The sequence below is a fragment of the Melospiza georgiana genome, chromosome 1 (assembly GCF_028018845.1).
Source record: "Melospiza georgiana isolate bMelGeo1 chromosome 1, bMelGeo1.pri, whole genome shotgun sequence".
Classification (NCBI taxonomy): Eukaryota; Metazoa; Chordata; class Aves; order Passeriformes; family Passerellidae; genus Melospiza; species Melospiza georgiana.
The window spans coordinates 15,907,651-16,028,076 of record NC_080430.1 but is presented as its reverse complement, the minus strand read 5'-3'; the positions used below and the strand labels follow the sequence as shown (position 1 = coordinate 16,028,076).

The window sequence follows — 120,426 nt, the reverse complement described above, 5'->3', positions numbered from 1 at the left end:
ACATCACCCCAGCAACCTGCCTTGGCCCAGCCTGCTCCCCATCTTCCTGTCTGCTCTGGATGCCAAAACCTGCCTTTTGCTCCACACAGATCTTTTCCCTTCTCAGTTCTTTCAGTGAGACACAATCCTTCTGTGTTTCCACCATGGTGTGACCGTTGGATTTTGGACGCTGCTAGCTGAGATCTTCTATCCAAGAAAACATTACCCATGCTACAGGACAAAAAAAAAAAGGAGAAAAATGTAGCAGCTTACGCTCCCACCCTGGGAGATCTGTTTACAGTGAGAGAGGAGAGCCAGGCTTCATCTCCAGCTTATTCCTGCACAAACAGATCGTGTTTGCAAGCCCAGAGCAGGCTGTATTTGGCATAAATCAGATGTCTAAAGCCAAGTATGGGCCCACTGAACTCCTAAACAGTCAGAAATTATGGTCTCTGACTTCAAGCCCATGCCAGTTTGGGATTCTTCTGAAAAGATTTCAATTCCACATTCTAGTGCAGGAACTTGGAGGGAGGGAAATCATTTCTACCCACAGTCTTGGTTAGAAAATGAGATCCATCCCATAAAGCATTCATTTTGTGCACGTAACAAAAACTTAATTAGCTGGTGTCCTTCTGTGTTAATCTGCATATGACCAGTGAGTGATTTCTACAGAATCCATTGCCAAGGCACACCCTGCTCAGCACCTGTTAAATGAGTCACCAGAAACTGCTGTGGAGGACACTGATAGGTAGAAACCCAATGAAATGCTTAGCTGCCTGCTGCTGGAGGAGGCTCACCATGCTGAGGCAGGCTGCTCTGGGGCACTGCTTCCAGAGGAACAGGCTGCACCCACACTGCCTCTGCTTTGCCTCTGACGTGACAAAGGAGAAGCACTGCAGCAATCGCTCATGCTCTGAGGTTGATCACATCTGACTTTCTGCAACCACACTCAATGGACAGAGATGATTAGAGTGAATTCTGGTGCTCTTTGTGTCTCCCCAGTGCTGGGATGTTGATGAGCAGCGACACTTGCACGACTGCTGTCCTTTTCCATGGTGGATATTGGAGATGGAAGGGGAGGGACATGGTGGTACGTGCTGCTTCTTGCAACCCTGTTCTGGGAGGCTTTTGCTCCTGAAGATCCTCACTAGACCAGCAGAATATTTATGTAGATCCATAGACATGATATGTATCAGTATATTTATCTGTACTTCTCCAAGTAGATGTAAAGATTGGTCATTGGCTTTGGGGAGGGGAGGGAAGGTCAGAGTGGACACCTTACCCAACTGCACCAGGAACCAGGTCATGCTGTGTTTACTCCATGAAACAATCTTTCTTCAGATCTGTGTCACACTCTAAATGCCACCAGAGCCAAACTGCCCCCTGGGAACCCACATCACCCTGGTTCTGCCTTCCCTAATGATACAGCACCAACCATGATCACACCCATAACCCTACAGCATTTTTCTGGTGCTCAGTGGGAAATCATCAACATTCAGAAATGCCACAAAAACACAGCAGCCCACAAAGAGCTTCAAAATCAGAGAGTCTGTGTGTGTTTGAGCAGTTTGTGAAGGATGCTGTGGACAGCCCATGTGCCTGTGCAGGCTTCTGCTAGCAGAGATTTGCCTGGAGAGAGCACGTGCTCTGCAAGGTGAGCAGTGCTGTCAGTGGTGTCCTGGCTGAGGTACCCACTGCAGGGGACATCAGTGCTGGCAGCACAAAGCAGCCTCCCCACCTCTCTGAGCTCTGTTTACAGAGCCTTAGCCTCAGCTGGCAGCAGCCACAGTGACATGGCCAGTGGGAAGGTGGTTGTATTCCAGGCTTCAGAAAAAAAAGATTGCATTTCCCTGTCTTCAGAGCCACCGAGCTGTGTCGCCACTCTGTTTGCAGATGCTCCCTCTTCAGAGAGGAGAGATTTCAGAGCAATAACCTCTCATCTACCATCAGGGTTGTGTGGGACACTGAGCACCAAAAGGACAGTGGGACACCAAAGTGAAGAACAGAACTTTTTGCTTTGAAGTTTCTGTAGCTAGTTATGGAGAGAAAATAGTTTTAATAGAAAGTCCAGCCTGCCCAGATTTGTCAGTAGAAAATGTCCAGTGGAGTTTTAGCTGATTTACATATTTAAGAACAGATGTGAAGCTGAAGTTCTGTTATTCCTGCACATTTCTCAGCTATTTTTTGCCATGAGACATTTCATATGTTTTATATCTCAATGCACTTCCCCTCCCATTTCTGTAGTCCTGAAGTATTTAAATCATAGCTTTGTAACTTCACCTCACTGGAAAAAGAAAATACATTACTGCTTCTCACCCACAAAGTAATTATCCCAAAGGTTTATCTGGTGTCTCTCTTGGTCTTTGTCATGCATGAGGTGGATCCTTAGTGCTGAATTTTTTTTGTTCCAGCAGAAATCATGGTCATTCCCATTGTCCACTTCAGTTGAGTCAATGCAACTCTTTTAGAGAGCTGTAGCATAAACTAAATCAGTGGCATAATTTGGGTTAAGAAGCAGCAAGGCAAAGGGGGAAAGATGCATCTGTTTAATATATATTCAAGCAGAGCAAATAGTTTACCTTTCTTACCCATTCTCAGAAGTACAGTAACTTTCTGCTGGCAAGTGAGGTGAGATGCTGGACTAGCTGTGCCAGCAGCTGTGCAGCCCCAGGGCACAGGGCTCCATGCTGGAACTTCCACTGACACTCCCAGGCAGGTCTTGGAACAGGTTCTGCTGAGGGGAAGATGTGCTGTCTTATATATCAAGAGCTCTTTCATCATTATAGTGCAAGGGTCCTATATCACCAGAGTTTCATACCTCCTCAATTCTTCTCATAGACAGCTCCTCTAAGCACTGACCCCTCCTGTTCCTTGCAGTAGCCATCTAACACTGGACCCCACCAATCCACTCTTTTATAATGCCATTCTTATTGGCTACAGGTGTGGCCTGTTAACATCAGGCCTGCTCCTAATCTTCAGTAATTGGTTCAGCTGCAACCCTTTAGGGGATTAGATTACATTCTATAGCACCTTCATTTACCCATACTGTGTCCCCCTACAGAAATGAGCCTCTGTCCCTGTGCCAGGACATGCCAGGACCCAGCTGCCAGCTAACAAGGGATGAGTTGGAAGTCACCAACTCCAGAAAATCCAGCAGTAGCACAGTGTTGGGAAAGGTGTCATCCCCAGTGAGGCAAATGCAGAATAAAGCCATGAAAATAAATGCCCCAAAGGAACAGGAGCATCATGAGGCATTTTTGCTCCTTCCAGTGTGCTCCATTTACAGAGCAGGACCCTGTGCTATATCCTCCTCCACTCAGCTCCTTTCTTGTGCATCACCAAGGGGTTCTGTGCCTGGCCATGCTGTCAGCCACTGCCACAGCAGTGCCTTTGTAGTGCCTCTTTCTTCCTCTGATCTAAGACTCTCTTCAAGCATTGCCAGCTACATGATCCCACTGTCATGAAAAAAAAAACAACAAAAAGAAGTATTTTTCAGCAGCCAGGAAGTTGGCATATTTCTAGCTGCAACAAAGAAAGTGGCCATAGCCTGTTTTGTACAGATGACTTCCTTTGGTTAGGCCAAAAAATGTGACTGTTTCAAAGCTGATTTATGTTTCTAACTGAAGTCCAGAATCTTAATCTCTCTTACTGTTCCCCCTGTCTGAACTGTGCTTGGCTGTGTGCAGAGCAAGGAATTAGGGTTAGAGGTGGAAGTCCAAAGGAAGAAGGATCAATTGTTCCTATTGCAAAAGTAAACAGCAGTAAGTGCTTAATTGTTTCTGTATTTTCTCATCGAGTGGATTTTTCAGACAGCTGCAAAGAGCCCTCAGTGTGTGCAAGCAGCACAGACTGAAATCAAATTAATCAATCCATGTCCTCCTCTCCTCTTGAGGTGCTGCTTTCCTTGTCACTGGTCCAGGGCAAGGCCAAGCTCCTCCAGTGCTCAGGCCTCTGCACAGGACTGGACAGCAAAAATCCCAAAATGGGGGTATCCAGACCCAAACTGGGACAGGTCTAGAGAAATGTCTGCAAATCTTACTGGGTCACCCTCTGAGTGCAGCAGGGCAATGATCAGCCCTGAACGCTGAGCCCTGTCCCCACAGCTGCCACCAACACCAAGAGACCACAGCACAGGGCTCTGATCCCCCACAGCCCTTGGACACTGCAGGAGGAAAATACCTCATGTGAAAACCAACATTTTGGTGAGCACAGGAGCTCCTGACATTGTTTCCAAAGGGTTTGTGTTTTGTCTTTGCCCTGGGAAAGTGTGGTCTCCTATGCTGTGAATTCCAGAACAGCAGTGTTTCACCCAAAGCAAAGAAAAAGAGGGATTTCAAAAAATCACTTGATTTTCAGCATCAGCCACGCTCTGTGTGTGCTGGTCCTGATGCTAACCAGGCTTTATGAGGATGTTTGGATGGAGGAAAATCACAGAGCTTTGAACTACATATCATAACATGGTACTGTCCTGTCTGCAGCAGCCAAGTGCCACGGAAAGCATCAACTTTTGGAACAAGCTCTTATCCCCAGTAAAGCCACAGCCTAAGCCCCTGGCTGCCCCCATGTTTGCATGTCTTTCTGTCACCTCAGGCTACCCAGGAGTTTCCCTTTCAGCAGGATTTTTAACTCTCCCTCCTTGCCCTCCTGGAAGTGCACTATTTATTTTAGCCCTAGCACGCATCCTTCAGAAACAAATCTTCAAGCACTCAAAGGCCAAACTGGGCTCTGCTTTAATCTGATTTTCATCAGACTGGCTGCCTTCAGGAGCAACAAGACCCTGCTACCCTCAGTTTTGTCCCCCCATGAGGATGCTGAAGGATGCATTTCCCCACAAAGACAAGGCTGTTTGATGCTCTGGAACTGAACTGGGCTGTCATGCTGATGAATGATTCCTCTGTGCTTAAAATGGCCTTGTGGATAGTGAAATGGAGAAGGACTGGATGAGTTTCCAGAGGATCACTGTCCTGTATGTCATGCAGATGATTTCCTTCCTCTTCCCTATTTTTTTTTTTCCCAAGATTTCATGTGTTTTGACAAACAAATGTAACCAGGATGCTGAAGGGATTAACCAGGATCAAAAAGACTTTCTTGACTTGGTGGTTTGGACTGTTAATCTTTGGTCTGCCTTTCTCAGAGTCACTCAAAGGCTGCAGTGCTCCTGTGTGGGATATAATGGGTGTCACATAAATCCAGGCTGCTGCACTGCAGGTTAACTGTGAGCAGAGCAGAGATGAAGAAAGGAATTTAGCGTGGGCCAGAGGCACACCCTCTGTTTTGGCAAGAAGCAGTTCACATTCTTACTCTGATTTACACTAGTTTATAGAGAAGGCTGAACTGAGTTCTTGAAGCATGTGGTAGTATTTAACTGTATAAAACTTGGAATCAGCTTCAAGCACTGCCTGTGGAGAGATCAAAGCTATTGAACTATATATTTTGTGTAGGAAATATCTATGATGAAGAAATAAATTCATCTCAGTAATAGCCAACAGGGAGAACTCTTTGAAAACAAAGGCTGGTGGGGTGTCATCCCTCTGTTGACTTGTTTTGCAGGGAGATTGATTATTAGAGTTCCCATTTTAACCAAGCTCTGCAAAGGTTTCTGTACTTTGCAGGAAGCCCCTCGTGCTCCTGAGGCTGGGGCCAAGGCACGTGCAGTGACAGAGCTGGGCTCTCTGGGCTGCTGCCCAGGGCAGGGATGGGGCTGCACCTTCCATCTCAGTTACATGGGAAAAACTCCCCTCCTGGTGCAGTCAGGCTGGTAAAACTTGCCTCTGACCATGTTTTTCCAACGGTGAAAGAGGGAGAAAAAAGTCTTTGCTTGGCTTTTCTTTTTTTTTTGGCAGATCTAATTTTCACCCATTACAGATCAAGAGGAACCAAAGATGAACTGCAATTCATGTTCTAGAGAATCTGTGAAAGCTCAAGGTCCTTCTGCAGTCCTTGGCACTGATGCTGACCTTCAAGCCATCACCAGGGAGGGTCCTTTGCCACTGATGATGGCAGCCATTTCCTCCACCATCCTCTTTGAGACCTCCTCTCTCCCCCTCCCTGCTTGCTTTCCCTCACCTAGTGCAGTTCATCTTTCATGTTCTGGTTATTTATCTGAAGCTGCTCTCCAGGGCTGCCTCACGTGGCTATTTTAGTCATTTCCTCCAGCAAGTTCCTGCAATTGTTGGGCTGGCATTGTGTGAGTCACCCACCACACTTCCTCCCATGCTCCCTCCCAGATGGGAAAAGCCTCCTCCTGCTAGTTTTCCTTTGTTAACCAAGGCATCCTGAAGTAATTCCACCTTTAACAGCACAAAGGCTGTGCTTGACTGTGGCAGCCAGGTGCTCTGCAGGACCAGAGCAGAGACACCATCAGAGCAGGGGACACCACTGAGCTGCCTGGCGAGTGGTGCAGATGGGGGAACCCAGCTGGGCTGATCTGCCCCTTCCTTTTCTTCCTGCAGGTCCATGTGCTCACTCTGTGTCTGGAGCTTTTGGCTGGGAGTGAAGCCAGATTTCAACCAGAGAGAGACCCAGACCTGGGCTTTGCTCCTGCACAGTGACCTTCCTGTGGCCCTTCCTGCCTGGAGGACACTTGGACCTTGCATCCAGCATCTGCCAGCCCTAGCACCAGCAAAAACCCCTGTACCAAACCCTGCACCAAACCCTGTACCTTGCATCCAGCATCTGCCAGCCCTAGCACCAGCAAAAACCCCTGTACCAGACTGTCTGCTAAAGCAGACAGGAGGCACAACCAGCTCTGCTGCCCAAAGCCCCAAGGCTCTGTAAGCAGAGCCCTTTTGGTGACAGCAGGGCTGGTGCTGACTGTCACCACTCTGAGATGGAGAGCAGGGCTGGCAGGCGCCATCCCAGCCCTGTGTGTGTGCATCTGGGCTCCACGTGGCCCTGGGAAACCACAGCTCACACCTGGCCACACATCCTGGCTTCCCAGCTAATGAGCTGCCAGCGTGTGAGCACTGGAAATATCTGAGATATATGCAGGGCAGGTATCTAAATACACGTGATAGGCACATGTTTAAAATCTGAGGGAAACAGCCCAACAAGGTTTTCTTGCATTCCATCATGTTTCTTTTTGCCTGTTTGTTTTGCTTTTGGCTTTTTGCATGTTATCATATGAAATAAAATTGCATTTTTTCACCCTTGAGTACCAGACTGGTATGGTATTAACATCTCTGTTCCTGTAAGAGTGGCAATCATTGGCAAGTTTGAGCCCAACAACTCTTTCTGTTTATTTTCTGGATATATAAAGTTTTTCCTGCTTGTGCAGTGCTGGACAGGCTGATCCTCAGGGATGCCCTCACAAGGGCACACTCACTTCTCTGCTGTGCCTTGCACTGAGTGTGGGTGAGGTGTAGCAAAGAGAACCCTCTGGAGTGAGCCCATGTGTGCCCATGGGTGGGTGCTGAGCCCCACAGCAGCCAGGCAGGAGAAGGCACAGACAGCTTCCAGCTTTTCTGAAGCTGGACCATGGTTTTACACAGCTCTTCCTCTATACAAGAGGAAATCTGGCATTTCTCCTCCATTAGTACCTGAGGACACTGGCTCAGCTGATGTTTTTTGTACTGCTTGTTAGGTCTGCTCTCCAGTGACACATTTCCCACTGGGAGGGCACTAAAATCATCACCCAGTTGCAGGGGATAATTATAATTTCTGCAGGAGGGATCCTGATGTTTCTCATTAGCACCAGTGCTATGTGTGGAAACTGCACTTTGGGGGGAGCAGGTGGCAAACATGTCCCTCAGGAGCACTGGGAGACGAGGGAGGCTGGACTGCCACCACCAGAACCATCTGCCAGCTCTGTGCATGGACAGCATAATCCTGGGACAGTCTGAAGCTTTTCTCACACATGGAGATACATCAGAGAGTGGAAGAAAAGGAAAGGACTGTAGAAGAAAAGCTCTAAAAAAGTGTCCTGTGAACAAAATCCTGTGACTTCTCTTCTTGGCTTCATTCTAGATACACTGATCAGGTAGTGATGCAGGAGGAAGGTCAGGAGGGAATTTGTGAGCCATGGGGTGGGCTTGGCCCATCCTTCAGCATCTCAGCACAGGGCCATGAAGAACAACTGGTTTATGCCTCAGGGATGGTGCACAGGTTCTTTTCAGTGCAAGGAGAGAAATTTCCTCTCCTGAACACAGTGTCCTTGCCCCACAAGGGACAGAGAGATACCCTGTACACATGGAAAGGCAGGCAGCACACCCAAATTATTCATCTCTGCAGGCTTCAGTTCCCTCTGTGCCTCACAGCTGCAAGGCTTGGCTCTGAGCCTGGTGCAACAGTGCAGCAGCACCGGGGTAATACACCCAGACCTTTCCTTCCTTTGTCATTTCTCAGAGCATCTGGGAACTTGTTTCCTGAAAAAACAAATCAAAATCTGAAAATTACCTAAAACTTGTCAGAATCAGGAGATTGGGAGGGCTGAAAGGGCCTCCTCACACCTGTTTGGGGTTGTGCTACACCTGTGAGCTATCCTGCTTTCTGAATTTGTTCCTCTGAATCCTCTTGGGATGGTGATTGTAGGCAGGATGCAGGGAGGGCCCAGAAACACTCTCCTGAATTTGGTACCACACCGGCACAGCAGATCCCTGCTGAACTTCTCTCTGCTTTCTTTCAGCTGGGCTACTAGGCTGTCAAGGAGCAAGAGCATTTAGGAATCCACTTCCTTCTGAATTTAACAGGCTTGGAAACTCTGAAAGCCTGGAGTTTGAGGTGAAGAAGTTGGCGAGCTGGAAAATGTTTGTTTAACTCCCAGTCCTGCTTCCAGCAACACTTGAAACAGCAGAGAGAAACAGTGAGGGATTAATTCCCTTTTTATTCCTATGCCCACAGCCAGGGCCATGGAGAACAGAATCCCTGGAAGCATTTTTTTTCCCCAAAGATGAGCTTCTCTAGTTCAGCCAACTGCTACCATGAGTTAAATATTAAATATCCAAGAATCTGAGAAGTCATGTCCCATGCCTGCCTCACACAAAGCTCTAGTTTTGCTGATCTGCACCCACTACCTTGGCCAGCAGAGCAGGTAGTAGGTACAAATCTGAACTCCTCAGGCAGTCACATTAAGACTGGAGGGTCTCACAGTGCTGAAAGTGATTCTCCCTTCCACAGACCTGAGTGAAAAAATCATAAATGCAAGTGACTGGCCAAGGTCAGATGAATGTTTGCAGCAAACTGGTGTGTCCTGAGCTGATTGTCACCAAAGACCTCAGCAGGATGGCCAGGACCGGGATGCTCAGGTGTGACTTACACCCCTGGCATAGCCTCTATGCATTTTAAAATGTGTATGCCTGCTCTGCTTTAAATTTACCCCTTTAAGCTGTAAGGTTTTCTGGCACTGGCACAGGGATGCTCAACCTGACCTAATTTTATGGATTTTTCTCATCTATAACCTCCATGGTTCATTGACTATGAGGATTGCTGTGTTTCTCATTAGGGGTTAGAAAGTATTTTTATGCTTTTGTTCACTCAGCACAGAACATAGACCAAAATCTTCCATGTTATCCTTCTGTGTTGGCTGGGGCTGCAGTCCATGGAGAAGCAGCATCCTGCTGCAAAATCACCTCTTTTCCCTAAGAAAGATGAAACAAAGAAAACTGGGACCAGACCTACAGCGCTATTCCCATTGCTCACGTGTGCTCTGCTGCCCAGCCTGGGGCTGAACCCTGCTGTGTCCTCTTGGTCCATTTTTCAGTCTCCTTGCTGACCTTTCTGATGGCCCATGGCCACACACAGGCAGGGGCCCTGCTGGGGACCCTCACCCACCGGTGCCAGTGCTGCTCCAGGCACCACATCACAGAGCTCACAGGAGGGTGATGAGCAACAGCCCCTCTCCTATGGCCAGGATGGCCTGGGGGTGTTTCCATCCTTCATACATCTGGATGCTTCCCCTTATTTGTTTCCTCCTAAGAAGTGACTTGCTCTTTCTTACGGAAAAGGAAAAGGAAAAGGAAGAAAAGAGAAAAGAGAAAAGAGAAAAGAGAAAGAAAAGAAAAGAAAAGAAAAGAAAAGAAAAGAAAAGAAAAGAAAAGAAAAGAAAAGAAAAGAAAAGAAAAGAAAAGAAAAGAAAAGAAAAGAAAAGAAAAGAGAAAAGAGAAAAGAAAAGAAAAGAAAAGAAAAGAAAAGAAAAGAAAAGAAAAGAAAAGAAAAGAAAAGAAAAGAAAAGAAAAGAAAAGAAAAGAAAAGAAAGAGAAAAGAGAAAAGAAAAAGAATAAAAGAAAAATTTAAGAAGAGCAACTATTAATTAAGCCTAGGATTTCACAACTACCTTCTGAGAGGCTTCTGGTGAAGATCAAGTGTAATATTACATTAAATATTTAGTGTGGCCTCTCAAAAGGGATTTGATCTTTACATATGAAAAAGGGATGAGACTTAAAGATTAAACAGATCTTTTTAATATCCAGCTTCAGTTACTCAAAATAACAATGCAATCTGCAGTGACTGAAGAATTTGCATGTGGGGGATTAGGCAGTGATTAGACATTAAGGACAGCATTCAGGACTGCAGGGGAAGCTGGGCCATTTTCAGGGTGTCACTGAGAGACACACAGAGAGGAGAAACGCCGACAGCCTAAAGGGGTGGGGCAGCAAGAAGTGACCCTGTGCATGAGGAAGGGTTGTGTGACATTCAGGTGTGGTGGCCTAATGGTTTCCCAGTTGGCCATCAAGTGAGCAACACATCCTATTACACTGCTGTGGTATCTCCCTGCGTACAAGGAAGCTCAGGAGTGTTCCCCAAGGATCTGAGGAGTCCCTCATGCTCAGTATTCAAGCAGGAAATACCATGCCACAGGTATGTATATTTATATACACAAATGTGTGCATATTAAAAAAAAAGAATTTGTGAAATGTGTTTCTCAGGCAGACAAAAAATATTTCAAAAGGCAGAATCATAGTACGTGTGGGTAGGAAGGGACCTTTAAGGTCATCTAGTCCAACCCCTCTGAGCAAGGACATCTTCAAGTTTATCAGGTTGGTCAGCACCCAGTCCAACCCAGTCTTGAATGTTTACAGGATTAGTCCATCCGCCACCCCTCTGGACAGCTTGTTCCAGTGTTTCACCTACCTCCTGATAAAAATTTTCCTCATTTCCAATGTCATTTCCAATGACTGCCCCTTGTCCTATTGCAACAGGCCCTGCTTAAATGTGTGTCCCCATCCTTCTTATAGACCCCCTTCAAGTGCTGAAGCACCACAACAAGATCTTCTTGGTGCCTTCTCCAGCTGAACAACCCCAGTTCTCAAAGCCTTTCCACATGGAAGAAGAAAGGGAAAATCACAACATACACAGTTTGGTAAAATGGAGGGTTAAATAGAGGGATGTCCATGCTGCCACAAACCTTCTCTTTTTCTTCTTTAAAGCAAGAAAACTGTGAGATGAAGACAGGTCATGTCAGAGCCAGCAGTTTATTGCCCTAGGTGCCTCCAGGAGAGTTTATCTGTGTGATGTGGCAGAGCACAGGGCCCTGCCCAGAGCCATGGCAGGGACAGCCAAACGTGGCCAGAGCTGGGGGGACCCTGCACTTCCCTGCTGCCCTGGCTCCAGCCCCTTTCTCACTTCAGCCTTTCCTAAACAATGCATTTACAGTGTTTGGCCTGGGAAAATAAGCTTGTCTGACTTTCTTTGAAGTTGATTTCAGCCCTTTTTCCCAAGCACAGCTCTGTGCCATTTTTGTGTCTGGGTGAGTAGTAAGTACCTACATGGGAAAAAGGTGGGGGTGGCTCAGTCAAGAAAATAATCCTTCCCCAGTCTTTCCACAACATTCCAGTTTCAATTGTGTCCCTTTTTTGTTCTGTGGAGCAAAACCCTGAATGATTCCAGTCATTTCCCTTTCAAAATAATTGCTTTCCTGATGCAGCTTTGGACAGTCCAGCAAAGCAGTGTTTTTTCTTTCCAGCAGCCCTGGTGAAGGAGTGGCAGATACAGCAAATGGAGCCCTGGTGAGCTCAGCATTACTAATGCCCATCAGATCCAGTTCTCTTCACAGTATTGCAGCAACTTGCAAATTTTAAAATGTTCTAAAGCTGGTGAAACCTGTCTTCAGTTTACCATTTAGATTTGCCAAATACAGAATCAGAAGACACTCTTATACACATTTGCTCTGACTTCCCAGGCAGCTCAGGCCAGAGGTTCCCTGAATTAATTTGCCTTTGAACTAGAATATTTTTGTTTAAAAATGCATTGTAGGAAAATTTCTGAGGTTTGAAAATCCATCCCTGTCTAGGCTAAACCTCTCCCAAGTTTGGTTAACGTCATTCCTAAAACACATTCCCTTTGATCTACAACTCCCATCCTCTGCCATTCAGCTCTAGATTTTGCTGCCCTTTGTGTTCCAGATTGATGAGCTCTCCCATTATATTTTTATTCTCTTTGGATTCATTTACAGTGGAGTTCACCTTGCCTTCCTTTGGGTAGCTGCAGTGAGGATGTCTCCAGCAGGGCAAGTCAGCACAGGCTCTTTGTACTCAGTTGAGGGAAAGAGGTACTTTGAGGATACATTTTTGTCACCTGTTTTAGACCTCTCCTTTAGAAGGAGAACTGCACCCTTAAAGTGCTCATTTTCTCTGCGTTGGCTTCAAAGGGAGCCTAAAGGATAAGTTTAAATAATATCTGTGCTTAGTCAGATGGAACCACCCAAGCAGGCAGGGATCCCAGCCTTCTGAATTCATCTCTGACAAACTCCCAAACCACTCTGAGAACCTCAAATGCTGTTTTACAAAGAACAGCTATCACTCCTTGTGTTATGCCCATCATACTTCCTCAGTGCCTCACAGCTTCCCAACCCTTCCTGCAGTGCTGCTACTGTGATTCACAGGATCCCAGCACATCCCACCAGCCCAGCAGGCTCAGCTGGGGAGCGAGCTCCCTGCCCATGACAAGGTGTGGCATTGCTGTTTTTCAGGGGTTGTTTTCATTGTGTGCAGAGCTCCAGGGTTTGTTTAGCAGCTCCATGTTTGCAATGATGCTGACAGCTAAATAAGCATGACCTGCTCCCAGGGGATGGCACATCTCCTCATCCCTTGCAAGACAGCTCTGCTAATCCACCCCCCTGCCTCACCCAAACACTGGGATGTCTTTGGGTGAGGCAGGGGGTACAACAGCAGAGGTGGGAATGAAGGCAGGGAGTAAAAAGGAAGATGCTGTTGAGTCAAGGCCAGAAGGGAGTTCCTTCCTCTCCCAGAGAGAACAGTCTCACTAAAGGGAAATCTTCTTGGATGGCTGGGTGAGCCCTGAGCAGAGATTAGTGCCTGGGAAAGGTGGTTTCTGCAGGGAAACACCATCTTCCTGCTGGCACAGCAGGTGCCTGGCTCCCTCCATGTGCCATGGCAGAGGCAGGTGGCTCTGCAGCTGCAGTGACACCACTGGTGGCTGTGATTCTGCCCCTGGGACAGGCACTGGAGTTGCTGGGCACTAGTGCTGTATCACTCTGCCCTGCTCTCCCTGGACTGCTATTTCCCCTCATCACTGTTCCTGGTGGTCCTCCTGGAGAGCTTTCTTCCTGGACATCCCTTGCCTGCACCATTTATGCATCCTTCAACCTCATCCAATAATGCCTGCTCTCTCCTAGGCCTTTCTCCAGGACACTGTGAACAAGAAGCAAGCAAGCAGAACAACTGAGACCAAAACAAGAGGGTCTTGTTTCCCTTCCCCTCATCAGCTCTTGGGATTATTAATTACTTCTGAAGATTCAGAGCAATCCTTGCTTGCTGTGGGGCTGTGTCCAGTTCGCTGCTGGGTCCCCAGAGTGCTTCCCATTCCCATGGCAGCCAAGGGAAGCAAGAGAAGTTCTCTTCTTTCCCAAGCAGGAGTACCTGCCCACACCTTAGCCCAGCCTCCAGGCAAACACCCTACATGCAGGATTGGAATTGCCACTTCTGCAAAGCAGCTGAGAAATGTGCAGAGCAGGAGGGAGAACAAAAAAAGACAATAAATTCTCTGTAAGTGGATTGTTCACATATTTGGAATGAACACCTGGAGAGATTGCTGACACCCCATCTATCCAGGCAGCTTCAGGCACTTCAGAGCAAACAGCACAGATCCAGCTGAGAGATATGTGCTTTCCCAGCCTAGCCCTGTCCTGTCCCCTCCAGCCTTATTTCCCTACATCCTGCCTCCTCCAGCCCTGTCCCTTGTTGACCTGTTCCCTCAGTCCTTAACTGCACCCTTGAAAACCTATCTCTGATGTCTATTAGGTTTTCCCATTTAAAGGGATAAAATGTGATGTACAGACACACATTGTCAGATGGGCTCAGCTACCTGGGCTAGAGGTGAAGGGTGCCTGGTGAGAGATGGAGGATGGCCAGGGGGAACCAGAGTGTCCCCTTTTCCTGCAGGATGGGGTGAGGGTGATTTGGCATTAGCAGCTTGTGGTCTGTTGGCTACTGGGGTTTAACATCCACCCCTGGGGAAAAGGGGCTTGGCTGAGCCTGACCCACAGCCAGCAGCAGAGGACAGAGCTGAGAGACCCTGCTGCAGCAGAGACCTCATGGGGGGATGGCCCTCCCAGCACTGCCATGGACAGAGCACTGCCATGGACACAGCATTGCCATGGGACACAGCCATGGACACAGCACAGCCCTGCCATGGACACAGCCCTGCCATGGACACAGCACTGCCATGGACACAGCACTGCCATGGACACAGCCATGGACACAGCCACGGACACAGCCCTGCCATGGATACAGCCCTGCCATGGATACAGCACTGCCATGGACACAGCCCTGCCATGGACACAGCCATGGATACAGCCCTGCCATGGACACAGCACTGCCATGGGACACAGCCATGGACACAGCACAGCACTGCCGTGGACACAGCCCTGCCATGGACACAGCACTGCCATGGACACAGCCATGGACACAGCCATGGACACAGGCCTGCCATGGATACAGCCCTGGATACAGCCCTGCCATGGACACAGCACTGCCATGGACACTTCCATGGACACAGCACTGCCATGGACACTTCCATGGACACAGCACTGCCATGGACACAGCCCTGCCATGGACACAGCACTGCCATGGACACAGCCCTGCCATGGACACAGCCCTGCCATGGACACAGCACTGCCATGGACACAGCACTGCCATGGACACAGCCATGGACACAGCCCTGCCATGGACACAGCCCTGCCATGGACACAGCATGCACAGCCCTAGTGTCCTGTGCCCTACCACTTGGGCTCATGTGGGCAAGGAGAAACTTCAACCTGATTGTATATTCATTTTGCTTCCACAGTAATAAAGGATTACTTTGGAATAATGGATTCATTATTCCAAAGTAATAATGTATTACATTACATCAATCCAAAGTAATAATGGATTACAACATCACTGTCAGAGAACTGCTGATTTTTTTCTTCCTGGCCTGGCTTTGATAAAGATTCCTGTGTTTCTATTGAATTTTTTCTCCATTAGTTTTACTACCAGTTCATCCCATAATGACTTTTCATCAGCTGTGTCTTAGCTTTTGCTTTTACACAGTTCTCCAATAGCAGAGAATTTCTTTAAGAAGTAAACAAAATCATCATTTTCTGCAATTATTTGCCGCTATTTTTTTCCCATGTTATTCATCACTGATCCATGGGATAGCGGGTTGTTTTGTTTTAAAAACATATCTACTGAGGTAAAGTTAAAAGGAAATCTAACAACCTACTGGAGAAGAGTCTTGAAGGCAATGAAGGTTCCCAACCAGTGGTGCTTCTTTCTTTGCTAAGAAAATCTCCACCAATGAAGCAGCTGCCGAGCACAAGTCTGGGGAAAGGCAGACCCACAGTTACCTCATAGTATGGATCTGGTAGGTCTGAGCCTTTGCTCTCCCAGCCATTTCCTTGCATGTGTAATTAGCACTGATCCTGAAATGCAAAGCAGTCCTTAAGGATAATAACTGCTAAGAAAATGGCATTGTTATGCACAAGTCTGTTATGTGTGTCTTTCTCAAAGACAAACCTTAAGGCTTAATGTATGTTTGTATAAAGACGTCATACCCCTGGAATAACTGGGATTATTGAAAGTGAAATTGTAACTACAGGACAATCAATTTTAGAAGATCCTCCTTTTCTCCAACACCTGGTGCAGAGCATGAACGTGGTCATTGCAGGCACTGAGACATGCAGCAGGGCAGAGGGTTTGGGTGAGGGCTGCAGAGAGCAGCACAGACAGGAAAGGGGAGGGTCAAGTGAGTTAAGAGCCAACCTTGAATATTACATGCACAATGTCCCTGTGCCAGGAGCATGGCTGCCTGTCTCTGGGGCAGAGTCCAGAGGTAAAGGACTCTCTCACATTTCCATTGAACTGCATCTATTGAAGGGCCTTGCAAATCCATCCCAGCTGTCAAAGGCATTTTCTTTTCAGATGACCCAAGCTCATATAGCGCAGCAGCCTCAGGCTGAATCCCAGCTGAGGGGAGAGCCAGGTCAGTTGTGTTACTTCAGTTTGTGATTGTCCTCATAAGTCCTTCATAAAATAATACAATTGTATCTAAGGTAGCTTGTAGGTGACAATGCATGCTGATTTGTGAGGGAGATTTTCATGCTAAAGGGATGATACAGACATCCTCTCAGCAGGGAGGGCACAAGAACACATTATTGCTCTGTCCCTGCAGTCAGTGGGCTGGGTAGAGCTCCTTAGATGTTTGCCCTCCATTTGGGCTTGAGGCTGTTCCCTACACCCCAGCTTTTCTCTTCCTCTGTCCAAAGTGACCAACAGTGACACATTCCTTGAGAGATCCCCTGTCTGATGGGACCAGCTTGGGGTGGTGGCTTCCAGCTCACAGGCAGCAGGTCCATGAGCCCTGTGGCCACACTGGCAGGGAGAGCAGGATTTCTGCAACAGCACAAGCATGCAGCACATGGGAAAAACAGTCAGTACCTTTGGTATAAAGCACTGAGTGATCTGGTCTGCTGTCTAATTGATTTCTATTTAATAGTAACAATGATAATAATAATAGTGGACCTGTATTTATTATTTTATTAATAGAACAGAAAGTACAATACAGAAATGTTAATTATGCTCATTTTATATATGGTGAAAGTGAAGCAGAGATGGGTGGAATGCCTTCTTCAATGTCACACTTCAGTTTACTCTCAGATCTGGAAATAAAATGTGTTTTCCAAGTCCTGGTCCAGCCTGGAGGTGCCAGGTCCTCTGATGGGGTTTTCTGAGTGCTTATGACTGCTTCAATGACTTTCCCATTGCAGCACTTCCAGAAACTGAAGGAAATAACTTCTGGGTCAGGGTTAACACATATCAGTTGAAGATCACACTAAAAATCACCTGCTTGATAAGGATTTTCTCCAGGGCAGATGGTAGATTGTCTCATGGCAGTGAACAGACAGGGCTTGCCCTGCTCTCTGGAGGATCTGCAGACCCTCCAAGGACATGTTTTCTATTCTGAAATGAATGTCAGGTCTTTTGCTTTACTAATTTATGCCCTATGCCACTACCTAAACAAAAGCCACCACATCCTTTTTTTTCTTTCACGACCCCTTATACTATGGAAACCTTGATACCCTCTACCCCAACCACTCATTTCATTTCAGATCCATTTTGTTTTTGCAGCCTCTTCACTCTTTCCCTGGCTCTTTTGTTTGAATTTGCTGTGCATCCTCAGGTGTTCTGCACACCTCTCCAGTTTGCATTTATGTTCATCCCTAGGCCATCAGCAGAGGGGGCTTTTATGGAACTGCTCTTCTCTGTCCACTGGTACAACTTGAGATACTTGTCCAAGGTTGTCTCACCCCTTGTACAGCATCTCTGCAGCACTCCACCTCACTGTCCCTGACTTGGGCATTGTGGGTTTTGTTGAGTTTGTCTAATGACAGCAAGAGTTTGTCTAATGAGGGAAGCCTGTTGCCCTGGAGGGAATCAAAGATGAATAACTGTAAAGGTAGATTTGTGTATTTTTTCAAACTGAGGTTTCCTTTATTTCTCAGATTTGATTAGCTGAATTGCTTTATAGAGGGAAGAAAACCCCCAATTTCCATTTCAGTGAAAAAATATTTCCATCCTCCATATCAGTGAGTTGGTGCTTGTGTTTTTGCCAGAACCAAAATTTTTGCAATATCTCTTTCAGACAAGGCTGTAATCCTGAAATACAACAAGTTTAAACAATCATTTTGTAGCTGGATATTCCTTGATTCCCCTTGTATATCTAACCAAGAGGGAGAGCTGGAGAACAGCTGGGAGAAAGTGGAGTATTTTCTGTATTAGCTATTAACCAGCAAGAGATTTTTCTAGGCAAACTTGCCCACTTAAACAGAAAGCTGAAAACTCAGAGTTTTTCCTGCATCTTCCACTGAGAGTGAAGTGAAATGTAGGCACTAGTGCTGAATTGTTTTCAATTTTTGTAATGGCCTAACATAAACAGCTTTTCCTGCTCCAAGACAGAACACTTGACAGCTGTTAAATACCACTCCTGCCAAAACAGGCCCTTGTCACTTCAGTCCTTACCCTGGTAACCTCCCAGTTCCCAGCTGAATCATGAGTCCCATGCTGCAAGCGAGCCACTACATGGCTCCCTGTGGATCCTGTTCCTCTGCAGGGTGACACACTGGTGAGGAGAGCAGGGAGGCAGGTGGGTGTGGGGCTGGCAGCACATCCCACATGGCTGAGCACTGACCCACCTTCAGCCCCTCCAGCCTCTGGCACCATCTGCTGTCCACCCAAACCAGGCCACGCACTGGGGGAAATGGCTCCTGGTCCTGCAGGATTGGCCTCCTGACATGGACACCAGGTGCCTCCAGCTGTCCCTGGCACAGTATAACCATGGTGACACCCAGCTGGACTGACCAGGTGCCTCCCAGCTGTCCCTGGCACAGGTTAGCCATGGTGACACCCAGCTGTCCCTGGCACACGTTAACCATGGTGACACCCAGCTGAACCGAGCTCCTCACGGCCCAGCAAGGGCTGCCAATGAGCAGCCAGAGTACCACCATCAGCAGCTGCTGCTCACTCCCCCTGCTACCAGAAGGACTCAGACACAAGCAGAGTTGTGGCATATCTGGAGAGAGGAGCCCTAAGGGCAGCTGCAGTCCACTGCTGTCCTTCAGCTCTTGAGTAACCAAGCACGAGCCCACATTATTTTAGGGGAATGTCTGTCGCTCCACAAGCACAATCTGCTCAGAGTGGGAAGGAGTCCTATAAAGCACTCTAGAAAGATCCTTTTAGTATGCCCTGCATTTCTGGGGTTGCTGCAGCCCCTTTCAAGTGTCATTGAGGAGTGGGTGACCCTGACTGTGTGGCACCAGGCCTCCTTCCAAAACCACCTCTCCACAGGGTGAGATTACCAGCCTGGCTGCATGAAGCTATCTCCAGAAGCCCTACAAACAGCACCCGTGTGTAATTTGCCCATTACACCAACAGCAAAAAGAAAATGCTGCTTGCTTTCTGCACCATTTTCCCCTGGTGTCCTCTCTCTGCTATTTTGTTCTTTTTCCTCAGAGTAGTCATTTTAGCAATTTCCCATCTCACACTGAAGTGAAGTCATTTTAAGACAGCTTCCTCCTGTTTAAATTAGAAGGAGAAAGAAAGGGGAAAGAAAATATTTCTTGCTTTGTTTTGCTGTCAGTCCTCCAATATGAACAAGTAGAAACTGTGTTTGTTTGAGATAAATTCCTTCACCATTCTGGCAGGAGCACCTTGCTTGTAAAGGTACTGTCACTCTGCAAATCTGAGATACAGAATTGCAAGGCACTCCCATGAAAGCAACTGCCAGGCCAAAAATAGCCAGCTGCTCTTCTTTCACCAAAGTTGTAGTGGTTTTATGCTTTGAAACACAATATTTTCATTATATTGATATTTTCCAATACTATGTTGAAATACATGGGCAGTTTAAAAAGCTGACCTTTACAAGAGGAATTATATTTTTCAGAATTATGAATGTTATTGTAGAAGACCAATAAATAAAATATTGGAAGCAGTTCTGTTCATCAATGCAGGATGATAAGCATCAAAACAAACAGGCACCCTGCAGTACAGCTGCAGCAGCAGACACCAGCCAGGAATCCACAGAAAGGGATGCTCCTGCAATTGCTAACACCTTTTGGGCCATCAAATGTGACCAGTGGGACCACTTGGTTTTTGGCTCTCTTCCTCTGGCTCATCAGCCTCACCACACCTGCTTCTAAACTGGCCAAACTCCTTGGTTCCAGTTTCTGGGGCTTTTTGTTATTTAATAGAGAAGTCGCTGTTAATAGACTTCTCCAGGAGAAGGGAGAGTGGAAGAATTTACATGGATAATGTTCCAGGAATACAGGAGAGAGCAAGAACAGCTCTTCTGCTCTTGTTGGGGTAGCCCAGCCCAGGCAGGGCTACAGGCACAGCCCTCACCATGACCTTGAACCAGGCTCTGCTCTCATCAGCTCCTCACCTGCTGGAAGCTCAGCACATCTGGGAAGTGTTCAGAGTTGGGGTAATGAACACCACTAATGAGTGGAGGTTGAAAAAGAACATCTCAGTTCTGGCTCTCAGGGCCTTTCCCCAGCCCCTCCTCCCTGCAGGGAGCTCTGGGAGCAGCGGGAGGTGCTCAGGGCCATGAGGCCTGGCTGGATTTCTGCTGTTTGGCCAGAAGAGCCAAACAGTGAAGGTGCTGCATCCCAAGGCAGGAAACCAGCTGTCTCCATCCACAGCTTCAAGCACTACCACAGCAACTAATTAGAGTTGTTTATTAGTGCTGCATTCCCCTAGCTGGGCATGCTGCAGACTGCAGCTGCTTTGGCCCTCCCTAGGGCCCAGGAAAAGCCCTGGAAGCAAATTGCCTTGCAGCATGCCCTGAGGGCCAGCCAATCCTGCCTCTGAAGAACCAGAGCAAATGGCTGAACTTCAGACTAGGAAACCTCATGCAAAAAAATCAGCTATGCAAGGAAATGATTAGGGTTTTTCACCTTCTCTGCAGTGAGGTACTTCTTGCTGTCTGGTGAAACCAGCCTTGCTGGGGATGCTGAAGCTGTAGAAGCTGAGAGTGATGCAGCAAAGTCCCCTCTCCAGTGCAGCCTCAGTGGGAGCTGGTGGTGTGAGCCCTTCATGCAGCTCCCTGAGGCCCTCCCTGCCTGAGCACAGGCTCCCAGCATGGCCAGCAACTCATGGGGTGGCCTTGCCTTCACTCCAGCAGGCACCACTCAACACAGACACCCAGCAGAGAGCCTGATGGGAAACACCCCATGCCACCAGTGCATCATGAGCACCACACTGCTCCAAAGATGGGCAGAACATCAATGACAACATCTGCTCACACCACATCCACTGCCAGCTCTGCTCATCAGCTGAGCGTACAGAAGAAAATGTTCAGGAGAAGTGTAGTTATACTGCAAGAGTTCTACTGTCGTTATATTGCAAAGGCTCCATATTGCTAGAGTTTCATACCTCCTTGATGTTTCTTGTAGGTAGCTCCTCTAGCACTGATACTTCCTTGTCCTCACAGCAGCCAACTGACTCCAGTTCCCCTTGACCAACCAATCCACTCTTTTATAACACTCTTTTTATTGGCTACAGCTGTGGCCTGTTAAAATCAGGCTTACTCCCAATCTCTAATAATTGGCTCAGCTGCAACTCTTCAGAGATAAGATTACTCCCTATACTACCTTTATTTACATATACTCTATCCCCCCACAATTTCCCCCTTTTTCTTTTAATTACAGAGTTGCAGCAGTCTAGAAGGGCATGTTCAAATAAATTAACATTATGACACATTCATATATTTCATTTAGAAGTAAGAGTTATACAAGCATTCAGATAACATATTACAGTACAAATATATATATTTCTGAGTGTTGGTTCAGTTTTGCAGCTTTTCTCAGTTTACAAAGTACTTATCTTCAAAATCTTTTATACTCATATTCAACAAACATGAATAGCTGCAATTGATATATTTTACCAATAGTTTAGTATTCAAGTCCTTTTTCCTGAATCCATGGGGTTATATAGTCAAGTCCTTTTCTCCAGCATCACATCAGGGGTCACCATTTGTTGTAGTTATATTGCAAGGGTTCTACATTGCAAGAGTTTCATACCTCCTTGATGTTTCTCATAGATACCTCCTCTAAGCACTGACTCCAGTTGCCACCAATCCACTCTTTTATAACACTCTTCTCATTGGCTACAGCTGCAGCCTGTTACAATCAGGCCTGCCAGCTGTAACTCTTTAGGGGATAAGATTACTCCCTATACTACCTTCATTTACCCATACTGTATCCCCCTACAGAGAAATTAAAGATTTAAACAAAAAAAATTTGGTTTATCCCATTTTGTCTGACTAAAATGGGATAAAAGAGGATCCAGCCTACATGCTCCTGGTGAGAGGATGGGACTTTGGCTTTGTTTACGGCAGGGCTGACTTTCAGGAGACAGCTCCACAGGTACTTGGGTGAGTGCAGCCTCTCTGTCCCTCCTGGGTAACTTGTGCTTCCTCCACCTGCACTGTGTCCACCTCCCTCACCAAGGGGGCTCCTGCCAAGTGCACAGCCCTGCTCTCACTGCACACCCTCACTCCTGTGCAGCCCTGCCCTGGGCTCAGCCTGTGCCTGTCCCTCCCAGCACAGCCCGCCCTGCAGCAGCGTGTGCCCTGTGCCACCCTGGCCTGAGGTTGCCTTAGGATGGATACATGGTGTGAACTGTGGGTCACTCAAATGCACATGGCCTGTGCTTTAGAGAGCCTCCTAACAGGCAGACAAAGGTCTCACAAGTGAGAGAACAACTCACAAACAATGTAAAGCTGAGGGGGGAGCTGAGAAAAATCATCCAACAGCTCTTTAATTTGCCTCTGGGATTTTGATCCCCTTAGTTTCATATGTTTGAGCTTTTCTCCTCAAACAAGAAAGCTACTAATATTTTCTTTAAATAAACTTTCACTTAAGGCATTTTCCCATAATCAGATTATTCCAGGAGCTGGAGTATTAGAGGAAAGCCAGAGCCTGTTCCATGAGGTGCAAACACGGAATCCCCTGAGCATCAGGGCGCTGTCATTTGGATAGATGGGAGGCACATTTTTGCAGGGGGAGGATTAACCTTCATTTTTAAGATTCACATTTTGATCTAGTTAGCCTCCTGAACATTTAGCAGCCTCTCCCAGATTTTATCAGAGCCTCAAGGGACCCGTGGTGGGAGAGCAGTGAAGGAGGAGGACAACACACCATGACAGCACAAGACTGCAGCAGATGGAGAAGAGAAGCTGTGAAAAGAGCAGGGTCACTGAAAGGACAGTGCTTGGATGCTGGCTGTGGCAGGGATTCTCTGTAGTTTGATGCTAAATATATAACATGGATTTTCCAGTGGTTTTGAGCAGCTATTGGTAGGGCCACCAGCACGAGCCATATCACCCTCATCATTGTGGTGTGAGCTTCTGAGGGAGCAGAGTCAGATGAACAGGCACAGGTCAAGAGTTGCTCTTTGAGTCGTCAGTCTGACAATGACATACAGTGTGTCTTAAAGACAGCAATTTAAAACCTCCCAAGTTTCTGTTCCTTTAACTGTAAAATGGAGCAAACAAAGTATTTCTGTTAAAAAGCCTGAAACTCAACTTTGGGTGACATATTGTAAGGCAATGCTATGATTAATCTCATATCTGTGAATGCTTAGGAAATGAAACTAAAAAGGAGCTGTGATCTTTGGTTTCCTAAGTTCAGAAATGACTTTATCTTCAGATTGATGTAGGCAACATTGCCTCTCCTTAAGAGGCATGAAGAGGCAGTAAAATGTGAATTGGGACTGTTACTGTCTAATTCATGCAATTTCTTCTCTGTTATTTTGCTCATCAGTTGAGTCTAAATGGGAGGAAAATGGCAGGTTTGCTTCCAGGCAGCTTGGTTTCCATGGAACTTGGAGTGATCAATGAGTTCCCATCATCACCACAGGAGCTGGTGTGGACTGGCTGTGGTCACATTTATGGCACTGCCTGAGTTTGCTAAAAATGCACAGAATTTTGCTGTCTTAATACTCCAAAGCTAGTTCTGGTTCAGTGGAGGCTCCTGTTGGATTAATTTTCTTGTGAAAGCCATGCCAGCCTGCAGTGCATAAACAGTGGGATGGGGCAGCACAGGGCGGGGCCTAGATCCAGTTGGATGTTTTCCAGCTGAATGTTTGCTTCCATTGAAGATACCAGTTGGCCAAAATGGGAATGTTCTTTGGGAATATGTCAATATTGACAGATTGCAGCAGCCGGGGGAGTTAAATTGCTGTCATGGGGGTTCTTGCTAGCTAGCCCCTCTGCACCAAAAGGCTCTAGAATGGCAGCCCACACACCTGCAGGGCTGACAACAGCACCTGGTTTTGACAACAGAGCTTTCCAAGCTTCTTCAAATCTTACAAGTTTTTCCATAGTGGAAATTTGCTTTTCTGGTCTGCCTCAAATACAAATCTTTAAAGAAAACCCCATTTATAGGTCATTCTGGAATACCAGCACATACAGATGCATGGGAATCATCAATGGTTAACTGCTTTGCTTCTGAGAATTCATAACAAATTCAACCATACTCCTTCAAAGGAAGAGAAACAAAATGGAAAAGAAAAAAGAAATAATGAGACCAAGGAGACAAATCTGAGCAATAATGGAAAATGTTGTGTGGGCCTGAATTTTGGCAGGACACTACCTTGCCTTCCTCTCCTTGGACATGCTTGGACTAGGGCTCTCTCACATCTGGGCAGGGAGACACCAGGCAGCAGTGGGGAGCAGCAGCCTGGCCTTGTGCCCACAGAGCCAGGGGTGCTCTGAGCAGAAAGTGCCTGTGGTGTCTCACTCATCTCCCCTTGTGGCTGAGGACAGGCTGTAGTGGTTTTTCACCCCATCTGCAAACAGGGATCAGGATGCTGGCTAAGGCTGCTGCTGACCCTGCTGTGACAACGTCACATCTTCTGGAGCCCAGCCTAATTCATCTCATTTGAGCTGCCAAGTAGTTCTCAGAGGGTAAAAGCTTCAAACTGCTCCTGCCTTAAATTGGTTTGAAGAGATTTGCTAAAAGCAAAAGACTTTGTATCCAGGCTACTCCCTGCATACAGGCCAGAACAGCCTGACAGGGCTGTTTTTGTAGAGAACTGAAATGCACTCCAAAGGGGATGGTAAGGCTTGAAATCCACTTGGATTGTTACTTTACATTTTAAAAAAATCCAGCTTCAAACTCAGGAGCATCCATAAAAAGGGCTAACACGAAACTAAGAAATTTGCACCTCGGTGTTGCTCAGGTAAATGTTCCCACTTCTGTCTGCGTAGACACTTCTATGTGATGGGAAATGTCCCTGCACCACTGTCCTTGTGCAGGGGTCCTCCCTGACTATGGTAGCTTGGCACTGCAAACTGGGATTGCAGTGACAGTGAGGGGACAAGCACAGGAGTGTGGCTCTGTCATCCATGGAACATGGATGCAGCTGTCAATCCTTTTGGGATGCTTTCTCCATTCTGAGCAGACCACTGTGAAGTATGAGTGCCCAGACTAAGACTGGTGGCCTTCTGACTTGCTGCAGGGAGGTGAAAGCAGAGCAGGCCATGACACAGGGCTGACCCTGATTCCACCAGCAGCTGCCTTGTGATGAGCTCTGTGTCAGGCAGTGCGAGCACATCCCCAGCACAGCCTCAGAGCAGGGTTTGGCCCACCAAGTGCCAAATGCTCTGGCTTTGGAAGAAGCTACTGGCACTTAGAACTTTCTACAGTGCCCCCAAGATTTCAAAAATACCACTCTGTGAGGCCTGCAAATTGTGCCTCTGAAGGATGGGGCTGGGAACTCATCCGCCCACCCCTGCATTATTCTCCTTAATGTTACCTTGTTTTTTTGTAACTTTTGTTGGGAATGGTTACTATGAGCTTTTTGGTCTTAGTGCACATCTGAGTCTGATTATCAGAACTTTGCCAAAAAGTTCTTTCCTTATTTTTCTCCTTTGCCTCTAAACAGTTGTGCATGGCCAGTCAGTGCGCACCCACAGTGTGAGGCTTGGCTTCCAGAGCGCAAACAAGAGGGAATGAGTTTTGATCTGCATCACTTGAGTACAATGACCCTTGCACCTTAGGTTGTAAGTTTCCACAGCTCAAAGGAGCAGTTCCAGCACTTGAGGAATCCTCTGTTAATGCGAGTTTTAGGGAAAAAAAAAAAAAGGCTTGCTATGGCCATAAAATTGGAAAGTTCCATTTGCTCTGACCTTAAGTGCAGTTTCTCTCTACTTCCTGGGAACTCCTGGTGTTTTGCTCCTTCTGATGCACACCCTAGAGAAAGCATGCTCATCCTTATTCATTTTCATGATTAAAAACTCAAAGAAAATTTACTCTGCCTTTTGCAAAAAATGTGCCTTCTAATCCTCCAAGTGTACACAGCAGAAATAGGCCCCAAACACTGAGGATCTTACAAGAGAAAACTGATTAAAGTGAATAAGGAAGAGTAATCTAATATGATGTTTTATTTCCCTTTCCAACGTCCTTCCTCTGAGCAGTTTACTTTTTGAAGTTCAATTCCTGTTGCCAGCAGTGTGTATTTGTGTAACAGGGCAGGCAGATGTGTGCCAGAGGTTTGTGCCCTGCCATGAAAGACAGGTTAGAGGTCTCACCACCTGCCTTCGTGGTTGGAGCAGAAAAGCCAGATCAAGGGCTGCAAGGAAAGATGGTTTAATTCAGTACACAGATGGGAATGGAGACACAGAGGTGTGGGGATAAAATTTCCTAAGAACTTGGGGCTGCCAAGTGCAGGCAGGTTTTCAGAAGAGCTGAGCTTCCATTAGTAAGTAAAATAATGGGCTAATTTATCCAAAGAACTCTGGACAAGGGGAAATGAGATCTTTTGGGGATCTGGCCTCATGTAGTTACTATAACGACTTGGCTTTATTGCCGAGTGTATGAAAATCCATCAAAGGTGATTTGCCAAAAGTGATGCAGGGAGTCTGTGATACATCTGGGGATCAAATCCTCGTGTCTGAAACAAAGTACATTATTCAGGCCTCTTACTTATTTGGGAAGGACAAGATTTAGCTCTGGATTAGCTGTCTTGCTTTAGAAGAACAGAAAAAAGAAAAAGAAAAGGCAGCTCAAAGTAGATTGTGCAGATCCTTTGTGGCCTTTTGATGTTTTCCTGGGTGAGCTCTGTGACCAGGTTGGATGGGGCTCTGAGCAACCTGAGGTAGTGATGGTGTCACTGCCCACTCTAAGGGCTTTGGGACTAGATGATTTTTAAGGCTCCTTCCAACCCAAACCAATCTATGGTTCCATCATTCTCTCTAAGAGGAAATGTTGTCAGGGCTGATACAACTGTAATGAGGTGGAGACAGCCCCACATCACCCTACCCACCCTGGACAGTGCAAAGGGCTTCAGGGCTCGATTCAGTTCTAGAACTTCCATGCACATTTCATAATTTTTGAGCAAATTCCTTGGGGCTGCTAGGTGAGATGAAGGCTTGGAGAATGCCTGTGAGCAGGTCAGTGAAGCATCTTACCTCAAGTCTTGTAATATCACCTAACTTCTCTTGTGGAAAACAAACACAAAGCCTGAGCACTGGGGTGGTGCCACACTTTCTGCCTTTTTATTCAGAAATATCTGTGGCTCAGCATTTCCTTCAGACAGCTTTCACACTGCATCCTGGACAGCCACTTGGCTAGTTGTGACAGAGGTAATTGCAGGTAAGTAGCTGAAGGCAAGGCTGCAGTTCTGAACACACTAAAATGAGACTTTTCCCCTCCTTGCCACATGAACACACCCTGCCTTGCTGAAATTCTCAAAAGCTGTCACATGAAAACAGCCAAGGAGCCACTGAGGCCATGGCACTGCAATTTCTGTCAGACCCACTCTTGTTTCCACGAACAGCAATCACTCCTTTTCCTGGAGGAGCGGCCATGGGGCCAGACCCACTCCCTTCCAGGTGGCTGGTTTTGCAATTTGCTTTCATGGCAAAGAGTGAAAAACCAAAATGATCACCAGACATTGGCTGTGAGATGGCATCTTCCAATTAACATGGCTCATTTTGCAGTCCTTGGTCCTGGGGCCTGGCAGAGGTGCCTGGGCTCCTGCAATCAGGGGTGTGAGAGAAACAAGAAAACCACTGTCATTACCTAACAAGAACCATCACACCTTTCTCTGAATACCAGTATTTTCTTCAGTTTAGGAGAGAGCTCTGCTGTTTTCCTCATTAGCCTTTATTTTCAGGACCTCTGAAAAGGTTCCTTCCCTTTCAGCCTACATTTTCTCTGTTTTCTCCACAATGTGCCCAGACACCTCCGTCTGAACAAGGTTTTGTTATTTGTCTCATTGAAAGCTCATTATGATTCTGTCTCGCTGAATGCACCAGCTAAACCAGGGGTTTCATGCTGACATGCTGCAGCTGGAGCACAGTGTGGGGCTCTCAGCTGGGCCCCAGTGTGGAGCTATGGGGACACAGCTGCCTCACCTTGGTCTGCACCATAGGCTGCAGGACAATCTCCTCCAGTGCCTGCAGCACATCCTTCTCCCCCTCCTGCTTCGCTGCCCCTGGTGTCTGCAGGGTTGTTCCTCTCACACACTCTCTCACTCCCCTCTCCTCTGTTATTCAGGGCAGTTTTTCCCCTTCTTAAATAATGTTATCCCAGAAGCACCACCCACTGTCACTGACGGGTCCATGGCCAGTGGCAGGTCTGTCCTGGAGTCATTTAATCCTCTGCTCCTTTGCAGAGTCCTGCAGCTCCCTGTGACCCAGCACTGCAGGGGAGCAGAGCCTGCACCATTACAGGCGTTTATGAGATACTTTAGTTTATGATATACCTTAGTTTATGATAAACTTTAGTTTATGATAGACTTTAGGGTTTGTCCAGTACTCCCATACTAACACTCTACACAGCTTCAGAGCTTTCTGCCCTGTGAAATGAAGCTGATTGTTGAAGCAGGGCTAAGATGTGAACCTCAAACTTCCCCCACAAGTATTCATTCCAGAAGGAGATGAAGCTGTTCATCATGCCAGAGCCATGGCAAAGCCTGCAGGGCCTGGCTGTGGGGCTCAGCCCACACCAGCATGGCCCTGCCCTTCCTCAGCACACCTGAACCTCCTGGGGCCAGGCTGGGGGTGTCCCCCTCCCCTGGACCTGCCACCTCCCCGTGGGGCTCTGTGCAATGGGCTGCATCCCACAGAACCCTGCATGAGGGTCAGAGTCTGAATGCCATTAACTGGGAGATCCTTCTTGATGGGTTGGGAGCAACTTCCTCATGGCAGGGGGAAGACCTGCTGGGTTTGGAAAGGGGAAGCAATGCCCACATAGAGTCAATGGCTGCCAGAGCCCTCCAGTGCCAGTCAACAGGGCCTGGAACCCACCCTTTTACCCTTGGGCTTGTAACAAGGGTGCCCACACCTCGTTAAAGGGGAAGCTCTTTGGTGGAATTGCCTGGATGAACCTGCAATTAACTGTAAATTTGTGTGATTTTAGCTTGTCCTGTCATTTGGTGTTTTATGTTCACTGGTGGTCATGATTGGTGTAATTTTAGAAATAGAACAGACAGAAGGAAGCACTGCAATCTAGAAAGAAAATAATTCAGATGCATGAACTTAAATTACATGAACTTAAATTCACTTTTCCCCCCTGTTTTTTCTTTTTTTTTTTTTTTTTTTTTTTTTTAGGTTTGACAACTATCACAGTTTTGTGCTTGGTATGGTGAGGTGCTGGTTCAGGGCCTCAGTCCGTGGAGCACTTTGACTAAAGAAAACATTTGCTTTCTTTTACAACAGAAGTACCAGATGTCAAAACTGTAGAGCAGAAGTGTGCAAATTGTGGTCTGTTACCATTCCCAATGGGCTCCTTTCCCCAAAAGCTTATGTTTTCTAGATAAAACACAAAGTTTTGTGTGAATCCCGATGGAAGATCTTTTAACAGGGTGGATTGGCAATATCATTTCTAGAAGACGTTCCCAATTCAAAAGAAATAGAAACTTTTTATTTCCAGTTTTCACTGTATAAAAAAGGGAGAAAACATGCAAAATAAATGAGCAACTACTCAAGTTCCTTTAACATGTAATTTCCCATCAGCAATGTCCATTACAAAGTCTTCATCCCATTATCTCAAAAGCAGTGGCCAGTGTAGGAGTTCTTGATGCTGCAGAATTGTACTTCATTGTACAGTTTACTGTGCAGTTTATTGTGCTTCACATTTCCTTTTGTTTGTTGCCCAATTCATACAAATGCTGACTGGAGTGCAATACTGAATCCCTAAATAGGGATGTGTTTTATTCTGTGTTGTATTCTGCAGGCTTTAATGGGAGGCAGGTGAGGACTGCAGCTTCCAGACCTCAGCCAGTGACTACAGAAAAATCCAGCATTGCATGAGGCTGCTGAAAGGGAACGCTCCCCTCACAGGCCAGGAGTGACTTGCTGCTGCTTATGCTTGGGAAACAGCCATTCCAGCTTGGAACCACAATGAAGAGAGAGGGAACTGCAGGGCTGCCTTTGTCTGGGGGCAGAGTGTTCGTGGTCTGTGCTGCAGCAGGGTACATCAGGCAGGGAGCAGGTCTGAGCTGCCTCAAGGCACAGGGGCAAAATACAAAACAGGACCAATAAGCAGGTGTTAAACTTCCAAATGCTGGATGCTGTGTCAGAGTCTAACTCTGGCAAAGGTTTCAGACTGAAATATTGGGGTTTTTTTTTCCAAAATAATGTGAACTTGAAGGAACTGGAGGTGAATTTGTGTTCTGCTTGTTGACTTGTCCAGGGGAACAAAGGAAACCCTAAACCCATCCCTCTGTGTACTTTTGTCCACACCCCAAAGAAACAGGAGTTATGTGGAATGCTGAAATGTCTTGCCTTGACATCTCAGAAATGAAATTCTAAATTTGCTCTATGTTTGTTTTTAAAGTGCTGTTTCTTTGTAAAATGAGCACAGGCTGACCTAAGAGATAAGCTAGAAATACCAAACCATGCATTGGGATCAAAAGCTTTCACTTAATTCAAAATTATTTTTGCTTTCCCTCCTCCCAGTTTTGTGTTTTTAGTTTCTCTGGAAAAATGGACTCTTTGCAGGTCAACCTGCAGAGCAAAGTCTGCTGGCCTCTCTTCCTCCTGCTGTTTCCTATTGAAACAGCTAAATGAAAATGAAAAATATACCCATGAACAGCACAGAAACTTTCTTTGTACACACAGAATCCCCCATCCAGGTGCAGCAGGGACCACAAGAGGAGTCCTCTGTGGCAGACTGCAGCACTGTGGTGCCATGGCCTGGTGCCACAGTATCTGCTGGAACCTGGGCTCTTCATGCTGGAGCCTCCTCCCTGCCCCTGCCCTGGGAGCATTTCTCATCCCTGCTTTCCTTGTGAGGTTCCATGCAAGGGCGAGGTAGAGCCTGTGGCTGGAAAACATCACTGGGATTGATGTTATGGACAGTTACAGCCGGGGAAAGCCACCCTGGGTGGAGTGAGCTGCTCAGGTGGTGGAAGGAGAAGTGGGTTCATGACCCAGAGGTAAGCTGATGGCAGGTTTGGGGACATTTTGTGTCCAGCTCAGGTGCACATCTCTGCCTGTGGCACAGATGCTTGGGACCTGCTCTGATTTCAGCTGGGATAGAATTAGTTTGCTTCCTAATGGAGGGTACAGTGCCATGTTGTGGATTTAGTATGAGAATAATGTTGATAACACACTGATGTTAGTGGTTGCTGAGCAGTGCTTGCACTCAGCCAAGGAATTTTCAGTTTCTCATGCACGAGACGCTGAGGGAGCCATGGCTGGGACAGCTGACCTGAACTGGCCAAAGGATGTTCCAGATCATAGGATGTCATGCTCAGAGTATAAACTGCAGAGAGCTGGCTGGCAGGGGTTAATCACCAGCAGGTGGTGAACAATTGTGTTGGGCATTTTTCCTATTATTACAATTCTTTAAAAGAAAAATTTATTTTGGTTATTAGACTGGCCTTAACTCACAGATTTTGCCCTTTTCTGATTCTTCTCCCCATCCCACTGGGGAGGCTGGGGGGAAGGAGTGAGAGCTCAATACTCAGTTATTGGCTGGGGCTAAACCACAGCAGGTTATCAATTTGCCCACAAAACCCGAGGCTCAGGGGAGCCAGGGTGAGCCATGCCTCAGGGGAAGCTCAGAGAGCTCAGTCTAAGCTCTGAGAATCAGGCTGGCATCCCTAGAGATGCCTCAGCCCCTGGGGAGCCTGCAGGCTGAGCTGGGTGCTCTGAGCCTCCTCTGGCTGTTACAGACACCAGAGCTGTGCAGAAACTCTCTCAGCTGTCTCTGGGTGACCCAATGAGCTGAGTCCCCAACCAGCACCCACAGGCTGGGCTGCTGAGGGACAGGAGCCAGCCAGGCTGCTGCTGGATGCTCTGCTGCCTTCCTCCTGCACAGCAGGGCCCCCATCCTCCCCATCCTGCAGGCAGGCTGGGAGGTCTGCCCGCGATTTTCAGAAAGGATGATTACATCTGCAAAGCACCCGGGATGAAGAGCGTTATGTAAGTGTAAGATAAGGTTATTTATAGAGCCAGGTTTTATCCAAAATGGAATTAAACTTGTGTTCCTGAAGCCTCTGCTGTCAAAGACAAATTGGAATTTGTCCACTAGCTTTGCATTCAAATTGTTTTTCTCAAAGTTCATCCCAAAGTTTAAGAATGTGTTTCATTTACAAATTATACATCTCAGAAAGTGAGGAAATCTCTTTTCCATCAGCTCTGAGGTGGCCATGTGAGCCTGGCAGTGGCCATGGAATCCTGGGCCATAGTCAAGCTTTGTAATCACATCAGCTGTGACACTAAAGTACCATAACCAGGAAAGGAAGGCAGAGACTGAGCTGGGTTAAACAACAAAACCACAAACAATTGTCCTAGGCACAATATTTTGCCTTCATTTAATACTCTCTGTGGCAATCTATGAGCTGCAGGAGGGTTATATCCAGCTTATATCCCTGTTGGAGGTGGCACTAGTTCAGTGGGTTAATGTTTGTGCTCCTGCAAAACTACAGACACTGTGACCTTTTAAAATCATTCATTATTAACTTAGAGAGCTTTACTTGCTCTTTTGAAATACTAGAATCAAATCCCTCATATCTGTACTTTTTACAAGCCATGAAAATGCAAATTTCTGGGATGCCTGCTGAAATCCATGCTAACAGGTGTTAGGAATATTGTTTTATGAGGTACAACACCTTGCATAGGTTAGTTTGTGGAGTTCATCTGCTGCCCCTCACTTGTCATAGTATCTAGCATGAAATTCCACACATGCCTTTTATTTAGGAAAGAACACAGAAGTGTGTTATCTTATTCCTCTGGAATTTTCCACAGTTATTTAGCATGTTAGTTTAAGCATAATTGGTTAGTGGGCACTTGAAATCTATATCTTAGCTGTGCTTATTTACATCAGGCTAAAAGTAGTTCATTTCAGTTGAGGTAAATGTGAAGCATTAGATTGCAAACGTACCTAATCCATCTCTCCTCCCCCATGACTAGAAATCCTGTGGTTAAAATAACACAGCCTCTATTCAGAGCACAAACTTAGAGCCGCGAGCAGGAGCAGGCTCAGGATTTAAACAACTCTCAGCAGATGAATCTGTTCACGGGTCTCTCTCGGGTTTGTTTTTCATCCTACTTTTGATCCATGAGAGGAAGCCAGGCTCTCTCCTCTGGGCAAGCAAGGTAAAGATTTTCTGCATTCTCTATACGGTTGCATGCACTTGTAAAGGAGCTTATAAACATGATTGCAAAAGGGCTGTGGCAAAAGCAATTGTAAAAATGTTGCTGTTATAGAGCAAGGAGTGTTTGGCAAATGGCTTTACAATCTTGAAATGTTAGTCTGGTCTCCTGGCTATTTCCACACGACAGTGAAAGGATGAAATGATAAATCTTGCACAGAGAAGCAAGGAGCAGTGATTCTCCATCACACACCAGAGAAGCTGAGCCTGTAGGAAACAGCAAACCTGGGAGCTGCTGTCATCCAGCCAGGCTACAGCAGAGCTGGCATTTTGCTAAGTGCCAGGTGTAGTCCCTCCTGGGTTTGTCCAGCTGCTGTAATCCCGTTTGGGAGCTGAGGCTGTGCTGGAGGATGGCACTGGGTCTGTTTACTGAGGATATGCTAATGCTGCTCCAGCGTGACTCTTACAGGAACGGCGGATCCAAGCGTGCTTTCAGGAATGTTTGGATGCGGCGTGCCAGATAACTAACTGCTTTTCTTTCCTCTTACTGCTTTCCAAGGCGCAGGGGATGTAGAAAAGCATCATCTTTCCTTGAATAGTTATTCTATTTGAAATCCAGGAAGCAAGCGTGCTGTCTGTGCTAACGCCCGTGGAGCTGCACTCGCAGCGCCAGGGTCTGTTAACTCTGCCAGCCCTGCGCCGCTGCTCACGGGGGATGCCGAGCGCCTCATCAGCCCTCCTGCACCGCGATGTTCAAACACAGACGGTGGCACTGCTGGGGGGAATATGGTAACACCCTAACTCACATTTTTGCTTAATTTAAAATAATGCTGCCCCTCCCTGCCCCAAGGCACGGGACAGTATGATTGTGTTTTGGGGGCAGGCACTCTCTCCTTCCATCGGGGTAGCACAAACAAATGCTGCTCCAGGTGCTACCTTCCAGTACTGGAGAAATCCTTGTTTTGCACACAGAGATGCTCACTTTCCCCTTCCTCTGCTTTCCATTCCTTTTTTCCTTGGCTGATTTCCCATTGTCCTGTGTGCAGTCACTGGCCACCCCGGTCCCCAGTGTCCCACAGCCGTCACTCCCCATGGCAGCGTGCTCCCCACTCCTGCTCTGCCAGAGGAAAGGGGACACACCAGCTCCTCTCAGCACGGAGCTGTCGTGCTGTGGGGAAGCTTCTTGACTGGAAAAGGTGCCCTGGTCCCTTGAGCCAACAGTGCTGCTTTGTCCTGGGGGAGAAATGCAGCGTTATCACTTGGGTGCCCGGCTCAGAGAGGGACAAGCAGGGCTGCGAGGAACACAAACACACCTCTTTTCCTGATTCTCTGAGCACACCGCGGCAGAGAGGCAGCTCAGAGAGAGAACATGTGCAAAACAAAGAAATGCGGTCAGGCAGGAACTATAAAATTCCAATATAGAAAGTGGAGCTGATGTCATTTTAACGTCCTAAGCAGTGCCAAGAATTCTAAGCTCTGTATCAAGATTCAGTGCAAAACCCCCACAAACTCACCAGTTGTTCTTGTGGAAAAATTAACTTTTATGGAAAATATGCATGGGAACATGCCAGAGGAGTGTGTTGTTTTATTTCTTTTATTAATTTTGAATACATTAGTTCAGAGAGCAATCCTATTTTAGCATCAGCTGCCTCTATCCAAGAAGCAGAAGCTCACACACACAGCTCACAAATACTGGAGGCGAGGGAGCTGTGTTTTCCTCTGTGATCAGTTGTTAGATGGAAAGAGCTGCTCGAGTAGGAAGGGTGTGGGAAGGCTCAGTGGGATGACTGACTTAAAGCTTTTTTCCTGGTGACATATCTGAATCATGATCAGATGCACCTGAATGGAGCAGCATCATCAGCTATTATAATGCTGAGTGCGTCAGAGGTGGGATTGCTGCAGCTCCTGATAAAGGTCACTCATCTCTGTCCTGCTGCAGGACCGCCTGTGCTGCTGCTTGTAACTTTGTCAGACTTGAAAAGTTTAGACTGAGCTCTTCCAACTTGATTGTCTGCCTTGGGATAAGTTCTTTTCTGGAAAATTTCAGCCAAAACTGTCCAGCCAGCTTTGTGCATTCCAAGAATGAGCATAGGGAAAAAGGAATTGTTGTCCAACTGGAAAAAAAAGAAAGGAAGAAACAGGAGGGGGGAATCTGGTGATCCTTTTTTTGGATAGTTCTTATCCCTCTGTGCTCTGGAGTTGAGATCTGAAATTTGGCAGCTTTCTGTTAGGAATGTGTTTTTTTTTTTTTTAACTTTGTAAATCTCCTCCAATTTGCCTTAGTGATAGCCTTTGAAGGGAGAAAATAGCAACTTCTTAGGGATGTGCTAAGGCTGAGCAGTCAAAATCTGCTGAGATTCCTTCCCACATGAGTGAGCTCAGCCCAGCATCCCAGCAGCTCCCAGTGCTGACCCCAGTGCTCCTGTGCAAACAGTCAGTGCCACCAAGCTCCTGCAGATCCTGGTGCTTCCCCACAGCATGACAGGGACCCAGGCCCTCTCTCTGCAATCTAAGGGTCATCCCAGCTCGAGGAGCAGAATGAAGATGGGCTCTTGGTGTAGTGCTGCTCAGGGCACAGTTGATGGTCAGTGGGAAGGCAGGAAGGGAACAACACTGATTCTTTCCTGTCACAGCTTGGTGACAGACAGGGACCCAGGCAATGCTGGGCTCAGCAAAGACCTGGTACTTGGATGCTAAAGCTGGAGGGTTGCATGGGAATGGTTTGAGGAGTACATGGCACAAATGAGGAGTCAGGGGGCCTGGGAGCAGGTCAGGAAGGTGTATGTCAAGGTGTGAGCCATTAGGAGAGTCCAGGCACAGCAGAGCTTGATATGAAACCTCAGCTGCCCCACCCTTGGTCCCTTTTTGAGAACATGAGTGCTGCCTCAGCCTTGGCTCCAGTCCCACTCTCCCTGCATGGTCTCTGTGCCAGGTCTTGCTGAGGCTCTCCCAGTCTGCAGCCAGTGGCTGTGGGTGCCCCACTGTCTGCACATGCCATAAGGCCCTGCTCCTGATGTCCACTGCTCCCATGGGAGTTGGGGGGAGCTCTGCCTCCAGAATGTCCAGTGTGCCTGGTGATGAACACTCCTGCACAGCCCCATGGCTGTTGGTCACCCTCTGGGGACAGCTGGGATGGGTGACCAAGATTCTGATAAAATAGTGCCTGGTGCAGTCAAGCTGTTGCTGACATGCCTGTCTCTGTTTCCATTTTATTCAAATGGCTAAAGAACCACCACCCTTGACAGAAGTATTAGAAAAACCCAGGTACTACAGGGAAATGTGTCATTGTAGTTCCAAGTTTTGGGAAATTCAGTCATTTTTATTGAGAAGTTGGGAAGAAAATAAAGCCTGAGACTGCACTGAACTCTAAGGGAAAAAAACCCTTCTATAGAATATCTCCAGTGAAAAAAGTTCATCCAGTACCATGGGATAAAGCTGAGACCTCTGGCAAAATATTGTGTGTTCATCTAATTAACAATTGTACCACAACACATAGCACAAAGGAGGCCTAATTCTGGCATCTCTTGCCTCATGGATTTTTCAGTCATAGCAGTATTCTTACAGCCTATTTTTGTAGGCAATGCATATGCAACATTGGAGACAGATGGCAAAATCTCAGTGCTCATTGTGACGTGATTTCCACATCCAAAGGTAGGAGCTGCAGCCTGCTTGTTTCCCCTCCTGCTGCAGTGGCAGGGAAAGGTGGTTTTCCTCACTTCTTTTATGACTATAGACTATGGAGCAACCTGGACAGCCTCTCCCTCCACAGAGACAGGCTGTGAAGTTTTGTCATCTTCATCAGCTCCTGTGAGCCCCGTGCTCTGTGAGACTGCAGAAACAAAGAACAGAAGGACAGGAGCTGTGAGAACAGTGTGAGGAGATCAGAGCTGCCTACAGCCAGCTGTGGAGGGGGGAAGGAGCCCTAGGAAGCTGTGAGATATTGTTGGCCAGGGCTGCAGACAGGGCTTGCCGTGCACTGACAGCCTTGCCTTAGTCAAGGATGTCACAACCAGGAGTTGTAAGGAGGGATTTGCAGGAGAACTGAAACAGAAAAGGAAAAGGAGAGGTGAATACTTATGGGATTCTGCTCTAGGGGTCAAGGTAAAAAATGGACATCACTGAAGTTTTATGCTGAATAAGACTGGAGTGGAGTTGTCAGTTGAAGGAGCAGAGATACTTATTGAGAATGTCCTTGTGGGAGCTGTCACAAAGTAAATAAATCCAGGAGGATGTTGCTCTTACAGCTTTGATGAGATGATTACAAGTAGGGAGCAGCACCATGAATACGGCAGTCAAGTCTGTGCATAAGGTTTCTTGCACAGATCTGAAAGAGCTGCTGCCTCCTCATCTGGCACCCCAGCTGGTCCAGCCAGGTCCTCACACTGCTCACAGCCCAGAGCAAGAGTCAGGTCACCTCGTGAGTGCTAACCCAAAACCTTCATTGCTTGATGAATTGTTTGACCTACTTGAGGCTCAGACTCTACTCAGAGAATCCCAAGCTCTTCCTGCAGTTTTGGCCTGAATTAAACCAGTATGTGTAACATGACTGGTTCAACAATCACAACACTGTGCCTTGGGACTTTGCTGGAAACTAAAGTACATGCAATTAATTCTGTGGTTCCTCAATGAACAAAATGGGTCTTTTGTGTAATATTATTACTCATTTGTTTACAATTGGTTATGAATCATGAATTGTTTTGTCTCAGAAATTAATGCTATTTTTTTTCCCAAATTATCAGGTTTTTACCTACCTTACATACCCTGATGTTTCCACAGATTCTGTGAGCCAAGCCCACTGTCCTGATCCATGCCAGAATCTTGGGTTTCTGAATGTAATTGTAGAGTAAGATTGAGGTCTTCAGATCCTGTGGCTTGAGAGAATCAAAATGACCCAAGACCTGAGAGAAGGTTGCTACTTTCCTGCAATTGCATTTCAAATATAAATATATCTTCATTTTATTCTGCTGTGTAGTGATGTGTGTTAGGGTGAAACATCCAAAAATCTGCTTACAAATGGATGTACAGATTTTGTCTCCTATCAAGGCACAGCCCTTTCCGAGTACTCTTGTAGTGACCATCTTGGTAATCCAAACAGTGTTCTCCTGTGTAAATCAAGTCCTGTTCAATACAGGGAATCTGCCAAGTCTTCAAATGTATCCATGAAATGTGTCACTTGGGCTGTGTGACCTCTACAGAATCCTCCAGTTTCAGGGACACTTTGGAAAAGTGACTAATTTTGTGGTCTAGTGCCTTGCAGCTCAGATACAGAAGGGGATTGAATACACAGTCGTCAGGAAAGAAATACTAATTTCTGGTAAGGCAAAAAGGCCTTACCTTTTTCAAAAGCACAGGTTGAGGAAGATGAGCATTTCAGCCTTTTGCACTGGTGAATTTGGGAAACCCCTACTCAGACACAAATTCACATTGACTGGATAGCACTGCCAAGGTTTGCACCCCTGCTACATATTGGCACAAGGCAGAAATCCCCTTATCAATAACTTCCCTCAGAGAAACAGAATCAAACAAAATGATGTTTGATCCACCTCCGACACCTTTGCTCATAATGGATTGTTTTGGCCTCTTGTATATTTGTAATCAAATGTTGCTGCTTTTCACACACAGTTCGCTGTGTTTAAACTGAGAGGGATCTTGCTTAAATATTTATTTAAACAATAACATCCCTTGAGTTCTTTGTAAATTGCTGTACAAAATTAACCCCAAACACTATTTTAAAAAGTTAATTAAACTGGTTTTCTGCCTGAGCAGGGCTGTGGGCCAGTGCCTCCTTCTACCAGGGCTGAAGATCCTGCAGCTCTGAAAGATCCTCCTGCTCCACAGGACTCATGCACCCAGCCCTCAAATTTTTCCAGCTGCTCCCAGAGTTGCAGAGCAGAGTTTCAGAAGTCATATTGGTTTTGCCCCAGGAACCCAAAAATCCTGTAACTTCCAGGAACAGGATCCTTTCCTGAATGCAGGAAAACTGCTCTGAGAGTTGTCTCTTCCTACTGGTACCTACAGACCATGGCTGAGGCTGGAAACACAGCAATGCCAACCCTATGCAGCTCACAACTCCTGGGCAGCGTGAGGAGGCTGAGGCCGCTGATATTTTTCAATAGTATTTAAATTATTACTTCATAACCTGCAGGTCTGGGAATTTCTGAGCAAAAGACCCTAAAATTACATAAGCCACACAACATACTCTCTGTTATTTGGCTGGAGTCTGCAAATCTAAGGACTCACTATCCCAAATAAAAATATTTTTTATTATATATAAAAGAGAGGATTCAAACTCTTCATTAGCAGGCCATTTTCTTGTATTTAACTTTTGTTAAAGGTGGACTTACACAGAAGTGTAGGTAGCATTAAAGTTATCTCTTAAAAATGTTGCACTAGATTAGCAATATTAAAATGAAGAAGAGCTACAGCCCTTCTTCTGCATTTCTAATTCCACATTCTTCCAGCATCTTGATGAATCAGTTATTGGCTAAATCAGTTATAGTCAACATGGATTTGGATGGAAATTGAGTTACTCACCAGCTAAAGTAAGTGCAAAGAAGATAATTCATTATGCTGCTCCTTAGCTATAATTGAAGCTCATCTCCTCATTTGAGGCTCTGTGTGGGTTTAATCATAGAGCTGAACTGGGGGAAAAATACCAAAGCTTCTCTGAATCATTTTTATTCTTGCTCCAGTTCTTTATCATTAATTACATCAAGACAGATCTCCAAGGAGACAAAGAGTGGTGCCATCAGCCTGCTGGCACTTAGGTCCCCCCAAAACCTTCACTTCTTTTGCTAAGTGCAATGTGTCTTTGCATGGTCCCTCGGGGGAGGAGGAGGCAGGCAGCGTTTTGCTTGAGATCCTTCTTGTTCTGAGTGCAGATTTCCACAGACCAAATAAAAAGGTACAGCCTTTTTAGCGCTAACACTAGAGGTGAAGCTGGGAGATCAATCAGCCTTTTCTCAGCTGAAGAGGATTGCAGAAACAGTTTTGAACATCAGGAGGGTATTGAGCATTACTTTCCTCCCATGGTGAATGCAATATGTGGAACGTGTGCCTCAGACATCCTTTCCTTTTTCCATTTGAATGAGAAAGACCTCCTTGTACTTTTCTCTCCATTAGGCAAGGCCATGTTCAGCAGCATGGATGAAGTACCACAGTTCAATAATTTCAGATCAATACTTCCTTACTTGTCTCTGTTCAGAGGAAGCATATTTTTCTCTCCATGGGTACATAGAGCCTTTATCCAGCTCTTAGCCACCCAGACATCTTGTGTCAGTTTTAGGGTTAATTTCCTCCTTTTAGATTCCTGCCATTATTTCCTCACAGCACCTGGAGTCAGCCTTTGACAGTAAATGTGTCTGAAATAGGATTTCCAGAATAAAGGGGTTTTTAGGTTTTTTGCCTGGACCAGTCAATATGAACAGCCACTTGGTAGCTAGAGAAGAGTTTTTGTCCTCTCCTTCCCAACTTTTGCCCTTCAGCTCTTGCATAGCCACTGGGCCTGGCAGTTCCACTTCAGGGGATCTGAGAATCATGCCTTTGTCCACAATCAGATCAGAAAGTGAAATTATAGAACATTTTAGGGAACTGCATGATCCTGAAACTTGTTTCAGACATGTCCAGGTTGCTTAACTCCAAAAAAATGAAACATTTTATGGTTCAGAAAGGAAACAACTTGTTTCTAGTTTGAACTGAGTGAAAGCCTTTGAGTTCCTCTCAGTTTGATGTTGGTCCATGCCCTCTCTCTTGTGCTGTGGTGTCTCATGAGGGCTCTTGCTCACCCATAGCTGTGTCTGACCAGCTGAGCTGCACACACACCTAACTCACAGCAATCACACTCCTGTGTCTCTCCACTGGAGATAGGAATACCCCTTCCACCAATTTTCTCAAGATCACACACACCTGTAATGGAAGGTATTCACCCAGACAAGGGATTTTGGAAACAAGGACTGCAGCAGGAATCTCATCTTGCTCCTGGGAACCTGATGTAAGACCCTGTAAAATGCAGGACTGAGGAAACCAACCATGTAGCATGACCTGATGCTGTGCCAAAAGAAGCAAGCCACTTATTTCACTGTGTTCTTGCAAGGACTGGAGCTGCCTTCTGGACATGGTAATACTCACTTCCCAACTTTCACTCTACTAGATGTGGAGAAGCAGCTTGAAGTGTGATGCTCCACATCTGTTCTGGCTGTCCTGCCCATAAACCCAGCTGTTTCCTGCAGGGTTGGGGACAACCTGGGCAAGGGGAAAAAGCAGAAACAGGAACTGTGACCACTGTACCAGGCACCTCTACAAAGGTCTCAGATGTTTGTATGGCCAACATGTGCCCTGGTTTAATTCAGCCCTGTTTGTGTGGCTTTGTGAGCAATGAAGCAGCAAAAGTCCCAATGTTTGACTACTGTTATTTATTAGGTAGAATACTGCCCAGCCCTGAGCCTGAACTCTCCAAACCAAAGCCCAGTATATACAGTCCATCTTGCCTCTCTCCAAACATCATCCAGCATCAATCACAGCACTGTAAATTGTTTACACAAAACTGCAGACATCATAACTTATTAAATAACTCTCTTGTTGGTCAGATAAGTAAATATTTCGAAAGACTGTGAACATCGTGGCAGGCTGGAACTGCCCAGACCAGCTCCAAATGGATCCAAGCTAACAGGGGACCATATTTGCCTTGCCTTTGATGTCCCTGCTCCAAACTGGGCTGAGAAGGGATCTGAAAACAAGCCTCCCTAAGGGAAGCTTATGCAGTTTTAAAGATGCTCAACCTTCTGTAGAGATAACAAGAAGAATATGGAAAGAGTTTGCAAAGAAACTATCTTCCTGAAGCAGTAAATTTGCACTTGTGGGAGTCAGACCCTCCCCCTCCTTCTCCATGTCCTCCTCTTTAAACACAAACAAATCAAATGGATGCCAAAAAGTCTCTGCTGCAGAAGGGGTTGAGGGTTCGTTCCTTGGGCCATAGCTGGAGATTGCCGGGGGATTTCTCTCGCTGTTGGTGGAATGGATGGTGGCAGCACCTTCACACAAGCACCTCTCCTTGCAGGCAGCCCTCCCAGGAGCTCTGGCTGCCAGAAGGGGAATGGTGCTGGCTCTGACTCCCACAGTTCCGCTGCCTGCCCATGGTAAGTCTCCGTGCTTTTGCAAACAGACCGTGGCTGTCTGCTGCTATCGGAAACACTCAGAAACATGTTGTTCTGTGAGATACTTGTTTCCAATCATTTCCAACAATTATTTGGGATATTTTTCCTTTCAAGTTCACTGAGTTGTACCAGTTCACCTCCTTTTCAAAGGGATTGTGTTATATGCAGGAATGTGGAGTTGAAAGGACCAGAATTTTTGCAACAGGAATTTGTTTTGGAAGCAATCGAGTTGGAAGGAGAGGAAACGGGCAGCCCACCAAGGGCTTCGGCAGGATTATCCCACCCTTTCAGCAAGCTACAGCCAGGGCAACTCATGAGCTGGGGCTGAGCCTGCTTCTGGTGGGGGTAGGGACAGACAGACTGCTCTCACCAGCAGTTTAATACAGCACAGGATCCAGTCATGTCTCTTGAAAGCTCATCTGAAAATTCCCCTCAGGCACAGACCTCAGTGATGTGAATCAGGGAATCATAGAATATCCTGAGTTGGAAGGGACCCCAAAGATCACTGAGCCCAACTGTGGCAGCCACTGTGAGGTAGGAAGGTTCAGCTGGGTTCAGCTGGCTCTGGGCTGCTGCTGTTGGGTCGCTGGGGGCTGAGGAGGGCACTGGTCTGCTCAGCCCCTGCCAAAGGGCAGGCACACAGTCCATTTCTAGATGAAAACACATGGACTTGAGTCTAACCTGGTGCTGAATCAGTGACTCAGCTGTGAGTTTGGCATTTACTTGTTTGGTGCCTGACTGGCACCTCCTGGCCTGCTTTTTCTTTAGCAAGATTTTAATTCTTAGTCTTTTGAGATACTTCAACACCTCCCATTGCTGGTGCATCTGGGTAGTTTTCTTAAAATAGTGTTTCTTAAAAAAGTGTTTCCTTGCACTGTGTGTATCACTTATTTAATGTCAGAGGCATGTGTGAGGCTGTCCATGTTTGCAAAAACTCAGGGGTTTCATCCCAGGGCTGAATCAAATGCTGCCAACACAGCACAATACAGACATAAATAAAACATAGCTTGTAGAGACCAACTGTCAGTGGTTCTCAGCTCCTCAAATATCCATTTCTGTTTGTGCACAACCATACTTACTGGCCCTCCCGCCTCAATATATTCAGTATAAACTGGTGATTGATTGAGAAAACAGGTTAAGAAAAAGAAAAAACGCAAAAGTAATTTCTTACACAAGTGGGTGCATGTGGAGGGGAGATGGAAAAGGGTGCAGAGGTAACACTGACCTGGTGGGATACAGGGCAGCATGAAAAGGTGTCAATACAGTCAATATGTTCATGTCCCACAGGTGCAGAGAGGTTTCACACCTTGGAGTAAATGTTTCCCAATTCCTAACCTCACATGATAGGAAAAACCAGCATGCAGAAGGAAACACATTCTGGTAACTTGCCAGAAGGAAAGGTGTTATTTTTCAAAAGAGAGCTGGAGACACTCCAGCTCTGGATTCATATCCAACTCGAGCCTCCAGCCACAAATACGAACCTGCACTGATTTAGACACTGCCAAAGAGCCACCACTCTTGTGGGCTGTGTCACACACAGCTGTGTGGCATTGTGACATGTCTGTCACTGAGTGGGGTGTCCCAGTGAGCTGGAGGTACCTGTGGGCACTACTGGAGGAATACCCTCCCACACCTGGAGCCCCAGGGAGGGACTCACTCACACTCTGCAGGACCCCACAGCTCCCAGAGCCCATCTCAGCCCTGTCCCTTCCCTTCTGCTGGGGCTATGGGTGACCCATCTGTTCCAGCAAACCCTGCCAGCCCTGGGTACGTGCCCTGCTCTCTGCTGAGGAGGTGATGTGTTGGCAATCTCTGCTCAAAGCTTTGCTGTAAGATAAGGTACTGTGCAGCTGGCTCTGTGGTAGTGTTCCTATTGACCAGCACCTACAGGAAGCTTGCAGTGGGAGTAAATTTGCCCTTAAATAAGTGCATTTCTTTTCCTATCTTCATTGCAACATGTCACTGTTTTTTCAACCATTAGTGATTTTTACCCCCTCTCTCTTAACAGTGTCTGTGATTTCTGTGTCAGAAGGGGGAGTATTGTCAGATCACATTCTCATGATGGGAGAGGCAGAAAATCCGTTCAGTATATCATGTGACCTTGGCTTGCAACTCCACAAAGGATTTCTTCGAGCCCTGCTCATTATCTCGTTTTATACTTTAAAGAAAAGCGAAAATGCTGGTGACAAATGGCCTCGTTTATCACATTTAATTGCCTGACTATACTTTTAAGCCTCTGAAACACACTTTGGGCCAAAGCACTGGGAAAAGAACATGCCATTTACCCTGGTCTGCTGCCAGGTCACATTAAAAAATGTTCAGGAGGTGTTTTCTAGATCAGTACACGGAGTAGGAGTAAGGGTGTGCACTCTCACCGCAGCATGCTTCCCTCCTGGTTTCTAGCAACCATGACAGTGTCAGCCCTTTCACAAGCAAGCAGCAGAAATGAGCAGAAATGAGAATTCTGAGTGAAACTGTTGGGGGAAGGGTGAAGCCACTAAAAAGTTGTATGTGAAAGGTGTCAAGCCTTCCCTGCTGACTAAGGGATTGCCTAGAATGGGACTATGGGGGTCTCCCTTCATCCCAGAACTAACAACAGAACTAACCATCATTTCAGGGACAGCTTAGGCAATGTGAAAATCAGTGCCGTGCTTGTTGCAGCTATGGCAGGAGCTGTGCTGATTGTAGGTTGTGGAATGACAATTGGAGATAGGGATTGAAAACCCCAGAGATGCAGTTTGGGGGGATGAGTGCACAGCTTTCCCCAGCGTCCTTGAGACAGGCTGGCACTGACTGTGTGAGCCCATGGGTTGTGATGGGTCATGGGCTGCCCCTAATGTGTACCTATAATGTCATACTGCTGCAAAAAACCCCCAAACACCACTGTAAACTACGCAGATAGAAACACAGCCTGTAAGACATCTCTCTTCCCTCAGTTCAGCTCCCCTTGCTAGTGTGAGACTTCACCCAAAGATTTTTCTTCTGGAAGGAGATGGTTCTCCTCAAAAAGGGTGTATATGGGGATGTGCAGGAAGGTAGGCAAAAGAAACTGGGCTTGATTGAAGAACAGAAATCTAAAGAGAGAAAAAAATGTTTTCAATCACATAAAGGGCTGATCAACAAGAAATTTAATAAACTGGTCTCTGTCCCTGCTGCAGATGTCAGCCACATGCTAAAATTTCAGTCAGGGTGTGTACTGGGTCTGGCTGGGAGGGAGTTAAGAAAGACAATACAGATTTAAGGAATGTTTTTAATAGTAAGTGTAGTAAAACACTGAAATACTTTGTCTCAGGAGACTGTGGAGGTTCTGTTATTAAAGATTTTTCAGAACAGGTTGTTATACAGACATCTGTAAGGATTCACCTAGGCATGGGGTGGAATGATGGACTGGAGCCAGCCTGAGTCCCTGGGGACCCTTTGCATGAAATTTTCATCACATTAATGTGAACACAAGACCCTTCTTATAGAGTACCAAAGACACCACCCTGTTTTTTCACAAATCCCTCCAAAAAGGTTTCAGTCTCTACTGAGCCTGTCTCCAGTTTGGAGATGGGAATGTTTTGACTCCTTTCCCCAACCCACTCTGAGACAAAGGGGCCAATGAACCCCAGAGTCACAGAAACCTTCTCTCCCCTCCTGTCCTCTGCCAGCCTGGGACCACTGAGATGGAAAGGGCAGGGGAAGGACCCTTGTTCCAAGTGCTGCTGGAGTTTTGTGCCCTGGGAGAGCCATTCCCACATTGCTGCTCCTTCCCATGGCAGCACGCACAGGATACCCCAAATCCCAGTGCCACCCCACAGCTGCTCACCCCCGGGGACACCAAGGGCCTTCCCAGCCCCCAGCCACCCCCTCTGAACACAGGGGGACCCAGCATGGCATCCTGAGTGAAAGACTGACACAAATCCCACTGTGCTGATTAGCCACCTCTCTAATCCCCATGATGTCAGTGGGGTTTTGCCTGGCAGGATTTGGCCCATGGCCAAAGAGCTCTGGGTTTCATAGGCCTGGCTCTGGCAGGTTATCTATCTCCTGGTGGCAGGAGGAGGCTGCAGGTGTGAGCCTGCAGGAGGAGCCTGAGCTGGTGTTTTAGATACCCAGCAAGATTTACTGCCAAGCTGTGTTCCTCTTTGTGCGAAAGGCGTTTCATGAAGAATGGAAAAAAATCCTACCACACAGTTCATCTTTAACTACACAGCATATACATATATGTATATGGACGTGGGTTTGATTGTATATATGTGTATAAATACATATATATAGTAATTGTACTGTTTTCATAGTTTGTTACAAGCACAGTTTCAGGGGATAAGACAAGGTACATGTGTGGTGGGGGGAGCAAAGGAAGAGACGGAAAGAGAGGAAACTGCTATTGTACACAGCAGCTCTTTTCTAACCCCCATTTTTTACACTGATGGAATGCACCCAGTGACTGTTTCTACTATTTAAGGAAAAAGGTTCCTATACAAAATCCTGTGGTTTTGAAGTGATCCTTTTATAGGCATAAAAAGATTTTTCCATATCCCTCTGTTTGATTTCTTTTCTTTTACTCAGACCTGGCTACTCAAATAGATATTTGCAGAATATCATGCACTGGAATCAGACACTTCATTCCTATTCTTGGTACTGGAGATCAAGTATCCCACCAATTTACCACATAAAGCCATGGGGATGCAAACTGAAGTCAGTTTAGCTGTAGGCAGTGCAAGAGAGAGTTGAATTTTGTCCGGCACCCATCCCAAGGGATCTTGTGCTGGCAGTGACCCATCACAGAATTGAATGTGCTGTATGTTCCACAGCAGGTTTGCCTCTCCCAGGCTTCTCACTGGTGGTGAATATTAATGGTGTTTGTAATCTCATAATTTGGAATAAAAATAACTATATGTTAACCTTGAGTTAATAACACAGGGGTTTAGGCAGCATGTCCTACACAGCAGTTGGATGCAATGCTCAGCCTGGACCTGGAGCAGGGACCTGAACACTCATTTCACATGTCTCAGAAGTGGGAAATGTGGCATTCCCATCTGTTTATCACATTCCCAAAACATGGTGGGCACATCCAGGACAGTGATGTGTGATGGGGCTGTGGTGTGGGGTGCTGGGCTGTGTTTGTGGACTCTCCTGGGCAAGGCTCGTGCAGGCAGCACACACCATGTGCAGGGTCTCGGCTGGGACACAGCCCAAGGGCAGATGCTGAGCTGCTTGGCCCAGCTAAAATCCTGGCATGTGAAGCAGCAAAGCAAACCCTGGAGAATTACAAGCAGATCCTGAGACACCTGAGGGTTCCGTGTCTCTCAGGGAATTGGGCACAAGTGACAACCAAGCTGGGAATCCAAAAGCAGCACCACACAGCTCTGTGCTTTGTGAGGACCAACACAATCTTTAATTTGGTACTCAAGCCTGTACAGTCATATACTGTGCTGGAGGTAGTTTTTCTGCACAAAACTACAAGCCAAGGGATTTACAGAGCTCCAGTAGCTGCTCACTGCCAGATGTCTGTTATCTCATCATATACATATGCTCCACAATGGTGCTGGAACTAATGCTCTCCTGCACCGCCACAGAGACGTGCCTGGTACCACCAGTTTGTGCTGACATAAATAACAACCTGTCCAAGCATCTCCCCTGCAAGTGCTGGGGGAAGGGGCAAGGACATGTGTTCCAGATGGAAATACAGCCAGGGGTTGTGCCCTTGGTGGCTTTGAGTTATGTAACTTTATCTCAATGCAAAAGAGAGGAAGCAATTCCTCCACAAAGTACATCGTATTTGGCTGCCTGCTCACTTACTTTTTATGAATGTAGGAGGACTGGTTATAGGGATGATGACAAAACTACAGCAAAGCAGCTGAGACCCCAGTATATCATAAAAATTAACCTGCTACGTGGCTCCTCCTTGACAGATGAGGTATGCTCACTCATCCCTGCCTTAAAGTTATGTAAATCTCTGACTTCAGAAGAATAAATTTTGGTTTACTCCCACACTGAATGAGTGGGAAATGCTAAAGCTGAATTTTGGATCAGTGGTACAGGTCTCAACTCTACAGGCTTTGAGGACTTTCAATTTAAAAACATCTTTTTGCTGTATATGAGGTCACCACAGAAAATTATGTGATCCACATATGCTTCCAGCTCATCTAGAAGGAATTAGTAAGGCCAGGCTGAAGATATATAGACAGAATGGGGATGAAAAACTAAGTAATGTCTGCCCAGAGAGGGACAAACTCGTGGCACCCTCCCAAATTGTGGGTGGTCTATTGTACATTGCTCTAGTCAATGGGAACATTGCACTCATACATGCAAACCTAATTTGAAAAGACAGTATTTAAACAAACAATGAATATATTGTAACCTCATAATTCATACCCACTGAACCTCAGCTCTGTACTCCAATACATAGTAGTCTTCTCAAATCCTGCAATTTGATTTTAAAAAAGGAATGCTGTGGGTGTTGAATTAGTGTAGAAGTACACAAGACCATTGATGACTCTGTTTTCATCTCCTCAGAGCATAAGGCAAGTAGGTGATTTATTTTTATTGGCACTGCTGGCAGATAAGCTTCCCCTATTACGGAGCTGTCATAGGCTGGGTGGGCTCTGGCTGTCAGTCAGAGCACACCCAGCAGAAAACGCAATTCAGAAATGACATCCTCCTCAAGGATGTGCTGTGGAGGGAGGCTGTGATCCCTGATTCTCCCATGGCACTTGGAAATAGCCAGGAGTGTTCCCAGCCAACAAAGGACTTGGACTGTTGTTGATGTTTGTAAATGTCATGGCACATCACGGGACATCGCAACTGTGCTACAACTGAATGAAAAATGTTCCAATTCAAATAACAGCTCAACCCTGAGACTGAAAAATAGAAATCCTTTACAAAGATGCCAAGATCTGGTGCCACCAACCCCTTTTGCAGAGTGAGGCCACAAAGAGCAAGCTGGAGCATTTTCACTTGGCTGTTGCTCTCCTGGCTTCTACAAAAAGCTGTGATCACCTGAACTCTGGAATTAAGAAGACAAACTTCTGATGGATATTCCCACTCTTGACAAGTTGCAGTTAATTTATCCAGATCCTACCCTTTCCTTGAAGGAGACCTTGATTATCATGCAAATGACATTTTTACCCATTCATCTGAGATCTCAGGAGAGAAAGGAATTTTTTAAATTAAAGATTGCTAAAGAGGTCTAACAAGTCAAAAGACCATGACTAAAAATGGCTGATGAGGGCTGAATGTCAGATTATATTAACAGCCCTGCAGAATTGCTCCATAGCTTTAAATTTCTATGCTGTGGATTTGTGTGTCACACTCACACTTCTTGGACAATGGCAGCCTACTCTGTACTCACTTCTACTGTGGAAACAAGGCAGCTCTCCTGCAGCTTCAAGGCCAACAACAAAGATATCCCAAACAATGGCAAATCACAGCTCCATATGCACATGCACATTCTTTGAGCAGGTCTGAAAGCATTTGCAGTTGGAGAGCAGAGTTACTCAGACTTTTGTGACTGAAAAATTTTCTTCCCAGAACTAGAATTTTGTCACTGTTTTTCTTTAAGTCCCTTGTTGCAGAAAAAGTTTGCTTTTGAACAAGTATTTTGCAGTATATTTTAAAAAGACAGCTGTGATTTAGATCTACAGTTTTTGAAAAACAAAATACCTTAAGAAATTTGAATGTCATTTTTCCATCTTTAGTACCAGGTGCATAACAATTCAAAAAATATCAAAGGGTATTCTTTATATTTAGGGGTCTCTTCACCTTGTTTGTCCATCTCTCTTGTAGCCCCAAAGGCTCAGCCCCTCCTGCCTTTCCTTCCTTACTGAACCAGATCACCAGAGTGGCCCCAGGACCTCAACACCACCATCAGTGGTGCACTCTGCATTTTGGAGAGGGATGAACATCCCCAATGCCCCCCGTGCAGGGAGGAGCTGCACCCTGGGCCACGCATGGGACCTGATGGGACATCCCAGGTCAGACCCTCAGCCATGTGCTCTATCCAGGGCTGCTCCTGTGCTCCTTCTCCTCCCTGTCTCTCAGCCAGAGCTTTGCAAAGGTCTGAGTTTCCTCCAGCTGGCAGCTGGGCATGCTGTTTCCTTGATGAAATCTGTTTGGGAACAGTGAAGATCTGAGGGCTCCCTCAGCCGGAAAATCAGATTTGGCTTACCTGAATGTCAGGTCAGCTGAGCCCGAGTTAATAAACAGCTGGGGATGAAGAGGGACAAACAGTGATGGAGAGGCTCCTGGGAGCCTGTCAGAGTGGTTTCCTGCAGGGTCTGGCCCTTGGGGCTGCCTCATCTGCTGCCTTGAGCCCCCCTGCCCTGCCCTGGCAGCAGCCAGCGCTGGCCTGGCCAGGGGCAGCTGGTGCTGCTCAGAGCCAACTCCTCGCGTGTCCCAAACCCATGGGGACTTCATGGCCTTGGAACACCTCTGCTACAGCAGAGCCACACACTGCCTGGTGCAGATGGACTGACAGCACAACGCCACAAGCCTCCTCTTGGTGGGAAATGCAGCTAAATAATCCAACTTGGTACTTGTCCCTGTCAGTCAGCAGGCCAGGCCCCACTGCTGCTGGGATCCCAGACTCTGGGGACAGGAAAATGGACTGTCCCAGGCTCACCATGCCTGCATCCCCAACCACATAGCCAAGGCCCTCTAAAAATGTCCATAGAGGTGGAACAAAGTGGATTATGGGAGGATTATTTCTGTACAGTAGCTCTGAACATGCTGAGCTGCTTGAGGAGAGCATTCCTGCTCTGTGTGCCCACCTCCCCTGTGAACCCCACTCATCCCCTTTCCCTGGGCATGTCCTGCCCAGTATGGAACCTGAGCACCCCCATACTGAGCTCAGAGCTCCTTTCCAGGGTGGAAGAAAACAAGCAGACTCCTCCCCTGTGCCGTGGGTTGGTTCTCGGCCTGCTGGCACAGGCAGGGCTGTGCCCACACTGTCAGGAAGCTGTGCAGGGAGATATCTTGCTTTGGAAGAGGGGACCAGGATAAAAAATGCAGAAAACTGCTGAAAATGTGACTCCCGGTTACCATGGCTGTAATCCTCCTCACAACACCTCTATGCTGCAGCTGAAAGAAAAGTGGTTCAAGGCAGCCACAGGCTCTGTCATGGGGGTTTCATGGTCTTCAGACAAAATTTGGTGTTGCAAGGGGCATCTCCAGGCATACACTGGTTATGATAGTGCACCTTCCCACAGATGTTTTGGGACCCTGCCATGCCTGGATTTGGACCCCTTCTCCTTCCAAGGCATGGGTACCCCTAGAGCAGAGACCACCCTACTGCATCCTCCACCCCTCCTTTTGGGCCTCTCATCACAAAATGGACACGGTGGGAAGGCACTGCTGGAGGTCCTCTGGGGATTCAGATCACCAGCCCTTACCCTGTTTGCTCATCTCCTTCTAGTCAAAAATGAGATTATTCCCTTCAGCTGCCAGAGGCTGAAAATAAAAATGAGTCAGATCTGATTTTGTATCACTGCAGTCAGACTTTCTGTGCTGTGCAGGGGAAACAAAGAAAGGTGAAATCCCTGTAGGGATGGATTTGCAAAATTCTGCGGGAAATTGGTATTACAGATAATTGTTTCCTGCTGAAGGGATATAACAGAACTTTGCAGAAAAGCTGCCCTTTTCAGCAATATCCACTGCAGCGTACCCAGGCACAAAAGTCTGTCTCTAGCATGAATATGCTCCACTGCACATTTTCCTCCTGCACCTGAAATTGAGTACTGGTTAATTCCACTGGGATCTCCTTTAAAAGAGACATCATAGTGTAAATGATAAACCTGTTAAATTACAAATGAGGTGAAATGGTGGGTGTTTTGGCCTCTGGAGCATCAAGACTTTGATTCTTAATGGTAACTGTTGAGACTTACCAGTTGAAAATGTGAAGAGAAAATTATTGACCATCAGAACAGAATCTCCACTCCTAGGCAGGTTCATGCTGCCAGAAGGCACTTTTTTCCTGTTTGACTGAGCATAAAAAAAGACAATTATAAGCAGTTTCTTCTTTGTATCTTATTCCCAGTATTTTGAGAGTATGTCCTTTTTTCTCCCTGTTGAAGGTACCACATTAAAATAAGTCAGCATTAATTTAAAAAAAATGACAATTAAAGTAGTTCTAGCTTTCATCATTGTAAACAGTGATAGATATGCTTATATATTTAGAAAAAAAAAATTTTTTTCTCTAAGCCAAGACACTACTGGTAGGCTACTCTGAGCTACAGTAGTGTTAATAGTGGATGGGAGAGTGGGTCCTCAGACAAGCTCCTCTTTATTCTTTTACTGATCACCAAAGCAGAATGATGGCACTTGCTGAAGCAGATAATGCCATCCATTGAACGAAGCCCTCTTGCTCAGCTCTCTCTGACAGCTCTAAATTTGAAGCAGCAGAATCTTTGACCAGACAAAAGAAAACTTCTGCTTATAATTATCACAATAAGTCCAAAACCAAGAGCAGTGTGACTGTTTTATTAATAGTGTGCTTTGCTGCTCCCAACCTTTGCAAAATCTGTGTATCTGGCTCTCCAAAAATATTACTGCTTGGACCTATTTCATATGGATCATGAAGGATGAAGACATTCCTGAAAGCTCGCTTGCCAGCTCTGCTGTCCTGCCAGCAGCAGTAACTTGAGAAGGAATCATGGCCCCTTTGAAATATGGATCACAGCAGGGCCAGAGGATGGGGCCCAGACAGACACACATGGAAGGACAGATCTACAGGAGACTAATTTTCTGTCCCACAGTAGCTCTCATCTTCCCTCTTCTGCTGCTCTGCAGTTTTCCTGCTGAGGACACGTGTAGGCAGAGAAGACACCAAATTCCAAATCTTGTCCTTGAAATCTTTTCAGAAACATGCTTCCACATTGGGCTCTTCCCCTGGTTGTGGGAAGAGGTGCCAACTGCAGAAGGCTGGAGCAGGAAGTGGCTCAGATCTCATGTTTTCCTTACACATCTCAGTAATAGCTTTTTGAAGAACTAGAGCACTTTTGCAGAACTGAAGGGTGCTGATGGCATCTGGTTTAACATGATAAACTTTTCTTGTCATCCCAAATTTACTGGCTAGCAGATCAGCTCATCTGTTGGATGGGTATAGTGGCTCCCTGACATCACCAGGAGTGAATGTGTTGCATCGATTAAGCCTTTTACAGCCCAGCTTGGATTTAGGTAAAGAGCAGTAACTGAAGGGCTTAATGAGGAAAACAGCCTGTGCATGTAGAGCTCTACCTGAGATTTATATTTGGAAAGTGCAAGTTTCTGTCACACAGAGCCCTAACTGCTTTATCAGACAAGAGGAGAAACCTGGCAAAGTGCAATGGCCTCAAGGCAAGACATGTGAATGTAGTCAAGATGTCAGAGCACCCAAACATAGTGCAGCAAGGGATGCTGCCATCTCAAATAACCAGTTCCCAGCACTGGGAACTCTGTGCCTCAGTTTGTCATCTACTCAGAGCTTTCTTGGAAGTAAGTGACTTTTTTAAGAGCAAGGGGAATAAGCTGCAGTAGGAGAGAAGCTATGCTCTTTCTCACTCCCTGTAAGTCACTACAATTTAAAACCAGTTTTCTGCAACTATTTCGAGCTCTACCTTGAGAAAAGAGGCACATGGACATACATACTCTGCAGTGTAATAGAGGAGTTGGTTATTGGAGGTTTTTGTACCTTGTTAGGAATGCCTTTAAGCTATTCTTGTATAGATTTCTATTGATAGGCAGTATTAGTGGATTTGAGCCGGGCATCCCATGACCCACCCAGTTTCCACACAAGGAGCAGATGCCAGACCTGACTCCACCATTCTCCATCAGGCACCAATAGCAAGAACAGTGGAGGAGAAAACCCCCATTTTCTATGAAAGGCATCTTCATCACCTCTACTGTGGAGTTAGAGAGTGGGAGGAGGAGAGTGTTACATGGGGGAAATGTACTCAAGCCAGGCTAGTGGCTGCCTCCTCCCTCATCAGCACAAAATCACCTTTGTGCTGTTCTCTTCATGATCTTCTGTCTGCAAAGAGCCCCACAGTGGCTATATCAGCTGGAAAAACCAACATTAGCCACAGTTTGAGCAAGAGCAGCTGTGGCTGCTGAATTCAGAGCTCTGGCACATCCACAGAGTGTCTGGGTGTCCCAAACACAGCACCTCATCTGCAGGGCTGGACAGCACAGACACAGCAGGCAGGCTCTGGTGGCCAAGCCCAAAGATGACAGCACCTAGAGTCAACCTTCTGCAGAAGTCCAGGTTTTTGAAGAGGTTCAGGGAAGGGGCATACAAAGGGGGGAACCTAAGTCCTTAGGCAGCTGTGAATCACTGTCTTGGATTCAGGCACCTAAGTGCTTTTTTGGACCTCATCCCAAACACTTCATTGAGTGAGTGTTGCATTAACAACAGCCCAGTCAGAGGATAAGCAGCAACAGAAATGCTCCAAGCTGCCATTTCAATGCATCCTAGAATGCAAACAAATGATGCTGCAGCAACAGCTGCACTGGGTTATGGTGTCATTGCCCCAGGCTGCTTCCTTCACTTGTACAAGGAATCTCCCCTCAGCAGAACTCCCTTCACTGCAAAACCTTCAGCCCAGTGCAGTCCAGAAACCCATCCAGGCTGGAACCACTGACTTGGTGTTGAAAAGGGTGTGCAGGTCCCACTGTCCATACATCTGACTCTGTTAGAGGGGGAGGTGGCAGGTAGAGAACAGCTTCTTAAAGCAGAATTGTTAGTTCTGTAGGGATTTGTTTGCCTCTATTTTTCAATATGTGGGGTAAGGAGCCCACAAGTTTTGCAGCTCACTCTTCAGCTTCCCTTCTGAAATATGTAAGTAACATGGCTACTACATGATTAGTGGTGCTGCTCATGACCACTAAGTTCATGCTCAGTGGAAGGACAACAGAGGCTGATGGGAATAAAAAAGATAGGGCTGTGTGTGCCATTTTTCACTTTAGGCAAGCATACTCTGACTTTGGAGGGTAGATGTTCAGGTGAACACTGCCTGCAGGGCACAACAAAAGATGGAGCTGAAGTAAGAAGATTCAGTTCTATTTTAACTTTCCCCTTGGAGTGGATGCAGCTTGACTTCTCTGATGTAGGCTGCCTGGCTAGAAGTTGCACATGCAGGGGAGGGTTTAATCTCCTTTCAAACAGCCCTTCATTCAGAGGCTGGCTGGCTGCTTTTCTCCCAGAGCACTCCAGAGCTTGAAAAAAGGATCTCCTTCCAGGTTCAGATCTCTGTCAGGTGAAGGCAGAACTTATGAGGTCTCACATCTAGACAGGGGAATGTGGGACCCTCAGAGCAGGGACTTGCCTGAGGGGATGACTGGGTTTGGGCACAGTGACAATGCAATTAAAGTGTGTGTGTGTGGTGTAAATGTCCCACAGCACCCTGGTCTTTAAACAGCCTGTCTCCTCTGAGGGAAGCCTGCATGATGCTTCTGTATCACAGTGCTGCAATATGCCCAAATGGCAGGGGTGAAGCTTGATCCAGGGAAGGAAGGATGTGATAAAAAAGGCTTCAGTGGTGTCTGTTTCTCATCTGAAGTAGAGAAAATATGGTGAGGTAGAGGTGTAATTTCCGCAGATGAGTCTGGAAGTCCTTTAGTGAATTTGGGGCTGCATAAATTGTGCATAAGGTGACCTCAGAAAAAAACCCTCCTTGTAAAATGCACATGGATGCCTTTTGATTAATCTGAATGAGGCTCTGCTAAAAATAATCTTCTATTATTTTGGTGCTTAGGTCCATTTTCTCTCTGGGGAAGGAAGGAAGGAAGGAAGGAAGGAAGGAAGGAAGGAAGGAAGGAAGGAAGGAAGGAAGGAAGGAAGGAAGGAAGGAAGGAAGGAAGGAAGGAAGGAAGGAAGGAAGGAAGGAAGGAAGGAAGGAAGGAAGGAAGGAAGGAAGGAAGGAAGGAAGGAAGGAAGGAAGGAAGGAAGGAAGGAAGGAAGGAAGGAAGGAAGGAAGGAAGGAAGGAAGGAAGGAAGGAAGGAAGGAAGGAAGGAAGGAAGGAAGGAAGGAAGGAAGGAAGGAAGGAAGGAAGGAAGGAAGGAAGGAAGGAAGGAAGGAAGGAAGGAAGGAAGGGAAATAGAACAATTCACAGCTTGATCAGGAAAGTCTTCTGGTAAGAGCCTGCATTTCTCTATGTCTTCCAAGAAAGATTTCCTTGTAATATCAGTATAAACTTCAACAACATAACTAACAGATTTCAATGACTTTCAAATCCAAATGAAGCCCGGTACACGCTGACATTCTGTGCTGCAATCATTTGCACAGTTGCTGTAACTTAAAAGGTTGTCAAGCAAAACTGTGTTTCTATAATGCTGCTCAGATAAGTTCTGGGTACCAGTACTTTTCCAAAAAAGAATCTCCTTTCCTATCTCTTCAAAAAGCAATTCCAGTGGAGAGCAGATAAGAAATGGGGATGACATCAGTACCTGCAGAAATGTGTGTAAAAGAATAAGAGAGCGAATAAGAGTTAAATTCAAGACTAAAATACACATGCACAGAACAAGTTTATTACTGTGGGGCTGAAACATATCCCCACTCACTGTGCTAAACCTGTCTACAAGCAGGTAGAAAGGAAGGGAAGCAGCTTGGAAAGCCGACTCTGTACAGCAGGGATGCTCTGCACAGCTGTATTTTTCTTTTTCTGGTTTTCCGCATGAAGCAGAGGTGGGTCTGTACCACCCCCACAGATAATAGGACACTCCCTGTGTGATTTCATAGCGTAGCCAGGCATTTGGAAAAGATTTCTCTATGAAGAATGGATTTGAGTCATAATCCTTTGACCCCGTGGCCCATCCGAGACGGCCGGGACATGTCGCTGCTCCCCGATAACGATTTCCGCGGCGTGAGCTGTGCTGGGGCGGGGGCACGTCCCTGGCCTCCCTCCAGAGCCTGGGATCTGTGCAATCTCCAGTGTCAAGATGTGTTTGGATACGGGAAGCCGTGACAGTGCTCTGTATCAGATAGATAACAGGAGCAGCCCCTCGCTCCAGGAGACAGACGCCTGGTGCTGGGTGCTGAGCGGCCGCAGCCCGTCCCTCTGGGGCTCGCTGCCTGCTCTTTAACCCTGCAGGACAGTCACGGCTTCAAGGGGCTGTGTCTTGGAAGAAAAACATAGCTTTCCTGGTTCCAAAATTACAAGCCATTCTCCCATTTTTTTCTTTAACTGAGGAAGACTGTAATTTCAGCTTTTTGGGTGAGGCTCTCTGTGGGAATGTGCTGACATGAAGGGGTCTTGCAAACTCTTGTTGAACTTTTTGAGTGCTCCCGTTACAAACAAGCCTTTCTTCACTCTCTACCCTTGCTACTGTGCTCAGATTCTCTTATTTAAAAACTACCTACTGGAGATGGCTTTCTCTCCTTGATCTCATAAAGCCAGCTCATGTAGATCCACTGGAGGGGGGGGACTATTTCAGAAAAGGCAGTGCTGCCTTTTGAAACTTAAGATTTGAAAACTTACATTAGCACAGCTAAAAGCTGAAATCTGTCAAATAGCTATGAATTCAATCCTTATGGACTAATAGAAACTATGACACAAAGCATTGATAAAAAGAGAGGCTTTATTGTGTATTAAAACACAGTTTCAAGGATGCTCTCCTTTTCCTGGGTAAATCTGCACTCCCCAGGGAAGAGCTGTCTGCAGAGGCTCCACCATGACTGGTGCCCAAAGTATGGCAGTGCTGGGGGAAGGAAGTCACTCACAGTGTTTATCTCCAGCCTCCTGGGGGCAAGCAGGAGGATTGTCATGGCAGTGGCAGGCCCACAGCCCATGGCCACTGATCCAGCTGCCCCTCCTGCTGCACGCCCTCGCCAGCTGCACACAGGACCCTCAGCACCCTGAGCCCCTCTGTATGGCAGTGAGTGGGCCTGGGAGAAGGGAGTAACCTCCTCCAGGGCAGCTTTCCTTTATCTTCCCAGTAATCACAGTCTGACCAAAGTTTTGAAGACTAAACCCTTTCCAGACTCTATTTCTTGATATTTGCTGCTGTAGCTCTAGGTTATTCTGCCATCAGTATATATTTTCCTTTGTTTCTAATAAACCCCAGGGTTTCAGTTGCCTCTTAATAGCAGTGATTTCACAGCCTAGATGTATCAGTGTAAATAAATAAGAATGATTTTATCTGTACTATATCTACCATCTTCAAGCTTATTGTTTATACATGTATGTTCAGGAAAGGGAGGAGACATTCCCAAAAGGCCTCTCTGGTTTCTACATTACTTCACACACCTTTATTACTCTGGCCCTTGTGCTTCTCTTTCCCCAACTTCTCCACTGTTTCAGAGTTTACTCTCCCAAAGAAAGACCTGGTCAGCACCCATTATGTATTTGCAAGTTAAATTATCTGTACTAGTAAGAATATGATTGCAGCTGTTTTGAAGATGAAGTTGACTCTTTTCTTTTTTTTCCCAAGTAAATTTGAAATTTATTTAATGAAAAAGGCAAAGAATTTTTAGCTAAAGCCTGTGCGTAACCTCAGTTTATTTTCAGTCTTCACTGTAACCCCAACATGTCAGTATCTGAGCTTGACACAGTAAATCTGGAGTCACAGCAGGATGGTGCTGAGCTGTAGCCAGATGTTTGATGGAAGGACAGGGTGGAACCCACTGCTTGAATAGACTTATACTGGACATCAGGCATGACCTGGTGGCTGCTGAGCACTCACAACTAAATGTGAGGGCGGCATTTCCACAGACATCATCAACATGTTGTGCTAACTCATGAGTTCTGACCAAAGGCTGCTCTTCTTTCAGCTTATTTGAAGTCTGTTTTCCTTATGCTCTAGTCTGCACAATGATGTTAATGAGATCCACAGCTCCTACTAATTTATTGTTATTACAGAAATCAAGCTAAAACCTGTACCTGCAAAAAGACCTTTTCCCATATGCATGTCTCACTTCCCACTGTCTGTGAGTCTTCCCTCCTCATCAAGTGAAGCTCACATCTCTTGCAGGAATGCCAATGTGGCATTCACAGCTGAGCCTCCATGTGTAGCTTCATGGAGATGGATGGAGCTGCCATAACATCTGCATTGTACCACTCTGTACCCTGGTACATAATGCATATACTATCAAATCTACAGTACATTATTAAGGAAATGCAGGAATTAGTCTTCTCTGAAGTAGAAAGCATTCAAATTTTAACCTAAGAAAAGTAGGATAGATCCAACACCAACATGCCTTGCTACTGCATAACTTTTCTCCTTTTATCTTCCCCTACCTTTGGGGGATGACTCTTCCTCCCCTCATCACCTTGCTGAGAGGCCAGCTGGAGCTTCTAATCCTTCTCAAGAGCTTTTCAGCTGAATGACTGTACAAATATTTCAGTCAAGAAACACCCCTGAAAAACAAGGCTTAGCTGTTCTGCTCCCCAGCTGGGTGACAGGGGTAATTACTGTGATAACTTCCCATTTCTCTTGGGTGTTATGATGAGAAACTCATTAGTTATTTTCTGAGTACCCTGAGCCAAGTCCTTGAATGAAAGAGCTGTAAGGATTGTTTTAACAATATTTAGCACTTCAAAAGTTTTGGAAGCACTACCTAATTTTCCCAAATGTAAACCAGCTAAATTCTGCAGGGTAATTTGTGTGCCACACCCCTCAGCCTTTTTGTCAGTCTTCACAATGTTCAGGAACTCACACTCATATGGGTGTACGTTTCCTCTGTGTTAACTAGTCTTTTATTTTTAGCTTTTTTCCCCCCATTTTTTCCTCCCTCCAGCACACTTTCATGTGTCATACTTTAGGACTTCCAGGTACATCTGACAGACCTGATAGCTTAGTCCTTACACTTAAAGGAAAATACTCTCCATGACTGCACTATTTCTGCTCCCCAGCAGCCAGTGGCCCAACACCTTGCACAGACAGCAAATGCTGTGAATTAAATCATCTTTGCAGAATGGTCACCGCCTGACATCATGAACTATTTCCCTCTATTCAATACATACCCACTCCGTCTCTTTTGGGATGCCTAGGAAGCAATAAAGCGGTTCAAGAAAAGGATCCCTGAATACCAAGTCAAAATACAGCTAAAAAAGCACCAGAGGACTGGCAAATGAAAATCTCCCTTTTCCACAGCAATGCTTAGTGTTTCCCTTGATGTAGCAATAAAATATCTGAAGTTTCTCTGTTCCAAGCCGAAAGGAGGTGCCAATTGTATAAACAAGTGATTACTGTCAGGATGGGAAATGTGATTTTTTTTCTTGCACAAAGGTAATAGCTATTTTGGTTTTGACTAGCAGCTGTTCTAAGTAAGTTTAATATCTTATGGCTGTAACATGCCATATAGGATGGACAAGAGGAAAAAATAACCAGGGGTTTAATAGCACATCTGTGGCTAGTTAGTTATGGTAAACTTCGGGTATGTGGTGATTTCAGCATATGTTCCTAAATATTTTCCCAGCAACTGGATCTAAGACAAAACCTGTTACAGTCTTTTGGGGAGTAATTAATGCACCTAATCACTTCAAACCCCACCAAATTATGAAAAAGTATGTTTGATTTCACTGTAAAAAGCACTGATGAATGATCACCTCCAGAAATGAGGCTCCAAGCCCACGACAAGTTCTGTAGGAATGGCAGGAAAGTTCCGATCCTGAGCAGCGACACTGCTGATGGGACATAAAACATAAACAGGGGGCTCCCAGTCAGGGAGGTTTTGAGGCCAGGGAGAATTATAAAGCCATAAAACAGTAATAACTTGCATCGAGCAGAGCACAACTTCCCATTCACTTGGCACAGTGATGACACGCTGCAGTGCTGTTGCTGAAGAGTTGGCTGGTGTGCAGCATGTGTCTGTGTTTTTCCTTTTCCCTTCCCTCTAAATTAATTCATCTGTATTTCCCCCATCTGGCCTGTCTTGCTCATGTTTGTGTGTTTCTGTTTTCCACAATTTCTGTCCATAATGGCCACTTGCAGGCCAGACTTGCAGGCGCTGCTCTTCATCTCCTGAGGAGCCAAGTCCTGGTGCTCCCTGCTTGCCCAGGCTCCTCAGGAGACGCAGACCTGCTCTGCCATGTCCCACAGGATCCTGATCTGAGCCTGCCTGCTGTGACACAGGGATGCTCTGCTGCCTGCTGGGTCCATGCAGCCCCGCTGTGCTCCTGTCCAGGTACCCAACTTTGCACACACAGCCATCAGCAGCTTCTGATCTGTGGTTTCTTTGCCCTTCTCCTTGCAGGGGGACAATAATGGTTCTCTCCTCTGTTGCCCCATGAGTCACCCTGCCCCATCACACTGAGTTTTACCCACCTCAGGAGTCCTACATGGCAGGACAGTGAGTGGCTTTACTGCTCTTTTCTCTTCTGCAAACTCCATTTGTATGCTTCTCTCTCAGCCACATTTAGTTCTTTAAGCCTTTTAAGGATGAAGCTCTAAGCTCAAGAATGTCTGACTATGGTCTGCTTCTCTGGAAAGAGCCAAGAGAGGGAGATCTCCTCAGGCAGCTGCAGGGCTGTGGCCTTTGCAGGGGAGCAATGCTCCATCAGTTTGCACATTGACCATCAAAAGGCAGAATTCTCTCCTGCCTCCTCTGCTTTCCTCATCTTTGCCCTTCTGGCAGTCACAGTCTGCACTGCAGTAGCAACCTGAGACCACAACCCCACTGATCCGAGCACCGGGCAAAGGCACAGCAAGAAGCAACATCTGCCCAAAGAACTCGCTCTCTAACAGGCAGAAGACAAGGGGATGCAGGAGCAAAGGGAGTCCCTGGCAGCTGCCCTGGTGCTGAGAAGCTCAGCCCTCAGACTTCCCAAATCACAGATTAACATGTTACACCAACCCTCTGGGCAATCCCCCTTGGACATTACTTGGGGCTGCCAGCAATCATTTGTTGTTAATTGTGAATCCTGCCCAAGGCATCCCTCCCATTGTCCCAAAAATCATGTTTGCTTTCTGGTGTCTGACTGTGGAGCTATGTTCAGCTCACGTTTTCAGTTTTTTCTCTGTAACAGGGACCTAGGAGCATGGGCACGGATTTCTTTTTTTAGGATCTTTTCCTCTGTTTTTCTAACTTCAAGGTCCTTTGACTTCACTTGGGGGGAATCTTCAGTGACTGCAGGACTCCAGACAAATCTGCAGGAGTGCCTCTTTCCAAGGGCTGCACCTCCCTTTGCAGCCCACAAAGTGTTCTCAGAGGAGATGTAGCAAAAATTAATCCCAGGTGCAGAGAGGCAGGTCTGAGATGTGCTGTCCTCTGTGCTTTTATCATGATCTCTACAGGCTGTGACATCATGATGACAAAAATGTCACTCTGACAGTGTTCAGTAAATGGTCCCATTTCAAATGGTCCGATGGAATGGTCCAGCCTGTTCCCCCTCCCCACTTCCCATCCCCTAAATGCAGGGCCAAAGCAGCTTTCCCAACAGACAGCTGTGACCTGCTCCGTGTGGCACACCATGACTACCCAGCCAGAGCAAAAGCTTTTGACTTGGGAAGCAGGGATTTAAACAGGACTGTCTTCTACAACCAAGGAGAACAAACAGCTCAGAGCTGCAGCCATGCAGACGAGAAAATAATTCTGGAAATTTTTTCTAACAACACAGAGGAGACAAGTATTTTATAAGCCCAGTACTCCCAATTTGCCTGTCAGAGTCAAGATATTTAAATAATGAACTGGAAGTTGTGGCAGCACGGCTTCCTTGATGGAAAACCTTGCTATTGTCACATCCACATGAAGCTGCTATGTGACAAAACTTAAACCTTCTACTGACTGACTACTGTGTCAGCTACAAGAATTCACCACAGGAAAATACAGGAGTTTCCCAACCAGCAAAGCCACAAAGAACTTCACAGGTACCCTGCAGGGACAGGGTGCCAGGGGTCTGCTCAAGGTCCCCCTGCTGCCGGTGGCATTGTCTTTGGTGGCTGCACCATGTATCAGCAGCTGCAGGCTCACACCGCCACTGCTGGAAGACAAAAGGAGATGTCCATAGAAAAGCAGGTCAATGACAATAACTCCCAGAGCCCTGGGAAACCGGGGCACGGGAAACCTGTATTCAGTTCTGGGCTCTCCTGCAGACTTGTGCCGTGACCTTGGACTCATCATGTAACTTTACTGCCCTTGTTTTCTCACTATTAACTAGAGCACATACTGAATAGGACTCAATTTATGAACATGTGTAAGAGCGCTTCGATAGCCTGGGGTGAAAGTCAATTAAGACAGGGCAAGCAGTTGATGGGCCCAGCCAATTACTAAAGTAAATGATTCACAAACATACTCTTTTTTTGAGAGTGTCATTAAACCAAAAGAGATTTGCAAATTATTCACCTGTTTCTAGAGGCTGAATAGATCATGGGGAGGGGAAAGGTGGGGAAGTAGTGCTTCAAAAACTTTTGAAAACCATGTTGAAGAGAAGCCCTTTGGGTGTATAGCCAGGTGCCAGCAGGAACAGCAAGTTTTGGAAAGATCTGCTCATGTCCCTCTCCATCCTTGACACACCCGTCTTCCCTTCCGCAGATTTTCCCTGTGCTAAGAAAGTTGATGAAAGCTGAGCCGTGAGTTGTGCTCATTTGTGGAGAGAGAGAGAGGGAGGGCAGGAGCGGCCCGTTCACCTTTCCCGAGCAATCACACCGACACGCCGCCTCCCGCAGCGCCCGCTGCCCGCGGAGCCGCCCGGGGCGGGCCGGGCCGGGCCGGGCCGCGGGGGACGGGCGGAGATCCGCGATCGCCCCTCCCTCTGTCCGTCCCTCCGTCCCTCGGTTCCTCCCTCCCGCTCCGCCCCGCCCCGGCCGCCGCGGGCTCGGCGCCTCCCGCAGCCGCTGAGCGCGGCGGCCCCGCGGGTCCTGCGCGGCGCCCGGAGCGGTGAGTGCCGGCCCGGGAGCGGGCGGGAAGGGAAGGGAAGGACGGGACGGGACGGCGGCGCTCGGAGGTGTCCCGGAGCGGACGGCGGTGCGCGGCAGCGGGGGCACATCCCTCGGGTTCCCATCCCTCGGGTTCCCATCGCTTGCACCTGCTCGTTCTTCTCTCCCCCCGTGGCCGCTTTCTGTGGCGGGGCTCCCTGCCGGCATCCCCCGGAGCTCGCCCCCAGCCGGGGTCCCAGGGAAGTTGGTCGGTGCCGCTCGCTGGAGCCGCTCCCTTCATTCACCGCCGGTCGCTGTGGTCCCAGCGCCCGGGACCGGGGCTCCGGCTGCGGCTCGGTGCCGGCTCCCACCGAGCCCAGAGGATGTGGCACCAGGGTCTGAAACACCGAGTGCCGTCCCTCTAGGTGTTTATCTGTACTCCGGTGTTTACACAGTAGTTAAATGGCTCTTTGGGTTATTTTACTTTCTGGTGGTTGTTTTAAGCCATGTCCTATTGCAAAGGAGACAAAACCTCGGCTGTTCTGTCAGAAGGAGATCTGTGCTGTTATGTCATTTCATAATTGCCTCAGAATTGCAAATCATGGCCTTAGTCTGCCACTGGATCTGTGCCAAAAGACTCTTGCATCTGTTAAGGATGGGTGGTTGTTTGGGTTCTTTTCCCTTTTTTTTCCTCCTTTTTTTTTCCTTTTTTTTTTTTGGTCAAGAGTTGAGAATAATGGCTTTTTATTGGCATGGTCTCTACACGTTAAGTTACTCCAGCCCCTGTCTTTAAGTGAACACACGATGTAACTGTTCTAAGTAGTCTGTCTGATTCACAGAGTCAAGACATTAAATCTTGGCTAGTGACAATGAGAATTGTGTCCTGCTGAAAAGTATTCAGCTGCACTTCTTTGCGTGAGCTGAGGCAGTTTCTCATTGTTACTTCAGAAGTTCCGATTCTGCCCAGAATGGCTGTTGCTTTTTGTGGGTAACAGACGCATGGAAAATAGCAACCTTCCAGCTTCAAACTAAACAATATCAGATTAATGGCAGAGAAGAGCTCTACAGATCAGAGATGCAGTCACTTGCAGAGCCTTAATTTGTGCCAGCACTTGGTTTGTAATCACTGAGGCTAGATCTGCTCTACCCTGCTATGCTGTGCAGTTCTACCACTCACCATGGTACCACTTGGAGGAGAAAGTGTGGTGCTGCCAGCTATTCCCTTTTCCAAGGATGCTTTGGGCAGCAGGAGGAAGTTGAGGCAGACTGCTGCCATGGGATAGAGAAGCTGGGCATGGCTGTGCCCCTCAAGGCAGGATCATCCCTAAGCTGCACCATCAGGGCACATTAGAATACCAACTAAAACACCAATTTAGTCTGTCATTTCAAAGGCTGGGCCCTTCTGCATCCTCCCTTCCTATGGTGATGTTAAGTGTTTCTCCACACTGCAACATGCCTTTGCCAGCTCTTGGAGAAGACGGATCTTTCAGGGTCTGCCAGGCTGTGTGTATCAACTGGCATGTTACAGTACTATATTGTTCTTTAGATGCATAACTTCACTGGCCTCTTATGACCTAAAAAGCACACAGAAAATAAACAAGGGCATATTGTTCAGTGGGAAGGATGCAGAAAGTTCTTCCACATTAGCTGTTAGTTAGGGAAACACGACTTTTAAGTGTTTCTCCTGATTGTCAGAAGAATGGCATGGCACATGTGAGCTTGTTTTTTGCCAAGCAAGCTCTACTTAGAAGGTGAGGCATTTCTGAACTTCTTGGTCACCTTGGAACTAGTTATGAGTGCATAGCAAAGTCCTGCCCAAATCTTCTCCTCTAATTAATTTGGCCAGAGGCCATCCTAATTAACCTTGAGGGAGTTCAGGGGTGGGAGAGCTTGGTATGAAACAATTGTTCTCTTGTAATTTGCCGTTTACAATGCGTTGACCAAGCTAGGAGCTACATCTCTAAAGTCCTCTGGGTCTCTTGCTGAAGCCATTACACCAGTTTATTTGTTTTTTAACAGATGTTGTTTTCTGATCCTTGAGTGGAAGGGTTATCTTGCTTTCTGCAATCTTGTTATTGTGCTTTGTCGCAAGGGCAAGTGGGCTTGGGCTTGCTGGGGAAACTTACCAGTTCCAGCTGTGAAGGAAGGGGTTGGTCAGCCTTTCAGCAGTCCTGATGCGATTGTTAAGGTCTCTGTGTGAACTGATGGCATCTTTTCACATCTACCTAGAAATAACCCTCAGTTCCTCTGGTACTGGCAGTGCCTGCAGGGAGGGAAAAGCCGCAGGAGCCTCTTTGCCCAAGAGTATTACAGTTAGGATATTAATGGAGTTTGTCAGCCATAACTTGGACTGCCTCAAATGATGACACAAGAGAAAAAATCTGAGATAGTTGAAAAAAGGAAAAAAAAAAGTTAAAGGCTGGGTTCTGCTTTTTGAAAATGCTCATAGCACCCTGCAAGTCACTAAGAGTGTGATGAAGGGGGAAAAATGAACAGCTGCTTCTGGAATTCCAGGATGGTCCATCTTCCCACTTGTGATGGTGACTGCTCACCTTGTTGGTCCAGGGGGCTTATCTGTGCTCAGGACGTGGGTCACCCTTCACCAGCCTGGGTTTCCCTCACTGCTGGGCAGCCCTGCCCAGCACACACAGCTCTTCAGCAGCACAACATCGATCGTGTGCAGCCTTCTCAAGCATCTGTCTAGTTTTCTTCTGTGCTAGTGCATGAAAATGCTACTTTGGCATTTGTTTTCTGGTAGAGCAAGGGGTCAGGGGGAAATCCTGCTGAGACTACCAGTCAGGACACACAGATCCAAGAAGGAAAGATCAAAGGCATCTGTAATACAGGAAGAAGCAGAGGGTCAGTCCGGAAGAGAGGGCATTTGATTATAGTACAGGGGTAATATAAAGGGGATAACACACAGGAGAGGATGGTAGTGTCCGAAAATGAGTGAACAAACAGATGTGTAAGACTCTGCTGAGAATTTATTTACTCTACAAGACACAATCCTTATCTCTTTGAAAGAAGAGAAGACCACACCAGCCTTGGAACACTTCTGCTCCCAGCCACATTTGTGAGCAGGAAAAAGTGTTTGTTTATGGATCCCTCCTCCGTGAGTCCTGGCCTGATGGGCTGGCCTGTCCTGCTCTGATTAGTAGGATGCTAATGTGTGTAATCCTTTTGATCACAGAGCCTGGGCTCTATAAGTCATGCCACTGTCACCTCAAAGAAGTTCAGCCATGTGATAGATCCCTTATTAAAAATTTTTGCTTTGACAGATTTAATACAGTTAGTATTGAGATCCTTTTTTTTTTCTCTTGTACAGATGGAGAGCTTTTCTATTAAAAATACAAAAAATAATGCTTATTCATGAAGTTTTAATGTGGGAGTAGCTTATTAGGACTTTGCCCATAGGTATTTTAGGTAGGATGATCAGCCCAAAATATCTTGATTTTACAATGTGAGCAACAAATGTGATTCCCTGTGCTTTGTTCTACCAGAGTGAACTGCTCCATACAAAACCGTGAACAGCATGGAAACATTCATCTGAGTCCTATAAAGCATCCTCTTCTGCAGCCTCCTTTTTGGGAGGCAAAGAGTTGACTAATTACTCTTTGTGTAATAAATGTACTATTTTGCTCTCCTGTTGTGACAGACAAAAGCTGTCATTTGAGGAAATACACCATATGCTGCCAATTGGTGTAAGGACTGGTTATATCTGGAGCACAGAGTATCAGCGAGCACTCTTTAACAATTGCTCCTTTTCTGAAAAAAATTTGGGCCAATTTCAGTGGACTGATGTGTTGGTCTGTCATCAGTGAAAGCCAGCTGTTGACATTTTGAAAACCAGCTAATACAAACAGTGGTATCCATGCCTGCTTGGATGTCCTCTCTCCCTGTTAGACATTTACATCTATTTGGATGCTCAAGAGCCTCAGCCTATCAGTGCTCAGTCAGGCCTGGATTGGTCCATGGCAAATTTGAAAATCAAACTTATTTTGGATACCAACTCCCATCCATGCGAAGTCAGACATGTTTTTCAGCATTGTGTGACCGCAATACTCAAACACCCACATTACTTAAAAAAATAATCTCTTTCTCTCTACCATTTTTCCTTGGTGAATGTGAGAAAGCAGAGTGTGAAAGCTCCCAACAAACAGCAGCACCTGAAGAGCAGCTGTCACTTGGGGAGATCTGCCCCAGGAGATGCTGTGCACTCTCTCTCGTGCCATGGTGGGTTTGCAGATGCATCTGCGCCGGTGAGATACAAGACAGGAATAACTACCTTCTGAGAGTTAAATAAACTCTTTAAGACTTGTTCCTCTCATCCTTCCCACTTCCTAATTTTATTGGAGACACATTGTATCATTAATTTGTTCTCTGGCACGGTTCCTCCAGGATTTCAGTGAGGTCTTTTTGCTCAAAGAATGCAAAGAGGATGTGAGCTGTAATTTTCACTGTCTGTGAATCTTTGTGTTAGAGAAAAAATGTGAACTCTCCTGCCCGCAGGTAATGAGAGTTGAACACAAAAATTCACATATTTCTTTTTAATTTCTTTGAGGTGGATGGGAGGGACTGGCCTGGGAAGACATGCAGAACCAACATAAAGTTGGCTTATCTTCCAGCAAAGACTTTGGCCTGTCTTCCTCCCATGTAGTCTGCAGAGATGATTATGCATGTAGCACTAGCAGCTTTGAAGCCTTCAGTACAGCACTGGCTGCAATGGAAACTTTTTTGAAGCTTTGCCTGGTGTGTATCCATGATGTGATCAGAGTCCTTTGGTCAGGACCCCCTTCTGGTGTCTCCTCTCCTCTGCTGCCTCTTCTCTGCTCAGGAGCCTTCAACCCGTGGTGTGTGATTTGTGTCCCAGCCTCCCTGTCCCTCCCATCCCTGGAGGGGAAGCAAAGTTTCTTTTTCTACCCCTGTGCCAGACCTGCACTCCCTTAGCACCCCCCTCACTCCTCCCTGCAGTGCAGAGATGTCAGGAAAGGGCGAGTTGTAGCAGGGGGGTGGGGATAGAGGGGAAAGTCACATTGTATTTGAGGGGAGGTGGCTATTTGAACACTGAGAGATTTGTGGGAAAGAGTTTTGATTTTCTTGGAAATGTGTGGGGCATGCCAACAGAACAAGACATTTTTGGGAGGAAAGGTAGCGAAAGAATATTACAAAGTTTAGTTTCCATCCCAAATCCCTTGTCTCTGAGGCAGGATTGCTTCATCTGCACCACTTCTGATAGATGTTCATTCAGTCTGTTCTTGAAAACCTGTATTGATTCACAGCCTGCCAGCATAAACAGTCAATAACTATCATTATGACTAGACAGTTCCTTTTAATACCTAATCTAAATCACCCTTGCTGCTTCCTAAGCCAGTCCCTTTGGTAATCCACTTCTGCAGGGAGTAGGACAAGATTATTGCAGCCTTTTAGCAGCCTGACATATTTAAAACTTGTTATCATCTCTCATTCTCTCACCCTCATTCCTCCACACTTTTCTTCCAACTAAACAAGCTCACTTCTTGTACCCTCTTCTCTACAGGTCACACTTGGCTAAATCTTTTATCATTCCTGTGAGCATCTTGCTTGAGGTAGGGCACAAACTGGAAGTGGGGCTAGGAGGAGTAAAGAGCCTGATGTGTGATGCTCGTCTTGATATATCTCCAAGCTTATTCACTGCTCTTATCATGAAACCATAGAATTGTTAAACTTGGAAAAGGTCTCTAAGATCATTGAGTCAAATCATGTCATCCCTCTTTATGACTATAGCCCCAGAGACTCTTTTGCTGTACTGCCTCTTTTTGTTTTGCATGACATCCTTCTTCTTCAACATGTTTTTTTACACCTGCCTGTATTGAATCTCAATCATTCATTTCAGACTGGGTCTTTGATTTATTAAGATTTTATTCTAATTTTAATCCCTGAAAATGCTCAAAGCATTCCCTAGAGATTTGTAATTGTAATCTTCCTCCTAATTTACAAGTCATTAATGGAAATACTGAGTAGAACAAGACCCCAGGCACTGTCCTTATGTGTCTTTTCAGGTTGCCATTGGACTTGCTACTGTTCCTTGAGTAGATATTTGAAGTATTTGTATGCCTGCCCACAGTGAGTTATACCTCAGTTGTATTCACCTGGTTTGCATATAAGACTATCACATGCATTCATCAAAGCTTTCCTCATTCCAACGTGTGACTTGTGCTGTTTTTTCCTCCCTAGTCACTATGCTCCCAGCTCAGTCAAAGAAGAAAATTAAATAGATTAGGCTTAATTTGTTCTTGACAAGTCTGTATTTTCTGTTTTCTCGTGGCTTTATCATGTGGGAGTGGATGCAGCTGCAGTGCAAGGCAGCAAGCAGGGAGATGGAAATTCTCCTTGGATCGCACACTTGCTCCCTCCTGCTCCATGATAATCAACATTTGTTATAAGTATTTACAAGGGAATTGAATAATAATTTGTCTGATTTGATATCAAAGCAAGGCTGTTTGGTCTATGATACCCCAGATCTGTCTCCTTCCCCCTTTTGTTTGAAGTTGGATAATATGTTTGCCCTTCACTTATCCTTTGAGAATTTCTAGAAGGTATTTACTCATGGCTAGGAGGTAGCCCTGACTATTTCCCTCCTCCTTCCTTACTCCTAGCCTATGCTTAATTAAGCCCCACCAAGTTGGATACATCCAACTTACATTAATGTTCTCCAGTCTCTTTCTCCTGTGTTCTAGAGTATCTTTGCATTAAATAGCTAACATTTGATCATAGTGAACATTATTGTTGGAGGCTCTTCAAAAACATTAATTTTATCTTTCCCGATGGGGCGTGTGTCTGCAAGTCAGTGGATGTGGTGCTGGCTGTTTCTGTGGGCAGGGGCATGGCATTCTGGGGTGGCTGCATGCACATCACCACTGCAGCCTGCTGGTTACAGTCCCATCTGATCTTATTGTCCTGCAAAAGATGAAATTAGCAAGGTAAAAACCTTGTTTAATGTGCTTTTGATAGGCTGTTTTATATGCATACATGCAAAGCCAGAGTGAGAAAACAGGAGCAATTAAAATGTCCAAAGCCTTAGATATTCTCCTGGGATATAGCTCAGGGTTATATTTAGACAGAGCAAGTAGCACCATCTAGTATTGAAACAACCATAAGAACCTGTTTTCCATTGCTCTAGTCTGTCAGGCTTTTATCACTTGATCTGAGACTTTCAGGTTGTGTCTCTCTCTCAGGCTAGGTTTATTTTAATATTGTCAGCTAAACCAATTCAACCATTTCCAAGAAAAACTAGAGGGGAGGAGAGAAGGAATGTTGTTTTGCCCACATTAGAAAGGGGAAAGAAAAGAAATCTTTCAGCTTTTTGATTAAGAGCTGCGGTGCCATCATGTTCAAGAACAGGATCTCTGGTGACAAGGCTTGGAGACATCTGTGCGTGTTCCTGGCAGACTCTGCTTTGAATTACTCCATTTTCTGAAGACTTTTCTCCCCATCCATCCCAGCCCAGCCTCTGGTGCTGAGGAGCCCACGGGTGACCCAGCCCTGTGCTCGTGCCCTCACTGCTCCACGGGATGTGCCAGCAGAACGTGCCTGTGCAGGGCTGTGCTGCTGGAGTGGGAGCATCCCTGTAATGACAGCTCCTGCTTCTTCCAGTGTAGGTGAGATGGGGTCTCCAATCTGGAAGCAGGCACAGAGGTTCTTCTGCTGGAAGTGTAGACAGGACAGTAGGTTTTCATCAGATGGGAAAGGAAGAAATTGGGGTGATGGATGCAAACTGAGGGCTGGCCAGCAGAAGCTGTGAGGGAGGAAGGATGGGCTGACTGCCACAGTGGTGGGCTGTGTGGGAAGAGTGGCTCAACTGGTGGGACCAGGAGACAGGAGGGCAGAGAAGGGATCCTGGAGGAGAGGGGGAGGACAGCAAGAAGTGTTGGTGAGTGTGGGAAGGGGGAAATGAAGGCATTGGGTTACATGGTGGTGAGGAGTTAACAGGGTGGGGGGGACATGGGGCTTCCTGGACAAAAGTGTTGGAGTTGGATTAGATGGACAGAGGGATGGAGGAAAGCACAGTACACAAATTACTGCAACCAGTTTTTTTTGGCTCATCTCAAAATGAGTTTGTGTCTTCATTGTGTGGACAGCTATTTGCCATACTTAGGTTCATGTGCAGAGGCACTAGGTTCTTGCAGCAGTTGTTTTGTGCCTAATTCACTTTTAGAGCTGAGTCCTTCAAAATATCAGGTTGTAAGCACTTCAGACTGGGTGCCTAGAGTCGAGAGGATTGTTTCACTTTAGTCTGTCTGCATAAATATTCTGTCTGGCACATGTCTGATATGAAATGAGAATAATGTCACCCAGATGTGAGTGAAGATAAGCTAGTTTAATGTGTGACCCATCTAGATAATACTCTTTGTAATTCAGATGCCTGTTAGTAACTATATCTTCAAAGCAGTGTTTGAATAGCTGCTGTAGAGACAGGCCAGGAAGAACTGCCATCACCTAGCCTGCACACCAATCAAGGACAGAGTCCTGCAGAATTCAGTAGCCTCAAGTCATGTAATTAGAGACTGCAGCAAATTGTGTGTCCTTGATTTGGGCAATTCTTGATGTTGTATGCTTCATTTTGCAGCATGAATCTTGTTCCTTCAATGTTTTATTTTCTTTAAAGTTGTACAAAATCATTTATATTATTGTTCTAAGTAGTTCTACAGAGGTGGGAGGGCAAAACATGCTCAAGAAGGATTTCAGGGGTTGTATTCAGCCACTGAAAGGGTTACCACTTTCCCCTACATTTCAAGTAGTGGAGGGCAGGAGAAATGTTACACAGAGGGCAGCCAGGACCAACTCCTCTGTCACTCCTGGTCTCCCACCCAATGTGTAGCTGCCGTTCCACTCTGTGAAACTTGGGGTAAAGGAAGGAGCCTGCCAAGGAGCTGCTCAGAGCACCATGGAGCAGAGCACCATGCATTCAATGCCATACAAGTCATTTCGGAGCACAGAGGTAAGACCTGCTTCTGCCATTGCTGCAGGTGTTGGCATTCACCATCACTGGAACTGGTCATCATACAGATGGTGGTGGTACCCCCTGAAATAACAAGGCTTGGGAACTCCTGCCACTGAAAACAACTGCAGACAAAGGCAGATCATAAATAGAAAACAATGTGTTTCCCGCACAGAGAATGAGTCCCAGAAGCAGCTCAGAGGAAACTAGCACCAAATTTCTTTGGGGTGTTTTTCAGGAGTGCGTTGGGCTTTTCTCAGGCCGGAGGTGAGCTCCGTGCTCCTGGAACGAGCACCCCAAGGTGAGGTGCTCTGATGGCGTTTCCATCTGCCGATCCCATTGTGTTCCTCTTGCCCAGGCCGTGGGTCTCCATTGTGTCTGTCTACATGGGGGCTGATGCTGATTTCCGCCGTTCACACTTGTTTCTTTGCATCTGAGAGTGCTGCTGAGAAGTTTCCAGAGAAAAGCTTGGCCCCTGTTTCCAATGTACTGCAGAGTTGTACCGGCTGCCGGGGACAAGTCGGAAACACTGGCAAGATAGCAGGCATCCTCAGGAAGCAAACCCTATCAGAAAGCAGTGATGTCATTGGCAAACAAAACAAATGAGGGCTGGAAAAACAAACTGTTTTGCAGCGTTGTTGATCTTCCCCCAAATTAGAAGCTCTGCACAGCCTTTACTCTGCGGTCCAGACTGACAGATTATTTACATAGAATGCTGCAGCAATGGTTTTGTTACTCCTGCCAATCCAATTCCTTTGATTTTATTTTTTAGGTTTATTTATCTAAGGGAGGGTGGGGTGAGTGTCCTAGAACTCTAGTCAGATTCAGAAAGCTGGCCAGCATCCTTGCACATGATGGGTGCTGACATGGTTGATGTCCTGCAAGCTTTGATCAGGCAGGACTTCTGGCTTCCCTGTCCCTGATCAGGTCCAGTGCAGGAGATGCTACTTCCCCATGACTTCTGCACTGCCCTTTGAGGCTGTGTCCTGACAGTGTCCCAACTAGTGGCCACCTGCCACCACTGCTACTGGCTCCTTGGAGCTTGTGCCATGAGCACGGAGCAGGATTCTCTCCCTTGGCTGTTCCCATTGTGGTGTTGTGATGGGCATAGTGATAGCATCCTTCTCCCAGATGGGCCTCCCCAGCACATGTAACCATGGGGTTTTCCCTTCCACACATGGTGAGTTTGCAGAGCAGGAAGAGACAGTCATACCAGTTCCTCATGGCACACTTCCACTTGCTGCTCCTCACCACTGGTGCCAAAAGAAGGATCAGAGTAAACCCCATGGGCTGGAGGTTTCTCACCCACACAGCTTTGCCTCTCTGATGGCTGCAGTGAGTGGCAGAGAGGGGGTTAAACTCCTCTCCAAAGCAGCCTTCTAACAGCAGGAAAAGCACATTTCTTCCTTGCACCTGTGGGCACTTCGATGGGCTTTCTGCTGTTTATGGAAGTCACATTGGATCTTTCTCCTGTTAGAATCTGAACAGCTCTAGCAGCCAGCTGTTCCCTCTGCTCTGCTCATACCTGGCTCCTTGCACAGTCCAGGCAGGGGGTGGATGGAAAATCAGCTTTTTAGGTCAGCATTCAAAAATAACCCACAAAGCCTTCCCTTCCTTCCATGAGGGAAGGGTCCCTCTCCTCCCTGCTTTCTGCCTGCTTGTACTTACTGCTGGTGCATCTACTCAGAGCTCTTACCGGGAATTTGGAGTTCTGTTCTAGCAGGGGCTAATATCCTCAGCACAGAGCTTTATTTCTCTGTTTTGGAAGGGTGTGTAGTGCTGCATGTGTGAAAAGGGAGGAGATTCATTAAGCTCTAGGGACAAACCGGTTTAGGTGTTCAGGAGGCTCTCAGGGTGGAAAGCCACTTTTGCAGTGTTCCAGGTTAAATTGTGGCTCTGCATAACAACTGTGCCTGTTTTTCTATACTGTGAGCTCAGCTTGGGTGAGTGCTGTGGCCAGTGTGGGCAGTGCAGGGGTAGCTAGAAGGTTCCTGGGTGCCTGGAGCTGCACACCAGGCTGGCTCCACAACTGGCACAGCATGCAGGAGTCAAGGTGGGACAGAAAATGGGTTGGGCACTGGATAGGCAAAGAGTGGCCATAACACATGGAGTGCTGCAGCACAGAAACTGGCTTATATGGTGTGCTAACACATCCACTTCTGTGTATGTGTAGCCTGAGAGATTTAGTACTAATAAACATGGAACAGCCATCTCAGTAGTTGCTCCATTTCAGGTAAATCCTTGTGAACAATAGGAACAGGCCTTCTCCCTTTCTTCATGCCCAGGAAGAGCATCAGAGACAGTGTATAAAATGTACTTTTGTTATGATCTTTGCAGAGACAGTCTCCTCTTAAGCAGCTGCTAGTGCAGGGCCCATGATCCTCAGGTGGACCTGCTGCTGCTAAGGACACACAGTACTCACTAGATGTGTTAAATGAACTCTTCATGCAAGGAAAAGAATCTTGTGGTTATATTTTACATAAATCTATTTCTGTGTGTTTTGTGTGTTTTACCTTTTTATCCACCTTTTAAAAATTTCTTTCTTTTGTTAACACAGTTCAAACAGGGAGGAATGTATCAGGACGGGTCCATTGTTTTGTACAACCTTCAGAACAGAACGTTACCTTCCTTCCACACTTTTTAAAACTCTGGAAGAATGGGTATTCTATAATTGCCATTACAAGCTGTGAGAGTGGTATAGACCATAGAGACTGTTTTCAGCCAGCTAATTCAGTTTGCTGGATCTGTGCTCTAGTCAGTACAGAATTGAGGGCTGTCACTGGGGAAGAAAAATCTTTACCATCCTGTGTCTTGCAGATCCTTGAGACACAATACACATGGACATCACGTGTTGTTTATAGTCATGTTGCACAATGGAAGTGTGCTGTAAAAACAGCATACTTGAAATCTTAGGTTTTGTGTTATTCTAGCTGAAGATTGCAGTAGACCAATCTAGGGAGAAAAGAAAGTAATCTGTAAAAAGGACTGTTTAGCTGGGGTATTGCATGATATTACCTGGGTTTCTCATGTGGTTGCATAATTCGTTTTTGTTCTTATGCATATTTTGTCCGTGTTCATGTGAACATTTCTTTTTAATTGGAATATGCAGAACTATGGGGAGAGGCTTATTGCTTTGTAATCCACCCCCTCCTCCTGCAGCAACTTAAAACATAATACAGAGCACACCTCTCCATGACTGGAGAAAAATAGTTGTCTAAGGAAGTGCCTACTCAAGTTGTAGGCTTACCTCCAGTGCAAAGTTTTTATTTTGAGGTCGCATTTGTGAAACCTGAAAGCTGCAGTCACCAGTGAATTCTTGAGTGAAAGGGACTGAGTCAGCAGCAGCAGCACAGCATCTGCTGCTTGGCTGAGTGCAGGGAGGTGTATTGTCTAGGGAAGGACAGCACATGATTCATCAGCATCTGCATGCACTTTGCTTCTTCTATTTTATTAAGAGACTGAAAAACTGAGTAGCGGAGATGAGACTCCTAGCTTCCTGAGCCTACCAGCTGATCAAAGGGACCTTTTCTTGTCTAAGTGGCCTTTTTGGTTGTGTTTTGTAGTGATGGGTCCAGCTGGAAAGAGCTTTCTGATGGCACAGCTGTGAGTGAATCCAGCACAACATGTTCAGTGTCGAAGACCTTCTGATTTCTCATGGATACAAATTGTCGAAAAATCCCCCTGCTTCATACGAGAACAGATACGATGGATACCGGCATGAAACCACGGGGAGCAGATCTGCTCAGAGACCAGCACTGAATGGGATTGAAGCAGAATCCAGAGCTGGGGCCTACAGCAAGAGACCTCTGGTGAAAACCAGCTCGAGCAGCACTGAAAGCAGCCATGGGAGCCAAGGGAGGCAAGCAGGTCCTGGTTACCACCATGACCTTCAGGGTTTGTCCACTTTTCATACTTCAGAAGGGGGGTAAGTTTCAGCATCATGCCATGGCTTTGCTTTCTCTTTCTTTTGGTCTTGACAGATAACTAATCATGACTCTAACCCTTAACACCATCTTCCTGTGATCCTTTCCTGCTCCCATCCCAGTAACCATTTCTGTTCACTGGATGGCCACATCCAATGCCACATCCATTCACCTTCTGCTAGAGAAAGGCCTTTGGGAATACAGGGATAATGAGAAGTGGCTGAGTGTGGGAAAATATGTTTTACTAATGAGAAAGGCCTTTCTGATGGACTTAGGAAAGCTTAGTTCCGGCACAGGGGGAAAGAAAAGAAAAAAGTCATCCTTTTCTTTAGTTTGAAAACTGCACCCTGCTTTTTCTGCCATTTACACACCCAGGTTTTCCTGTGGATTCAGCCACATGCAGCTCTTGGTGGGTGATCCTACATTCATTGAAGACTTGCTTGTTCTCCTAAGGCTGCTCTCGTGGAATAAACATGAGAGAGTGCCTGTGCACTTCTTTTACAAACAACTCCAAGCCCGTGCAAGCTGTTGTTGTCACTCCAGAGAACGTGCCTGTGCAGCCATGGCTTGCTCAGCACCGAGTACGTGCACACCAGGCTGGGCAGGAAGAGCTGAGTGTACACAGCGACACTCAGCCATTGTTCTGCAGCTATTTGAGGGCTGCAGATGGACAAAGGAAAGGGGCTCGAGCAGGACTGGAAGCCAGCCCAAGTGTGACGATGGTTTGCAAGGAAAAGCCCCTTCCTCCTGCCGAGTGGGCTTGAAACTGAAAGCAGGGCAAACACTGTCACCTTGGGAGCTTGTCCTCTTACAAAGACCTTCAGTAACATGTGGCAAAGCCATGTGTCCCCTTACTCCTGGGCTTGTCTGCTCTTTCCCTTCACATCTTTTCCCCTCGCAAGTCTGTTTGCCTGGAGCAGGAATGGCTGCTGGTTGCCAGTTAGGATAATGGGCAGGAAGAGATGTGAGCCCTCTAAAGCAGTCATAGGACAGCAAGTCCTGAGGAAGGTCTCCAGGTGGAACCATCCATTCTAGAGAAGGAAGGACAGAACACAGATGTAAGGATAATTGGGAGAGTCCTTTCTGGTGTGTTTTGGATGAAGTAAATGGGACAACAAAAAACAGTGAGGAAAGATACTGAAAAAGAATAAAAGGGAAGAAGATTTTGAAGCAGGGGAAGAGAGTGTGCAGTGGTGCTGAAGCTGATGCTCAGTTTAGTGTGGAGAAATACTGTTGTGAAGAGGATCTCACTGTGTGAGGTGGAAGCAGCCACAGCACTGCTGCTCCTGCAGCCTGTTTGTCAGAGCCTGTGTGGGTGCACAGGGGTTTGGGAGGGCTGCTGCCTCCCTGCTTCCCATTCCTCTGGTGCATCTGCAGGGCTCACACATCTGCCCCACATCTTGGATATGGCAGAGATATCTGTAATTGCTGGCCTTGGCTAGAGATCAAATAATGCTCTCTAACAGTTTAAACATCTCTTCCTAAATGCAGGGGGTGGGACGTGCCAGTCTACAGCATAGTTAAATATTAATCCTGGTTTTTAAAAGTGGCTTTTCCACATAACATAGGGAACACGACCCTGGAAATGGCTTTGTCACACTTTCATAAAAATAGAAATATTTTCTTGCTATTACTGCTACAGCAAGCTCTGATTCGCAGTGAGCCTACTGGGAACTGAGAACAAGGTACTAGCAGCTGGAAAAACCTTTGTATCATCCCTTCCTTGCCATGCCTGGGAGTGTGGAGTGCCTCTGGTGTGGAGCATGACACAGCCATGGCTGGGCTGGGAAGAGAGGAGGGAGCTCTCCAGGCTGGATCCAGGGAAGCCTCAGCACTGCAGTGCCTCCTGTCAGCTCCTGAGCCCCTGCAGGTCCCCTCCCAAGTCACAAGGCTGCCATGTGCATGTGAGCTGCTCCAGAGCTGGAGAGAAGATACCTGTGGTGGCCTGCTGGGTGTGCTCAGGCCGGTGACAGGCAGGCCATGGGGAGCTCCAGCAGATGTTTTGATATTGCTCTTGGTTTCTGGACTGCTCTGGGAAATCAGCTTCTGGTTCCCAGGCTGGGGAAGTGCTGCACACTGCAGAGACTTGGGGACAGTTGGGACCCAAAGAGAAGATGACCACCCAGGGAGTTTCTCTCTGGGCATCATCTGGGCTTCCTGCCACCCTTTCTTGGTGCTGCTTTCCCAGGTAGCACAGGGCAGGAGAGGGCCTGAGCAGGCTGTGTGTGTGGTGGTGACACACTTGAGGGGTGGTGACAGTTCCACAGCAACTCTGAGCATGACTAAGGCTCCTTGTACAGGGAATTCTCTACACCATACTCCTGTTTACACCACTGATAGAACTAATCCTCTCCCATACACCGTGGAAGTGGGTGATGCTGCCAGGCTCGTGGCTGCCTTTGCAGGCAGGTTTGCAGGGCTTGTGGTGTTTTGTGATGGCAGGGGATGATGCTGTTGTCTCTGCTTATTGGGGTTGTTCTGCCAATCAAACCTTGTTGAGCAGGGTTGAGGCTTCATAGCCACTGCTCCTGCTGCTGGTGATGGGAGAGTCATGCCCCAGTGGAATGGGGAAGGGATGTTTGGCTCCATCCTATTGTTCTTCAGGCACAGTGTGAGGGAGCAGATGATGGGAGGGCTCTCCTGGCTGTCCTTGCTTAACTGAGCATTTGGAGGCCACACAGTAAAGGTTTGGAAGAGGAGATAAGTCAAAAAAAAAAGGGAAAGCTGATCCTATGGGTATAGATGAGAGTTCTCTGCACAGAATTCCCTTCTGATTCTGTTCTAAGTAGAGAGAAGAGGCACTTTGCTTAGTTGTTTGTGTGGGAGGAACTGTTAGTTGCTAGCAAATTTAGTGATAAATAGATATCATTAATGAGATCACCTGCTGGAACAATTAGAAAAGCATATTGGTGTTTTCCAGTGCTGGGTCTCAGAAGAGTGTATGTGAGGATAGGATCTCAAAATAGAACAGAAGCTGCCAGTGTCCAGAACAGCCCTCTGAAAATTTTTCCACCTTGCTGACTTTGTTAGCAGTGCTCTTTGTGGGGCACAAAGGCTGTGCCAGTGCCTACAGCTCATGCAGGATGAGCTACTCAGTGCCCAACACCTTCCACTTGCACGCTGGCAGCCAGCAACAGGGACAGACATTGCCTACATAGCCCTGCAGTGGCCTCATTCTGCAGGCTTTGGACTTGGATGCCTGTGCCATGCTGCTTCACTTTTGGCCCCATTATTGCATCATGTGAGGTCCTGCTGGTCCAGCATCACCCTAGGGGAAAAAGGCAGCTTCAGTCCATGGCTCTGAGCAAGACAGCTCAGTGAAATGTGGTCATACAGCCAGTGCAGCTTAGACTTTTGGCCTCATTTCTTGTAAAGGGCTAAAATTCACAGAAAGCTAGAAATAGTTTAGGGTTTTAAACCATTTTAATTAAACTAACTTTATATAGAATCAATTCAAAGCATTTTATGAGAGCAAATGTGATACTCGTTAGAAGCAGGCCTGTTAGAAGAGAGTTCATAATGTTAAAACTCATCTCCTTGATCCCTTGGGACCACTCTGTCCCTGGAACTTAAATCTCCACAGTTGGTGCCACGGGACTGCTCCATCCTTGCCTCCATCCTCCTCCCAGCTGTCAGGCACGTGGAAGCTGCTGTGTCTGGGTGTGCATTTCATTGTGCATCAGCACTGGCACATCCTGGAGAGACACAGAATTGTGGAGTGGCAGAGTCAGAGATGAGCTGCTGCACACAGGGGCTCTGAAGTCTCCTCTCTAGTGATATGCACCACCTCACCTTTGGGGAGGCTGCAGTGAAGCATTTTAAACTTGGAGTGGCTCTTGGAAGTTTCCCCTTCCAGCACTTGATGGACTGCAAGAGCCAGAAGTGGCACCCGTCCAGGAGGGAGGCGCTCTCTGCTGCAGCCGTGGCCGCAGGCAGGGTGGCTGTGCTGTGCCTGCCTGCCATGGCTGCATGCAGGTGTGCAGGAGCTGCTCTCCATCACTGGGAGCAGAGGAGACTTCAGGATGGAGCTGCACTGGAGGCTCCTTGGAGCATCCTCTTCCCTCCGCACAGTGCAGTGTCATCTTCACAAGTTTACAGGGTCCCTGATAGAGGCTGTCTATGTAAACACTTCTAGTGCCTCAGCCAGGATTTAGAGAGACAGACACTGTCTGTCCTATGAGTAGATCTTAGAAAGGATCAGGTTTAAAATGCTCGAAATGCCTCCTTTTAAATTTCTTTCTTACAGTCTTGTTGCAATGATGTACAGGTTACACAATGGATTGTATCATGTTCTAAAGTTCATTACTGGAGCCTAGTTATTAACCTTTAAAAATAAATTTAATCCTTTTAACAGCTTTTAATAAATGGAAGAGCTTGCTTTCTGTTGAAAAGAATTTTGGATTATTTTATGGGGTTCTTTTTAATGGTGAATTAAGCTTTGCAACATCACAGGATATTTAAAAATCAGAAGTTTTAAGTGCTTTTCTAAGAGACGCTACTACTTAAGCAGGAATCATCTCAAAGAAGTCTGATGGCCTGTGCTGAGCAAGATGTCAAACTAAATAATTCTAATGGTCTCTTCTGATCTTGGAATCTACAACTGTACTTCCTGCAATTTCTGTAGACCCTTTTACAATGATGGATAAAATCAATCAGAAAGAGCAAACCTATTCATTTTCTCCTCACTCTTATTGGACCCTGTTTCTCCCCTCATTTTGTAAACACAGATTACAAACACATACTGCCACAGCAGTATGAGGATGAGATGAAAAGGTAGAAAACAACATTTGTTCAGCTGTATGTTTCCACATGGAAGTTTTTGTTGTTACCACAGTCACTTCTGATATAGGAGGTGTCCTGTTATATTTCATTGATTAATGGAGATGTCTGTTCCTTCTTGGGGTTCAGCAATCAAACTGTGTTTCATGCTTCAGAGGCAGAACATTTTGTTCAGAAGCTCAATCTCAATCCAATTGAATTAATGTGAACAAGATGCTCCTTATCCCAGTCTGGTTTTTAAACTTTTAGACTCATAGGATGAAAGTAATATACATAAAAGAAAATTGCTGTGGATCTGCATGGCTTAATTTTCATTCTGAATTTTGACTTGTATTATGTCTTCACAAAGTCCTATTTAAATAGATCATTTAACTAGATCATGCTTTTAGTAAAAAAGAGCCAGATGATGCTGTTTATATACCTTGGGGTGCAGGGAGGAGGAAGAAATTCTTGGGTTCTATCTACATACTTGTCCTATTTCTGTCAATTTTGATTTTTCTTTCCAGTCTTATGCTGGTGGCAGCCACATAGTGTAAAGGCAGTTATATTGTTGGACACCTTAGGTACAAGAATAGCAGAATGCAATTCAAGTAGAAAATTAATTATTTATATAGGAGGGTACCAATTTTGTTCTGCAGAAATGTATAAAACAGTTTACACTCTGTTCAGAACAGACAATGAACCTATTTTGTTCATGTAAATCTGTGTTCTGAATTTCTAATCTGCAATGTCTAATGTCTTTCATATTTCACTGATGGATTCTTTTATTTAAGAATTTTATACTTCTTTTGAAGTATTTTACATTTAAAATATTGGTTCCGTTTTATTCAGAAGTGTGTTGATACATCACCATTGTTGTGACATGTGTCATTTAATCCAAAGCACCCTGACGAAATTTGTTCCTCAGAAAGATGAACAAGAATCAATTCAGGAACTGACATGTTTAATTTCAGCACTTTTACCAGGATGCAAATCATGTTTCTTACAGACTATATCTTATGAAATCTTACGATATAGACACCTACCTGTTCTCCCTACCTCTGCTTCTTGGAATTCTATTAAACTTGAATACCACAGTAATCTCCTTGACATCTATAGATTTTAATTTAGCAGGATACAGAAGTAATTTAACACAGTCACTTCTGGTGTTAGAATGGTATCTTAGAATCAGAGGCTGGTCTGTGTTGGAAGGCACCTTCAAGATCATCTAGTTCCAAGCCTCCTGCTGCGGGCAGGGAATTTTCTAATGTCCATCAAGGAGAGCTGTGCATGTTTGCACAGCAGGTAACTGTGTGCATTTATCTCTCTTTCTAACATCTTTGCATAGCTAACAACCTGTCAGAAGAGCTTCTTTCCCTTCCTTTACCCATGTTAATTGACTGACTTTTAAATCCTCTCATTAAAATTGTCATCTGGTTGCAAATAGATTACACAAAACCCCATTGGCATAACTCATCATTTGACCTCCTAATGGCCTTACCCATGGTAGAAAGAACAGGCACCTGTGCACACTGCCTCTGACACTGCTTTTTTTTCCAGGGCTTATGACAGGCCTCATTTAGCACGGTCTTCCCAGCCCAAGAGTGATAAAGATCTGGCCTACTGGAGAAGACGAGGACAGGACTTCAGTGTGCTACTGGGCTATTCCCAGAAGGCCAGTGTGGAGATGAAAGGCCTGGCTGTGTCCCCAGGGGCACCCCGGCACCCCAAGGAGAACCAGCTGAAGGTGGGCTCGGGTGCAGGGTATGGCAGAAGAAGCGGCTTGCAGGAAAGCTGTGAAATGCCCAGCGCCTGCAAATGGCAAAGTCTGGAAATAGAGAGCTGGAACCAGCCAAAAAAGGTGGGGAGGCAAATGTCTGAGGGTGACAGGGAGAAGCTGCTTCAAGAGCTTTATTCACTGACCCTGGGAGACAACGTACTCAGCACCCAGAGCAGGGGGAAATCGCAGTCCTTGCCAAGGGTCCTTTCACCTGAGAGCATGCGGTGCGTGGAAATGCCCTCCCTGACCAGCAGTAACAACTCACTCAGTGTCACTAAAACCCCCTCCTATCCCCCAAACAGACTGGGTGTGGAACCTGCCAAGCACCATGGAACAGGAGGCAATGTCCTTCCCCTGGTGAAGCCCAAGTATGGGAGACCTCTCAAGCCTCCATCCTATGAACTGAAGCGGCAGACTAGGGCACCTGCAGAAACCATGGGTTTCCAGGACCACTACCAGAAAGAGGAACCTGTCTCCTACTTAGCCAAAGTCAATGAGCCAAGGCAAGATGCTGGCATTCCAGACCCTGGTTTGGAGCCCCCAGTGTATGTACCTCCTCCTTCTTACAAATCCCCACCTCACCAACACGTGACCCCCCGTTCCCTCAGTGAAGTGCCTAAAACCAACCCGTGCGCCAGCAGTGACCCACAGGGTCCTGCAGAGCAGGTTGTCCCCTGCCAACGACCAGCAATGAATACTTTTGAAGTGGGGGGTGACCCTTGCAAAGACAACCATTTTCCTCATGGGAAGCAAAGCCATGCAAGGCGCCCTGCTGACCACCTGTGTTCCGTTCAGTACATTCCCTTTGATGATCCTCGGATACGACACATTAAAATTGCACCACTGGAAGGTCTGCAGGGCAACTCTAATCACACTGAAAATGCATGTAGTCCCAGTTCTGGTGCTTTGCAAGAGAGAAATCTTGAAGTACAGTACAACAGTGCCTTTGTGGATGCATCAAACTTGTCCAGTTCTGCGAAGGGAGAAAGAACTTCTGACAGCTCCCCGCATAGCAACAGATGGTTGGCACCATCCATCCGAGATCAGGGAAACTGTGCCTTGCCGGACCAAAGAGACAATTGTAGAGCAACTAATCACAGCCCCCGCAACGAAGTCAGCACAGAGTACACGAAAGGCAAACTTTCTGTAAGAAATTCACATATGGACAACACCTGTGAGACTGTTACAAAAGTGAAAAAGTTTGAACCTGGAACTGGGATGCAGAGCAAAAAGAGTTCAAAGAAAAAAATGAATGAAACTATATTTTGTTTGGTATCCATCCCAGTTAAATCAGAATCCAATCTGCCAGATACAGATAGGAACAACAACATAACTCAGAGCCCTGATAAGAATAGGTTTGATAACAATGGAGCTTTGCAAGAACAAAGTCTCTTAAGTATGTCTTCAACAGACTTGGAGTTACAAGCGCTTACAGGAAGCATGACCAATAAAAATGAGTTACAAAAACAAGAGTTGTGGAGACCAGAAGAGTTCAAACAAATGAATGACCTCAGATTTATTCAGCCTACAAAACACAGAGAGCTCAAATATTCTGGCTCCTGGCCAGGTGATCAGTACAAAGACCAGCAGACGCAGACAAGTTTCTCTGAAGAACCTGAGAGCCCAGAATTTTTCCATGGTACAAAGCCTGGGAAGCCTGATAGTATCAAGCAGCTATCTCCAAAACTCCCAGGATGTACAACATCCACAGTGGGGGCAAAACAGACAGGGTCACCTTCTGATGAGAGAAGCTGCAGACAGAACAGTTACAGTATGAAGGGCCAGACTCACCTCAGCCAGTCTAGCAACAGTGCATTTTCTAGGACTGCCACCTCAGTCCTTAAGTCTCCCTCCCCAAAAGCCCACCAGAGCCAGCCTGTGCCTGTCCAAGAGAGGGAAAATGGCCTTCTTTCCAAGGGAGATGTAGTTAAGGGAGAACCAGGTGCTCCCTGCAACAGTACAGAACCATTTGGGCAGTTCCTGTTGAAACCTGTAAGTCGCCGTCCCTGGGATGCAATAAGTGAGCTAGAAAGTTTTAACAAGGAGCTGCAAGGGCAGGAGGAGAGCACAAGCAGTGAAGAAGATTTGGAAAGTGCTGCAGCTCCTCTGCAGGCAGGTGCCTTTATGCACAGGAGTGAGTCCAGAAATGAGAAATCAATCCAGGAGCTAAAACATGGTGGGAAATCAGAAATGGTTGTGCCAGAGGTGCCTGTAATTAGGCCAGGAAGGGTTAAAAGTAAGTCTGAAAGTTGGAGCATGGGGACAGAGCATGGTGGCGAGCTAAGATGTGGTGGCTCTCAAGGCTTTTCAAAGCCAGGAGGGAGCAGTGAAGGAGTCAGGCCAGCAGATGGAAGACTGATAGAAATGGGGATGGGGGAAGCCAAGAGCAGAACAAGCAAACAGCCAGTTCATGAGAGCCCTATCAGAAGAGTTTTGTCCAGTAGCTCAAGTAGTTCATGTCACAGTAATCCTTTCAATAACCCTGTCTTGCAGGAGATGAGTGAAGACCAAAATTACCTAGACTTTGTTAAACTGAGCAAATGTGCAACTCCCACAAATGATAGGGTATTAGAGAGAGGGTCAGGAGTATGCTTGTCACTAACAAAGAGGAACCAAAGGTGCTCTGAGCCAGATTTGAGGTCAGTAGGACTTGATGTGGCCCCAGAACCTGGTGCTAACAACTCTGATCACTCTTCAGATGCAAATGCAGTGGAAATCCCTGTGAATGAGTCATTGCAGGCAAGAGCTGCAAGAATTTTAGGTATAGATATAGCAGTGGAGTCTCTCCTTCCGGATGACCATGCTGGGCCCCACCCAGGCACTAGCCCTTCAAACAGTGCTCAGGACTTTGAGTCATCAACAGTAGGGAACACAGTAAGTAACAAAGAAGGAAAAAAGGAAGATTCTTATGAAGGCAGACGAAAGTGTGGCTGGACAGAGAGTGCTCTCTTTGTCAGAGCGGGAGGGCGATCTTTATACCCTTTTGAAAGCCAGGCCACTCTCCAGGAAGCCAATGCTAAACCACTGGTAACTGAGCAAGTTCTTGAACAGCCTGTGAGTCCCAGCCAAGGTGAGGACCAAAACTTGGTTTGCAAGTCAGCTGCTTACCAGCATTCAGAAAAGAGAGTGAGGAGCACCTCCAAAGTGATAGAGACACTCCAAGGCAAGCTCACGTCCCCACCCAGCCGGACTGCCATGGATCGCTTGGTGCGCATGAAGGAAGTTGACTCTGTGTCGCGCATGAGACGCCTGAGCATTAAGAGCGCAGACTCGGGAGAGGAGGTGGATGAGGAGAAGCTGTCGAAGGTACCAGAGGAGAGAGGAAGCAAACTGGCAAGCTCAGGGGCTGTTTCCAAGCGTGTCATCTCTCTCAGTGAAAATGGATGTTTAGGTGGAATGGACAAGAAGAAGATCGACAGAGATTTTTCGTTAGGTAAGTAACAGTTATGGGAGATCCAGATGGGTACTCGTTTCTTATGTAATGGGCATGATCGGTTTGCTTATGCCCACGTAATGCTGCTCAAATAGTAACAGGCTGTAGGTGGTACTATCCTCATCTGGGAGCCACCCACTTTGCTCTCCTTGTGGAAAAGATGAGTGTTCTCTGGTCCCGTTTTAGGAATTGTTACTGTAAAACTCACTTGTGATACAGAAATTCATTCACAGAGACTGGAATGCTCCCTAAGGTCTTATCTCTGTCTAATTGTTTCAGGGAATGGCCAGGCTCAAACAGTGGAGTTCAAAGACAGTCACTCTAATGCCAGTGTTTGGGAACGTGTGGTCATTTAATCATAGCTGTTCCTTGAATGCCAATTTTTTTCCTTCTCTAATACTTAAGTAGACACATACTATATCATAGTTCAGAAGAAACTAAAAATAAAAATCTGATGTTCTTCTATGAAGCCTCTGGGAAATGGCTGCATAGAGGGGCCTGGAAATTCTCTCTCTCTCATGAATATTTTCCAGATCAGATGTTGAGAATAACTATTAACCCCAGGACAAATGGAAAGTTGACTATTTCAGTGAACACCTTTTTTTTTTTTTTTTACTATTTTTTGGTGTTTCTGATCTCTCTCTAAAACATGTAAACTTGTGTAGTCCATATGCATCCCCAAAGTAACATGAGCAGTTCCCTCTCTGAAACAGTTTTCATTTAGCATTTTTTTAACAACTGAAAATCAGTTGTTGCTATAGACCTGTGTAAAAGGATAAATCTCCCGGGCCACCTGCCTAGTCCATTAAATAAACTGGAGTGAGCAAACATAGAGTGTGAAAGCTGTTAAATTAGTATTAATCTCCTCCTTCCTTTTTCCATCCTTTCTGTTACAGTTGACACTTTGCCTTGAAATCTGCACAGGTTATTCATTTAACCTTATTGATAAAAATCTATTCAGTTTTCCAGTACAGAGGGACTGAAATTAAGTTAGGTATACTTTAAACTGGACTTACGCAATTCCAACTGAAAAGAAATGCTTGTATGAGTTCTAAGTATTGACTCCTGCAGCCTTGAAGCCTTTTTCTCCATGTCTTTTTCTGTATGCCACATCTTTGTCTCTCTCTGCTCTGAACTGTATTTCTCCAGACCAGATTTTTCAAACAGACTGATTCAGCTTTCTTGTACCCATCAGGTCTGGTCTGCCCCACATGCATTTCATATGCTTTCCTCCCTTGGGGTTTCTGCTGGAGTGAAGAAAATAACTGTTGTGGTGACATGACTTCAGGGATGTATCAAAACAGATTGTGTGCGTTTTATTGGAGAGTTATTCTGCAGTAAATTAGGTCTAAATTTATCCCTCTTGCTGACAATGCCAGGCTTATATTCTGCAGTGTGTTCCCACTGCAGCAGCTCCCTCTCAGCCATAACAGCCCTCCCCATGTTTGGATGGCATGAATGTCCCTTCCTGCTGTGCATGTCCAGGGTGACACACATGGGGTGGGCAGGTGGCTTCTGGCCTCTTCCCATCCCAAGAGACCCTGATTTGTTGCTGGCCCCAAAAGCTTCACCTTACAGGGTGACTGTAGATTCGTATTTGTAAGAAGGCCTGATGTTGTGTCTTCCCTCTTTTAAATCTCACTCCAATTTTCACAATAGCTTATTGGTACCATTGAAAGCCCAAATGAGAATTAATCCTGAAAAAGCATTGTTATTTGTTGTTTTCAAAGAGCAGATATTCCATTCTAAAAGGCCACTCTATTTGGAGCAAGGTAGGGTGACGTTAGACTTATAATTGCAGACTGGGCCTGTCACAGAGGCTGCAGCCCTTAGCAGAAACAGGCTTTCACATGTATAATGTTGCTTGGCAGACGAACAGTCATCTCAGAGCAAGAGCCCTGCCAAAACTGAGTGCAAGCTCATCTTACTATGCAAATACTGCCATTAGGAGAACATCTCTAAGTGTTCCCAAATGCATTGGATGTCTTTTCTCCTTTGCTGTTTGGAGACATGAGTCTGCTAATCTGGCTTTGTTTCTGTAGAGAGCATTTCAAATGAGCTTAACCAAATGTTGAATAAGCATTTCTAGATCAGTGCTAGAACTCCAATGTCTGTCCCCCTCAAAAGGGTGACCTGGCCTGTCAGTCTGGCACTTTTGTGTCCTTGGTTTAGGTGCTGAGGGCATGGGTAAGCTTTCGGGGAACATACTGAGCCATGCAGAGGCTCCATGTCTTTCTCCCTTCCTCCCCACCCCTGTCTTGCCACTCCCTGAAACAGTGAGCACCTGAAATTTTGTGGGGAATTCTGTTAATGTGAATGTGTCTGGTCTTAGGAAAATCAGGTTTCTGAAATGCAAATCCATTTTTATTCTTAGGTCAACCTGTCACAGAACACTTCAGAATTTTATGTTTTAACAGCTTAGATGGCAAAATATTTATGATTAAAAAAAATGTTACGGCTTTAGAGGCATCTTCATACACCATCAGTGCATTAAGCTTAAAAGGATGCAGCATTATCCTAGAGAACACTAGCCCTCAAAAACTTTATTTCTGTTGATTTTTTGCAATCATGTGGTGTCTGTTTGGAAATACCAGAAAAGACATAGCAGAAATCATAGGTGTTGCTGGCACAGACTCGTTTCTTGGCTGGACTAGCAGCTCCAGGAGGGTGGGCAAGAGAAGTGATAAAAGATTCTGCAACACAAATCCACCCACTGGGGCCAAATCCAGAAATCCTTTCTTAGCCAGTTCCCCCTTGACGTGAGTGTGGATGTAGCAGATGGACACTTGCACATAGGAGCAAAAATTTCCCTGGAGGATTTTTATGCTTTTTATGTTCGAATGAAGACATTCACTCACATCAACACGAAAGTCCCGAGGATGAATGTTTTACTCCAAAGTGTGATATTTGTGTGTGGAATTATTTTCATGCTCAGCTGTTTAAATGTGAGTGCAGTGGGAGTACAGCCTACGGGAGGGACGTTTAAGGTTAGCACAGATTCCCAGGTTGTGTAAGAGCAGAAGCAGCACGCGGCAGCACGGCTGCAGTGCCGGTTTGTCTGGGCCCTCTGTGCCTGCAGACTCCTCCCTAGGTAGCCCTGGCTCCTACACGCCATGCCCGTGCACATCAAGGGCAAGCCAGGTGTCTGCATGATGGCACTGGGCAGGCAGAGCTCACAGGGCAAAGCCTTTTCGTTGCAATCCTGTCCCAGAGTGACAAGGGTGAAGGAAAAGGCTCGTGTCTGCTCACTACGTGGCCAGCAGTGGGATAAATCCAATTAAGAAATCTCATAGAAGAGTGTCCTCAGGGATTTGGGAAAAGGAAAACCAGTCTATGGTATGTCCTGTGAACTGGCAGGAGGGAGGCTGGAAGTGAAGAAGAGTGTTAGCAAGCCATTCCAGTGCTTTAGTGAATAAGGCTGGAACATGAGCTGCAGTTTTGCAGACTGAAGCAAGACAGACTAACCATAGTGATGCAATGCAGCTGTGCTTTCCTGTTTTCTGTTGAATTAATCTGAAATGAAGGATTTGCAATCAAATGAAAAGACCCTGACGACTGCATGGCACAATCACTCCTTCAGCCTGCCTTACACACCCTGCTGGGATGCTTAAAGCATTTACTAGTCCTTAGTGTTCAGTACAAGGGGGAGCAAATGTTATGTCTTTTTCTTCCTGTCAAAGCACCTGAAAACTGGAAGCAATCACTTAGCATTCAGTGTGCTTGTTCCTACCTACCTAAGGCCTTCCCAAATTCTATCTTCATGCATTTGGTCAGAGTTGTTCCTGAATTATAGTGGTAAAAGCACAGAATTTGGGTCAGGAATGTGATATGTATCTTTAATGCAGCAAGCTTTATCAGCTCCCTTTTTTAAAATAAAAGCTAGGGAAAAGATGTGTCATTTTCACAGCCAGAAATATTGAATAGATTTCACAATACATTATTAATAGTGTTTTCTTGGTTTTTTCCAGATACATATGACCCCACCAAAGTTGAAAAGGTGTGAGATTAATGAAGAGGAGAATAGAGAAATTTCTGCTCTACTAAGAATGTTTCACTGATTTTTTTCTGGGTGCTTTTTGTTTGGTTTTTGTTCTTTAACATTTGGAAATTGTCTCCATTTGTGATGTTCATGGTGTACTGATAATGCCTTTACCACTGCCACTAGGAATTAGCTATTCATGTCTGAGACTGTTGTGGAGATCACAGAAAAATGACTTCTACATTGGAACCATCTGGCTTTGTAGTGTTTAAGACAATACCTACCATTGGCAAAGAGTTTTCATCTGAACTTTATTTCAGTCTTTAGCAAGGATAATGAAACGCATCAAGTGAGGTGTTACATTGGTGTAAATGTAAGCGTGGGAAATTTGTGAAATTATTTTTAAAAGAATGTGAATCTATAAGCTACACTTCTAAGTATCTACATTCTAAACTTTGTTTAACTTAAGGGATTTTTGGCCATAAGTAGGAAGTGCTGCTGCACTGTGTGGGGGAAGGAATGTGAAAGAATGGTAGCAAAGACTGATTGTGAAATTCTCTCTGACTTCCAGAGTTTGAATTTACTTGGATTAAATACTTACTTGCCACCTATAAAGAAGAAAAACAAAACCCAAAAGCTTCTAAAAGATGGAAGACTTTTGTAGTACAGTGTACAGAACATGTAATTATAGTAGCTGGCAACTATGTTTCAAACCAATGCAAAGTATACCACTGGCTGTTTTGCACTCAGTATTACCTGTTTTTGTTTTGCTGTTTAGAAATTCTTTATATGAAAGAATAGTAGCTGGTTTAAAATAGCCCATTTTAACAAAGTAACTATATTTCTTGTTACAGAATACTATCTATTTTTCTACGATGTAAACAATTGCTAACAAGTGGCAAGTATAAAGAAGTATTATTATTATTATAATTATTATTATAATTATATTTTAAGAAGACTTATTCCTTTGAGTGAAGGTGCCCCAAGCAGATTTCACTTATATATCTTAATGCACACACCATATTGCCACTTACTTGGTAGTGCTACCTTATTTTGCTCTGAAAAAAAGCCATCTATCTATCTATCTATCTATCTATCTATCTATCTATCTATCTATCTATCCATCAATCTATCCCTCTATCCATCTATCTATTTACCACAGGGTTAATTTCTAATTTTTCCCACTCAACCATTGGATTGTTCTTCTTGGAGCCACTTTCTGAAACACACTGAGAACTCTCCAGGCTGGTGCTGCTGCCCTTCCATTCCAGGGACGCTGATTACCAAAAAGTGGGTTTGGATCTTTGTCCCAGTGTTGCCGAGTGGCTCAGATAAAATGCCTGCTTGCTTTCTTATACTTTGTTCCCTTTTACAGATTATGAGTTTGGATTAGGCCAGTGCACAAAAGTAAGTAAAACTGGGTTCTTCTTCCCTGAAGCCACCAGGTGTTGGTAGGGAGAAGTTCAAGTGTCTTTTTGATGGCATTTAAATACATGGCTTTAAATATATTTTATCTGCACACACAAATGCATGAATTACAGAATTTATAATAAAGCCTATGCATTCTGCCCTTTGATCCTGAATTAGCCTGCTAATTATCTGTGTCTTAAAAGCCTTTATGTCAATTCCTGTAAGTTTTTTGTAAGTACCTGTGTACTAACATTTTTCTGATGACTTGTTCATGTACTTCACCAGTCTATTCTCTTGGCCTTTTCTGGGTTTTAGCATAATTTTATTTTTTAAAATCTTGTAATTTCTTGAAATATTTTTTCCTAAGTCTGTAATTTGGAAAGAACGATCGGGAAAAACACTCATCCTGTGTTTTGGCAGCAAGAGTTTCTTGTCTGTAACACATGATTCTGTTACATATGGACTATTTAAAGCTTGCTTGAAAAGAAAATGTGGTGTATAATTTATTTTATTAACTCTTGCACATGCTGTGTAGCAATACTTGTTGACAAACTGTTCCTACCACTCTTACTATATTCACCTCTCTTCATCACCATCTAGGACATCTAGGGATTTGTAGATAGCTAGAAAACATGTTTCTCCCCCCAATGCCTCCCCACCTGAATCCTGCCCATAAAAAAACAGTTCTGAAAGAACTTCATCCACTATCATCTTCCTACTAACCAGTGAAGCTGAGATGCATAGCAATTAATTGAAAGTTTTAGTTTAACCTTGATTGCAGAAGAACTGTAAATTGTCCCATACAAGCATTGCTATTACCTTCTGTTTATGTCTACAGGGAACAGAAGTGTTCTGTGCACTTTATTTTCTTCTGATAGGAATAGGTTTATTGATTCTGCAATGTGTCTGTTTCATCAGTTATGTCAAGTAATTACTTTTCCAAAGCACACAAACATCCAAGATCTTTAAAAAAAAAAAAAAAAAAAGAAGTGGCAAGAGGCACCAGTATTAACAATATTGCAGACAAAGTTTTATTGATCAAAACCAAAAAAAGAAAACCTAAAAAGTGGGTAAGCTTTGTTTTGCAGTAGTGTGTGACTGACCAGTGGATGAAGGAGCAGAAATGGTGTATTCCTCTAACAGCATTGGTAGTTTCATTTGATACTATGATACAGACAACTGAGAAATCCATAGGGTACAGTTTTCTCTGCAATTCTGTCTCTGTTTCTGCAGTGTCAATACCATGGGTCAGCTATTGGAATGGACTGTATTGTACCATAGCTGAACCACCTTTCCAGAAGCCTTTTGTCAGTTTGCAGTCAACAGAGAGCTCCTTTTATGCCAGACATGGTTAAAAACCAGTAAATGGGGATTGCCTGTGCCTGTCTCAGTAGGTCCATAAAACTGTCTTGGCAACAGCCCTCACTGGTAATGGCAGCAGCAGGAGCTCAGGGCTGAGCGGGTGCAGAGGTGGAGCACGCAGCAGGCTGCTCCAGTGCCTCGTGCAATGCAAGCACAGTGAAAAGTGAGGAATTCTGCCTTTATTCTAGGGGGAAGAGCAGAGCTAGACCTCAAAAATTGTGTTTTTACAACGTGCTGTGTATCCAGCTCATGCTGCTCCTATGCTGTTATAGCTGAGGAAGCTGAAGCTGGGGGAAGATACTGTTTTCATGAGCAATCTCAGAAATTCATGCAAACCCCCCCCCCCCCCCCCCAAACCTGACTGGTCCTTACATTTAAAAAAATGTTTAATGGGGACACTCAGGACCTGGACGGCTAAAGAGGACCTGCCAACTCCTTCCCTTTACCCTGTTGAAATCCAGAAGGGACAGTCACATCCTGAGGGGCTGGTACCAGTAACAGCGGCTGGTGGCAGGGAAATAAAATCGAACACGACATTCCAGGCTCCTATCTCCTATGTGAGGAAGAGAAGCCACCCGTGAACTCCGGGGCTGCCGAACGGCCCGAGCCCCGCGAACGGGGCAGGACGGCCACTCCCGGTGCGGCAGAGGCGGGGGGACCGGGACTGGGATCGGGTCTGGGATGGGGAGCGGGACTGGGATCGGGACTGGGATGGCAGCGGGACTGGGATCGGGTCTGGGATGGGCAGCGGGACTGGGATCGGGACTGGGATGGCAGCGGGACTGGGATCGGGGCTGGGATGGGAAGCTGGGCTGGGATGGGGAGCGGGACTAGGATCGGGGCTGGGTGGGGAGCGGGGCCGGGCTCTGTCCGGGGGCGGCGCATCTGGCAGGGCAGCGCGCTCCCTCCTGCGGTTCCCGAGCGCCAGCGGGAAGTTGGTTTCCCTGAAGAATCGCTGCTGGCGGGCCCCACGCCATCCTCCTTGCTAGAGTCGTCTGGAACTAGACAAAGTGAGGTCTGAGCAGAGCTCTTCAGTTTTCGAAGTGCCACCACCACCACAGCCACAGGAGGGGATGGGAAGGCAGAGGAGGGAAATGCCTCTGAATGACCTGAGGCCTCCGGTGACAGAAATGCCCGGTGATACAGTGCACCTGACCATGCATCACTCATCGGATATTAACTCAAGAAGCCTTCCCCAGGCATAAGAAGGGCTGTTGTATTTCATACCACAGGTTTGTCTTTATTGAAAACACCTGCATCATGTATCAAAACCATCAAGTTTCCTTGGCTCAGCTCCTGATGTGGGGAGCAAGTCTTTGCACTGAAACATCCAATGATTCCAGGAAAACAGGAAGGACAGCAATGCTTAAATTTGTAAAGTCACAGAATTAACCTCTCACCCTTAAAAAATAATCATTCCTATCAAAGCTTATTTAAGGATAAATATTGGAATTTTGCAAAATATTTCTGTTTAGTATCACAAATCAATATAAATAAGTAGAGTCAACATTCTATTGCCTTTTCCACATGGACAGCCAGCCAAAGATTAGTTTTATAGTGCTCGTCCCTCTCTTTGGGTTAAAATGTTGATATGTTCTTCACTGCCTTTTTTCAAAGGACAAAAAACAAACAGTGGAGTGATTAGAAGAAATGCAGAAATCCAATGTTCTTGCATTTTAAATTATAACAGTTCTTGCAATTGCTAAGTAGGTCCTTTTGTCCAACTTCAAAATCTGATAGGCAAGTATATGTGAGAAATGAATCTTTACTTGGCAGGAGCCTTCAGCTCAAAGAAGACAGACAAAACAGTGCTAAAAGGAATGGAGAAAACTGACAGCTTGTTAGACTTTTGAATGTTTTGTGTGAAGCTGTCCTTTTGGAAGACATTGGTATTTTCTTGGTTGAAGATCAAACAATCCCCTAATTTCCCTCCACTGGCAATAAGCCACAGTGCTGGAGCCCTAATTTACTGGAGTGGGTTTTAATTACAAGTGGAGTCTACAAAATTTAGACTTCTGTTCTTCTACATAATCCAAATAAAGGTTCAAGCTGAAGATTTCATGAGATGATGAATATATCACTGAATTAATTAGAAAAATTGGAAAATTGTGATTTCTTATTCAAATTTGCAAGAAAATGTTCCCTCTCCCTCCCCTGTGGACTAAATGAAACCTGTTTACCATCAATTCTATTTCCAAAGAAAAAAATTTCAAACAAAGAAAAAGGGAAATCCTGATATCAATAGCAAAGCCCAAACCACAGTGCTACCTCCCACCCATGCTGAAAAATATGTTTGCAATATGGCATGCAGAGCTGCACAGCAGGGAGAGGGTGAAGGGAACTTAAATCAGAACTGACCGACACATGGCTGAGATTAGAAATAGAAATGAAATTTCCCAGCCAAGAGAAACCACAATAACATACATATTATAAAATGAAGGAGGAACTTTCTACCCTTAACAGCCACAATCTCAGCTTTCTTTAGAGCTCTGGATCAGCAGAGAAAATAATCAGAACCATTCTGAAAGCCATTCCTGACCTGGAAAACAAGGGGATATGTGTGCTAGACAGTGAATCAGTATCCAGTGTCTTTGTCCTTATACAACAGATAATTCTCCACATTGTCTTTAAGATACTGTGGCCTTTCTCCAAAACAAATACTATGTCATTGCCTTGGTTTTCTTCTCTCGCTAGTCCACAGGCAGATTTAGTGGGAAAAAAAAATAGAGGAAATAGACGTAAGCAATTATAATACTATTTATATGATATCAGAAGATGAATGTATTTTAAGAATTTTCTTTGTATTTTTTGCCTGCACAATGCAAATACTGTTTCTGGGCTTAAAAGTAAACCAGAGGAGTGCTTTTATTCAAGACAAGACATTTTCCAAATAAAGATTTTGCATGAGTACACTACTCAGTGATATTGTTGATGTTGTTATCATGAGGTAAAATGGAGCATGTGCTCTGATGTTTGCACTGCCTTCAAGAAAGATAAATGTATTGGTGAAGTGTTAAAAGGCTGCAGTATTCTCCAGGGGTCTGCTGGCTGCTTCCAAACCTGGTGTCTATAGAACGAGGTACAGATTTTTATTTTTTTTAAAGAATTTCTTTCCATATCCACACTGTCTCAGACCAGCACAGACATTCGTTTCCAGGTTGTGTTCTGTTTGTTTGCTACCTGCAGGGTGTGTTCTGCCTCTGTGTGAGGGCAGATTCCTCCTTTACTGCCTGGCACCCAGCCATGTGCACCGGCCAAACTTACGCCACCAGAGCATTTTCCACTCCATGTCAGTGTTTTCCCCTCCCTTTGCAAAAGTTGATATGGCACTGGGATAGTTTACTTTGGCTGTGTTGCAGTAAAGAATGGCATGTTCTGTATCTGTACTGATAGGACTTCAAGAGAGCTAAGTTATCAAGTTAATACAATTTTTTTTCCCCCAGGCAAAACTTAGGTTGCTCATGGCTAGAACAGCAGCTCTGTCATTTGTCACTGGCTCAAAGGCAGGTTAGACCTTACTGTCACACTCACCTGTACTGCTGTGTAGAAGCAGTGGATTCATCCCAGTACCTCTCACATATAACCAACAAACATGTGGAACAAAAGACCCAACAGATCTGGGGAGGCTGAAGATAGAAATCATTCTGGCAGTTTTGCTCTCCTCTTCATCATCCAGCAAACCTGATCTCACTATACCCCCTCCTTCCCCACCTGCTTGAAGTATAAAAATCTCTAGTCCAGCATAATCCCACCATCTACCCAATTTGAGTCTAGAAACCAATTTTCCTGCATTTCTTCTGCTGGTAGGAGAATGCTTGCAGTTCTTTTCCATTGCTGATACATGGGAGTTTTTGTTTCTACTCTTTACCTTAGTTTTGATCCTTGAATCAATCCAAGCATGTTGTTCATTATTTTTTGCAAATGTACCTAACAGAATGGGCTATTACAAAAGGCAGAAGCCCAGGGTCCAAACTCTCCTGTTCCACTGAGACCCAAAATTTTGAAGAAAGGGGCTGGCCCTATGTCGGGGAGCCCACACACAGCCTTATAGGAAAAATGAAAGCATAAGAGCAGAGCCATTTCTGCACTTGCTACCACCCACCCTCTCTGCTGCATCAAGGCTGATGCCAGCCCCTCCAGCAGGGAGCTATCTCTCACTTTTGCTCCTTGATGTCCCCTGGCCAGCACTCTCATGGCATGCTTCAGGGGGCACAGGTTCTGCTCCTGCTACCAGACAGGGACTGGGACTCGCCAACACAGTCTGAGCTCCTGCCAAGCAAATCTGTTGGTGCTCAGGCCCACCCTGGCCTGCAAAGCACATCAGTGGGACAGTGTAGTGATGGCTAAGGGTGAGCAGAGGTTGCTCAGCTCTCACTCAGAAGTTTCCTTGCTGAGCCAATCAAAAACCCTCCCAGATGCACTGCTTCTCTTCACCCCCTCTCCAGCTCTACCTGGGAGAAGCACAAGCTCACTCATCCTTTGCCACTCTAGCCCACACATGCCTGACCCTTGATAATCACATAAGACCCTCAGTTCTTATCTTACTCTCCACACACCTCATCTTCTTTATCTCTCCCACTGACCTCTCACAGCCCCTTTGTTTGACCTTTCTGGGCAACAATGGTATGTTACCACATTCACTTAAAGCTATTTTAACTCTCAAAATCGTCCCTTTTTTGGGGGAGAGAAAAACAGCCCCCTGGGGAATCCCTTTGCACCATTTATGCAGTGATGTGCTAGCACCAGCCTGCAGAAGTGTGATACCTCAGGAGATGATGCAGAAAGGAAGGAAGCCAACTCCTGCCTTTTATCCCTTAAAAGAAGATCACTTATTGTAACAATAATCAAGATCAAGGCAAATTCCTGGGAGAAAATAAAAGAGGAAAAAAGCTCTAAAATCTCTTTGAGGTGCTGTGCTATGCTATGGTCTGTAGCAGTGTATTTACAAGCCAGCTGTGGCTCACTTTGCAGATGTTACCCTAACCAGAAGCTTCAGCTTCTCTTACCCCTTCCCTGTGTGATTTAGTCTGCAGCATATTTAGACTTTCCTTCCATGTGCTGCCCCAGGAACAGCCTTCAGCCTTTCAGCACAGTCACAACAACACCAGTGCACTGAAACTCACAGTGCCATGAGCGTGGTGACCTGGCCAGCTCACGTCATTTGAAGTGGCAGGGGGTTATGACATTTTTTGGGCAGGAAAGCTTGTCATTTGTCCCATTTTCTCATTATTATTGTAGCGTAATGTTTAGAGTATAAAGGAAGTCCTCTGCTGTCCCAGTGGTGGGTCACACTATAAATACCCCAGATGGCACAGGACAAGGAGGGCTGTAAAACTCAGGATGTGGGTCACAGGATGGCTGTCTGCTTGCTGTCTGAGGGAACACGATAATAAACTCTTCCAAAGAGCTCTGATAACACCACATGAAAGGAGTACAAACACTGTGGAGGGGATCTTCAGCTGCTGTAAAATGTCACTGCTCTCTTCAGCTCACGATATGCTGCTTTTCTTATTTCCTTCCCTTCTCAGCCTCCTCCTGAGTGCCTGAGGTAGAGAAGTATCCACAAACCATTTTTTGCCTTCTGCATTACTTTTCAGCTCCTTTTCCCTCTCAGCGCAGACACACCTCTGTGTTCCTGCAACATCCTCCTTAACCTACGCAGCTCTTGTACAATTCTGACACTTCAGCCAACAGTCCCCTGAAGGATATCAGCACCGTGCCAAAAATACAGAGCCCTTTTCCCTGCACCAAGGGTCACAGGCACAACAGGGAGGTGATTCAGGACAGGCAAACAGAGGCCACCAGGTTCCCGGGACAGATTTTAAACAGAAACATTCCTTATGTAAAAATCATCCTTTATTCTCCTGGAGAAGTTAAAAACAAAATTCAGGAATTTTGTCAACTCATGCAATGAGAGGATGTTCTTGAGAACATTGTGCCTTTTACTGCAGGTTTATTATCAAAATATTATTGGGTATGTCGTTGGTGTTTTAATAATCCTGGGAAAATGTTTTTGCTAAGATTTGGAAAGAGTATTTGGGAGAAGTGAAAATAAAAAAACAATGGTGGATTGATTTCAAACCTTCAGAAATGGTCTTTGCACACCCCCTTTTTTCCCCCAACCCAAAAGCAGTTTTTCATGGTTTTGATCTGAGTACCTGAATATTCCCCCCACCCTCAGACCACCAAATCCTGGTGTGGGCACAGCTCTATGGAGGGTTATTCCAGCTGAAGTTCAGTGGTTGGTAAATGCTTGGGACTGCATTTATATCTGTACAGTTTTGTTAATGGCTTAGAAATTACACTGCTTTAGCTATGCAAGTGAAGCAGTACAGTTTTGTAATCTAAGTCCACATTTCACCCAGACAGGGTTGAAAGGTGCAACTCATGGTTCCTGAGGCAAAGCAGATTTATTTCTTTTTTATTCGCCTTCCCTCTGAGATAGGAACTGCCCTCTGCTGCTGAATCAGCAGGATGTGCCCCGTGACACTGACTTTAGTAGTCTGGAAAGCTGTTAATGGGTCTGAAATCCATCCCCTACCCCAGCCTCTCACACAGCGTGCACGGGAGAGGCAGGGAGCCGAGCAAACAGCATGGGAGAGGGAAGTGGAGACCCCTGATACACACAGCTGCTATCTGTGATAAGCTGCATCCTGTGCCATGCTCCACCTCGCTGCAGCAGGGAAGGCGTTTGAACTCCAAGACCCTTCCTCAGTTCAATCCCTATCTGACAAACACACAGCAGGCAGCTGGAGGGAAAAAAGCAAAGTTCAACCCATCCCAAATGACTCAGTTTCTGAGATTTCTGACCAATTTCCTAAAACTCTGCCCAGAGGATTTTTTTTGGCAGTGTCAGTAAATTTGAACGATATAAATAACTGAAGAAGTTAATGATAGCTGTAGGGTGGTGATGCAAAGAGATAGAGCTGAGGTGGGGTAAAAGCACCTCAATAATGAGCAGGCAGGGCAGTAAAGAAACAAGCTCCTTTCAGAGAGTGCCTTGTTTGGAATGGCTGCAGCTGAGCTCGGGTCTCCCAGCAGCCACAAACCGAGTGTGGCTCTTGGCTTGTGTGTCCCCTTGGCCCTGAGCACGGTCCCTCTGACAGCCGGGGCTCCTCAGCACAAATTGCTGGGAAGGCAGCAGCAGATCCCCTCTCCACGTCCTCCTCAGGGACCTTTCATCCTCCATACGTTAGCAGAGACAAAAGTCACGGCTCTGATGTGTGACTGTCTGAACTTCGTGTCACCTTGGTCATGCGCCGCTGCCCCGACCCCTCCTCAGGCATGTCCCGACCCTAAGCCAAACCCGCGCGGAAAAGCCCGTGCGGTCCACACCCGGCCGTGCCGAGAGGCCACACGCCGCTCCTGAGGGGGGAAGGCTGCCACCACGCCTGGCAGCCTTCTTAGAAACATGCTTGTTTCTTTTCCGCCAAAGATTGTTCGTCAGTGAAAACTTATTTCGCTTTTGTTTTGTTCATATTGGTGCTCTGGTCTGAGGCGAAAGGCGACCCGCGCGCGCCCGCCTCAGCCCGGCCGCGGGCCCGGCGCAGCAGCGCCACCTGCGGGCCGGGAAGTGGCGCCGGGGGCGCTGCCCGCGGCCTCGGGGAGCGGCGGGGAGAGGCCGTGCCCGGCCCGGCGCCCTCACCGAGGGACACGGGCTGCGGGCAGCCGGCATGGAAACAGGCTGAGGCTGGAAAGGGTATCGGAGATAGGCTGAGGAGGGTGGCAGGCAGGTGGAATAGGTGGGACTTGATGGGTCCAAGTCCTGTTGAGCCTGGACAAGGGACAGAAAATGCTGGTGGGAGGTGAGGCTAGGGAAGCCAGGTATTTAAGGTGTGTCAGCCTTTTGGTCTAGCTGTGACATACTGTTAGAAGCACCATTTGGCAGACCTGGATAGGGCCAAAAAATTCAGAAAACCTTTCAACAGAGCTCACACTTCCTGGGATTTACCTGTGAGGCATGTGTCATAGAATCATAGAATACCCTGAGTTGTAAGGGACTCACAAGTATCACTGAGTCTGTCTCCTGGCCTTGCACAAACCACCCCAAGAATTACACCAGGTACCAATTATGCATTTGCTGTACCACTTCCATTTTAAGTGGTTTTATCCATTTTAGGATAAACCTACCTGGGATGATGTCCCTGACTGCAGTAGCTCCAGTCAGATCTGCAGAGGCACCCATTATAGCACCTGCTGTTCTGCTTCTAGGTGGCCAGTCCATCTACTGCCATCAACCAGATTATCCTTTCAGCATCCCTGAGACACGTGAGTTCTGCTTCAGCAGATTCCCCAAAGGCAGGGGCACTGCAACTTCACTGTAAGAGGATTTCCCAGGATTAGGAAGCGATCACAACATGAACGAAATTACTCAGCAGTGACACCACATTCACCAGCTACCAGTGACCTTTGAAAACTTCTGTGTCTGCTTCACTGACATGTGCCCTTGGTTCTGAACAAAATACCTCTACTCTCACTTCGGCCAAAACAACATCAGCAACGTTTGACTCTTCAGTAAACCCCTTAAGAGCATCCTACTTGCCATCCCTCTCACAGCCATCCCTCCCTGCCCTTGGTGTCACACCTGGCTTGATCTCATTTACACCTTGCACTCTGGCCAAAACCCTGTGTTTTTAATTCTTTCCTCCTTTTGAACTGGAATGCCAGTAATCATTCTTCAGTCTACATCAACTAATAGCCAATACAGACACTTTCTCCTAGTCCTACTGAATATCAATTTCTTAAAATACAAAATAGGATTCTTTTAGAAGGAAAGACAGAGACATTCCTTGAAATTTTAATAAAAATGAATAAAAGTCAATGCATGGCAGCCACAATCTTCTCTGTCTGGTACAAACCCAAATTATGAGGTTGGACTTAGATACTTCAGGCTACTGGACTCTTCTGGCAAGGGAGAATCTTTTATTTTTAATGAATATTTCAAAAGACATAGGGTTTATTCCAATGATGGTTTTCAGGAAGCAGAGCAATAAGATTCTATTTTCAAAATTGCTTCAAGCACAGTTTCTTCCCACGTGCCAAACCCTAGCAGCCAGAGCTCCACAGCTCTTTTTATGCCAACCATCTTATATTCCAGTCACAAACATGTAACTCATAATCCTATTTAACTTTGATACTACAACTGACTTGCCCCATCCCAATCCTGTGGTTTCAGATCCAGCAAATTTGACACCTCACACTTGTATGGAAAATAGCTTGAGGGCTAAAAACTCTGTGGAGGTTGGCTTTGTTCTTCATTGTTGATTGGGTGGAGATGGCTGAAGAATAACTGGGAAGGGATTAGGCATGTTAGCTTATGCTGGATGAGGAAAGCTGTGTCTTGGCATTTCTTTCATGGGGAGCTGTGTTCCAGGATGACTGGGATCACCCACTGAATAGAATGACTAATTGTTCAGCTGCTCATTAACCTCACACATCACTTACACATTTTTTTGTCGAAGTTTGAAAGAGCTGTTGCCAAATCAACACCATTTTTTCCTAAAATCCATCTCAATTGCAAGTCTAACTTAGATTTTCTCCAACCTTTGAATTCAGTAAACCTTGGTTATGGGGACAGTGACATTTATACTGAAACATGTTGCAACATGAGGTAGGAGAAAGAAAAAGGAATGTTTCCAGAATGCAGTTGCATGGAGGTAGTTTTTCACCTTTGATTCTGATGTAAATGCATTTGGTGAACATGGGTTTTGTGAGCTTCCCATCTTATAAAGTGGTGGATCTCTTTTGAGATCTGATGGTAGGAAAATGTTGTACTAGCACTACATATTCATGACTGTATTCTCTGTTGTTTGTCATTTGTTTTTCTTAAAATGTTTGTTTTTCCAGCTGTCTGCTTGTCCTCTCTTTCCTGGGAGATGTGCAAGTGCCTTGCTCCACCTCCTTCTCTGTAGTGACACAAAAGGCAGGCAGTGCCATCACATTGTCTGCACTGTGTCAGCCTTGCCTTGTTACACAGCCCTTGGAATTCACACAGCAACTCACACAGCATGGAATAAACTTTTATACTTTTGCTGTTCCCTTTGGAGTTACAGACTAAGGAAATGAAGGACAAGCAATCCCGATCTACCTGGGTGGGAAGAAACATGGCAGCAGCACTTCTTTTGTCTCCCCTTCTCCCCTCAGCTTCTAACACTTCCTATGATAAGGTAGGATGTACATATGAAAGGTGTTGAAGAGGGAGAAAATCCACAGTCATGATAGCAGGGGGAAAAAAAGAAACAGAAAAAGGTACAAGTTCTGCAAAAAGAAGCTACTATTGTTTCAAATGAGTAATGTATCAGTGTCTCCTCTGCAGGTCTCCAGAAGCATTTATCTGACTTTTTTTTTACTGGACTGACCAAAATCAGAGCATAGGCTGCTCTAGAGGGAAATGCCTGCCAGACACAACCTTCAAATAAATATTTCTCAAATTAAGTATTTTTTTTACAAAGCAAACTCAAAATCCAGCCTGATAGAAATCTGCATGTGACGGAAAGAGCCAAGCAGGCCCCTTCTGCTTGGAGCCAGGAAGGGGTGAACCCTCTTTAGGGACAGCTACTGCATCCTCAGGCACATCTTCCTGCTCCCACTGTACTAGAGGCCAGGTCTGAGTGCAGCAGCTGCAAGTGTGACCCTCTGGCCAGTTCCCAGCACCTGCAGGCTGCTTCCTGCAGAGCCAGCTGCTTTCTCAGGTCTCTAAAGGGCATGGATTTTTCTTACACTGTTTTTCTGCACAGATTTATTTGCATAAAATGAGTGTTTTTCAAACTTAGATTCCTTTATTTCTTTTTAAGATCAAAAGCCTAGAGCCCTTTACTGCAGCTGTGTCTGTTTCTTAGCATGTCTTAAAAGCCAGTTTTAAAAATCTACACAAACCAGCTTTAAGGGGCTCTTTTCCCTGCAGTGCAAGAGGCTTTAGGGGAAAACATTTATCAGTGAAAACTAAATTCAAAAGAATGGACATGAGCATAAAGCCAAAAACCTGAAACATAATTTGGGATGATAAATATTCAAGCATATCTTACATTAGGTATCTAAATCAGAACCTTTTTGGAGTTCTTGTTTTATTTCCCACATTTTAGCCCTCAGAAAAATAGGTAAAGAGAGGCAATGCTCATACAGATAGTGTCAAAGTAATGCTTTTCCTTTCTCTTCCAAGCAGGGCTTTCTACAAATGAACAGTAACATTTTGAAGAAGCTATCTGTAGGAAGAAAGAAGGTGATTTGTATGAGTATTTGTTTTCACCTTAATCTAATAAGTGATCAGTCATGGTCTGTGAATTAATCCTACACATTGTTAGTGGAGAACAAAAATCCAGCAATTCAGTCTGAAGATACTTGCTACTCACATTAAGCAAGAGACTCTATCACTTTTTTGGCTGTGGATTTAGTTCAGTACAACTCTTGGTGTCAGTCTAATCTCAGTGAATGTCTAGAGGAAGATGTAGAGCATTCTCCACAGTCCTATGTCTGTAAAACACACCAGTCCTTAGCTTATTAGCTTTGAACCCTTCATGGAGAAATGCTTTTAAGTCTTACAGAAAGTGCTATTTTGGAGAGATCTAGCAAGTCTACTCATTATTTGGGTTGAAGAGTCTTCTCTTTTATAAATCCCCAGTCTTTCTGTTTGTGATTTTGACAATCTTTTAAAAATGTTTCAGCAGGAGATTTTCCATGATATCCAGCTTAAGTTACTTTCAAGATCTAAGTCAGGGATCAAAAAATGCTGGTTTTTTCATGCCCTGAAATTCTTGAATGGTCTTTCTTGTATGGGCAACAGTTCTTCCATTCTTTGGGAAAGGCTTGCAATGTGGCAAAAGAACTGACTATAGTGCAGAACATGGAGAAAAAGAACAGCCTTTGAATGACCAGAGCACTTTTCAACGTACATCTAGACTGTGATTTTAGAACCTTACAAAGTCCATCTTCTCTGAGCACAAACAGAAGGGAAGCACATACTGCAGCCAGGAAGGACAGGGATGGAAAGGACAGTAGTGCTCCAAAAAGATGGACTGTCCTTGTCCCTCTGTCCCAGGTGATTCAGGGCACTTCGTTCAAGCAGTCTTTGAAGAGGTGGATGGTACCACTGAAAGCCAGGGGTAGCTGTACTTTGGGCAGATGAGGTGCCAGGCTTAAAAATCCTGAAAAATCAGGAAAGGCATATGTCAAACAGAAAAATCAATTTTCTGGCAAGCTCCAGCTGTCATGATTTATATTGGTGAGTACAGATGGGATCTTCATTCATGGACATGCTAATTACACAGACCATGTGTTTTCTGTGGAGGAGAGTGATGACTCCCCCAGAAGGATACCATGGCTGTGTCATTCAAAGTTCTGAAACTGAGCATAATGACCTTATTTCTGGTATTGCCTGGCTTTTGAATCCTTATCTTGGCAACCTTTGGATTGTTCATCTAATCAAAGTTGTATGTGCCATAATATGACTCTGACAGGCTGGAATGCTAATTATTAGGCAGACTTCTTAATCTCTTCCTAGTTTTGCTGTTCCACATGGAAAAAGCCCAGCCTTGAAACTGGGTTATGAAATATGACTGACCTAAAGCTACAGTTTTCAGTCATCAGATCCCTGGAACAACTGCTGTGGAGTTTGTCCAAGGTAACTGGTTGTTGCCAGTCAGCTTGCATTTGAAATTCAGGTTCTTCCCCTCTACTACATGCTCTTGGTTTGCAAATAAAAAACATGGATTTGAAGCATCAAGGCTGATTTTCCTGGTGTTCTATTGCTGATGGCTTGCCAGTGGGGTTTAACTAGATATACCTGAATGTTGCCATGTGATTAGAACAGAATAAATGTTTAGGAATAAAGATAATATTTCGACAGTTTAACTTTTTTTTTTTTTCTCTTTGTGAATTGACCACAAGCAAGTTATGACTATTTACAACATTTTTGCTTAATCAAAATTACTCAGAGGATAACTCCCTGGTCAAAAGCAATTTAAGAGCAAACTGTATCTAATATGCACTATTTAGGCACTGAGTGAGGAATGAATTCATGACTCATAAGGGTGGTTTTGCACCTTGTTCTCCCACTGGGCAAGTAAAATTTAGCTTCAGGTTTTGTGCAAGATCACTCCCACTGCACAAGTCCAAAATTTCCCTTCTCTGTGAATGTTTCCAATTGTTCCTCAAAAATCTATTGCTTGGCATAAACAATAGATGTTAAATTCAATGTGCACTCGCACACCTGCAGGGCCTCTGGAAAACAGCTCCTGATTCCTGGACAAGTATGAACAACTTAAAGGCAGTAAATGCTTCACTTCACACTTCCTTTTTATTAAAAAGCCAACAAACTTTTTTGGCCTATATGATATCACTAAGTAAAGATGTGAAAGAATGTTTCCAGAAAATCATTTGTACATACAAGATCTGGCCAGGGAAATTGCTTGGTTGTATACAGGACACCCTCTGGAGGAGCTGTGTGTCACATGTAGGTCACTGCAGCATATCAGATCTGCAAGAGCAAAATGCTTATAACATCACATCATAATCAAAACAAATAACAGTTTCCCTTGTTCACTTCTATAGGTCTGTTAACTCTTGGCTGTCATGGATTTTGACCAGCTCAAACATGTCTGACACTAAGTTGTACATTACTCATTGGCTTTGTTAATCACATTACAGCCTTTTATGAATTCTCAGAGAAAAAACTCATAAAAAATTATAAACTTACACATTTTTTTGTAAAATAATTTATTTGTCTTTTAAAAATAAATATAAAGGCTTCAGTGAAAGGACAGGAATTTTTACTCAATTGTTTTGCATTCTAGACATAAAGGCTAATAGGCATAAACTGTTTTTAGGGGAGAGGGAAGAGGGAAGTGGACTAGAAAAGTTTTGGTCTGTCCTCAGGATTTTCTCACCTGGACTGAGTCGTTGCATTGCTTCTGCCAACACAGACAGCACTGTACACAGCTGTGCTGTTTGTACTGTGCCCCATGGGCAGCAGCAATTAGGCTTGAATCAGGACCCATGGAGGGACTTCACCTCAACTGGGTCCAATCAGCACCCTGTCTCTCTTGGTAGGCAATGAAAAGAGGGGGGTTATTGGAGAGCCTGTTGTTTTAGACACCCAGTTAGGGTGAGACATGCTCATCTGCTTGCACTGACCAGGTCCCTGCTTGCTATTATTATTTATTATGCCATTATTTATTACTGCTATTATTATTTATTATGCCATACTCAGACATCACTCATATCTCTTGCACTGTGGCTCCCACAGCCACTCGCACTCGAGCTGCAGCTCCCCTTTCTAATCCTGCTGGGCTGTATTTGCCAGTCTGGCTGGAAAGTCACTCCAAGTGTAGAAGACATCTACAGGGCCTCAGCATTTACCTGAGTGGTTCAGAGACAGAAGACCTACACTGGGGATGCAGTGAGCAGTGGGAGCTGGGACTCCCTTGCTCCTTGCAAGCTCCCCCGGAGCTGCTGGAGCACACTGGAGAGTAGATTGAGCACAGTGTTTTACAGAGCAGCACAACAAGCCCAGTGTGGTTTTGTCTTGCTGAGACATCTTCTAGGATGTCAGCACATAAGAGGGGAGATTGAATTCTTGCTCCAGATCTGCGTCACATTTCCATATTAAACTATTCTCACTCGAAGAAACTTGCTCACATGCAATTCTCCCCATAATTCAGATTTTTCTTTCCTCTGTAAATCACATGCACTAGAGAGCCCCATTTATGAAAACAAAATCTATGGCAAAACCCTCCTAACACCAGTAAATCTTCTTTTAATGAATTGGGCCTGTAGCTTCAATTATGAAGCTGGGATGCGACGGCTGCTAAGTGAGCCATGCCAACAACAACACTGAGGCAGATCACTGTCACAAGGGTGTTAGGAGAGTCTTGGGAAAGGCTTGGATGCTCCCTCTTTCCCTTCAAGCATTTTCACATCTGCACTGCATTATATCCCCATCCAGATGACTTTGCTGGGATCTCCAGTGTTCTTGGGAGTATTAACATTATAAGAAAAAACCCATTAATTTATTTGCTCAGTCTTCTACATAAATATACCCATAGTCTAGCGTGAAACAGCTCACGTTTATCTGGTTTGCTTTGTTTTCAAATGCACCTAGCTTGGATTTTCAGTTTTACAGTGTATGTAAAGAATTAAACCCTTTAATTACATTGTAAACCCTCTGGTTCATTTTTTAACCTGTTTCTGTGCACTACACACCATAAGACACTACTGTCCTTTAGCATTACCAGGAATAAAGCCCTTCCAGGTATCCTGTAGAAGCTGGATGGGCCAGTCACAGGGAGGGGCAGATCTAGTGACTCCCACATGGACAGGTGATGTGGGAAGGATGAAGGTGCTATTTCTGTCCTCTCCCTTGGCAAGGACATTTGGGCCATCCATAAGACACAGGGTATTGCCAAGCCCCGTTTTCTCTTTAGCACTGAGAAATTGCCAATGGACTGACACGTGATAGGCAATGCTCTTATCCTTTCTGGCTCTGGGAACAGAGAAAGCAGCAAAGCATAAAGCAAATGTTCACCCTCAAACCCTCCTCCCCTCATCTGTGACCAGCGTGATGATGAATGCACTGGGGCGGAGGGATTAGATTGTCTCAGGTCTAGGATGATTTTCACCTGTTCTTGTCATATTGATACCAGTAATAAGTTTTTCTTGCTGCCTCTTTTTTCTGTTGGCCTCCCAGGGTAGCTCTCTTGAGTCATCTTGGTACCATAGTAAAACTCAGTATTGCAGAGGACCTCTTTGACTCTACCTTAATTTTTGAAAGTCTGCACTTGTCCTGTTCTCTGTCTTCCTGCAGCAGTCTGGGTCATGTTGATTTAGTGATGGAAGATTCCTTGGTTGAGAAATGGGAGAAGGGAATATTAAAACAATAAATTTCACTTACTGGAATGCTTGGCCAAGAGACACTTGTTCCTGTGGATTTTCATCACTTGAAGTGCAGCACATAGGCACTCTTGTGGACTGCAAGGTGGACTGCAAGGTGGACTGCAAGTTTGCTAAAGGGAGATCTCTGAGCAGTGAGGAGAACTACAGAAGTTTTTCCATGTTGTACCATGTGTTGTTCCACCTTCTTTCCTAAAGTTACATGGTTTCCTACTGGTAAGGAGGAAAAGATATTTAAAGTATGAACATTTCCAACATATTCATCTGAAACTGGGCTTCTGCACAATGTTAATGATCCAACTTTTTTATTGCCTTTGTTTCTATGAAAGTGCCTGGCTTGTACAGGAGCTTCAGTTTGGGGGAAATTTCAAAAACTTTGGGGAATATTTAGCTGCAGGCTTTGTGGTTTCCTTATTAAAACAAAAACAAGTGGGAATTTATTGAGCTGCAGCAAATATGTATTCTCATGCATTCCCTTACTTTCAAAATATTGTGATGAAAACAGAATACATCCTGCACACAATGTCTGTTCTGCTTAACCCTATCACAATCCTGAATTAATGCACAGTCCTGTATGGCATGGATTGGCAGGAGAGGAGTGGCTGAACAGGAGCTGTGTGTACAGATGCTGCAGGAAAGGTAACAGCTGTCACCTGTGTGTGCACCCAAGCTCAGGAGAAAGGCTGCAGATGTTTCAGCTTCTGAAGGGCCACAGCATTCTGGGGTGCAGCAGGGGAGGGATGTGTGGGGGCACATTTGTCATTCTGGTGACAGCCACATGACATCTATGGCGCTTGGGAATTTGAGGATGAGTATTTCCCCTGAGAGTTCAATTTCTGAAAACCAGCTGGGGGCACATCAGTAAGGTCAGGCATTACTCATGAGTCAAAAATTAGTCACTCTTTATCTAGATATCAAACTGTAAATGTTCTGGTCTGGAAAATCATTTTGCCGTTATAGACTAACCCCATGGACTTGCGGTCAGCTGCATAACCCAGAAGGAGATTTCAGGAAAGGGTGTGGCTGAGAAAGCAAGAGAAAAGACCCCAGGACTGCAGCCAGCATTAGTCAGAGGAACTGCTTTGTTGTTGTATTTCAGCTGCACAGTGTTTTTAACCACAAACTCCGCTTCAGACCCAGGCTGAAATGGGTGCCACAGCGGTTTGTATGGCAAAACAAATTACAAATCCCTCATGACACACTGTTTTAAAGTCCTTTGAAAGCATTGTTTGGGCAACAGCAGGACTCTTCTCAAACTCTACTCGGGTTGCAGCTCTTATTTCTAAAGGTACAGCTATACAAACAAGTGACTGTGGGGAGATGCATGTACATCACATCATGTTTTCCACAGCAAGATCCCATTCACAGCCTATGGGAAGTGAAAAGTTCCCTAACCATAAGGGAAATTTGCTCCAAGGCAAGAGGAAGAAGTTGCCACTAGCAGCTGCACTGACACTATAAATCCATACTTCCACTTCATTCAGAAATATCTGTAGGTGTACCCTTTATTACTAGAGCACTTGTTAGAGGTGCAGTGCTGCAAGAAGCAGCTGTGCAGGAGGTACCTGCAAAGTGCTAGGGGTGTTGGAAATGGATACAGGTACTTGTGCTTTCAATGGGAAAAGGGAAGTGTGTCCCTTTACATGCCTATGTGTTACAGTGTTATCTGCCTCCTCCATCCATTGCCTGGCAAATTCTGGCTAGTGGAGTGTTTTCTATGTGAATCCCAATCTAAACTCTCACAGTTAAAAGGAGATGGGCTGATTTTGCTGTCTGCTGCATTGGACACAATGAAGGGCAGAAGTGCTGCTGTAGGTGCTTGTGGCATCACAGGAAAACAGCTCCTGCCCTTCTGACAAGCTCCTGAGAGCACAGCATGGCCTGGGCTGCTGGAAGGCCCATCTCAATGTGTGGAGAGGCCATAGACTCAGTGTAGACCTAATTTTATGGACTTCATTCACAGACTTCATTTTATCTGTTACTCTCCTTTATATGAGCAAAAGGAAAACAGTGAGTGAATGGGACAAGGGTTGTATTTGAAGTCTACCCATATTTCCCCTCCAGCTAGGATTTCAAGTGCCTTTAATTCCCTAAATTAGGGACAAGGTTAAATACTGCCAGAGAAATATGGGCTAAGGTTGAAGCTCCAGCCAGCCAATATCTAGGTAATAATTTAAAATGTATTATTCATGAACGCTTTATTACTGTTCACATTAAATTATAATTCTTTCAGTACCAATGTCCCTGCTTCACATGAGTGGTGTTTAATATTAGCTGCTGTTCAGCCCTTTCCAGCCAAATAAAATCAGTCTTAGTTCATTCTGTCTTGCTTGAATCAACAAACATGGAACTTAATGAACTCCCCCTGCTCTGTGACTTATTTTGCCAGGATGGGAGGGGGAACATGCCACCACAAACATTCCACAGCACTTTCCTTTGACAGCACACAGTCCAACTCGTGCAAGGACCATGAGAGTGCCACAGGATGCTGCACATGCCAGCTCCTCTGTCTGCCAGCACAGGTGAGCCACTGTGCCTGCCCTTCTCCACACAGCTGCTCTGGAAGGGCAGTTCAGCAGAGCAGTGGGTCCTACAGTCAGTCTGCTTCCCAGAAAGATTCACTGAGGGATATTCCCTCTTCCTCTGTATTCCCTGTACAGGCAACAGTATTCCCTGTACAAGGCAACAGGTTGGACACTGTGAGAGCAACCCTGGTGCTGGGCTGGCAGCACAGAAGCTCCAGGCTCTGCAGCAAGTCATGGGACACCAGCCTATCCCTTGAGGGAGGCTGGCACACAATGATGGAGACTGGAAACTTTGGGGATACCCAGACCAATCTCTATTAAGAGTTTGAAAGCTGGGCACTGGGAATGTTTTTGAACCACGAAAGCAATGGCAAGAACAAAACCATAGAATAACGTCAGGTTCTTTTGGTTAAATCTGAAATGTTCCCAGTATTACTTGAAAACTAGAAGCAGAAAAAATTATCCATCATGCTACAGATTACTTGGCTGCAGAAACATGGCATCAGCATATGCTGAAAAGTAAAAGCTAACATGATTAGTAGACTATTAATTCTAGCATCAGACTTGCCTGCATGAGATCCATATGTACAGAAAATAAAGTCTTTGGAGCAAAGACCAGAGTTTCTGTGTAGCTGTAAAGCAGGTGGAAGAGGTCTAAGTATTAGACTAAAAATTGTGATATTGAAAAACTGGAAACGGCCTTCAAAAATGTTTGCACATTTGAAGAGTTGCCACAGACTTGTGCTTCTATTGAAACTGGATGATATCCATATGTTTAATTCCACTGAGCTGGTTAGGCTAACTTGGATCTGGCATCCAGGTATGTCTATCCAAAAACTAGGTTTTCAAAGCACAGCTACAACAGCTCCTGGAGTTCATAAAAGCTGTGATTACAGAACTTGGAGTCAGTGCTCTGTGTGATGCAGTTTGCACGATAATGCATCAAACACTGGCTCTCTGATTTCCCAAACCTCTGGGGTTTTGCACTTGCTGTTTTCTAAGTGCCTTAACTCAGGAACTGCAAATACCTCTTTCTTCATTTATAGGGGGAAAAAAAGGGACTTGATTAAAGACTGTTAAAGACTGCACACCTGCTTAGATTAGCCCCACAGACATGCAGTGGGAACATTCTCAGGGTACATGAAGAAGAAATTGCATCCTGCTGAGTTTTGGCAACAATTTCACACTATCAGCAAAGCTTGTGAAAAACAAACTTCAAGATCACTTGGTTCAAAAAATCCTGTTAAATCATGTTAAATGTTTTCTATGCATCCATGAAGGGTTTGACAGCTAGTGTCTTCATATCACTGCAGCCTGGGTTAAGTTACAAATTACACATACCATCCTCTCCTAGACTCCCTCTCATGAATCCAGCTTAGCCCTTCCAAATCAATTTGGCTATAGCATTTTCTGGCTTGACCTTCAGTATTTTGACACTAATAATGTGTATTGCAGTTAATCTCTCCCAGGATTTTTGTTTCCTTGGTGGGATCTGAGGGAATTCATATTCCCTTTCCTGGGAAAGGCAATGATTTCCTCAAGGTGGATGCAAGCTTGCCACTCTCTGCTGAAATAGCTCTCCCTCACCCAGGAACCTGCTGTGCTGTGCAGCTCCCAGTCGTGCTTCCTCTGACCTTCAGGAGCCACCCTGTACCACATCTCAGTCATGGGAATTGTGGCAGCCAGAGCAAACCCACAGAAGATCAGAGATCAGTACACCCTTTCCTATCCATGGCCTCTCTATAATGTTACCACATTTAATTAATTCCAGAAATTCTTATGTTAAAAATCTTGTTTGCAGGTGAAGGAGAAGCTCACCATATATTATCGGGAACCTGAACAATAATTTGAAAATCACTGCTAATTGATACAGAGAAAGAAAAAGGAAGGAAGGAAGGAAGGAAGGAAGGAAGGAAGGAAGGAAGGAAGGAAGGAAGGAAGGAAGGAAGGAAGGAAGGAAGGAAGGAAGGAAGGAAGGAAGGAAGGAAGGAAGGAAGGAAGGAAGGAAGGAAGGAAGGAAGGAAGGAAGGAAGGAAGGAAGGAAGGAAGGAAGGAAGGAAGGAAGGAAGGAAGGAAGGAAGGAAGGAAGGAAGGAAGGAAGGAAGGAAGGAAGGAAGGAAGGAAGGAAGGAAGGAAGGAAGGAAGGAAGGAAGGAAGGAAGGAAGGAAGGAAGGAAGGAAGGAAGGAAGGAAGGAAGGAAGGAAGGAAGGAAGGAAGGAAGGAAGGAAGGAAGGAAGGAAGGAAGGAAGGAAGGAAGGAAGGAAGGAAGGAAGGAAGGAAGGAAGGAAGGAAGGAAGGAAGGAAGGAAGGAAGGAAGGAAGGAAGGAAGGAAGGAAGGAAGGAAGGAAGGAAGGAAGGAAGGAAGAAAGAAAGAAAGAAAGAAAGAAAGAAAGAAAGAAAGAAAGAAAGAAAGAAAGAAAGAAAGAAAGAAAGAAAGAAAGAAAGAAAGAAAGAAAGAAAGAAAGAAAGAAAGAAAGAAAGAAAGAAAGAAGAGAAAGAAGAGAAAGAAAAGAAAAGACTAACAGTGCAGTTAAAATTCTTTCACACACACCTGATATTTCCACCCCTTTTCCTGGTGTCAGGCTGTTCCTCCATGCCCTGAGGTGGGTGGTCTCAGACTGGTAAGGCTGGGGTATTGCAGTGAGTCATGGACATCCAGAATGTTTTGCAAGGAGGATGCTGATGCTCAGGCTGATGCTCAGGCTGATGTTCAGGCTGATATTCAGGTTGATGTTTAGGTTGGTGTTTCCTTTCTTGATCTAGGATCCACTTGGAGTAGTTTTCATAAGTTTTCTAACTTGCTTTTTTCACACCTTTCTCTTTCTGCACTGGTCTGCAGCTCAATGTGCTCTGGAATTTACTATATGTAATGTCTTTGACATATGTTTAGTACTGTTTCTTTTTCTTTTTTTATTCTAAAACCAAATTTGTCCAGTTCCAAAATTCATTGAACTAACTCTACTTGAATTTTATGGAAGGGAGGGATATTTATAGCTGCGGGATAACCAGTGCCTGTCTGTGCCACATCTCTTGCCATCCCATGCCTGTGCATCCTGTGCATCCTGCGCTATGGAGATCCACTTCTCCATAGATGTGGTGGCCAACCTGTCCACCCCTGTACTGCATTATTTTATTGATCAGAAATAGCTTATTCTGCATAGAATAACTACAGCCTCTGTAAAATTATGGCCATAGCATGCAAAGATGTGCAAAAGTAAAACCAACTAACTTTGCACACACAGTCACCTAGAGAAGTTAACTGCCACATCTAAATGAAGCAAAACAAAGTAAAAAACTTCAAGCAGATCAAGAAGAGTTCAGACAGAGCCCAAAAAACTCAGTTCTGAGTATTTTGAAATCCAGTGCAAAGCTTCTGGCCTGAGAAAGGCAGTGCTACACTCCAGGGCTGCCTCACCACATGATGCCCTGCTCAGCTTCACAGGCAATAGTTTTTCCAGTGCCTCACCTGAAAATAAGATTGCAGGCATTGGAGCATGCAAGGATGGATGACAGTGACACATGAAGGCAACACCAGGTTTCAAGTGTTAGACCAGTCTGTGCTTGCTTTTTTTTTGATTAGCTGTTCAACAGGTGCTAGTGGGGAAGTGCTGCTGTGGGTGATGGAACAGGTATCTCCTGCTTTTCATCTCTTGAGCTTCTGGCCTGTCTTAACAGAGCCAAAGGCGGGGTTTGACAACCCTGCTGTGTCCCAGCAGGCCTGGGAAGGTGCATGTCCCCAGGATTACCCTGCTTGCTTCCAGAAGAGAGCAAAAAAACTTCACATTTGGCATGGGCAGCATGTCAAAACTCTTTTCTTTCTGACACATTTTTTTCACAGATAAATAGCACCTAAGAATCTCTGTCATCACTGCAGTATGTTCTGTTCTTTAAAGAGATATGAGTGTCTATGTCTGCATCAGTCTGGCTTTCACTGAATTAGAGCCATGAGGCATTGGTCACTTTTATCCTGAGCTGTCAGTAGGTCTCTGACCCTGACAGTCCTGCTGTAATAAGATACTTAGTGCCACCAAGCAAGGAAAATGTCACTTCCATCTGCAAAATGGACACACTTCATTGGGTAATAAATGAAGCAGGTCACTGTCCATATGGGCTGGCACTTATCTTCAACTCCTTGCTCCTTGATTTACTGTGTGTGGGAGCAGCTTGGCACATCAATATTGCAAATTAAATACCAAGCAGATAGGTGATCTTTTCAATTTGCATCTGGGAAGGAAACAACTTTCAAAATGAGGTTCAGCTCTCCTTCAGTTCAAATCATGGCACTCAACTAATCAAAGTGTTTGATCAGCAGTTTTTATGGAGCTCCAATCTGCATAGTCTGTTCTGGGCTTTTTCTTCTCTCTCTTTCTGTCTCTCTCCTTGAGCAGTCAAATTTTACTTCAAAGGCTGGTTGAAGCTTTTAGACTAGTATTACACCACTCACTGGTTAAGTGGAAGCTGCTTAAAATCCTACATAATTGTATTGTCTTTGTGTATCTGTTTTCTGTGGGGCCCTCCTGGTGTGTGGAATCAGTGGGCCTCTTAGAACTATTAAGGCCAGGCACAGTTAAGCCAATGAAAATGCTAATTAGGATTGAGAAATATGCTGTATGCATTCCACATGTTTAGCTCTAAAAAAATATGAAAAATCTATAGCCTTAACACTCTGAAAATGTCATATAGTTCTCTCAGACAATGTCTTGGAGTTCTATAAGCCTTGGCAGAGATAATTTTGTAAATGTCCCCCCCGATAATTAGATCCACATGCACACAGGATACACCATGAGCCCTGTCTTGCCTTTCAGCTTCAGGCCTGTGACAGTGGCTTGTGTTGAACTTCAGGGTGTGTTTTAAAATAGCACAAAAATATGTCAACTAAATACTGAACATCTCAAATGAAGCCCCTGGGCTAGGAGAGGCCAGTACCCACCCCAGTGCAACCCTGCTGTGCTGCCTTGTGTCACGTCCTGCACAGCCAGATGCTCCATCTCCTACAGGACCTCTGTCCCACCCAGGGTACAGTAGCCTAATTAACCAACAGCTCATCAAGAGGTGGGTTTCATCCTGTTCCTCATAAGGTAATCCAGGACCCTGGGTCCTGTGGCCCAGGGCAGGGTCAGAACTCAGACCCCAGACCCCACAGCTGGAGCTCAGCAGCCAGTTGCCAGCACCCAGCAGAGCTGGTGAGGATGTGGCTGTCCTCTGCCTTCTCCAGATATCCCATCCACCCCAAGGACATGGATCCTTCCTCTTCATCATCCTCCCTTCTCCCTTTGGGCAGACCCCACTGGTTCCTCTGTCCTTTACTTCCAGCTAAAGGCAGGATATTGAATCCTGTCCTTGCCACTCTGTTGGCAAAGGGACATTTGGGACCCTGTGAGGGAACATGTGCCTGGCCCAGGGGGACCATGGGGCAGCCCACAGCTGCTCAGTGCCTGCAGCAGCAGGAACAGAGCTTCTGGTGGCACATGTCTGGGCAGTGCCATGCAGCAGCAAAGGGCAGTGGGGCAAGCTCACTGCTGGGGCACCTCGAGAGCTGGGCAGCTTCTGTCTCTACACAGCATGTGAGAAGTGCAAATTCTCTGAGGCAAGAGTTACCCTTTATTCTAAAAGCAGGCGAGCCCTTGTCTGGGAAGAATGATGCATCTGACTCATTGATATCAGAAGGCTAATTAATTACTTTATTATACTTTATTATTCTATACTATATTACACTGCATCTAAACTAAAACTGCACAAGCACTCAACTGCTCAACTGAACAAAATCTTGTGACTGTCGGCTGACCAACAATCTGCACACAGGCTTGGCCCTGATAGGCCAAGGAAACAAAACACCATCACTTTGGGTAAACAATCTCCATATTGCATTCTACTTTGGCACAACACAGGAGCAGAAAATGAGATAAGAATTGTTTTGATCATTCTTTTCTCTGCTTCTCTCAGGTTCAGAGAATGTGAATCCCACAACCCTTAACTTGGGGAATGTCCTTGGAAGGGCATACATCTGTAAGGGCAATGCTAAACTGCTGCTGCAGCACAGGGGTGGCTGGAGGAGGCTCATCAGAGAGGCTACAAAGGAGGCTGCTATGTTTATACTGGGCTGAGCAGTGTGTATTTTATTTTAGCCTTACTCTTGGAAATGGATGAACTGGTTTAAACTGCACTCCCAGTGTCACAGGGCCTCTTATAAATACCAGCACTTTGCTACACACCATTTCTGAAAGATGAAGGAGGTGAGAGCACATTTGCATCCACTGGAGGAAGGGCCCACTCTGCCCCTTTACAAGCCTCCCCACCTGCTCTTTGTGGCCCACAAAGTCTCTCATGTGCCCCCAGCTCTCTGCTCTGCTGTGGGCTCAGGAGGGAAGAGGCACAGGGGAATGGTTCCCCCACATGCTTGGCCTGTGTCAGGACTTGCCTTCCCTTCCCTCAGCCCCAGGGCTGCTGTGGAAACACAGAGGTTATGCATGAGTGCAAGAGGAGGAGAGCATTAAAACATCAATAACTGCAGAAAATGAAAATTATATTAAGAAAACAAGTCCAAAGGTTTTAACTGTTAAAGTGGTAAAATAAGATTTTATAAACATAATCTTCCTAATACTCCATAATGTACTTCTCTGTGTCACACAGCACAATAATTTCCTGTTCAGCTTTGCTTTCTGAGCAAAAGCAGAGACCAAGATTGGCAAGCTGTAACAGGAGAGCTGGGACTCTCCCCCAGCCCCAGGCAGCAGAGAGCCTGGAGAGCCTTTCTGCTTCCTTACTCCAGCCTGCTTTCTGCTGCCCTACCCCAGCCTGCTTTCTGCTGCCCTACCCCAGCCTGCTTTCTGCTGCCTTACCCCAGCCTGCTTTCTGCTGCCCTACCCCAGCCTGCTTTCTGCTGCCTTACTCCAGCCTGCTTTCTGCTGCCCTACCCCAGCCTGCTTTCAGCTGCCCTATCCCAGCCTGCTTTCTGCTTCCTTACTCCAGCCTGCTTTCTGCTGCTGTACCCCAGCCTGCTTCCTGCTGCCCTACCCCAGCCTGCTTTCTGCTTCCTTACTCCAGCCTGCTTTCTGCTGCCCTATGCCAGCCTGCTTTCTGCTGCCCTACCCCAGCCTGCTTTCTGCTGCCTTACTCCAGCCTGCTTTCTGCTGCTTTACCCCAGCCTGCTTTCTGCTGCCTTACTCTCAGCATAAGCCCCTTCAGCCACCGGGTGATCCTCTTGAATCGCTTTTTAACCGAGTCAAGACTTCTATGGCAACAGCCTTGTTTGTGTGTAAGGAAAGGGATTTGTCGAGAAGTAGTGAAGGGGGAGGAGAGAGAAAACATTTGGCTAAGAACTGCTTACACAAGTAAAAACCGTATTTCCTCCACATCCTGCTTCAGAGTTTTTGGAGAATGGGAGCTCTAGAAACATGTAATTACCATTTGCCTTCTCTAGAGATTTTATTTTTTGTCTTTACTCTGTTCGAAGCCAGCTTGCTTTGCAGACTCCTGCGTGTACCTGTGGCTGCGTTCAGGGACACCCGGCTGGGTCCCGGGCCCTGTCCCCGCTCTGCCGGCCCTGCCTGGGCCGCCCCGCCCGGCCCGGGCCTGGCGCGCTGCACAGCACGTCCCGACTTCCGAGGTGCGGGGACGCTTGTTGCTTGTGCCCGAGCGATCCCAGATTGTTTTTCCATTTCGGTACCGCTATATTTAGGCTGCCCAGTAACTGTGCCCTGGACTTTCTAAAATAAACCGGTGCACGAGGCCCTGTTTCAGCGGAGTGCCAGCGCGGAGCCCGGCCTGGCCCGGCTGGCCCGGCTCAGAACAGCCGCGGGCAGAGATCCCGTTCCAAGGCCGGACTTAGGGAGCCTCTCCTGCCCCGCTCTGCCCTTGTGTCCCGCCTGCCACCTGCTGACCGGCACTCAGCTTCATACAGCGCCGCCATGAATCCCCCTGAATTACAGATTTGCACCTTTGCAGAGAGGCCAGAGCTCCTGGGGTGTTTTCCTATT

At 45.8% G+C, this 120,426-nt stretch overlaps 1 protein-coding gene across 4 annotated transcripts; it reads left to right on the top strand.

The window, feature by feature from the left end:
* The first annotated feature begins 33,373 nt into the window (after positions 1-33,373).
* JCAD (junctional cadherin 5 associated) lies at positions 33,374-94,579 on the top strand. 4 transcript variants are annotated; one of them, XM_058022470.1, is made up of 5 exons: positions 33,374-33,522; positions 42,574-42,652; positions 76,962-77,323; positions 83,640-87,292; positions 91,261-94,579. In XM_058022470.1, exons 3-5 carry the CDS (start codon positions 77,022-77,024, stop codon positions 91,293-91,295), a joined length of 3,990 nt encoding a protein of 1,329 aa, XP_057878453.1. In that variant the 5' UTR covers positions 33,374-33,522; positions 42,574-42,652; positions 76,962-77,021; the 3' UTR covers positions 91,296-94,579. The 4 variants fall into 4 exon arrangements, with proteins under 4 accessions (XP_057878453.1, XP_057878445.1, XP_057878461.1 ...); XM_058022462.1 differs by lacking the exon at positions 42,574-42,652; XM_058022478.1 differs by lacking the exons at positions 33,374-33,522; positions 42,574-42,652 and adding an exon at positions 64,381-64,443.
* The last annotated feature ends 25,847 nt before the right edge of the window (positions 94,580-120,426 follow it).

Excerpts from the sequence above, each read along its gene's own strand:
- JCAD (XM_058022462.1), top strand. The coding sequence starts at position 77,022 with ATGTTCAGTGTCGAAGACCTTCTGATTTCTCATGGATACAAATTGTCG. Across the intron at positions 77,324-83,639 it reads TTTCATACTTCAGAAGGGGG|GGCTTATGACAGGCCTCATT; the intron begins GTAAGTTTCAGC and ends TTTTTTTTCCAG. Across the intron at positions 87,293-91,260 it reads CGACAGAGATTTTTCGTTAG|ATACATATGACCCCACCAAA; the intron begins GTAAGTAACAGT and ends GGTTTTTTCCAG.